Consider the following 134,919-nt stretch of genomic DNA (forward strand, 5'->3'; position numbering starts at 1 on the left):
CCTAATCCAAAGAATGACTTCAATTCTTTCAAGTTTTCAGATGGTTTAATACTTATTTTCGCTCTTAAGTTGGTTTCAGGAGGTTACAGAATGGCTCTTAAGTTGGTTTCAGGAGCATATCGAATACTTTTCTCCAGATGTCCGTTTTCATTGTTACCACTAAATATAATTACATCATCGATATTTATAATTATGAACAAAGGCACTGTACAAAAAAAAAATTAATAATAAAATTGAATAATACAAACGGTTTTCTGTTACTTTTAACTCGATCGACTGATCGCTTTGTTGGTAACAAGTAAACTGAACTTTATTGATTTTACAACAATTTAAAACGTTCTCAAAATTACAAAAATTATACAAAACAAAAATACTTTTCTTAATTTACAACATATTACAAAATTATTGTTAATTTTGCTTATCTTTAAAATAACACTTATAATAATTGTAAAATATTTAAAAATACTTCTCAATATGCAAACCAAATGTTAATAATTAGTCATTATGCATTGCGTCACATTAGGTTTAAACACAATGTAAAAATAATAATAAGAAAAAATTAAATGCAACATAAACGATTTTAAGTTTTTAATTCTGGTAGAACGAAAAATTCGGTGTTTGTACTCTTTTCAATACATTCGAAGAATTTAACTCTAATATTACTGCTTGTTTTGATGTCTCCTCCAGCTTATTTTATTACGAATGCTTTTTAAACAGGAAATGCGTTCGACGTTAGTTCGACTTTGATAAAAATTTTGTTAGCACATTCTATAAGGAATTTGAGTATTTATTTGTCTCTGGTTTTATATTCTACGTATGGTAAGCTGCTATAGAGGTTGCTGTCGTAAAATTTAGTTGTTGTTCTTCGTATTCTTTTCCTTGATCTTTCAGTCCATCGAAGTCTTCGCAATTTTTAATATAGTAAAATAATAAAAAATATTGCGTTGTTACAATGTCCGAGATGTATTATATATCAGACCTCTGTTATGTCTCGCTTAATACAGGTAGAGCGATATGTCTCGCTGAATACAGTGAAGGTTTCGTGGCCATAGTTTTCTATTTTGATTTTGTTAATAATAAGCGACAGGTGATGATTTACTTCGGCATAAAACTTATTGAGGTTCTTGTTTTTACGTTAGATTTTTTGCATTAGATTGGACATTTGATATTCCAAAGCTTTTACGTCACGTTTATGTTCATAATGCAATAACAAAAATTCTTTAATGTTGTCCCAGTTGTGTCAAAGATGTTATGAGAAACGAGCGCTGAATCTGTGGTTCTCCGATTTTCTGTCGAATGTGCTGTAGGATAGCACGGTAAATTGTTTTTGATTGTACTACTTCGTGGTCTCTCAAAATGTTCTCTATATTATGTATGCACGAAACATAATATGTAGGGCTCCCAGCAAATGCTTACAATTCTTTTATAGCGCCGGGAAGTTTACATATGTCTTTCAAATCTTGCTCCGTTTTCGGCACTGTTAGCGATGATATATCTGTCGGTTGTACCATCGGAGTGTTTATGGTTTCCATCTTTTTTTCTTTTTGTGTTATTTTTTGACGCAGTTCATTTATAATAGTTAATTGAGCATTTGTTGCTCCAGTTGGTTGGGTTCTTGCTTCTTTTAGTTGATCAATTTTAAATGATAATTTTATATTTACTTGGTTTTTTTACATTATGTAGAGTGTTTGACTTATACTACTGTCAGCTGCATAAAATTTTCCTATATATGTATATGTACGTCGCTTTTGCACAAAGTATTGACATTCCTCTTATGGTACAATTGGATATTTTCATATTTCTCCTGTTTGGGCACAGGATTTGACAATCGCTAGTGTCCTAGAAGTGGTGCTACTAATATCACAGTTTTTCGGTTGGTTACTTTAGAAGAATTTTTTTGTGTTCCCGTGGTTACAGTTGTATCCTTCGTTGAGCAGTTAACGAATTTACAACAATTCGTTATAAAAAAAATTATTTCTATGAAAGGACTGGAAGTCCGTTTTATTATAATTGATTTAATTACAAAATTAAACTGTGTCTAATCTTAATTCTAACGGTACTTAAAATTGCTGATTAGACTAAAATTCAGAGTGAGAAATTGTAATTAATATTTTAATTAAAAACAAAAGTTGCTAATTAGGCTAAAATTCAGCGTGAGAAATTATAATAATATATATATAAAAACAAAAATTTCGAATTATTTTACATTTTTTAAAAACTAAAAGTTTTAGGATTATGAATTTATGAAATGGAAACAACTGCTGATCTCAGCGTCTAGTTTAATTATTGCACGTTCTGTAGTACCTTAACCTTAATGCTTCATTTCCTATTGTTTTGAATATTAGAATTATTTTGAATATCAGCAAGTTTTAAGAAAGATATATTCAAGAACAATTTATGTACGTATGTACTTAAAGCTACCTTAAATCTACCTTTCTAATTCTTTTTTTTATTCATATTTCGTATATCACTTCGAAAACCATCCTATTTTACATTATATATATATCTACTTTAGAGGTGTCAAAGCCATTAGATAGGGTTTTGCGATTAGGGTCCCAGAAAAAGCGCGAATTTCACCCGTCCTCCACTTCACTCCCTCAAGGTGCTTTGTATTCACCTTTTACAAAATGCTACTACGTCTTATAGGGGTAATTTTATTTACCCATGGTATTGTATATAAATATAGTATAAGTATTCTATACAAATTGTGTTTTGGAAGTGTGAATTATAAAAGGAAGTGAACACTTCCTTAAAAAAATTGTTAAAGTTAATAAAATCTACATTGTTTTATAATAAGTGTAAGCATGCGTACATACATTTACGTATTATTTTCGCGATCTGCTGCAATATGTATTGATAAGCAAAACATAAGTATACATTAATTGTCTTGACAATATACTTAATTAAGACAAAATTTAATAAGAAATTTTTATTTTATTGCATTTAACTTTTTCAACAACTCTATTTTTAAAAAAACATTTAAGGGCGGGAACTCGCTGATATTGATTTGTTAGGGTAAAACTTTTTTAATTTCATTTTAAACAAGAACAACAATAAAAAATAAAAAATAAAATTATCAATAAAAAAGAAGTTCATCTGACAATTCGCATTTTTCATGGTTCGAACCTTAGACCTTATGCATAAAATTTGTATGATCGCCATCACTCTTTATATTATGAGAATTGTCTAATTATACATTCACGCATTTTATTCACATTAATTAATTATTCACATTAATTAAAGAATCCAAATGCATATGTACATGAATTTTAATTAGTAGCTAATACAGTAATTGATCTCTTTAAGTACTTATTGTCATAGGTAACATACGATTTTATGCGACATACCTAAATCAAAGCGAGGTTCTAAAATAAATTACTCAAAAAATATTAAATCTAAAAGGAGCTAGTCATTTGCTTTTTTATGTACTTTTTGTAATTATTTTTTAGGGCTTTTCTTATTTTAAGTTTTATGTTATTATTTATTATAAAAAAATCATATCTATATGTATATTACGGGTATGGCTTTGAAGAAAAAAACTTAAAATATCACACATACAAAATGGAACATAATTTCAAAATTACAAAAAATTACAGAAAACTACTAGTTGTGTATCTATGTACACTGAAAAAATAAAGCTAGTTTAAATCAAACATGTTCCAAAGTAACCTGTAAAATGGAAAAATTGATATCAAAAACGATTGCATCTTTGAATTTAATAATCACACAATATTAATATAAATGTTTGATATTGAACAGCTAAGATTTGATCGTTAAAAACATAGTAACATTCAATATCAAAAATGTTTTTGTAAACGGAATGTTGCACGTACACATTTTAATAGTAAGTTAAAACATTTTGGTTGTTACTTACAAACGAAAATGGTCATTTAAAAACGATAATTGTCCTTGTGGTAGCTGTAAATTTTTTTTTCTTGCAATATATGGCTAATTTAGCTTATCTTTGAATTGTACAAACATTTTGTAAAATAAGAAAATTGTAAACTAACAACAATGATTGTGTTTATGGTAACTGTAAATCTTATTTCTTAAAGTATATACTACATTCGATTTTAAATTCAAACACTTCGTGATTTTTACCAAATACCGAAATAGTTTAAGAAAAACAGAATCATTACACTACACGTTTACTACGTTCACTTTTGATTTCAAAACTAAACGTTGTTGATATCATTTTACAGTTAAAAAATAAGACAATTAATAATGAAAAAAAATTTTGTCATATCAATTGTATTGTCTAACTCGTAAGTTGGTTTAAAATTTACATGCTAAAAGTGAAAGAAAAAAGTGTTTTGTTATAATTTCTATTAAAGTATTAAAAAATTTAAAATGAATAAAAAAAGTTTGAATAATTTTAAAATATTAGAAATTAAATTGAAAAAAAAAAGTTTTAAAAATATAAAAATTGAAAAAATTTAATTAAAAAAAATGTTTGTGAAAAATTTAGTTTATTTCTGTTGTTGAAATTAATTGAACAAAATTAAAAATGAGATACGAACTATTGTTAAATTTTATTTTATTAAAAAATACAATTTAATACATCAAAACTGAACTCAGATTTTTCATTGATTCAGTACATTGCACATTACTTATAAACAAATATATATAAAGGTTATTATGTTTATTTATAAATGACTTAATTTATACTTAATGTATTTTAATCTCAGAGGTTAAGAGTCTACTTCCTTTTTATTGAATTAAAATACACACTACATTAACCCTGAAAGTATGTTAAACGAAAGTCCTGGTGGTAGATTTTACAGCCGATACTACAATAGAAAAAGACGGTTTAAAAAAATCGTTAAAACACAGCAGCTTACAACTTCATCCGAAGATGTGATTGAAGTCTCAAATTTTAATGATATTACTTCTGAAGGTAAATTTTTTTTAAACAGCAATATTACACATATTTAAGTTTCCTGTAATCATAGATCATACGGATGACATAAAGTCGCTTCAATTATATCGTGAACCTTGGCAAGAAATTAAAAAGAAATGGCAAGCTATTTTTCACGATAGAAGAAAGGATATAATAACTATAAACAAATCAACACTTATTGTTAAAAAGTGGCCTTTAGTTAAGCATCCTCTATGTAATCTTATACACTTGGTCTTCGAACAACTTTACTTTTCAAAATAAATTTGACACTTCCAAAATCTGTTTTCTTATTCTCTTAGTTTAAGTTTTTTTATTCTCTTAGTTCAAGTAAAATTGTTGTAATAATTCAGAGAATAAAGTATAATAAATAAATAAAATAAAAAAAAAATAAGTCAAAGTTATATCGAACAGTAAGTTTGTAATAATAAATTATGATTAAATAATATGATCATGTATACCAGTCGATTCCAGAATATTCATATATTAAAGTGAGATTTCTTAGGGTTTGTCTATACTTACCGATACGTTGAGTTTTGAAGAGATGGGTCCCTAACTTCAATAGTTTAACCACTATTTCAACACTTTAAATGGTAACAACTCATTTTTTCAGCACTTTGTATCTCGGCAGATATAAAAAAAATTTGAAAACAGCACATATTTCATAAATATTCCAAGGATTCTCTTTAAGGTATGAAAATTTCAGGTTCAACGGTTCCATAATTAGAAAATAAAGAAATCAATATCTAATATAAAATCTTATACAACCAATTTTAGGTTCAGTAGATCATTTAATTTTAAACCTGTTGCACACTCTATTGCTCTCAACAGTCGCTCTTAATTATGGTTTCCACACCAAACAATATGTATCCAGCAGTTGATGAGCTCTCCGTTAAATTAAGAAAACAGGGGCAACCTCTTCAGCCAGTGCTAATTTTCAATGTAAGGAACAACTCATATTTAGCATATTACGACGACATGAAGTACAAATTTGATCTCTTACTTCACGCACTTAATACTTGCTTTAAGGTTTTTCTCTGAAAAAAGTACTCTGAAATTGCAAAAGCGGTTTGGATTTTTATACAAAAAATTTTTTTTTGAAATTGGTTCTACTGAAAAGCTTTCTCCGGATATTTTGGTTTTAATAAACGTGCTTAATAAGAAATGTTGATTTGATATACATATATGTAAAATACGTAATTTTGGACGATTGGTATTTATTCGATTAATCGGAAAGTTTTTAAAACTTTGTCTTCTATGTAGCCGTAATTAATGTAAAATATTATGTTAATAAATTCAAGAAATTAAGGCGTATTAGATATGAAGACTTTAATATTTAAATATAAAAACTTCATAATTGAAATTTTGTTGGACTATTAGTGATTTTGGGTTTTCACTTGCATAATATACTTATTTTACTTTTGCGTTATTGTCTTAATGAGTTCTCAGAAAGCCAAGTATCCTGGAGTTCCTTATTCTAACACTGTAATTTTACTTACTAAATTAAATTACTTAGTACTTATTAAAATTACTAAAAACACTTCCAAATATGTACAATAGAATGAGATAATAAAATAAAGTTGGGTCAAACCAATGGTTTGTATTTTAGCACTTTTCCTTTCAACAATTCGTGAAAATACTGCTTTTGAACACAGTCTAGTATATATACCACACTATTAAAAATATTATCATTCATTTACGAAACCATTTCTAGGATTGCAAATATTTAAGACGAACGATTTATGCAGTCTTTGGAATAAAGCAAAAATTAATTTAAAGATCAACATAATGCTCGATTTTAAGGGCTAATTGCGTGATTTGAGAAAAATTATTATATTTACCGACCGTATTGTGTAAACAATAGGTAGGTTATGTGATGGCAACAAATTTTGCATATCGAGTTTTCGGTGGAAACGTATTTCTCCATAGTAGGGAAGTGTAAATAAACTATTTTTAGCAACCTGTCGGTCTGTCGGTCTGTCGGTCTGTGTGTGCACGCGTGTATCTCAAGTTCGGCTGAACCGATTTTGATGAAATTTTATATCTAAGTTTATTTCCACCATGGCACGGATTGATCAACTTTTGGTATATATCAGGCCTCGGGAACTGCACTTATTAGCGGGCCTGTTTTACATTTTTGAACATTTTGAAGAAAATATTCAACCGATTTACTTGAAATTTTTTATACAAGCTCAGCTCAACCGTCCGCGATTGCTATGTTTTGGAAGAGATCAGACATCGGCAACTAGACGTTTACTACGGGCCAAATATACATTTTTGTGTATATAGAGAGAAATAATCAACCATGGATAATAATGATAGGACAGAAATTCAAGAACACTTTGATCTTATTGAAGAGAATAACGCTCAAATAATAAATAGTTTAAATGATCAAGTGTCTATAAATAAACAAATTTCAGACCAGGTTAAAAACATACAACTAACCAGGTTAAAAACATAAAACTAACCATGTAAATCTAACCCAAAATCAAATTAAAAATGAAATTGATAGAATTAGAAATAGCGTAAATAAAATTAATGAAGATTTAAAATTGTTTATAATTAAAATAGAAATAAACGAAAATATAAATTTATTAACTAAACAAATATCTGATATTAAAGAAATTATTCTCACAAGCAATTTGGAAATTTTATCAAAAAATATCATAACGCAAGAGGAAATTAAAGATCAAAACATTACAATTGATATGCTACATTTTACTAAAAATGTGTACTTTTTAAAAAAATTATTTTTGTTTTGTCAATACCGTAAATTTTGGTAAACCGTAAAAAAACTTGTTTTAAAACAATTGTTGAAAAAATTGCTAATAAGAATAATTTCTTAGGACTTATTACTAATATAAAAGAAATAATAACATATAAGAAAAGTATTTTTAATAATGTAGAGAAAACAGAGATAATGAAAAAGATTTACTATCATTTCAAGATGAGTGTATTTCAAACTTACTCAATACAAACCAAATGAAATGTCACTATCAGGAAAATATTTCACCGGAAATCAAAATGTTATCAGATACAGTGGTAATTACAAAAAATTTTAATGAAACTTTACTATTTAATAATTGTGGACAAAATCCACAAGAAATTCCTATTAAAGGCAATAATATTATTAGTTTGCAAACTGCACCCTTACCTTACTTGACGCAGTGCATAATGACTAATTATTAACATTTGGTTTGCATATTGAGAAGTATTTTTAAATATTTTACAATTATTATAAGTGTTATTTTAAAGATAAGCAAAATTAACAATAATTTTGTAATATGTTGTAAATTAAGAAAAGTATTTTTGTTTTGTATAATTTTTGTAATTTTGAGAACGTTTTAAATTGTTGTAAAATCAATAAAGTTCAGTTTACTTGTTACCAACAAAGCGATCAGTCGATCGAGTTAAAAGTAACAGAAAACCGTTTGTATTATTCAATTTTATTATTAATTTTTTTTTTGTGCAGTGCCTTTGTTCATAATTATAAATATCGATGATGTAATTATATTTAGTGGTAACAATGAAAACGGACATCTGGAGAAAAGTATTCGATATGCTCCTGAAACCAACTTAAGAGCCATTCTGTAACCTCCTGAAACCAACTTAAGAGCGAAAATAAGTATTAAACCATCTGAAAACTTGAAAGAATTGAAGTCATTCTTTGGATTAGGATCATATTATAGGTGATTTATAAAGGTCTTTGTTCAACTTGCAAAGTCCCTCACAAACCTTACTTACTTGGCCCATTTTTATCTTTACAAAGGTAAAGATAAAAATGGGCCAAGAAGAAATAAAAACGTTCAGTGACCTGAAGGAAGTTCTCTCATCATCCGATCTTTTAATATATCCCGCGTTCGACAAACATTGAACTTGACAGCAGAAGCTTCAAACCAAGCAATAAGAACCGTTTTGTCTCAAGGGGATATAGGAAGACACAAACCCATACACTACGCAAGCAATGAAAGGAGGTACTGGCGATGGTATAGTCACTAGATAAATTACGCAACTATCTTTACGAAGTAAAAAAATTAAGATCCTCACGGACCTTAATTTTTACCAAACTAAAACGTTGCAAGGCCCGTCTCGAAGAAACTTATGAAATAGTTTTTATAGAGTGCACTTTGTATTCCGAATATAACAGACATTACGGCTTCTCGACAATCACCAAACCCAAAATGATTAATTTTTTGCATTGAAGGAAAAGGAATAAAATAGGACATTGAAGGAAAAATGATCACCATTTGTGACCAATGGAATCAAAATTCCAGAGATCTATATACAAATGTTACATAAAGTAAACTGAAATGCTCTCAGCTTACTTACAAAGGATTACTCAAAGAATTGTAGGGGACATTCGCCTAGAAGAAAACAAGCTAAAAATAATCGAAGATTTACATAGTAGAGCCCATCTTAATTGGAAGGAAAACAAGGTATAAATACTAAGGAAGTACTATTTTCCTAGCATAGCAATTGCAGTGAAAAAATACACCGACATGTAAGAAGTCCGCCACACTAACAAATACAATCGACACACGAACAAACCTCAACTCAAAGAGACACCAATTCCAATATACCCAGCCGAAATAGAACACATTGATTTAATACAAATTAAGGAAAAAAAGTTTATCACCTGTATTGACAAATTTTCAAAATTTGTTAAATTTTTCTAAATCAAAGACAGGTCTGCAATACATCTAAGACAAAAACTGACAAAGATCTTCCACTATTTTACAGTACCAAAAATTATAGTTAAGGAAAACTAGACAAATTTCATCATCAAACACTATCTAAGAACCTTGCGAATCGAGATATATCTGACTCCAACTCAAAAAAGTTAAGTAAATGGGACCATAGAAAGAGTACAATCAACCATCGAGGAAATGGCAAGGTTGAAAGAAAGTATAACAACTCAATACATTCTGTCACTATGAAAAAACCGGCGGATATCTTTTTTGGAAGGACACAACGTTTGAACTATCAAAACCTTGACGACTTCCAAAGAAAAGTGCACGAGGATGTTATAGCTAAAGTTGAAACAAATCAAAAAAAGAAAATAGATAGGGAAACTAGCAAAGGACAAACACCCAAAAAATATTATCCTGGAGAAATCATTTAGGTAGCCAATAAACAAATTAAAGATAAAAACAAACCAGTATTTAGAAAAGAGCAAGTTGCAAGAAATAATAGGGTTATCACCAAATTGGGGAGAAGAATTCACAAAACCCACATAAAAAATTCACCCACAACCACCTTACCATTTTTTTTTTCTTTTCAGTTTTTGGTTCTGGTTATGGGCATCAAGAAAAGTCCTACAAATTTATAAACACGAATCACCGATAGCAACCATAAAGGAAGGAAATAAATAAAAATAAAATAAATAAAAATAAACAAAAATGATCAGCACAAATTTACTTAACAAGAAAGAAAATCACCAAATTCTATTGTTGAAAGCGAAAATCTACCTCATCCCAATTTGATAGAAATAGTCAAATATTCAACACCATCAGTAGTAGCAAAAAACTCAACAAGGCTTCATATCGTGTAAATACCACAAACAGGCACTATGGAGTACAACTACACCAAGATAAGAGCACCTATAAAAAATAACAGGCAATTTTCTCTAAGACACTCGGAACTATTAATAAATCACGGTAAAATATTCGGTATAAAAGACCAAATACAAGAACTCCAGGATAATCTCTGCTCACACAACTAATAAAAGGAATAAACAACAATTGTGTATTCTAGTTCAACAATAATGAGGAGGTTGAGCTCATCAATGACGAAACACTCTTCCCAAACAATTTCAGGGGAAGTCTAACATCCAATGAAACAGAAAAACATTTAGCGGGGAATTTTCTAATCCAATTCCATAACGAAACTTTTTAAATAAAAAACTGGACATTCACGAACAAGGAAGTCCAAAGGTCGCAAGTTCTATCAACAGCCATACAATGTAATTCTACTAATGAAACTAAATCTGCAGTATCTACACGAGCTATATTTAAGCAACTAAAAAAAATTATTACAAACAATGTAGTGAATAAAGCCACAGATGTGACATTAATCATGGTAATAATTCGATTACTAGCCATCTTCCTGAAAAGACATAACCACAGAAAACTAATCATAACACTTAATTGATGAAAACCTAGCCAAACCTCAACAAAATCTTTAATAAGTAAATAATTCATAATCATAAAACTTTTATTTTTAAAAAATGTATTCGAAACTTTTGTTTTTAATTTAAAATATTACTTATAATTTCTCACGCTGAATTTTGTAAATAAATCAATAATCATAATAAAGCGGACTTCCAGTTCTCTCATAGAAATAACTTTTTAGCAATTTTCCAAAAGTTTTTTTAAAAAAAGTGCTTATTAGTTTCACTCTGTCCGTCCGTCCGTCCCTCCGTCCATCCGTGGACACTTATTTTGTTTACAAAACTTTTACACCCTTGAAGATAGAAAGCTGAAATTTAATACCTACATATATCTTTACTAGAAACTTATGTTCATAGAACAAAATTTTTACCTATCTCCCCCCCTCAAGAAGTTATACCACCCCAAAAACCTTAAAAATGGCCTTTTTTAACTATTTGTTGTAATGAAACCATAAGCATTTTTGAAATTTTGCAAACGCATAGAGACAACGGCTTGTTTCTTCTATCGCGGCATGCTATACTTGAACTTTAAAAAAACAAAATGGCTGTTAAAATTTAGCGTTACATAAAATCCGTTTTTTTCAAATTTTTAATGTTGCTTTTCTTCTAGACCCCAGGTTGTGGGAGCCTGAAATTTTAGTAGCTTTTAAACACTAACAAATAGTTCATTTCGTTAGAAGAAAATTTTCTTCAATCTCCACCCTCCCTCAAGTTATTGCCTCTTGAAATTTGTAAAATTTGAATTTTTGATACCTTATATTTCCGAAACCGCAAGCTTTTTCAAATTTCTACAAACGCAAGAAGCTAACGGTAAATTCCATGACATTAAAAAATATAATTATTTTTTTTAACTCACACAGTTAAACCTTAAAATCGAACATTATGTTAACCCCACTTTATATTAATTTTTGCTTTATTTGAAATACAGCATAAATCGTTCATCCAAAATATATGCAATCCTAGTAATAGTTTTGTATACGAATGAAAATAATTTTAATAGTGTGATAGGTATACATAGACTGTATTTAAAAGCAAAATTTTCAGTTGTTGAAGGGAAAAGTGCTACAATACAAATCATTGGTTTGACCCAACTTTATTATATATACCTACGCACATCCAATTTAGAAAAAATTGTCGTAACATTTTTGAAAGAAAAATGATCACAAAACAGTTAAAGCATTTGTTTATGCTTTTCTACCAACAATTCAGCTAATAAATTGAATATCAGATATGTTCAATATTGTATTACGATTACTTCATTGTTACTTAATTTTTTAGAAAATTGACGCTTCCATTTACCACATTTGCCAATGACGTCTGAATACAACAATTTTTTCTTTGAGGGTCTTTAATAGGAAAAATGTTTTATAAAAATAACAATAATTTAAGTATGTCAGCATCAAGAATTTGAGAGTTTACGAAAAAGCTGCCAAATTAGAGTTAGCTCGAGATCTACCAGGGTGGCAACCCAGTAAGGAAAAAAAAATTGTATATTATTTCACCTTCGCAATCATAATATGTTTGGGATTTCTTTTATATATTCTGCTTTTTCTTTTTTTTTTCTTCTTCATTTTTAAATTTTGATGTATAACAGAAATTAAAACTTAGTGCAGATTTAAATCGTAAAATCGTAAATCGTAAAAGGAAATCGTAAAATTTTTTCATATCAAAAAATTTTACACTGGATGTCTCTTAAATATATGGGTCTTTGGTTATACGAAATATGAATGAAAAAAAGAATTACAGATGTAAGTTCAAGGTACTGTGCAGCCAAGTGGGTAACGTCTTAGTCTGATAACTGGAAAGTTGCTAGTTCGCCCGAATATTGTCCTTTTTTTTTTTGAATTATTTTTAAACTTTTTTTTGTTTAAATTTTTTTGTTTTATTTTTTGTAATATGATATATGACAATTTTGTAATATATTTTTTTATGATAAATATTGTTATAAAATTTTAAGAAAAATTTCCAAAAGAAGATTGTTATAATAGTTTGCAAAAATTTTAAGTACATAATCTACGTATAAAATAAGGTAGGTTATGTGACGGCAACAAATTTTGCACATCCAGTTTTCGGTGGAAACGCACTTGTGCCCACTCCTCCCTACTATGGGAAGCGCAAATAAACCATTTTTAGCCACCTGGCGGTCTGCCGGTCTGTCTATCTGTGTGTGCACGCTTGTATCTCAAGTTCTCCTCAACCGATTTTCTTATTCCAAAAGTTGACCAATCTTTGGCTATGGCACGGACTGGTTAATTTTGGGTATATGTCAGGGCTTGGGAACTAAACCTTTTTGCGTACCGATTTTACATTTTTGTTTACATAAAGTTTATATTCAAATTCAATATTTAAATTCAGGGTGTCAAAACAATGAACATATTCATTTATTTATTTATTTCAATTAACTCAAAAAGAGCTCAATAGCTCGTACAGAGTTTAATATTCAAAAAATATATGTTTTTTTTTTGTTTTTTTTTTCTACTAGGTGAAAAAATCACGAAAGACGAAGAAGGACGGCGCTATCTGCCTTTTTTCTCCGACAGTGGGGGAGCGTTACTCCTACCCTAAACCATCACCTAAACTCTGAACGAATAAAACTGGTACAACTATTACCTCTGCGCTAACTTGATTTTTCCGTACAAGAATTAAATACCTTCCTTAAGGAAATTGGTATTTCGTGTTAAATCGAAAGGTCTTGTTCGTTTAAGTCGTTCTGTCATAACGTTATTGCCTAGCAGCCGAGCTACTCCCACATTTACATGCTGTTCTAGACGAGCCCTATGCTTTGTAGAACAACTCCTTCATCCACAACCAAAGGAATTCCTAAGTCCCTGTAGATATCACTGTTACGTATATACCATGGCACATTTACCATGCCCCGTAGAACTTTATTCTGGAAGGTTTGAATTTTGTTAATGTGAGTCTTCTTGGCACAACCCTACAGTTGAATGCCATATCGCCATATTGGTTTAATGATTTGGCTATAAATTAATATCTTATTATCAATTGCCAAATTGGACTTACGACCTAGGAGCCAATAATTTTCTCTATATTTATTTTCTAATTCTATGTGTTTCTTCTTTATATGCCCTTTCCACCTTAGCTTGACATCTAAAGTCATTCCTAGGTATTTTGCTGATTTATGGATCGCTACGTTCGTTCCATTTAAGTTCATTTGTGGTGAATTCACTATTTCCCAATTGCTGAAGTTTATGTAAACCGATTTTGCTTCATTAAACTTCATTTCCCAATCCCTAGACTACTGGCTCATTTTGTTACTTGCCTCCTGTAATTTTTTTGTCGAATCGTCAATGTTCGCTCCTACTGCCAATATTGCAGTATTCAGCGTCTTGCCTAATTCTAAATACTCTACCAGCTAAGTAGGATTCCAAAATTACCACAGAAGGCGATGGTAACATTTGTTCTAACTTAAACATAAGGCCCTTTTGCCATACCTTGTCGAATGCCTGTGCTACGTCTAGAAATATAGAAGGGCAGATTTCTTTGTTTTCTATGCCTTTTTCTATAATATTCGTTATTCTAAGGATCTGGTCTATTGTAGAATGGTTTCTTCTAAAACCAAATTGATGTTTCGGTATTAGGGCCCTATTTTCTATTATTGGCTTCAATTGTCTTAATATCAGCTTTTCAAAAAGCTTAAACATAATTGGTAACAGTGACTTTGATACATAATTGAAGACATAATTGGTAAGACTTTGCTTCCCTCAAGGATTTCCCGGGTTCGGGCACCATAATTACCTCCGCGACTTTTCAAGCACAGAGAACATATCCAAAATCCATAGTTACATTCACGATTGCATCGTCTGGTAGGTCTCTCAGTACTTCCGCAGTAATAAGATCAAAACATGGCGATTTTTTCAAATTAAGGGATTTTGTTTCACCCGCAATTTATAATTGAGTAAGTGTAGCTATCTGGATTTCTATTTGGATTTTAGTGGACTCTTAATTCAAACATACCTTTCTGTAGATATTTCGTGGCCCAATCCGCCGGGACTTTTGCTTTATATTATACAAAACAAGATATAGATGTCAAAATAAAACCGCATAACAAAAAAGAGAAGAATAAAAAAAAATAAACGAAATTAAGAACTAAATACTTAAATATAATAATCAAATTAGTGTGACTCACAGCACTTTAAAAAAGTAGTAAAATAAAGAGTAAGAAAAAAAAACGCAAATAGAACAATTAACAAAATTTCCTAAAGTTACATAAGTAGTAAAGGCCATAATTATAATTTTATACAAAAGTTAAGAAAAATTCTCTAATATTGTTTTTAAAGTTGTTGAAGTTCGTTAGATGCTTTACTTTATCTGGTACAGTATTATAAATAGTGAATGCCTTATTGTATATCGCATCCTGTTAATTGAACCTGACTTTAGAAGAGTTTATGTGTATTTTACCTGCATTTCTTGTGTTATATGTATGCACGTCACTATTTAAGCAGAATTTCACATTGGTTTTTATATTGTCTCTATATATAAATGTTTTTGAATGATCAGGGTTCGGAAACTGAACTGGGGGCCGATTTTACTTGTTTTACCATATCTACGCAACGGATTGATGGAAGTTCTTGAAATAAGAATGCGCTTTGTCTATAGGTTTGCCAGATTTTTGCAGCATAATTTTCTCTGCAATTTTCCAAATACATATCATGTACGTAATTAAATCATATACACGCATTTATTAAGCGCGTAAGCATCTTTATACCCCTTTTGGGTAATTTTTTCAAAATATCGATCGTTATAAGGGCAAAGATCGGAGTCTTTTTAGATTTAAAAGTCCTGATTTTCTCTATAACATCTCTTTCTTTGATAATTGGAATAGTCATTCTATCTTCAACAAAAGCAGATTCCTCATTTTCAAACACGCCCTGGCTGTCATGCGGGCAGAATATATCGGCCAAACGATCCGCAAACGCATATGCCTTGTCCTTGTCAGTTTTTGCCCACGTCCCATTAGAGTGAGATGTTTGATAGGTTGTTTCATTTCCTTTATTGCCTTCCACAGTGAGTAATTGGCCTTCTTACGCGCCGTCCGAATCCTCCTTGTATTTTCTAATATAGCATCTTAGTTGCAGCGATTCACGATTATATCTAGTTTTATCAGTAGGATCACAACTCTTTCTCGCCCGCCTGCTTTGTCTTACTTTTGCTAGTATATGTGGGGGCTAGTTAATGACCCCCTCCTAATAAGGTTAATTTTGGAACTACTTCAAGCCGTCTTTTGAATAATTTTAGTAAAATTTTAGGCCTCCTCATCTACGCGTTGTTCAAAAGGCGTTGTCTCATCTATGGGTCGTTCTTATTCTTTTCCTTGGGTCTGTTTGTCGTTCAATCTCTAAACGAAATTTTGACTGTAGTCAAAAATCCAATCTGTAGTTCCATTTAGCTGCATTACAGTATTTTCCTTAAGTTTAAGAATAACCACTAAATGATCGCAGTTAAGATCATAGTTATCATGTACCTCAATGAAATTTTTCGCAATCAGTTTGTTTATAAAGAAATCTATTAAATCTGAACACTTATTAACATCGATTTGCATATACATTGGCTTCGCAGTAGAGTGAAAAAAGCACCCCGTGCCGCCAATTGCTGTCCTAAGTTCTCTTCCTCTAGTTGAAATATGCTTTGAACCCCAATCAGTGTGCTTGGCGTGAAAGTCACCCCTCAATATAAATCTATCGCCTAGGTCGGCCAGAACACTTTGAAAAAATTCTGCTGACATTTGGGGCAGAAATTTAAATTTGGGATGACTATATAATGCAGCTACTCTAAATTTTTGCTTAGTCGAAGTGATCTGAACAGCCGTCATTTGCATTCACTCGGTTTGCATCTGCTGCAGATCACAATGAACTACAATTTCTTTTATTATTATCTTCGTTCCGCCTTTCGTTGGAGTTGTAAATTCTTTAAAGCCTGCTTCTTAAAGTCATATGTGTTTCAGTTACGAGGCACACGTTTATATTCTGTGTGTGTAGAAAAACTTAAACATGTCCTTTTTATTTGCAATGCCATTGCAATTCCATGTTGCTCTTTTAAAATTACCTCGTGCCATCATTTACCAAATCTTTTGGTGTTCGATTTTTTTCCTTCGCTCTCTAAAATGCACAACCTCTGTGAGATTTTATCCATCATATCTTGTATGTTTTGTATCATATTTTATACAAAACATTCACGTCACTAGCCCTTGCTTTATTGCTCATGCTATTTGGTTCTCTCTAGCAAAATTTTTGTGTATTCCCATACCTTTGACACCTTTTACACTGCGGAATGGTCCTCTTCATTTTAGAACGTAAGCATAAACAGCCGTAGAGGCACCATAATGTTTTTCTCATTTTCTTTTGTTTTTTTTAATTTTATTGGTTACATCTAAGATCTTGTAACCCCTAGAGCTTAAGTCTTCTTTTATATCTTCTGGTTTACCACTGAGGTAAAGATTTCTTACCATGACTTTTATTGGTCGAGCCTGCTTATTTTCATAGGTCTGCCATTCTAGTCCAGATCCAGGCCCTGGTAAGATTCCTGTAATCCATTTTGGATTTTACAATGAGCTTAAATTGATTGTTATTCATCATTTTAACCTTATAATTAATGTCCTTATTACCGACCGTATTGTGTAAACAATAGGTAGGTTATGTGATGGCAACAAATTTTGCATATCGAGTTTTTGGTGGGAACGTACTTCTCCTTAGTAGGGAAGTGTAAATAAACTATTTTTAGCAACCTGTCGGTTTGTCGGTCTGTCGGTCTGTCGGTCTGTGTGTGCACGCGTGTATTTCAAGTTCGGCTGAACCGATTTTGATGAAATTTTATATGTAAGTTTGTTTCCACCATGGCACGGATCGATCAACTTTTGGTATATATCAGGCCTCGGGAACTGCACTTTTTAGCGGGCCTGTTTTACATTTTTGAACATTTTGAAGAAAATATTCGACCGATTTACTTGAAATTTTATATATAAGCTCAGCTCGACCGTCCGCAAAAATTCGTATGTTTTGGAAGAAATCAGACATCAGCAACTGGGCGTTTACTACGGGCCAAATATACATTTTTGTGTATATAAAGAGAAATAATCAACCGATTTCATTGAAATTTAATATATGAATTCCCCGTATTAAAACAATGAACATGTAAATTTTTTGGAAAGATCAGGCATCGACAACTAGACGTTTACTACGGGCCAAATATACATTTTTGTGTATATAAAGAGAAATAATCAACCGATTTCATTGAAATTTAATATATGAATTCCCCGTATTAAAACAATGAACATGTAAATTTTTTGGAAAGATCAGGCATCGACAACTAGACGTTTACTACGGGCCAAGCATACACTTTTGTGTATATAAAGAGAAATAATCAACCGATTTCATTGAAATTTAATATATGAATTCCCCGTATTAAAGCATTGAACATATAACTTTTTTGGAAAGATCAGGGCTCGAGAACTGATTTGCGGGCCGATTTTACATTTTTCACCATATCCACAGAACAAATTGATGGAATTTCTTGAAATTTGATATTTGAGTTCTGGTTGTTACCGAAACTAACTGGCGAGCATTTCAGGGAATTCGGGTAGCACAAAGCGAAACTCTACTAAGAGCCAAATTTACATTTTTCTAAGTATGTTAACTATAAGCTTACTAATGTCCTAAAAATTGGAAAGAAGTATTTACAGAGATTTTTATAATATTCTGTAACACTTTCATTTAACTAGACAATACACAATGCGGTCGGTTATGTGCTGACCACATCAGATTTTTTTTTAATGTTAACTCTACTTGATTATAGTCAACCACATTACTTATGACAACTGGAGGGTGCCTAGAATTTTTCGTGACATCGACTCGATTTTTAGAATCAGGAACATCCGCTTTCTCAGCGTTTACTACGGTCCTACGCAAAAATTCCTATGTTTTGGAAGAAATCAGGCATCGGCAACTAGGCGTTTACTACGGGCCAAATATTCATTTTTGTGTATAAAAAGCGAAATAACCGACCGATTTCATTGAAATTTAATATATGAATTCCTCGTATCAAAACAATGAACATATAATTTTTTGGGAAAGATCAGGACTCGAAAACTGATTTGCGGGCCGATTTCACATTTTTACCATTTTGAAGAAAATATTTCACCGATTTACTTAAAATTTCATATATAAGCTTTGCTCGACCGTCCGCAAAAATTCCTAACTTTTGGAAGAAATCAGGCATCAGCAACTGGACGTTTACTACGGCCAAATATACATTTTTGTGTATATACAGAGAAATAATCAACCGATTTCATTGAAATTTAATATTTGAATTACTCGTATTAAAGCAATGAAGATTTAAATTTTTTGGAAAGATCAGGCATTGGCAACTAGACTTTTACTACGGGCCAAATATTCATTTTTGTGTATAAAAAGCGAAATAACCGACCGATTTCATTGAAATTTAATATATGAATTCCTCGTATCAAAACAATGAACATATAATTTTTTGGGAAAGATCAGGACTCGAAAACTGATTTGCGGGCCGATTTCACATTTTTACCATTTTGAAGAAAATATTTCACCGATTTACTTAAAATTTCATATATAAGCTTTGCTCGACCGTCCGCGAAAATTCCTAACTTTTGGAAGAAATCAGGCATCAGCAACTGGACGTTTACTACGGCCAAATATACATTTTTGTGTATATAAAGAGAAATAATCAACCGATTTCATTGAAATTTAATATTTGAATTACTCGTATTAAAGCAATGAACATTTAAATTTTTTGGAAAGATCAGGCATTGGCAACTAGACTTTTACTACGGGCCAAATATACATTTTTGTGAATATAAAGAGAAATAATCAACCGATTTCATTCAAATTTAATATATGAATTCCTCGTATTAAAACAATGAACATATAATTTTTTGGGAAAGATCAGGACTCGAAAACTGATTTGCGGGCCGATTTCACATTTTTACCATTTTGAAGAAAATATTTCACCGATTTACTTAAAATTTCATATATAAGCTTTGCTCGACCGTCCGCGAAAATTCCTAACTTTTGGAAGAAATCAGGCATCAGCAACTGGACGTTTACTACGGCCAAATATACATTTTTGTGTATATAAAGAGAAATAATCAACCGATTTCATTCAAATTTAATATATGAATTCCTCGTATTAAAACAATGAACATATAATTTTTTGGGAAAGATCAGGACTCGAAAACTGATTTGCGGGCCGATTTCACATTTTTACCATTTTGAAGAAAATATTTCACCGATTTACTTAAAATTTCATATATAAGCTTTGCTCGACCGTCCGCGAAAATTCCTAACTTTTGGAAGAAATCAGGCATCAGCAACTGGACGTTTACTACGGCCAAATATACATTTTTGTGTATATAAAGAGAAATAATCAACCGATTTCATTGAAATTTAATATTTGAATTACTCGTATTAAAGCAATGAACATTTAAATTTTTTGGAAAGATCAGGCATTGGCAACTAGACTTTTACTACGGGCCAAATATACATTTTTGTGAATATAAAGAGAAATAATCAACCGATTTCATTCAAATTTAATATATGAATTCCTCGTATTAAAACAATGAACATATAAATTTTTTGGAAAGATCAGGGCTCGAAAACTGATTTGCGGGCCGATTTTACATTTTTCACCATATCTACGGAACGAATTGATGGGATTTCATGAAATTTGATATTTGAGTTCTGGGCATTACCAAAACTAACTGGTTGGCATTTCAGGGAATTCGGATGGCACAAAACGAAACTGTACCAAGAGCCAAATTTACATTTTTCTAGATATGTAAACTATAAGCTTAAAAATGTCATTAAAATTGGAAAGAAGTACTTAACAAACATTTTTTAAATATTCTGTAACACTTTCACTCAACTAGACAATACACAATGCGGTCGGTTATGTGCTGACCACATCAGATTTTTTTGCCCTTCGAGTCCTTGTATGAGGACTTGTGTTTTGACAACTCCAAAATTTGATATTTAACTTCAAGTTCCAGCGAGCTAAATTGTCGATAAGTTTTTATTTTGTTAATTCCTTGTAGGATTGTCTCAAAATCTGTTGTGCTATAATCGCTGCTTCAACTGGACTCGCAATCCCTCCTTGTCATTCATATCCTCTTCATTTTGTTTTTTTGTTTTATTTATATATTATAATTATTTTTAATATATGCAGTTCTAATGTTTGCTTGTTGAATAATAATTAAATTTTCTACTTTCTTCCTCAATTTATAGCTGAAAAAAAATTGATAACATGAACAATTTTTTATTTTTTTTTTAGAAACTAATTCTGAATCTGACCTTTTGTTTTTAGGAAGCAATTACGTCTCATAACATGGTGTTGTGTTATCAATTTTATTATTTATGTCAGTTCTTTTTACATTAAATCATACATATAGTATGATTTAATTGTAGTAATTTAGTTTTTTAATTTATAAATGTGCCAAAAAATATTTAAGTTAATGGACAATGGCCATAATAAATAATGATGATAAGATTCATATTATTGTATTAATTATCTTTTAAAATTCTAAAAAAAGACTAATTCTAAACCTAACCTTTTATTTTCAGGAAGTAAATATATCTCGTAACGTGGTGCTGTGTCATCAATATTAAAAACAAGTAAAAACGTTTCAGTCGGTATGAACCGATTGAATTATACCCTGCACCTTTCATTGTTGTATAGCAATTACTCAAACCTGTGAAACCACTCTATAAAAACTTTACGGATATGTCTGATCTATAACTGAACACAGAACTACCAAGTTTCGTGAATCTGACTTTATTATTTTTCCAAATATTTAAAATTAGCTTTTGGAGTTGTATGGCAGGTACCCGAACATGCTAAGCAATTCCACTAAAACTTCGCAGGTATATCTGATCTATAATTGGACACACAACTGCCAAGTTTCATGAATCTAACTGTATTACTTTTCCAAATATTTAAAATAAGCTTTTGGACTTGTATGGGAGCCACTCGAACCTGTCAAGCAATTCCACCAAAAATTCAGAAATATCTTTGACACACAAAATTCAGAAATATCTTTGACATGATTGGACACACAACTGCCAAGTTTCGTGAATCTGACTTTATTCTGTTTCCAAATATTTAAAATTAGCTTTTGGTGTTGTATGGCAGGTACCCGAACCTGCCAAGCAATTCCACTAAAACTTCGCTAATATATCTGATCTATAATTGGACACACAACTGCCAAGTTTCATGAATCTGACTTTATTATTTTTCCAAATATTTAAAATAAGCTTTTGGACTTGTATGGGAGCCACTCGAACCTGTCAAGCAATTTCACCAAAACTTCAGAAATATCTTTGACCTATAATTGGACACACGACTGCCAAGTTTCATGAGTCTGACTTTATTATTTTGCCGAATTTAAAGAATTTGCTTTTGGAGTTGTATGGCAGCCGTGCAGCTATCTCATTAAAATTTTTAGAGCATATGTAGAATATAATTGGACACATGTAAGTTAAGACATTATGATACACGCGCATAACATCAGACGCTGAGGTCAGCATAATTTTCATGAGAATATTGTTTAGCAATTTACCTGTGAAAACTCTATTTTTATAATTCCCACAATAAATGCCTAATAAGCATTTTTAACTTTATAATTTAGCTTTAACTTTATAAATGTAATATTTTGCTTAATAATCAATTATTTACTATAAATATGTTCAAAATTAGTAATTAAGTTCAGTTAAGTTTTGTCATTATAATCAGACATTAACTCAATAAAACGGACATTAGTCCAAGAAAATATTTTTTTTTTTTTTACAAGAAATTGAACGATAATTTCTTAACTGGTGCCCGAGTAGCAGGGACCTGGAACTACAGAACGTTATCACCGTGGGAACATAACGAGTTAGTTGCAGACCATATAAAAGTGATACCAATCGTACCGCAGTAGGCTTACCGCAATTATCAACGCTCTAAGCTAAAAAGGACCACTACGAAGTATCCAAAGGAACCCAATGCGAAGCATTCTACTCATAACGCGAGTACAACAAAACACAAGAATAAGAATTCTTCATTAAACCTTTACGAGAGACAAACATTTTTTAAGCTAAAAAGTAGCGAAGCATTATTTACAAAAAATAAAATAAATAAAATACAATAATATTAAATATGGAGGAAAAAATCGAAGAAATACAAAATGCAATGAGAGAGATGACTGGGGCTATTAACGCTCAACTCAACATGATCAAAGCATTGCAAATTAAAATAGAATCATTAGAAAATTCAAGAAAACCTACGCAACAACCCTCCTCGTCAGGACCAGTAGGGCCAAAGACAGAGCAGGACCTAAAAGACATTTGTAAATTGCCAGATGCAGTAAAGGAGCTGCAAGTGTTCGATGGAAACCCGACGCAGTACGTATCATGGGTTCATAGCGTCGAGAGCATACTGGCAGATTACCCAATCGTAAAGCACAAACCCATATATAGAGCAATACTACAAAACATTCGCCAGAAGATTCGAGGCAATGCGAATGGTGCTCTAATATCGCACAATATTTTCGACAACAGTTGGGATGAAATAAAGGCATGTTTATCCCTTCATTATGCTGATAAACGAGACGTCAGGACACTGGTACACCAACTGTCCAATCTAACTCAGAAGAACCTCACAATTGACGAATTCTACGCCAACGTCAATCATCAGCTGTCGCTAATAATCAATAAAATTAAAACCGAAAATTATACTATCGACACATTACAAGCACTAAGCGAAACGTATCGGAACACTGCCCTAGATGTGTTCATAAGAGGGCTAAACGGAGATCTATCAAGAATGCTCATCATTCAGCGACCTCAATCCTTACCAGAGGCGTATTCTTCTTGCCTCGAAATCCAGAATGCCAGCGTACGTAGCATACCAATACACAATAAGGGCTCAACCAATAGAGTGGTAGCTCCAATCAATGCTCTTTCAAGGAAAAAACCGTTATTTAACCAACCACAGCCAATAAGCACTTACTACCAGCAGCCATACAACGGTAATAGATACGCATTCAGGGAAACGAACGAAGAGGCACCAGCCAGACCAAGCCAACCGAAACCGCCTGTCCCGATGGAAGTGGATCACTCGGTACAAACCAAACAGGTGGACTATTCAAACCGGCCCAGTCAAAATTTCAAACGACCAAGCGACACAAGCTACATGAATCGTAAGCAGCAGAGATTTTATAACTTGGAAACTTCTGAAGACGCAGCACAATATGAAGAACAATTAAGAGCAAATTACGAGCACGAATCAGAGGGATCGGAATGCGAAGAAGAAGACGAATTAAATTTTATACTCCCAGCCTCTCGAGCATTCCATACATAGTATACAACACAGCCGACAACAAAATGCTCAAGTTTCTAGTAGACACTGGGGCAAACAAAAACTTCATAAAGCCAGAACACGCCAAGAGACCATGGCCGACAGTACGCCCATTTACAATACGATCAGCTGGAGGAGATATTACTATTACACAAAAAGTCAGTGCGAGACTTTTCAAACCGTACGGCAACAACACGAAATTAGACTTCTTCCTACTACCAGGACTAAAGTCATTCGATGGGATCATCGGCGACGATACTTTGAAACAATTGGAGGCAATCATCGATCGCAAAGAAAACACGCTGAAAATATCGCCGAACATCACGATACCGCTAAGAGGGAAGAAATCGATCCAAGTAAACAATATCGAAACAAGGATGGATCATCTAAACCAAGAATCCAGGAACAAGGTTGCCGATGCACTTTCAAGACTAAAACAAGAACTCAACAACACAGAAACTACAGTAACAGTGCACAGCGCAGAAGAGGACAGCAGCGATTTAATACCACATTGCGAAGCTCCGCTTAACGTGTTCAGAAATCAGATCATCGTTTCACAAGGACCAATACCTTCTGCCTACGAAAATCCTCATCCAAATTACCACCGCCATTATATTGGTCTTCAAGATATCAACAATACGAGTCTATTAGAAGCATTAAAGAGAACACTATCACCTTCAATCGTCAATGGCATTAAAATACCTGAAAATCAAATTCAGTTGCTGCAGGACTTATATAAGAACCATCTGCAAGGATACAAAATTCGCATAACACAACGAATCGTGCAGGATATCAACAATGAGGAGAATAAGTACCAAATCATCAGCCATGAACACAAACGAGCACACAGGAACTGGAAGGAAAATAAGGAACAAATAATGGAGAAATACTACTTTCCGCAAATGGCTAGCCTCATTAAGAAATACACATCCGAATGTGAAACATGTAACACCAGTAAATATGACCGCCATCCCAACAATCCATGGCTATCAGAAACACCTGTACCCACCTATCCATCTGAAATCCTTCACATAGATCTGATACAAATAAATAAGGAAAAATTCATCACTTGTATCGATAAATTCAGAAAATTTGCAAAATTCTTCAAAATAAGAAACAGATCAGCCTTGCACTTACGACAAAAATTGGTGAAAATTGTACATTACTACACAGTACCTCGAATGATAGTAATGGATAGAGAACCTAGCTTTTCAAGCCCAGTTATAGTCGATTATTTGAGGACATTGGGAATCGAGGTATACCTCACTCCAACGCAAAGAAGCAAAGCAAATGGTGCTGTAGAGCGAGTCCACTCAACAATAGAGGAAATATCCAGATGCCTACAACAGGAACATCGGAATTTACCATTTAAAGAAATAATTAACATTGCCGTTGATCGCTACAACAACAGCATTCACTCCGTTACTGGAAAGAAACCATCAGACATTTTTTATGGAAGAACGCAACGAATCAATTACCAAAATCTAACCAACTTTCAAGACAAGGTTCATGAAGATCTTGCTGAAAGAATTCGTAAAAGCCAAAAAGACAAAATAAATAGAGAAAAGAATAAAAGAAAACAACCTAAATCATATGAGCCTGGAAAAGCTATCTTCGTTGCCGATAAACAAATAAAGAGCAAGAACAAACCTCTTTATAAAAAGGAAATAATAGCTAGGAATAACAATGTTACAGTCACAACCGAAAGCGGAAGAAGAATTCACAAGGCACACATAAAGAATTCTCCCAACTAACAAAACATTTTTCTCTTTTCAGCCTATTATTTAGGGTTTCAACAGCTTTACAAATATATGAGTTCAAGTCACCTATCATGACTATAAAGGAAGGCGTGGGACGAATAGTAAATGGAAATCTAAAATTAGTTCACAGGATCGACCTCACCAATTACGAGGACGCGCTACAGAGATCAAAAGTAAAAGCAAACCAGTTAAATTCCAGCAAGTTCACCAAAACGCAACTCACCTTCCAAATTCAACAAGCCGAAGATTTGATTAAAGAGCTGACGGAACACTCCGCCATAAGAAAACGATCGATAAATTGGATTGGCAGTGCCTGGAAATTGTTAGCAGGTAACCCTGATGCAACCGATTGGGATGAAATACTTAGAAGCCATAACAATTTGATCCGGAACAATAATGAGCAATATCATATAAATCAAGTTCTAACAAATACAACAAAGCATATTCTGATGCAATATAATAGAATTATTCAAAGGTTCGATGAAAATTCAATAGAAGCTAATTACCAAACGCTTTTCAACCAAATTAATACGATAAAGGAAGAAATAAAAGAAATCGTAAGAGCAGTCCAATTAGCCAAAGGGAAAATAGTGAACACCAACTTATTAAATAAAGAGGAAATCAACCAGTTGATTTCTGAAATGCAAACATTACCGTATTTCAATGTTATTGATGCAATTGAGTACGCTACACCAACAGTAGTAGTCAAAAACATGACTCTACTCTACATATTATCACTACCCAAAACCAGCGGTGTCGAATATAACTATATTAAAATCAGAGCCACCACTAAAAATAATAAGCAGTTGCATCTAACCTACAAAAGTCTACTAACAAACCTCAAACAAATTTTTGGCATTAGCAACGAGTGTAATAAGTATAAAAACACCTTTATCTGCAAAATGGATCAAATAGAAGAATTACATGATGACCACTGCATCACCCAAATTCTGAGAAACAGCAACAATACTTGCGAGTACGAGTTCAACAGAAGGGAATCAGTCGAAGTAATCAATGAAAATACGATATTTCTCAATAATTTCAACGGAGCAGTCAAAGCTAACAACAAAACAAAAAACCTAAACGGTAACTTCGTCATAGAATTTTACAATGAAACAATCCAAATTAAAAACGAGACCTATACCAACAAAGAATTTCAATCGTCTCAAATCATTTTGCCACCTATAATGAGCGACAACCATTCCTCAGGAAAAATGAAACTCAACCTAGATTATCTGCATAATTTGCACTTGGGTAACGTCAAACAACTGAGCGAGCTCACTACAACTTCAGCAGTTAGCATAACATTCAATGCCGCATTCACCTTAATTATCATTGCCATTTTACTAGCAGCAGCTATCTACAAATACCAAAACCGGAAAAAAATTAACATCTCTTTAAAAACGTCAGAACTAGGAGAACTGGAATAAAAACTCCAACCAGTAAAATTGAGCTTCTGATCCACGTGGACGCGGATCTTAAAGGAGGGAAGAGTTAAGACATTATGATACACGCGCATAACATCAGACGCTGAGGTCAGCATAATTTTCATGAGAATATTGTTTAGCAATTTACCTGTGAAAACTCTATTTTTATAATTCCCACAATAAATGCCTAATAAGCATTTTTAACTTTATAATTTAGCTTTAACTTTATAAATGTAATATTTTGCTTAATAATCAATTATTTACTATAAATATGTTCAAAATTAGTAATTAAGTTCAGTTAAGTTTTGTCATTATAATCAGACATTAACTCAATAAAACGGACATTAGTCCAAGAAAATATTTTTTTTTTTTTTACAAGAAATTGAACGATAATTTCTTAACTTGTATACAAAATTTTATATTTGTACCTTTATTAGTTTTTGAAATAATTAAAATAAACTGTTGTATGGCAGCTACCCGAACCCGTTGTCCGAATTGGTCCAAAAACAATAGGGTTCGTCCTTGGCACAAAAGAAGCAACTTTTGAAAGTTTGGTGTCGATTGCATTATTCGTTTTTGAGTTATAGTGCGATCGGACGGACGGACGGACGGACATGTCTAAATCAACGCAGAATTTTACGCTTAGCAAGAATATATATATATGTCCATACCGCAGATGACTCCTTCAAGTAGTTACAAACTCCATACCAAAGTTAATATACCCTTCACGAAGTGCAGGGTATAAAAATAATTCTAAACCTACCGTTCAACCTTTAAGATTTTTTTAATTTTAAAAAACTTACAACATTAATCCAGACAACAACCGCTCTACATACTTTCTTACAATTTAACCTACTTTAACCGAGACAACCATCCCTCTCCAAATATTCCATAGTTCTTTCTAAATACTAAATACTTCAATCAATATTGCATACTTAAGTTTAAATATTAAATACTTCAATCAATATTTAAAATAAAAAAATATTTCTTACTTACAATTTTATCTACTTTTAACCGAGACAACAACTCCTCTACAAATATTCCATACTTCATTTTAAATATTGAAAAACTAATTCACAATTGTAAGGTCGTGGCGCTGTCTTATAAATAAAACTAATTCTACTCGTAACGTGGCGCTGTACTATCAATCATACTTCAAAAAACTTACTTCCATTTTCATAATTGCATACGCTTAGGACCACACTCCCGCTTACTTTTACATGCAACAACATAAAGCTAATTCCACTCGCAACGTGGCGCTTTACTATCAATCATATTTCAAAATCCTTAGTTTCATTTTCATCATCGCATCCTCTTAGCGTCACACTCCCGCTTACTTTTACGTAAAAGAACATTTACGTAAAAGAAAAGCTAGCTCTACTAGCAACGTGGCGCTCTACTATTTTACTTACAATTTTACCCACTTTTAACTAAGACAACAATCATACTTCAAAATCCTTACTTCCATTTTCATCATTGCATACTTTTAGCGTCACACTCCCGCTTACTTTTACATAAAACAACATAAAGCTAATTCTACTCACAACTTGGCGCTCTACTATTTTTCTTACAATTTTACCCACTTTTAACCGAGAACACAACTCCTCTACAATTACTTTAAACCAAGACAACAACTCCTATACAATTATTCCAGTCACATTCCGCTTATTTTCACATAAAACAACAACCACATGTCCCATCCTAAACGTATGCAATAATCCCATATCTAAAACCCCATATAATTTATACCTACAACCCCCACATTCATTATTTGCATACGCTTAGGATTACATTTTACTTACAAATAAACAACAACGACATGTGCCATCTTAAACGAATGCAATAATACAACATTTAGAACCTCATATACTTTATACCTACAAACCTTTAGGATTATACTGCTTTTATGACGTCAATTCCGGTCTAGAACTCCCATATCTTTACCACTCATACAGAAGAGCAAAAAACACCCAGTGATATTTTTCTTTTTGGGCCTTTGTTCTCGAGTAATGGGGCCTCAAAGTTGGAACATGCAAAAACCGTCTTATTTTCACATTTTTATTTATAACTCGGGAAAGTGACAGGTAAAGCAAATCTTGTAGACTCATTTTAAAGCTAATGAAATCCTCATTTTAGCGGTATACCAGCGGTTGCAAATATTTTTACCGACTGTATTGTGTAAACAATAGATGGGTTATGTGATGGCAACAAATTGTGCATATCGAGTTTTCGGTGGGAATGCACTTCTCCATAGTAGGGAAGTGTAAGTAAACTATTTTTAGCAACCTGTCGGTCTGTCGTTCTGTGTGTGCACACGTGTGTCTCAAGTTCTGCTGAACCGATTTTGATGAAATTTTATATGTAAGTTTATTTAGACCATGTCACGGATTGATCAACTTTTGAAAAATATCAGGCCTCGAGAACTGCACTTTTTAGCGGGCCTGTTTTACATTTTTGACCATTTTAAAGAGACTATTAAACCGATTTGCTTGAAATTTCATATATGAGTTTGATTTAATTAAAATAGTATACAAATGAAATATATATATATATATATATATTTTATATATTTTTATATATATATTTATATATGTATCATGTGTATACTATTTTAATTAAATCAATATGCTTCATAATTTAAAAAAATTATTGCATAAGTGTATTCTTTCTATATTAAAAGTCTATATAATTCTTTTTAAGTATGTATGTGATTTTAGTAATATTAGAAAATATTTTCACATTGCTAGTAAGTCTGTATTAGCTAAGCTCCCGCACCAGGAACTTCAAAACTTATACAAATTTCTTTATAATATTTTATTATGTTTGTTTTTATATATCAAATTCAAAGTTAAAATTTGAATTTTTAACATGTTACTAAGAAAACTTAAAATTCAATTAACATTAACATTGTTAGGTTTTAGTCAATTTTTTTGTTGGAAGACTAGAAATAAATAAAGTTGGGTCAAACCAATGGTTTGTATTGTAGCACTTTTTCCTTCAACAATTAGTGAAAATACTGCTTACTTACAATATAGTCTATGTATATCTACCACACTATTAAAAATATTTTCATTCATATATGTACAAAACTATTTCTAGGATAGCATATATTTAAGGATGAACGATTTATGCAGTCTTTGAAATAAAGCAAAAATTAATTTAAAGGGTTGATTAACATAATGCTTAATTTTAAGGGTTAATTGCGTGAGTTATGAAAATGAGGTATATTTTTTAATGTCACGGAATTTTCCGTTAGCTTTATGCGTTTATATAAATTTGAAAAAGCTTGCGGTTTCGGAAATATAACGCTTCAAAAATTCAAATTTTGCAAATTTCAAGAGGCGATAAAAACGACGTCAAAAATTTGGAAAAAACGGACTTTAGATAACGGTAAATTTGAACGGCCATTTTGTTTTTTTTTTAAGTTTAACTATAGTATACTGTGCTAGGGGAAGCAAACCACTGTCTTTCTGCATTTGCAAAATTTGAAAAATGCTTATAGTTCCATTGCTAGAAATAATTAAAAAAGGCCATTTTTAGGGTTTTGGGGGGGTATAACTTTTAGAGGGGGTGAGAAAAATAAAAATTTTGTTCTATGGAAATATGTCTCTAGTAAAGGTCTATGTACATATAAAATTTCAGCTTTCTATCTTCAAGGATGTAGAAGTTTTGTAAACATGGTCACTAACGGGCGGAGAAAATGAAACTAATAAGCACTTTTTTTCAAAAAAATTTTGGAAAAGGGCTAAAAAGGGCAAAAGTGATCATTAAAAAATTAACATTGAAATTACAACAACAACAAATTTTTTAATTTTTAAAAATTTGATGAGAAAAGAAAGTTCAAAAAATTATTTCAAAATGCTGTTCTTATTATGATAAATATTTCCAGAAAATATGATAAAATAATATTGGGACACTTAATGCTTTTAATTTAAAAAAAAATGACAACGCAGAAATGGACGAAGAAATGAACTAGTGATTTCAATAAAAAACAATTCAAAATAACTAAACTATTCTACAATTTTTATAAAAGTTTTTCTTTTAAGTTTTATTTATTTTTAATTAATTTGTCCCCTTATTAATTTTTATCAAAAAGTAAATAATGCTTCCAATTATGTATGTACAAAGACATACACTTCTTTACAAGAATATGTAGATTTCAAACCATAATATGTAGATAATTTTTGTGCACATAAATGTGTAAGTATGTATATAAAAGTAGGTATTAGAAAAAAAATCAAAATCAAAAAATTGATTCATACACGTACAGACTTATTGTAAAAATTATATAAAAAATTTTTTTTTAAGATAAGGACCTTTGATCGAAAAGAAAGATTTTGAATAAGAATGTCCTCTAGAAATAAATTTCAATGTTTTTCCGAAACAATGTTCCTTTTTTTAAAAATTTTTTTACATATTTCTACAAATATGTTTATACAAAAATTTACATGAAAGTATGTGAATTTTGTATAATATATATTTTCATTTTGAATATTATTGTTTCACATGGTTTTTATACATAAAATTTATTTACATACTCTTAGTTTAGAGAAATTAATGTTAATAAGGGAAAATTAGAAAAAGTTTTTGAATATGAATTTTTAAACATTGCAAGTAAATGTACTTTTTGTAAACTTTGAAAAAGTTTTTTTTTGTTGTTTTTTCATAACATTAACGTTTGTTTTTATTATGCAAAATAAAAATATAAAAGATTGAGAAATTAATCTTTGATTCAGAATTTTAAAATGATTATTTAGCACTTTTTTCCACTAATTCTAAAAATTTAGCACTTTCTTGCACTACACCAGGGGGACTTTCGCACTTTCTATGCGAAAAATATTGGCATCGCTGAATAGTACATAAACAAATTTAATGAATAATTACCAAATAAATCGTTATTCAAAACATACACCATTGAAGGCGTTTATAATGGAAAATGGAAAGAATTAAAGTGGAAAGAATTCAGTTTAAATACGAAAGTTTAAGATACGAAAAGTACAGATTGCAAATCTTGTTACATATTCATTAGAAGATTATCAAAGGCAGCCAATTGAAGAATAAACTGACGCCTATTTAGTTAAAAAAGTTCTAAAGTAGAGATAAGAAAATTTTTGCCAAATGGTTAATATTTCCCTCAAGCCTTAACTCATGGTTCTATGCTCATGGATAAATAAAAAAGATTTAATGCAATGAAAAACAATGCAATTTTTTAATTTTCTTTTAATACTTGAGTTAATGGAAATATTTACATTTCATTTATGATATTTTCATATTATAGGTTGGGTTTGCTTTACGTAAATCCAGTATTGTGTCATTTGCAAATTTATATTCAGTATCAAACGCCAAAAACTTCTCTAACTCAACAACACTTGTAACTCGTTTAGCAAATACCAGAAATGTTCCATGCAATTAATTTTTAAAGCTTCTCTCTCGAAATCTGCATCATAAGAACATCGTACTTTAATATCTTTGTCATTTGCAAATGCCAGTTTAAAATGAATATAGATTGTTTTGGAACTTTCAAATATTCCAGCAATTACTATTTTTTTTTATTTAAACCTTGCCTAAAAGCCTTAAAAGCTTGCTCTAATGTTACGGAACTGTGCAACTGAATCAGCTTTATAAACATCATTTTCTACTGTTGATGTCACTGTTTTTGCTGTTGTTCTTTTCGTTGTTGTTGTTAATTCAGACTTTTATGCCGTCGTAATGATAATGATGAAGATGCCAATACATATTTAAGTAATTGTCCCGATAATTTCACCTCAATGGTTTCTGGAAGATGTGTAAAAAAATCAGCGCTACCATAAGATGATTCATCTAATCTTATATTAGAATTAAAAGCGCAAAACAATGAAATTTAAGAAAACAGGCAAAAATAATTTCATATTGATGCTTCATATTAGACTACGTTTTTCAAATTTTATTAATTAATATTTATGATTCGATTTCGTTCTTCAATTACTTTTATATAATGCTCGCTAATTAGTTTCGGTAACAACCAGAACTAAAATATCGAATTTCAAGAAGTTCGATCAATTCGTTTCATATATATGGTGAAAAATGTAAAATCGGCTCGCAGTTCAGTTCTCAAGCACTGATCTTTCCAAAAACTTTACATGTTCATTGTTTTAATACGAGGAATTCAAATATTAAATTTAAATGAAATCGGTTGATTATTTCTCTTTATATACACAAAAATGTATATTTGGCCCGTAATAAACGTCCAGTTGCTGGGGCCTGATTTCTTTCAAAATTTAGGAGGTTTCGCGGTCTGTGTAGTGAAGCTTACATATAAAATTTCAAATAAATTGGTTGAATATTTTCTTCAAAATGCTCAAAAATGTAAAACAGGCCCGCTGAAAAGTGCAGTTCTCGAGGCCTGATATATCCCAAAACTTGATCAATCCGTGCCATGGTGGAAATAAACTTACATATAAAATTTCATCAAAATCGGTTCAGCTGAACTTGAGATACATGTGTGCACACACAGACCGACAGACCGACAGGTTGCTAAAAATAGTTTATTTACACTTCTTTACCAAGATGAAGTGCATTCTCATCGAAAACTCGATATGCAAAATTTGCTGCCATCACATAACCTTATTTTGTACATACAATACGGTCGGTACAAAATATGGAAAGAGAAAAAATTTTTACATTTTTTTTCGTTATTTTATTTTTTTATATTTTTTTTGTTCTTTTACTTATGTTTCTATATAATGGTAATGGAGTTGTAATTTCATTCCCCTTAGGGGTTCTCGAGCAAAGTTTGGGAGTCTGAACACCATTAGAGACTCATGGAGGGATAGGGTTCGGACAGTGGTGACTCGTCACCCTGTGATGTACCGTGTGATGAATCTTATTGGAATGTTTCATGTTCTGTTCACTACAGGGTTGTTCATCTATATTAAACTTTAATTTTTTTCCAATTGCACTGGTTTTTTTTTTGTTAGTTATATTATCGTGTACTTTTGTCATTTTTATTCTGGTTATGATATGTGGCCATATGGACATACACTGTCAGGTCGTCCTTATCATCATCAAGCAAGTAGTTCACGACAGAAAGTGGGGCCAATGTGGGCCGCTGGCAAGTTAGGCTTATAATAACACCGCGCGGACTCAGGGGGCACCCAAATATTATTTTTTGCTGCGATTGCGCATTATTGATTTTTGTTTGCACACCTTGTGTTGTATGTCATTTGAAATTCAGTTCCTTTCGTTCATGTTTTTGTAGCTGGAATTACTGTTGCAGATCTGGCCATATACTGTTCTGGCAGGCCGCGCAAATGGGATGAACAACCTATATGAAAATATTTCTTTGGTTTCTTTTTGTAGAGTCGATTCGGATATTTTGATTTAGATTGTTCGGAATTACTGTTGAAAATTAGTTTTATGCAGATTTTTCAGACCAGGATCGTAGTAGATTTATTTTAGCTAGAAAAGTTTCAAATTTGAAATTGTATTTTGCTACTCGTTCTGCTATTCAGGCAGGTCGCCGGTCGACACGTATTTCTGGTTCGTGTCGCGAATGCAATTTGGTTGTGAACGGCTGTGAACTAAATCTTGTGGAGTATTGTTAATGAGTGTGTGTCTCGGCACTGTCATTCATTGTGCATGTTTCTACGAATTTTTTCTTAAAATCCTTAAAAATTAGGATATCCATATTGGGATAAATTTAATTTTCTTTTTATCTTTTCTTATTTATATTATCTTGGTTTTCTTTTTCTGGAATTATTTTTTTTGTATTGTCTGATTAAATCTTCGTTTATTATCTTGCGCGTGTACACATGTATCCTAATCGATACTTGGTGTTGCCGGATGCAAAATTTTTTTTTGTCAATTATGTTTGGAACTAAATCTCCCGGACGGGATAATGAAAATCACGTCACTCGTGAAACTTCCGTTAGAACCGCCGTTGAACGTGAGCAGATCGTATTTGGTTTAACTCAGAAAATTATATTTAATTTTGGAATGAAAATGAATACAGATTGCTAACAAAAGGATTAAATAAGGCTAGACTGGAGTGGCACACGTGTGAGAATAAACTGACAAGGCCAGTTAAAGTTATGGCTAGAAATCTCCATCCAACGTGTGGATGGTTTTTTTGTCTTGAAGAGGTTTTAAATGTCTAAGTGTTTTAAGTAAAATTGAAAGAAAAAAAGAAAATGAAAAATATATTTTAGTAAAACTGCACTCTTTATGTTATCTTTTGACCATTCGGAAGAGATAACCAAAATCTATTAAAATGAATACTTACAGCACATGAGTGCAAAAATTGAAGCTGTTAGAAGCAGCAAGTCCATTTAACAATGAAAAGGATGCCAGAGATTTGGACACACAAAAAGTTTTGCCCAAGAGAGGCTAAATGTGTAAAATATGCTGGTAATCAATGACAGCAGAGTGCAACAAGAAGGATAAATTTTAGCCCAACTGTGCGAACTGCAATGAGGCACACCCTATTAGCTATCGCGGTTTTTGGTTGCAAAAGAACTGCAAAAAAAGAAGATTAAAAAGAATATATCCAAACAAATTAAACGTAATGAGCAAAGAGCTCCAAAAATAGCCAGAATTACAACACCTAGCAAAGTGCTAAAGGGAGTACCATATTCACATGCGCTTCAAAGACGTTATGCAAATAATAGTATGTTGATTAGAATTGACAAGATCTCTAAGATATTATTAAAAATAGAAAATAGATTCACTTAGGTGTATACGGGGACACCAAAGAAATTTAGAAAAGATGTTCGTAAATGAAATAGTAACTTCGAATGCTAATCGTGTTCTTAATAAGGAACAAGAACTACAAATCTTTCTCAAAACGAGATATTTAGATATTTGTTTGTCGGAAGCTCATTTGACATATAATACCGGCCTTAAAATAAAAGATTATGATTGCCATAAACCGGTACATCCCAGCAATCAGGCGAGAAGAGATAGTGCAATACTAATAAAAGAAAGTATAGAACATAATGAATTCAAGATAGAAATAGCTGAAATTCAGATTATTTCGATGAAAGTGAAATCTACTAAACAGGACTATATATTGTCCACTAAATTTCAGTATTATAAAAATAATTTTAAAGATCACTTGTACAAACATGGAAATATATATCTGATAGGAGGTGGCTATAATGCCAAGCCTACAGATTGAGCTTCTAGAATCACCAGAGGAATAGAGCTAGGAAAGTTATTCAAGAACTAGGTTGTTGCTATCAAACCCCTGGTGCTTCTACTTATTAGCCTACTGACATTAAAAAGATTCTTGATGCTATTGACTTTTTTATAACCACAAAAATATCAGGAAACTTTCTAAGCCTTGAAGATAATTATGATTTTGTCCAGATCACTCTACTGTCATATTAAAACTAAATGACAAAATAGATAGAACATTGTGTAAACCCGCTTTGCCAAATAGCACTACAGATTGGACGAGCTTTAAATATGAAATAATAAAAAATATTGGCGTATATATTAATATACAATTAAGAGAACAATAATTAGATCTTGAGTTAGAAGAATTTATTAAAATCATACAAAAAGCTGCATGAAACAGTACAAAAAGAAAAGTACAAACTGACAGCAAATAGGTATCCTAAAGGAATTACCTAGAACTACCGACCGGTCAAAATGACCGGTTGTATGACTATTTCACAAGATTTTCTCCTTGAATTTCATTTAATATTTTATGAGAATAGTACGACTTTTTCTAAAATTATGTATTTAATAATATATTAAATTATTTTGAATTTCCACTTCCAACTTGTTGATATACGTATGTACTATACCGATATATACCAATCGGGCAAAATTGCCAGTCATTATTTTTAACGTTTTCGATGTGAAAAAATTAGAAAAACTTCAAGGAATTACTGAAAGTAGTATATATTTTATTATAAAAAGGGAATATTTAGAATATTTTTATCCAGTTATAAAACTTTACCCTAAAAATGTCGAGATGTTCGAAAATACCTAGACTCTTAGAGGACATAACCAATATAAGAGAAGACCTTTCGGACACCGAAGATAATTTTTATCCTGCAGATATTTAAGAGGATCAATCAGAAATAAAAGATGTGTGTGTTTCCTCAGACAGCAATAGTGAAGAAGAGAACATGCTAAATGCACGTAGGAGAAGAAGAATTTTGAGATTGTCGTCTTCTTCGGATGAAAGTGACTGTCAACAAACTGAAATTGCAAATGATGGAACTATTTGGACTAAAATAAAAGCTGGATCCAATCCAGGAAAAAGATCAATAAATACTATATTCAGAGGAGTAATTGGACCTACAGCATATGCAAAACGTAACATAGTGAAGTAAGTAGTGCATTTTTATTGAAAATCAATCGCCAAATTATAGATCATATTAGAATACCCACAAAAGTTGAAGCTTATCGAGTTCGTGGTGAAAAATCGGATCTATCTCAAGAAAAGTTTTACGATTTTCTTGCAATTTTATATGCTAAAAATTTAAAATTATCGTACTTGTGGTCTGAAAAATGTTTTAGAAACACAATGAATAGAAGAGAGTTAACAGGTATTTTAAGATTTATCCGATTTGATAAAAAAATGAACGGAGTGTAAGATTACAAACAGATAAATTTGTTTTAATCTCACACGTTTGGAATTCCTTCATTAAAAATAGCCAGAATTGTTATGTACCGGGACCAAACATTACAATCAACGAACAATTATTCCCAACCAAAGCAAGATGCCTATTCACGCAATACATGCCAAATAAACCAAATAAGTTCGGAATAAAATTTTGGTTGGCATCTGATCTCCAAACTAAATATATTATAAATGTATTCCCCTATCTGGGGAAGGACGAAACAAGACAGTCATCAATTCCTTTGAGTGAGTTTGTTGTACTGAAATTAATTGAACAATATGCCGGTGCTGGAAGAAATGTTACCACTGATAATTTTTTTACCAGCAAATCACTGGCACTAAAATTATTGGAAAAACGTACTAAACGTACGGTTGGAACTATTCGTGGTAATAAAAGAGAATTACCGGAACTGGCTAAACAAAAAACGGATAATTTACCTCGATTTTCATCTCAAATTTATAAAACAGATAACTGTACTTTGACAATATATAAAAACAAGGCAACCAAAAAAGTACTTCTTCTAAGTACCAAACATACTTCTGTCTCAATGCCTGAAACTATCGCATTTTATAATAAACAAATTGCGCAGTAAATATGACGGATCAAATGGCCAGAAAGCATAGTGTAAAATCAGGATCTCGAAGATGGCCTCTTCAAGTGTTTTTTAACATTCTCGATTTAGCGGCAATAAATGCATGGGTTTTATACAAGGAGACAACTGGCGAAAATATATCAAGAAAAGATTTTTTGTTTCAATTAGCAGAAGAACTTTCCACAGAGCGTAAAGATCCATCTGAACTGCAAAACTTGAATGACCTCTTGACGATTCCGGAGATCTGTAGTATACGAAAAACTTACTAAATAGGTTTCTGTAATGAAAATAAAACTATTAATACATGTGCTGGTTGTAAAAAACATGTTTGTGGGAAATGCACATTAAAAAACTAATTATATGTAAAAAATGTGGTGATATTAATAATAAATAATATGAAACAAATAATATTACTCATTTTTCTCTAGATAGTAAATATTTTATGAACCTGCAATGTTAGAATGAAATATATTTTATGTTCTTTCAAACTCTTCTTTTAATTTTCATATTACATTAACTAAGTATCAAACCGGTCATTTTGACCGGTTTGGTAGAAATAGGTATATAACAACTGTTGATAGCTCTAGAGTTACTAGGTGAAAATAGAAGGGACAGGCGTAGATGGTAAAATTCGCGTCCCTCAGATGATAAAACCGTTTTAAACAAACTTTCCCAGTTGCTTAAAAGAAAATTCCAAGAATTTAAATCGGCAACATATAAAAATTATATAAATAACTTGTCAGCTACGAAGGACACGAATTATTCCTTATGGAAGGTGGCAAAGCGCAAAAAGAGACCGATTAAGCACGCTCTGTCACTGATAAAAGCAAGTGGTGGTTGGGGAGGAGTAATAGAGAGAGAACCGGATTATTTGTTGATCGCTTAAGAAGCATATTCACACCAAACGGAATAACACCAAATGTGAGTTTAGTAGAATCTATCGTAAATGAAGCATGCAGCATAACTCCACTTACTCAAGTAGAAATTGCGGAAGAAATAAGATCCCTGAAGTTGAAAAAATCGCCAGGTTTTGATCCTATTACTGCGAAAGTACTGGAAAAGCTGCCAGACGAGGCATAGAAACATTTGATGAAAATCATGAATGGAGCTATAGATTTTGAGTATGTTCCTTGTGCTTGGAAAGTCGCAGAAGTAATTATGGTGCCTTAACCCAGGAAATCCTTAAGAGAAACAAAGTCTTACAGGCCCATTTTATATTTAAGTTAAGACAAATAATACTATCATCATTTGTAGTAGTTTTGGAATCTTACTTAGCTGATACATTATTTAGAATTAAACAAGACGCGGAATATTTCACGCTAAGAGAAATAAGAGCAGGTGTGCCTCAAAGCAGTATATTGGGCCCAACGTTTTACTTGCTTTACAGGAGTGATCTATCACAAATAGAAAATGCTACGGCAGCCACTTTCGCAATATTGGAAGTAGGATCGAACATTGACAATTCGACAAAAAAATTACAAGAGGTAAGTTACAAAATAAGCCAGTGGACTAAAGACTAGAAAATGAAGTTGAATGAAGCAAAATCGGTTCACATAAACTTTATCAATCGAAAAATAGTGAATCCATAAGTAAGCCATAATTCAACAAAATACCTAGGAATGACCTTATATGTCAAGCTAAGGTGGAAAAGGCATATAAAAAAGAAACACATAGAATTAAAAAATAAATATAGAGAAAATTATTGGCTCCTAGGTCGTAAGTCCAATTTGGCAACTGATAATAAAGTTTTGATTTGTAGCCAAATCATTAAACCAATTAGGCTATATGGCATTAAACTGTGACGTAGTTTTGCTAAGAAAACTCACATTAACAAAATTCAAACCTTTCAGAATAAAGTTCTCCGGGGCATGATAAATGCGCCATGGTATATACGCAACAGTGGCATCCACAAGGATATATTAAACCTTTTGGTTGTAGATGGGCGGTCTGGGCAAGGATAAACAGGGTAGGCACTGACCGGTCGCTGACCCAGCGCTGCAACTGTTTAATCCCTAGTCAAGTACTTGCGTTACCTCCCCGTGGTGGCCGCTGGAAGGTAAAATAATACCATCAGGTAGTATTTTACACTAAAATCGCAAGTGCTTCGGTCCTCCTAATTGGGGGTTGGCAGTGGTCTAACGAACCCCTTCAGAAAAAACAGCAGTTACGAATTCTTCACAGATGCCTCGGATAAATTACATAAATAATGGAAATAACGGAATAATGACCAGGAATAGTACAAAGGATTATGATTTAAGACTAGCAACTTGGAATATACAAACATTACTACAAGCAGGAAAGATGCAAGAAATTGCTAGAGAAACATTAAAATATGGCATCGATATATTAGCTCTCCAAGAAGTAAGGTGGCAAGGGAATGGAACAATTAAAAAAAGCCAATATACCTTCCACTATAGTGGCCATACAAGAAGAACCGGTTTATACGGCACTGGGTTTATTGTTAACAACAGAATTCAGAAATGCATTCTGGGGTTTACTCCAATCAACGAAAGAATGAGTTGTATAAGAATAAAAGGTAAATTTAACAATATATCAATTATATCAGCCTATGCACCAACTGAAAATGCCGACGAAGAAGAAAAGGAAAACTTTTATGAAAATCTCAGTAATTTATGCGAAACAATGAGTAGTTACGACACACTGATACTCATGGGTGATTTTAACGCTAAGATTGGAAGAGAAGATCATATTCAAAAAATAGCTGGTAGGTTCTCGCTTCATCAATCGTCAAATGATAATGGTATGCGCTTATGCCAGTTCGCCGAAGAGCATCAACTCAGAATAAAAAGTACATCTTTTCAGCGAAAAGATATATATAAAGGTACATGGAGAATACCTGGCACAAACTCTACAAATCAAATTGATCATGTACTCATATCAAGCAGATGGAGCTCTTCTATAATAAATGTCAGAAGCTACCGTGGTGCGAACGCTGACAGCGATCACTATCTCGTTGGCGCAGCTTTACGACAACGAATAGCAAACGTAGCGAAAAAACGAGGTGCAAAAAGAACTAAGTGGGATAGTGATAAACTAAAGGATAACAACATACTACAAGAATACCAAAACACGATATATTTACAACTTCATACGCTCGAGGGACACAATCAAACCATCGACGAGGAGTGGAACGAAATAGAAAATAGTATTATCTCTGCTGCGAGAGAAGTAATCGGTATAAAGGCTAACCAAAGAAACGCAAATTGGTTTGACTCAGAATGTGAAACAGCAATAGAAGAAAAGAACAAAGCCAGAAAAAAAATGATACAAACTAATACGAGAGCTAATAGAAATATATATATCGAAAAAAGAAAAATAGCAACAAAAATATGTAAAAGGAAAAAGAAGACTGCCATAAAAAACAAAATACTGAAAATAGAAGAGGAACAAAGACGCAACAATGCGAGAAACTTTTACGAAAACATAAGAAAAGAAATTCATGGATACCAACCTAGATTAAGTGCATGCAAAGACAAAAATAATAACATAGTAACTGAAGACGAAAGCATAATGAACCGATGGAAAGAATATTATAAAGAAATGTTATACGTACAGAATGAAATAGCAAATGATGAAAACGATCCCCTAATATACACAGTAGAACCAGAAACACCAGCACCATCCATAGACGAGGTGCGAAGTGCTATAAGCAAGCTTAAGAACAACAAGGCACCAGGGGAAGACAAAATTACGGCAGAATTACTGAAAAATGGCGGAGAGTCGCTCTCCCATAAATTATTATACATAATATGTAAAATTTGGAACGACGAAATCATGCCGTATAAGTGGAATGTAGGTTTAATATGTCCCATACATAAAAAAGGAGACAAATTAGAGTGCCAGAACTACAGGGGCATCACACTACTAAACTGTTGTTATAAAATTCTGTCAAACATAATATATGATCGGATAAAACCAAACATAATATATGATCGGATTTTATGAAGAACAGATAGGAGAGTATCAGTGTGGATTCAGGTGTCAAAGATCTACAATTGATCAAATTTTCCTAATGAAACAAATTATGGAAAAAAGCTATGAGTACAATGTAGACCTACACATTATATTTATCGATTTTAAACAAGCTTTTGATAGTATTGACAGAACGAAAATCTCAACGGCCCTGGCATTCCTAGGTGTACCAAAAAAACTGATCAATTTAATAAACATGACAATGAAGTTTTCTACGAGCAAAGTTTTGATACAAGGTGCAATATCGGAATCATTCCAAATAAATAGTGGTGTACGACAAGGGGATGCACTTTCCGCTTTAATCTTTAATATGGTTTTACACTATGCAATTAGAGACATTGACAAAGGAGGCAACATTTTTGTCAGGTCTCATAAAATACTGGCATATGCAGATGATTTAGCAATCATTGGCAAAAATTACAATATAATGGCGCAGGTATTTAAAGAGCTAAAAGCAGAAGTAATAAAAGTTGGTATGCATATAAATGAAACAAAGACGAAATATCTTAAATTGTCAAGAAATGAGCGACGACGGCAACCTGAGAATATAAAAATTGACGAGTTGGAAATTCAGGGAATCGAAAAATTTAAATATCTTGGTGTTCTATTGTGCAATGATAACAGTATGCGAAATTGCATACAAGAAAGGCTTCAGGCGGGTAACAGATGTTACTATGCACACAAAAAACTAATGAAGTCAAATCTGCTATCGAGAAAAACGAAATATAACGTTTACAAAACGCTCATTCGACCAGTAATAACATATGGCTGTGAGACGTGGTCCTTAACATCAAATGACGAAAACTATCTTCTCAGATTTGAAAGAAAAATATTACGACAAATATATGGACCAATTAGACTAAGCAATAATGAGTACAGAAGAAGATTTAACGATGAATTATATGCACTTACACAGAACGAAGACATAGTAAAGTTTATAAAATCCCAACGATTAAGATGGGCCGGACATGTCATAAGAATGCCCGAAAACAGAGATCAAATACAAATACTAAATGCAAGAACACTGCTAACAAGAGCAAGAGGACGACCAAGAAATAGATGGTTAGATGACATAGAATTCGATGCGAGAAAATTAGAAATTATAAACTGGAGGACGACTGCAAGAGATAGACCAAATTGGAGGGAAATAGTGAAGAAGGCTAAAGGTCATCAAGGGCTGTAACGCTATAAGAAGAAGAAGAAGGTTGTAGATGAAATTAGGTGTTGTGACCTTCCGATTTAACACATTTAGCGCACGTTTCCGATTTAGCGCAGAGGTAATAGTTGGTCTGCAGGACCAGTTTTATCCGTTCAGAATTCAGGTGATTTTTAGGGTAGGAGTCACGCTTTTCCACTGTCAAAGGAATAGGGCAAGTAGCGCCGTTCTTCTTCGTCTTTCCAGAGTTTTTCATCTAGCAGAAGAAAAGCATTTAATCATTAAATACTTTATCAGTTATTTTAATGCATGTGTTATGAAAAACTAATTACAAACACCCACACATTGTAAACTTTCGATTTTCCATTTACAGTAGCTGTACATATTCGACATAATGGTGTCGCCATAATTAAGATTTTTTTTTCTTTTTTATTTTGGTGATAAACTTGTATTAATACTAAAATATTTATTTATTTAACAGATACTTTAATATTAACGCAAATAGCTAGTATTTTTCATATTAACACAAATCTCGCAATTTCTTACCAGAACTTCCAGCAACTATGCATAGTTTTCACCAATCCGTTTTTTCAAATTGCAGACAACATCTTCTAGAGGTTATGGAAATTTTGTCTGATGCATTTTTTCTTAACCAATTTAAGTGTATAACTTCTATTGGCAAAGACTATACAAATCTCAAGAAAGCAGTTTATCATCCAACATTATGATATCACAATAAAAATTAAATCAGCGTCTCAGAAGAGATAAATCAATTCAAACCTCTCCCTGTTATCTTCTCCTCTCCCTGTTAGAAGTTATTATTTTTTGAAGTATTAAAAAAACTTCCAAATATGTGAAAAATATATGAAATTATTAGATTAAGATATTAGCATCAATAAATTTTTAAATAATTCTTATTATAATAACTTTTTTAATCATAATTATAACCCTATTTAAAATGTTAAATTTAAATACCAAAGTTATCATAGAAAACAAAAATACTAATCCAAGCCTTTAAGAAAACCCAACGAGGATATTTTTGATGAAACGATGATGTTTAATTTTACGCAAAGCGGAGTTAACGCGATATAAATTATATTTTCATAAATTTTATTCACACAAAGATCCTGATTTAGGAAAATTACTTCTCCACGAATAAAGTTCCATGAAAATATTCACTCAAAATTCATTTAACACACGCCGATAGAATGCTCACACAAAAAAGCAATTTCATGTGGAAGCAAAAGTTTTATGAATTAACTTTTAATGAAAGGTTCAGGCAGACATGCAACTTTTAATTTCGCAATTATACTACTCAACTAGTTTGTAAAAAAATCAGTTCATCTTGGTTATGTTTATTTCAATTGCATTAAATTACAAAACGCCATATAATAGCTCATATAAAATAAAAAGTTGGGTCAAACCAATGGTTTGTATTGCAGCACTTTTCCCTTCAACAAGTGAAAATTCTGATTTTAAAAATAGTCTATGTATATCCACCACACTATTAAAATTATTTCCATTCATATACAAAACTATTTCTAGGATTGCATATATTTAGGATGAACCATTTATGCAGTCTTTGAAATAAAGCAAAAATTAATATAAAGTGTGGTTAACATAATGCTCGATTTTAAGGGTTAATTGTGTGAGTTAAGAAAAATAATTATATTTTTTAATGTCATGGAATTTACCTTTAGCTTCTTGTGTTTATAGAAATTTGAAAATGCTTGCGGTTTCGGAAATATAAGGTGTCAAAAACTCAAATTTTACAAATTTCAAGAGGCCATAACTTGAGAGGGGGTGGAGATGGAAAAAAATTTTATTCTAACAAAATGAACTACTTGTTAATGTCTAAAAGCGCTTAAAATTTCAAGCTTCTACATGCTGGGGTCTAGAAGAAAAGCGACATCAAAAATTTGGAAAAAAAGGACTTTAGATAACGGTAAATTTTAACGGCCATTTTGTTTTTCTAAAATTTAACTATAGTATACCGCGGTAGGGGAAGCAATCCACTGCCTTTCTGCGTTTGAAAAATTTCAAAAATGCTTATGGTTTCATTGCAACAAATAGTTAAAATAAGCCATTTTTAGTGCTTTGGGGGGGTATAACTTCTAGAGGGGGGGAGATAGGTAAAAATTTTGTTGTACGAAAATAAGTTTCTAGTAAAGATCTATGTACATATTAAATTTCAGCTTTCTATCTTTAAGAATGTAGAAGTTTTGTAAACAGACACACGGACAGACGGATGGACGGACGGACGGACGGACAGAGTGAAACTAATAAGCACTTTTTTTCAAAATTTTTTTGGAAAAGTGCTAAAAACATAACTTTTCAAGCATAAAACTAAAATAAAATGTATTTTTGCATTATGTATGTATGTTAGAACAAGTTGTGGCACACTGTTAAAAATTTTTGCTGAATTTCACTATTAAAATAAAAGAAAATCGGCGGACGGAGGGACAAACGGATAAACAATGTTAAATTCACTCAGAATTCAATATTGACTAAAAACATATTCTTAAGTCTATATCTCAAGCCATTATTTTCTAACTTTGCCAACAGTAAGATTAATTTATTACACCCTTCGAACATATCTTCGTACCGGTATAAAAATGTGAATGCTTTACGAAATATATTACCAATATGTGTACATGTACATACATATATTCATAGGAAATATGTGTTTAAAATTTGTAGAGACAAGATTGAAATAAAAAAATTCATAATTTATATTTATTAAATGTATTGAGAATGGTGGTATTCGTTTATTCAGTTCTAGAATAGTTCTAGTTAGTAGCACGTTCGAAAATTCACGCTACATACACTAAAAATATAGATCGTTCGAAAATTACTGGCTGCAATAAAGTGCGTTCGAAAATTCAATCTTTAATAAAGAAATGTCAGAAATGTAGCGCAGACTTCTATTTCAAATTTTGTCACTGCCTCCTGAAACTTTTTTTTTTTTCAAATTTAAAATTCAAAAAAATTTTAAATTTCAAAATGGCAGATATTGAAGGATTATTAAAGTTAGTTTTCTTTAAGTTTCAAATTACCATATTTTGCAGTGAATTGGAGGGTGAAAAGTATTGCGGTACTATTTCATAAACAATGCCATTTCTGTTGTTTCCGAATGACTGATTATTTAGAAGTTTCAGAATTTGTAGACTGCGTAAACTAGAAAAACCAAGTTGAAGTTTTTCCATACTGCTTAACGCTGCGGCTTAGAAATTTTAGTTCCAATGTAGAACTTTTGGCGCAGTGTGCATAAACGAAAACCACCAATTGTTAGCTTCAAATTTAAAATTTTGTTTCAAAATTTTTGTATTTGCATAATTTATTTTAATTTTTTTTTTTAATTATATTATATAAATTATATTACAGAAAGGAATTCGCACCTTCAAAAATGCATTAAAAAAAAATAGGTAGACATATATTGCGTACTCTTTCTCTTTTTCAAAATTTCCTATGTTTATAAAATTGAAAATAAGAAGGTATACTTCTTATGTAACTCTTTTAGCTAAAGAAAATTTTTGTATTAAAATATTAGTGAATGATTGCATTATCGTGGCGTAAAGGCAGAGTTGAATTATTTATAAAATAGATATACTTTGCATGTGCTTATAATCAGGTATTTGGTTATAAGAAAAATCGGATATACGAAACGAAAATTCGTGGAGTGTTCGATGTGCTTATAAACCGAACCGACTGTATGTATGTATGTATTATATGTATATATCCTTACACATCACATATTGTATTATACACACTTTATTTTATTTAAGAAATACCATAATCAGAAATTTTGAAATAAAAAAATTACATTAATGTATTTTCTGAATTAGAATACGACATGACATGCATGTAACACAACAAACATGTTTTGTTTAATAATAAGTTGCAGTAATGTGTTTTTATACCCTGCACTTCGTGAAGGGTATATTAACTTTGGTATGGAGTTTGTAACTACTTGAAGGAGTCATCTGCGGTATGGACATATATATATATTCTTGCTCAGCGTAAAATTCTGCGTCGATTTAGACATGTCCGTCCGTCCGTCCGTCCGATCGCACGATAACTCAAAAACCAATAATGCAATCGACACCAAACTTTCACAAGTTTTTTCTTTTGTGCCAAGGACGAACCCTATTGTTATTGGACTAAGTCGGACAACGGGTTCGGGTAGCTGCCATACAACTCCAAGAGTTTATTTTAAATATTTCAAAAACTAATAAAGCTATAAATATAAAATTTTGTATACATGTGTCCAATTCTACACATGCTCTAAAAATTATAATGGGATAGCTGCACCGGTTCGGGTGGCTGCCATACAACTCCAACAGTAAATTTTTTATATTCGGCAAAATAATAAAGTCGGATTCATGAAACTTGGCAGTCATGTGTCCAATTATAGGTCAAATATATTTCCGAAGTTTTGGAGGAATTGCTTGACAGGTTCTGGTACCTGCCATACAACTCCAGAAGCTAGTTTTAAATATTTGGAAAAATAATAAAGTCAGATTCATGAAACTTGGCAGTTGTGTGTCCGATTATAGATCAGACATATTTCTGAAGTTCTGGTGGAATTGCTTAACAGGTTCGAGTAGCTCCCATACAAGTCCAAAAGCTTACTTTAAATATTTGAAAAAATAAAAAAGTTAGATTTATGAGACTTGGCAGTCGTGTGTCCAATTACGGGTCAGACATATTTCTAAAGTTTTGGTGCGATTGCTTGACAGGTTCGAGTAGCTCCCATACAAGTCTAAAAGCTTATTCTTAATATTTGGAAAAATAATAAAGTCAGATTCATGAAACTTGGCAGTCATGTGTTCAATTATGGATCAGACATATTTCTGAAGTTGTGGTGGAATTGCTTAACAGGTTCGAGTAGATCCCATACAAGTCTAAAAGCTTATTCTTAATATTTGGAAAAATAATAAAGTCAGATTCATGAAACTTGGCAGTTGTGTGTCCGATTATAGATCAGATATATTTGTGAAGTTTTGATGGAATTGCTTGACAGGTTTAGGTACTTACCATACAACTCCAAAAGCTAATTTTAAATATTGTGAAAAATTATAAGGTCAGATTGATGAAACTTGGCAGTCGGATATCCAATTATAGGTCAGACATGTCCGTGAAGTTTCTATAGAATGATCTCATAGGTTCGAGTAATTGCTACACAATAACGAGAGGTGCAGGGTATAATTCAATCGGTTTATACCGACTGAAACGTTTTTACTTGTTTATTCTTAACATAAACACGATAAGCATTTTGTCACAGAATTGTACGTTGTGCAAACCAATTTTGTATTTTGTTTCACTGAACATTATTTATTGAACAAAACGCAAATTTTTTCATTGAGAAAATGTCTCAATGAAATCTTCAAAATTACAACCCTCAGACCAAATTTGATTACGATAAGATTAATCATCCCATGAAATATAAAAACCATTGCGTAGGTCTAAAATGACAAAATTGGCCGGTGGACCATAATTCTTATTTGGGCGATGATATGCATACATACATAATACAAAAATAATGTTATTCCAAAATTGCGTTATATAACCTAAATACTATGTGTACTCGTAGATATAGGAAAAAACAATATGAAAGTACAATATAAAAAAACTAGAAATAGATGTACAAATTGAGTATCATTGGTAATTTTCTTACAATTTGTAGAAGTTATGGCATTTGCTACTTAAAGTTTAACACATTTTTAACAACTGTTTTATTTTTCATGCGTGCATTTTTCGCAAAACTAGTTTTTTTTAAACTATGTTGTAAACTGTTTTCTTTTGATCTAAATTTTGAACTACACACTGCTGTTAAAACCACATGAGAATTACAATTCAAAATTTTGGCAACTATAAAAGAATGATTTCAAAAGAGACTTTCAGAATCCATTAATATTTTTAAGATTTCAATAAATGCTACAATACAGGGAAAGAAATCAAACAAATCTCTTTTGTCAAGTATTTTCTCGATTGCGTTATAATTTTCAAATTTGGAAAAGTGTACATATGATGTATGTAAGAATAGTTTGCTAACAATACAGGGTGTTTCACATAAAATTATTTGCCACCGTATGTGACACACCTTTGGTCGGGTACGTAAGCGGTGAGTGTTTACTTTTCGAGGTACTCCAGTGCCGCAACTGTGACAGCTACCACCAAATGCTCACTAAACTTCCAAGTGGTGACCACCGAACAAATGAGGAGAGTTCAAGCTAATTAGTGAGTGTGATCATGGTCATAGGGTTGACGATCCTATACTGTATTTTTAATTGTCATGGAACCTGAACTTAGGCCGCGGATAAAAGATCGATCAACACGGCAACGACAACAGCGACGAATTAATGATAATAATTTATGTACTGGACCTTGGAATGTAATAACAAAGTAACAACCAGGAAAAATGTTAAATATTGGACAAAATAATTAAATATAGACTAGGAATCGTAGCCCTTTAGGAAATAAGATGCAAAGAGTATGGAGAAGTTAGAAAAAGGCATTACTTCATATATTATAGCGGAAGCGAGAATGCGGGACTATATGGAGCTGGCTCTTATAATCATATCATTATATCATACCGTTATATCATTTCAACCCATTAATAACAGAATCTGCGCACTTAAATTAAAGGGAAAGTTCAAAATATCACCATACTTTCAATGCATACTCCGACTGAAACAAGTACAGATGACGAAAAAGATTTATTCCATGGCAAATTGTCCAGAGTATGTGACAAAGTATCTAGGGGCGATATTTTAGTAGTTATTGGCGACTAAAATGCGAATATCGGCAAAGAGAATTTCATTAAAACAATAGCTGGATCACATTCACTTCATGATAAAGCAAATCAAAATGGAATGCGTCTTGTAAATTTTGCATCAGAAAACAATTTGTGAATAAGCAGATTTTTTCCATATAAAACAATGTGTAAACAAATATAAACAAAATAAAAACAATGCACAATATAAACAACTCTAGAGGTGAAACTTTAACAGAAAGTTTAAAAATGCACGTACTTATATCTATTAATAATACCACGCAAAACGCTGAGGAAACGTGGCAAGAATTTGAAAAGTTATGTTTATCGCGAAAAATTAGACTAGGTGTGGCGAGCGGGTCAATCGATACAAATTAGGATTCCACTTGGTGGAAAGAAGAAGTGAAACCCGCGGTTAAAAAAAAAACGTTTTCAAAATGTGACAGAAAACAAAGCTAGAGTCTGATCATTTAGATTATATAACAGCGAAAGCATTTGCAAAAAGAATTGTTGCAAAAGCTAAATCTGAAACACAAAATAAATTTTATGAAGACATTGAACGCGCCTAAAATAAAAATGATATTTACAAGATAGCGACAAACGCCATAGGGCAACAATAGACATTAAAACCGCAAAATTTATTAAGGATGCGAATGCCCAATTGCTAGCGTATAACAAGGAAATAAGCTTACGTTGGCGAGAATATTATAAAGAACTACTAAATGAAGATCCTCCTAGAGTAGACATAGGGCATCTCAACCCAATACCTGGGCCGATATCTTTTATAGAGCCAGAAGAAGTAAGAGCTGCTTTACTCCGAATGAAGAGTAATAAGGTTGTTGTACCGGATAAAATTTCAGTAGAAGTTTGGAAAAAAATTGGGAGACATAGGTATTAATTGGCTGGCCGAACTATTTAACACAATTATAGCCCCAGGCGTAATTCCAAGTTCTTGGAGAAAGAATTTTCTTATTCCCTGCTATAAAAGCAAAGGCGATGTTGGAGATTGTGGAAATTATCGAGCGATAAAACTTATGTCTCACATATTCAAAATTTGGGAACGAGTGATAATCAAATTGGCGTTTATCAAATATATATCTATCACAGAAAATCAATGTGGATTCGCTGCTGGCAAATCAACAACATACGATATTCAGACCCTGAGAATATTGATGGGAAAATACCGAACTAACAATAAAAATCTTCATCTTGTATTTATTGACCTTGAGAAAACCTTTGATCGCGTGAAGTAATGTGGCACAGAGCTAGAGTACAGGGAGCTCAGGAAGCCTACATTGATACTTTTAAAGATATATATACCAACTTTAGCCCCAGTGCAAAAACTCCAGCAGAATTAAGTGAGAACTTCGAAGTTAAAATGGGCGTACACCAAGGCTCGGCTCTAAGTCCGTTTCTTTTAAACTTAGTTGTGCCATTTGCCCATCAAAGCGAAGGGAAAAATTTCTAAAACAGCTGTCAGGCCTGCAAATGTTATATGGTGCTAAATGTTGGACCAGCAAAAAGTCATATGAGCAGAAACTGAGTACCAATGAAATGAAAATGCTAAGGTGGGCTGCTGGAGTAACTAGACTTGACAAAATTAGGAATCAATATGTCAGGGGCAGTTTTGGCATAGCACCTGTGTCTGAAAAATTGAAGGAGACAAGACTTAGGTGGTGTGGCCATGTTAGGCGGAGACCCGAAAGTTTTGTAGTTAATCAGCTGCTGCATATTCCAACACTCCCAAGGGGACGAGGACGTTCAAAGGCAACGTGGTGATTTAATATTAAAAACGAACTACGTAAAGACCAAATTCCAGAAACGACAACGCAGGACAGATAATCCTTGCGCTCACGTACAAGAAGGACCCACCCCAAGTAATGTTGGTGGGAAAAGGCAAAGAAAAAGAAGGTAAAACAATACATAAACAAACATGGAAAATACCTAGTGAACGAGGAGTAAATCACATAGACCATGTATTAATTGACAGGTGACATAAATCCACATTTATAGATGAAAAATTATACAGAGGAGCGAATTCTGACTCTGACCACTACTTGGTTAAAGTAAAATTTAGGCAAGGAATATCTAAAGTAAATTCAAGCAACTTTTTTAAAAAGGTAAAATGGAATATAGGCAAGTTTATGGACGAAAACATAAAAAATTTATATCAAAATTCGCTCACAAGTAAAATAAAAAACTTACCTCAAATTGAAGGTCCCTGCGAATATTGGAATGATATTAGAGGAGAGATAAAAGATGCTGCATTTGAAGTATTGGGATCTGAACTAAAATCAAAGAGCATAAATTGGTACGACGAGCAGTGCAGAATTCTCACTGAAACTAAACATGCAGCATATTTCTAGGTACGAATACTAGAAGTATCTGCATATCCGTAGAAAGGAAGATCATAAGAAAGACGAAAAGAAATGCATTGAATATTAAAATATCTAAAATAAAAGAAAATGTTAAATACCAAACAAAACAATCTTACAAAAATATTAAGAATAAAACTATGCCATGCATTATCAACCAATATTAAATATCTGTAAAAGTAAAGATGTGAAAATACTACTACAAGAACAGCATATTTTAAATAGATGGAAATAACATTTATGAACTACTAAACAAATCGAATAACAATTTATTCAATTAAAAGTTACTAACCATATATGCAAAAAATATAATTGAAAAACGAAAAGAAAGAAAGTGGACCTTGTCAACTCTGTGATATCCGTACGGATTTGTTATCCTATGTTCGAATAAATATGCCATAACTAAATATGGGACAGACTATGACTTTAAGTTGCCGTATTACCATATTAATTTATGCAAAATTCCAAAACTATGTGTTTTTCAAAATACTGCGTGTCCCAAACTACTATTGAAATTGTTTGGCAGCTACCAGAAAGAGCCAAGAAATTTTAACGAATTTTATCAAGCACATCGTTCCTACTTATATATTTACTTGTGTGCTTTTATAATTTCTGAGATATAGCCAAATAAATTTTGAAGTTGTACGACAACTACCAGAAGGAGCCAAGCTATTTCAATGACTTTTATCTAACACATTGGCCCTACTTCTGTATATTCGTTTGTGTGAAATTTCAATACAACAGCTTTTATAGTTTTTGAGATATAGCCAAATAAATTTTGAAGTTGTATGGCAGCTTCCCGAACCGGTACTCCGATCATGTCCAATTTAAACAGGGTTCTGGCACTAACTATAGTAAATCATTTGTGCAAATTTGGTGAACTTAGCTTAATTAGTTTTTGAGTTATCGTTGGGACGGACGGACAGACAAAACTAAATCAACTCAGAATTTGACGCTGATCAAAAACATATACTTGAGTCTATATCTAAGACCGTTATTTCTTAGCGTTACAAACGGTAAGGCAAATTTAGTATACCCTTCGAACATACGTTCGTACTGGTATAATTAATGTTCTATAAAGACTGAGAATCCTGCAAGTTAATAAAATTTGTGTGTATTACACTGTAAGACACCTACACAAGATAAAAGTTGTAATCCAGGGAAAATTAACTGGGTCGTTTAGCGTAGAATCAGGTGTTAAGTAAGATGTACTCTCATCCCTGATATTTTACTTAATGCTCCACTATGTACTGTACGAAGTTAATCCAGGAGGAACAATTTTTAATAGATTTGGCCAAATTTGTGCCTTTGCGAACGATATTGCTATATTGGTGAAAAATGTCCGAGATCTAAAAGAGATCTCTATAAAATTGAACGAAAATATAGGTGTTTCTGTAAATAAGCAAAAGATAAAGTATTTTGTGAAGATGAGAGCTTCAGGAATCATATAAAATTTCGAAGTTGGAAATTGCAAATTTGAAAAAGTTACACATTTTAAATATTTTCCAATACGAATGACTGCTCAGTAGCCCCTAAAAATCGCACAAGTTCTACTAATAGATGCTATTTTGTGCACTAGAAGTTATTGAAATCGAAGATACTAAAAAAGGCAAGCAAACTGAAAATATATAAAAACTAATGTATAAATATATTAACACTGTCCTGGAAAATGCTGAACTCTACGAGTATCAAACTGTAAGTCACTATCAATTTTTGAACAAAGAATACTAAAAAAAATTTATGGGCCGTTAATACATACAGGATTAACTACAATCATCAGCTTGATGACCTTATAAGACGAGAAACAGTCACGCTGTTTATCAGAGTTTTTTAAAAGTCAATAAAAGTGCGGAAAATGATTTGAATATGGACAACAATTTGGTATCATAGCGAGACGAAATCTAAAGCAAGATGGTTTAATTAAAACATATAATGCTAGAAAAGAACAGAAAAAGATGTTACACACCCTGAATATGATATATACTTCCAATTATATGCATAGGTAGCTATGCAAAGTGTCTAATATCTAATTTCTCATAAAATTTAACATTTAATCTTTGTATAACTTCAACTTAAAATCTAATAAAATATTAATTTAAATTTTTTTTATGTCGCGGCTGCTAAATTCATAAATATAGCATCAAGTTTTTTAAGTTAGTGTATCAGCTTATACACCGTCGTGAGGGGATATTAACTTTGGTATAGGTTTGTAACTACTTGAAGGAGTCGTCTCCGATGTGGACATGTATATATATTCTAGTTCTGCATAAAATTCTGCGTTAATTTAGATATTTCCGTCTGTCCGTCCGTTAGTTCGCACGATAACTCAAGCTATTATTTTTGTGCCAATACTGCTGCTACTGTAGTTGTATCGGCTTGTATTGTCTCAGGTAACTGAGGTACAACTTAAAGACATATGTCCAATTACATTTTAAATATATTTTGAAATTTTGACAGAATGACTGCACTGGTTCGGGTAGCTAGCATACAACTAAAAATGCTAGTTCCATAAATTCGGAAAAATAATAAAAGTAGATTTATGAACATGGTAATCATATGCCAACTGTAGTTCAAACATATGCTGAAGTTTCACTGAAATGACTTGGTAGAGTCGAATAGATGCCATATAACTCCAAAACGAAATTTTAAATATTCGGAAAAATAATAAGCTTGATTCTTAAAACTTGGCGATCTTACGTCCAATTACAAGTCCGATAAATCCCCGAAGTTTTGATGGAGTGGTTTGACGAGTTCGAATATCTGCTACGCAACTCTAAAAGCAAATTTAAAATTATAGAAAAACGAGAAAAAAAATAGAGTTGACCTTGTCAACTCTGTGATACCCGTACGAATTTGTTATCCTATGTGCGAATAATTAATGTGCCATAACTAACTAAGGGGCAGACTATGACTTTAAGTTGCCGTATTACCATATTAATTTATGCAAAATTTCAGTACTATGTGTTTTTCAAAATACTGTGTGTGCCAAACTACTATTGAAGTTGTATGGCAGCTACCAGAAAGAGCCAAGAAATTTTAGCGAATTTTATCAAGCACATCGGCCCTACTAATATATTCACTTGTGTGAAATCTCAATATCACAGCTTTTATAGTTTCTGAGATATAGTCAAATAACTTTTGAAGTAGTATGGCAGGTACCAGAAGGAGCCAAGTAATTTCAACGACTTTTATGAGATACATTGGCCCTACTAATATATTCGTTTGTGTAAAATTTCAATACTATAGCTTTAATAGTTTCTGAAATATAGTCAAATAACTTTTGAAGTTGTATGGCAGGTACCAGAAGGAGCCAAGTAATTTAAACGACTTTTATTAGACACATTGGCCCTACTAATATATTTGTTTGTGTGAAATTTCAATACCATAACTTTTGTAGTTTCTGAGATATAGCCAAATGAATTTTGAAGTTGTATGGCAGCTACCCGAACCGGTACCCCGATCATGTCCAATTTAAATAGGGTTCTGGCACTTACTACAATAAATCATTTGTGAAAATTTTGTGAACTTAGCTCAATTAGGTTTTGAGTTATCGTTCGGACGGACGGACGGACGGACAGACAAAGCTAAATCAACTCAGAATTTGACGCTGATCAAAACCATACACTTGAGTCTATATCTAACAACGTTATCTCTTAGCGTTACAAACGGTAAGGCAAATTTAGTATACCCTTCGAACATACGTTCGTACGGGTATAAAAACTAATAAAGTCAGATTCAGTGAAATAAATAAAGAAGCAGAACAAAAAAAATACACATTTTTATAGAAATTTCGAGATTCAAAAAATTAGCTTAAATGTTTAAAAAAAATAAAATAGAAATACATACCTATTATACATGCATACCTTATATAAAAAGATAACGAAAACATTGTAGTAGAAAAGCGTTTCAACTTGCGTATGAAAAGCCAAAATATCTAACACTTTTCTAAGGAATCTCCTTCCTCAAAAATAACATTTAAAGTCACAAACTATTACCGCATTTATTTTACATTTTTTATAATCAGAGCCGATCACAGTGGATAGAGGTCTAAACAAAAATGACTTAATTTTTTGTTAATGTAGATATACTTATATCCATAATATGTAAGTAATAAATTAAATATGGCAGCAAGCGTATTTATTAAAGTTTTACATTATTTAGATTTATTACACATAATATGTTATATTAATTGGTTTCATTAATTCCTAAAGCTTCTGCATGAATTTTTGCTTTCAGGCGTAAGTCAGCAATACTGGAATTCTTTTTATGAACAGCAGCAAGGGCAGCCAAATTTATAGGATATTGAAATAGTGAACTCCTATTAGTTAGATCAGACGTGTACTATAAAAACCAAATTTTTTTAGAACCAGTTTATAATTTTAATTAAATTTTTAACTACCTGTTGTGCTACTGAAAGAATATTTACATCAAAAGCAGAATTATTTGTAGTTAAACTATTAGGTTCCATTATTTGGGATCGGTTAACATCTCTTGGTGAAAATGCAAGCTTTCTTGTTGGCATGTATGTATAAGGCGTTATGCGGCAAGTTTCCAGTTGGGTTGATGTTGGTCGGCTTTGCTTAGTTAACAACACTCCTGTGAATTACGTAATATATTTTTGTTAAAAAAGGATTGATTATATTTTTTACATATTAATTCATATTATTTTCTCTTTCAGGTACACTGTCATTTCGTCTAATATCTAATTTTTATTTACTTGTGCATCATTGATTTAGTTTTATTAAATTTTGTGATGAGTTAAAAATCTTATAAAAATAAAATTCTCATACGGTCTTAAAGGCAAAAATGTTGTATTTATTTCAAAGATAAGTTGATAAACGCTGCTGAAATTAGTCTTCGTATAAACATAAACAAAACAAAAATTCTAGGAATTTATGCAAGAACAACAATCCCTCTACAAGTAAATAATAAGAACATAGAAGATGTCTCCGAGTTCTCTTACCTGGGTAGTACAGTAACTTCAGATGGGGGTGCTGAAAGAGACATATAAAGCAGACTTAGGCTTGCTAGAATGCCAGCGAAATGTGGCTAATAAAGAAAAGCTACAAGAATAAGGTGGAGACCTAAATTTATCAACTTTTGTGGCCCTCCCATTTTCAAAAATTCAACATAAGTACAATGGTTAAGTATTTCTATGAACGAACTAAAATATCCACTTGTTGAATTTACTGGCATAAATTCCCAAACATCCCTGACAACTAAATGTTTTTCTATGTCAATGAGATGTTTTTCTGGTCTTTCTGATTGCTTTTGGAAACTCTTCTCTGTCATTTTTTCTTTTAAACATTAGCTTGCATTTCTCCTCATCAAAATTTCTATCCCCTAAACGTTGATGTCATTCATGAACATACAATTTTGATGATGCTTGATGATGATGATGAGGCTTTATTATTTTTGCATGTAGATTTGAAAAATTATAATGAATTTGATGTCGTTTTTCTTCTAGACCCCAGCCGGTAGAAGCTTGAAATAAGAGACTTTTAGACATTAACAAATAGTTCATTTCGTTAGAAGAAAATTTTTTTCCATCTCCACCCCCTCTCAAGTTATCGCCCCTTGAAATTTGTAAAATTTGAATTTTTGACACCTTATATTTCCGAAACCGCAAGCTTTTTCAAATTTCTATAAACGCAAAAAATTAACGATAAATTCCATGATATTTAAAAATATAATTATTTTTGTTAACTCACACAATTAAACCTTAAAATCAAGCATTATCTTAACCCCTCTTTATATTAATTTTGGCTTTATTTCAAAGACTGCATGTATGCATCATCCTAAATATATGCAATCCTAGAAATAGTTTTGTATATGAATGGAAATAAATATACATAGACTGTATAGATATACATAGAAAATATGAAAAATAGATATACATTATACATAGACTGTATTTAAAAGCAGAATTTTCACTTGTTGAAGGGAAAAGTGCTACAATACAAACCATTGGTTTGACCCAACTTTATTTTTTATTGAACTCAACAGTTTATATGATATTTCGTTGACTTTTTAAAACAAAAGTTCAACAAATTGAACATCTTCATTTATATATTAAAGTTTAAACATTTTAAAGTTTGTAAGCAACTTTATATTATTGCAACTGTTGGCTGTGCAACCGCTGTCAGTATTCCATTCAAAACGAGGTTGACAATTTATTATGTTGTTTTGTAGCGATAGCAGATTGCTGATTTTTTCATTTATTTGTCCGCTTTTCATAATGCTTATTTCATATTCTTAAGAGAGTCGGGAGCGAACATCTTCGAGTTTACGGTCATCTTCGTTTCGCACTTCTAAAGCCGCAATCAAATCATTACTATACAAAATTTCTATTCAAGTTTCCGTCAAAAGCTACTAATTTAATCATTCATTTATTAAATCAATTGTGTCATATGTAATTCCATATTACTTATGTATTTACGCCTTGAAAAGTATTTAATTTGGCTGTCAGTCCCGCCTAGGCAAACCTGGGGAGAGGAAGGCAACACGTGGCGTGGATTCCTTTCTTTCTGCACTGATAGATCCAAGCTGGATGAGAGATTTGTAATAGGCACAACACCCAATTTATTATTAATGTATTAAATTTATCTATTAATTATAAAACTACACGTTGTATTATCAGTTCAGTAATGTTATTAGCATAACAGGCACATGTCTACTAATATGTTCTTGTGGTTGTGTGTTCGTTCGGCAATTCGTTGGTAATTTCTTCATGCCTTTGTAGTTCAGTTAGTAGAGGGTCCGCCTAGAAAGCGGTAGGTCACAGGTGCGGGTACAGTTCGAGGAGAAAATTTTTTTAATTTTTCTGCCTTTAACTCGTTTCTTTGATTACGTCATCCAGCTCTTCTGCAGTTATATGAAGAAGCTTCCATTGAATTAAGAAAGGTTTGTTCAAGTTTTTGTTCTCGATGCGATACTTCTGCTTCTGCAGCTATACTACAAATAAGTTTCATGACATGTGTGTCGTTTTGCGGTTAATGTTTGCTGCTAAAATCATTCCGTTTTTGTCCGTAGAATTGCAAAAGATATTCTATCAAATCGAAAGCATAAAATGCTTTTCAGCGTTTATAACCTCAATTAGTGGAGAACTCAGTTTGTAAGAACGTAAATTAAACTTGTTGATACCAGAGTTTTTGTTGGTAGTGCTGTTTTACTCGTAGTTTTATTACAATGCAATTTTAATTGATAAGATCTCTCGCAGTCAGAGTTGTAAACGTGAATTCATCCAAATAATGCATAGGATTTGTTACGCATATTGTGTATGTTTCTTTTTTTTCGAATAGTATCTCTTGAGAAAGATTCTGCAACATTTTTTTGGTTTTTTAAGTACTTAAGTTCATGAACAAAATCAACAATAAAAACAAATAAAACAAAAAAAAAATCATTTCATCGTTGAGCATAGCTTTATTTCAAATTCGTTATGAATTATGATTTATTCACGAATTATATTTCTTTGCTGATTTCGTAAGAATATTTCAAATCAGGCCTAGTAGCAAGCTTATTTATGTGAGCAAAACTTATATACACCTCCTGGATTCCCAAATTTGTGGTATTATGTTCGTTCTTAGACCTCGGAGGGTTTCGCCAACATTTCTTATAAACCGATTGCGGGAGTCCGGGAGAATGGGGGCGTAAATTATACAACGTCTCTTTGGATGTCCAACATGTTAGCTACGAGAATGGTAGAGGCTGCTGTGGCGCGGGACACCCTGAAGATATGCAAGGCAAGGGAAAAAAACTCCGTATGATGGATTTGAATTTTACGTTATGCTGTTTACATCATTATCATCGCTAGGGGAATTTTCGGGAAATAGTCTAGACAGACCAGACAAACAGTTCGGCTCTGCGGATCTTGGACCTAACTCTAGTAAGGCGACCCTGGTTCCGTTCATCAGAAGAAAGAGGCTGGAGTACCTCCTTCTGTTGGATAAAAAATCTGAGGCTGGAAAGATATTCGATCTTGGAATAGCTAGAAAGAACCTGGATCGATTGCAGAAGATGCAGAAGATGGATAGATGCTCGCATACATCTGCATCACGGGGGCTACGAGAACGCACCCAACGGGGACTTTGCAGGTTTTTGTCGAAATGGGAGCAAAGGCTGTAATTCTGAGATTGGGACGAAATTGAGTTAAAATGATGAGGAAAGCGATTGAGATTGTCTTCTCGAGGGGATTCCTCTCCTGGCGCTACCTAGGTATGACATGATAAGAAAGTGCAGCTTCAAAAACAGCTTTACATCGTTCCTAGGCAATAGAAGGAACGAGGTAAAGACAAATTTTTAGGCCATCTGGTAGAATCTTACACCATCAGGTGGTACGGGAATGTTAGGGACAAGAACCAAAATTTTCGATCCTGTGGGAACATTTCCGAGCGTGTTTCAGGCTGAGGTAGCACGCCATTGAATTGTGTAAAAAGGTGGCATCTTTGACACGAATAATTGATTATATTGGAAACGCGGGCTTCCATCGAGGCGCTGAGTTCATTTTCAGTATCCTCCGCTGCAGTATGAGACTGTCTCGAGAACTTCTATGAACTGAGTAGGCGCATTAAGGTCTCTTTGTGCTAGGTGCAGTGCTTGTGGGCGTGGAAAGAAATAAGGCAACTGATGCGTCGGTAAGGCAGCGGCAAACACATCTTTTTTTGCACTAAAAACCTTCTGCGGAATCGGACTATATACTATGTGTTGAGGGCTAAGAAAAGAATCAGAGAGGACGCGATCTTAGCGCTGGGGAAGGGTATTGAGGCTGCGGCAGGCTAAGAAGTTTTTGGAAAATTATAACTAGAAGAGATTCAAGAAGATTATAGGGAATCAGGTGAAAATTCTCACTGGGATCTTGTCGGGTCATTGCAGACATAGAATGTACCTCAGTAGGCTGGGCCTGGGAAGTGTAGACCCTTGTGGAGGATGAGGTGACTTACCACACCTTCGGTAGTACTATACTCTAGCCCATTGAGGAATACGAATACTAAGGGCCTTTTCTCTGCTGAGTTACAGTTTTCCGGTAGTTGATTGAGTTCACCAGTATAGTGGGCCTCGACCATGAATTGTAGGACATGCCTCGTGCTCCGTGGTAGGGAGTGGGTGTTAGAGGAGCACAATAGATCCTTATGTGTGATCTTACGAATACGAACATATTTTTTCGAACAAATACGAATAAATTTTTTTTCTTTTTTTACCATGATTTTTCTTTTCGTTTTCTCTTTTTATGTACCTTATTTCTTTTTATCGCAAATCTGGCTACAATTCATGTATTATATAAGTTGGCATTAAAATACCAATTCTAAAAGTATTATAATAATAAAAACTAAATAATATCAAATACAATCATTAGTTTTGAGATTCACAAGCCTTTCCCTTTCATTCCAAGTTTCCATTCATATATTTAATACAATAGAAACATGATATTGATTATTAAATGAGTAAAACAAGAACTAAAACAAAAAATGATATTATTTTTTGCTTTTTTTTTAATATTATTGCAATGTTATTAATAAGGTTAACCTCTTATTAGTTCTAAAAAGAGATAGATACGTGTTATGATTGTGAAGTTTGAAATTTTGCAGTAGTAAAAAATTTTGCTTTATTTTGTATTGAATAATTTTGAATGTAATGATATAAAGCTATCTGCTATAAATGTTGAATAAAGAACAGAGTAATAATAAATTACCTTTATTGCTTTTTTTAACAAAAACGTCAACATTTTTGAGATAGATTTGTGAAGCTTTACTCCAAATAGGATTTAGGTAACATTTGAGAAGATGTGAATTCCATGATAGCCATTCGCTTATAAAGATCTGATCACCTAAAATAGCCTTTATAAAGATAGTCTCAGAAAAATAGCCTTTCTCTGGTTGTTTCCATATGAAAAAACAAATTAATGTTTTCCATCATACGTATGTGAATATTATTTATTTTAATAATTAGAAGAAATATTTGTTCAGCAGTGTTAAGTTTAATTCATAATTCGTAAATTTATTAACTTAATTTTGGAAAGAAAACATTTATGTTTGTTTTGTTCTAAACTAAATTTACTTCGGGTGACATATTTACACCAGGAGCGGCTTTTTTTCAAGCAAAATTAGTTTGTCTTCAATAAAATGTACCATACACCCAATATTTAAAATGGACTTTTTTAATATTAAATTTTTCCTAGAAATGATAAAAAGTAAGTGGACTTTAATAATTAATGAAGAAGTTTTCATTCCAAATATTTTACCAAATAGTACTAAAATGTTCATAACATTTTGATTCAAAATATAAAAAGAAAATGTATAGTAAATTTTTTTTAACGCCAGATGCTTTACATAATTTGTATGGAATTAATTTTTTTTTTTAAGTGTGGATGTTGATGAAGTTGTTGATTTTACCCTAAATAGAATGAAAATTTAATCGTAAAAAAAAATATGAAGTTGCCTTTGAATGCAGTAAATAAAATATTAGTATAAATCATTTATCAAATGTATTGTTTTAGATTGAATTAGTATGTGAAACTCAAGAAATTAATATGGAAGAATAAGTCAACATATCATCTACTTCAGTGAATAATAACCATCATATTGATAAAATTTTTTAAAAATAATACTGTTTTAGAGTGATTAAAGCACATATAATATGTATATACGAGTATGTATGTATATTTTTATTAGTTATTCTATTATTTAGAGTTTTTCATTGAAAATGTGAAATAAGGTTTATAATGAGTATTAGAAATTTTTTAAAAAAATTTCTAATACTCATTATAAACCTTATATGTTCGTTTTCAAGAATACTGTGAATAATAATAGTATAATAATAGAATTCAAGAGTACTGTGAATTAAAATACATACAGACAATTTATAAAATAAATTTATTCGAAGAAAAAAAAATTTGATGTATTTTGGTTAAATTTGATTTTTTTTTAAAATATTACAAATAAATAAATATTAAAACTACAAATAAGAAACTCCTGTTACGAATTTGACAATGCCTGAAAGAGAAGAATTTGACTTAATTGTTTTTCCAAGATGCTCCTTCCTTTAATATTTATAATTCGTTAGTATATAACATGCGATTATTTTAGAAACAATCTTAGCTGACAGCCTTTGAAAATAACATCGAAAATAAATGTATTAAAATTTCTGTTACTATTTTAGTTCACTTAAAATTTTTAAAACATATTCATAAGATACCACAAAATGGATAAAAGAATTGTAAAATGGCTAGCCATATTTTGTAGAAATACAATAATATGTACGTACGAAAAATTGTCCTTGTCATTAAATTTTGGAAGTGGTTATATATAAGTATGCATTCATACTTTAATATTATGTAACTGTACCTTTGTGAAGTTGGTTTTCATGCTTTCTGCATTTAGCTCTTCTGTTTTGAAACCAAACCTGCGAAGAGAAAATATTTACAAAACGTTACTTTAGCATAATTTAAAAATTTTATAAAGTTAATTTTGTATAAAACATTTTAAGAGTACAAGTGATAAAACAAAATTTAACTCATAATGAAATTGACACTTGAAGAGGAGCGATTAATTTACGACAATGTTCTATAATTTATTTATTTTAAATTAGCAGACACTTGCATATTATTAATAGATTGCGTATATTTAAATTGATTAGAACTCCTGTGAGAAACAGTACAAAAACATAATTAACACCCTTTTTTAACCCCAATCGAAATGCAGAGAAAAAAAGTCATGATAAATAATAAAGTTTGGTCAAACCAATGGTTTGTATTGTAGCACTTTCCCTTCAACAAGTGAAAATTCTGCTTTTAAATACAGTCTATGTATGCCTATTACACTATTAAAGTAAAGTTGGGTCAAACCAATGGTTTTTATTGTAGCACTTTTCCCTTCAACAAGTGAAAATACTGCTTTTAAAATGCAGTCTATATATACCTAACCTATCAAACTATTAAAATTATTTTCATTCATATACGATACTATTTCTAGGATTGCATATTTTCGGATGAATGATTTATGCAGTCTTTGAAATAAAGCAAAAATTAATAAAAAGTGGGTTTAACATAATGCTCGATTTTAAGGGTTAATTCTGTGAATTAAGAAAAATAATTATGTTTTTTACTGTCATGGAATTTACCGTCAGCTTTTTGCGTTTATAGAAATTTGAAAAAGCTACAAATTTCAAGAGGCGATAACTTGAGAGGGGTGGAAAAATTTTTTTTTCTAACGAAATGAAACATTTGTTAGTGTCTGAAAGCCCTTAAAATTTCAGGCTTTTAGAGGCTGGGGTCTAGAAAATAAACGACATCAAAAATTTGGAAAAATCGGACTTTAGATAACGGTAAATTTGAACGACTATTTTGTTTTTTTAAATTTAAACTATAGTATACCGCGCTAGGAGAAAAAGTGAAACTAATAAGCACTTTTTTTCAAAAAAGTTTTGGACAAGTGCTAAAAAGTAATAAGCAGCACAAGAAATAATAAGACGTATCTCACATCTAAATCGTTTATTGATAGTGAAAAAATTTTTTTTTCAGATCCAAGAACTGAGAACTTTATTTTTAAGAAAATACTATTTTATTTATACGAAAATTATTTCTTGAAAAAAAAAGAAAAAAATGAAACTTTTAATAATTTAAATAATAATTTTAAATATGACAAAACTTAGAAATTAAAACAGGCAAAAATCACAGTTATGGACTAAGTAACAATTGCTAAGAACATCTACCTGCTATCTATCAGAACTTAACAACTATGTACATTTTTGACAAAAAAAGTTGTGAATTTAGATTTACTTAAAACTTTATGCGTTTTCTGATCCAAGAAAAGCATCTGATCCAAGATATCTTGCATTGAATTGGAGGGCGAAAAGTATTGCGGTACTATTTCATAAACAATGTTATTTTCGAACGGCTGATTATTTAGAGGTTTTAGAATTTGTAGACTGCGCAAACTAAAAAAACCTAGCTGAAGTTTTTGCATACTGTTTAACCCTGCAGCCTAGAAATTTTAGTCCTAATGTAAATATTTCAGCGCAGCGTGCATAAACGAAAACCCCGGGGTTCGGTTTTGTATTTGTTACTTTATATATTTCATATTCAATTTTTTATTTCATATTGGCTATATTCTTATAAGTGAAACTAATGCCATATATATTTATTAGGCCACCAAGCTGAAAACATTTTTCGATATTATGCAATCGGAAAAAATTACAAAAGCCATTCTTAAAGTTTTATGTTTTCGAAGTATTCCGATTGATATATTTTTAATTTTTTTTGTGAAAATTTAGAGTATTCTTTCTGACTCTTACTTTATTTCGTATGGTTTTGAAAATGATTTAGAATGTGTTGTTGTTTGTTTTGCTTTTTTTTTTAATTTCTTTTTAAATTTTACTCTATAATTCAGTGCCCTTCCATTTGGAAGACAAGAATTGTTGGCTGTGTTAAAATTGAAATTTTTGTTTTTAATACATTTTTTAGATGAATTGTACCAACCGATTTTTTTGAAATTCAAATTTTAATTTAAAAAAAAATGTAAAATCAGTAGAGCTAAAAATATTAAACAATTTCCTTCAAACAAATAATTTCCGACAACTCTTCCTTTTAAATTCCATATTCTGAAATTTATTACTAAACAAGGTAAATCAGGAACAAGTTAAAAGCGATATATCATATAGTAGATTGTCGAAAATGTTTAAAATTTTTATTCCGAACATAGTGTTAAATCGGAACCATTTCAAAGTTACAGGGATTTTAAGATTTTTGATAATTTGGAGAAATTTTTTTGCTTAGTAAAAAATTTTTTTGCTTTTGACCTCCGTTCCAAAAAAGAGTTTTAAATCTTTAAACAAGTTTTACTATATATTTCCTGTACCGTTAAAAATCTGTTATAGTACAGGGTTTACTATATTTCCTGGATGTAGAAACAACATTTTAATGACTTTAATTAACTTAAAAATTATCACTAATTTTGACTTTTGTTAATTTTAAGCAATGTAAATCTATACTCTTATTAATTTTGGATAAAAAAAATCATTCATACAAAACAGTCGACATTTTTAAAAACCATTATTTCGAGAAAAATATTTAATTTTAAGATTTTTATTAAAATATGTGTATAAGTTTTGGAGGAAAACCCCTGTTTGGATTTTGCAAATTATATTCCTTCGCATGTATGTATTTGAATCTAAAATAAAAAATTTTAAAAACAGCAAAGCAACATTATCTTTTATAGTATATTAAAATACTCATTTGAAAGATGCAACATTCAATAAATTCCCGACCATGGTTGATGATGCGAGTTATCAACAACATCCACCTAAAGCAAAATTACTTAATAATTACAAAATTATATTTTACATTCTTTAAACTTAAACATAAAAGCTAATCTTTTTAACAAAATAGATATTAAATTTAACACATTAACATACATATTATGTATGTTTATACTAACTTCGAGTTCTGGCATCATCAAGTTTATCCGCACAATTTTCCAACATCCAATCTGCAAAGTTTTCGGTAGCTCAATCCCGGTACCGAAATCCTCCGTGAAATTCATTGCTTTTAATTTACTTATGTATTACTATTTCAAATTTATTGTTTTTTTTTCAAATTTATTTTAAATAGAAATTTTTATTAAGTTTCTTCTTCCACACTTTGTTTACTTTTTTTGAATTGTCTGTCACATCACAATATCATTTCTACTTGATTGACAGTTTTCATATGCATATTTAGCTTTAATTTATAGAAATTATTGGAATTGAAATATATTTTAAAGTCATAAATTATTGCAACAATTATTGCAAATTATTTCATTCGTAAAAGTGTCGTACAATAGTAAAGTAGTTCACGGTATTAAATAATTTTGAATTAAATTAATTCAAATTATATTTAAGTATTACGTAATTAGATTATTACTTACTTTTAATAAATTTATTTTCGACGAAATTTTGCAAAATCAGCATTTTTATTTTACTATAAATTAAAAATAAATTTTACTTTGGGTCTAAAGTAATATTCATTTTGCTACGTTTGCGAAATAAAATTTTATAAAAAAAATTTTTTATTCAAAATTTTTATATTATCGAAAAAAAATTAAAGTATTCTTGGTAAAAAACTTTAACTAAGAGTGAGTTGACAAAAAAGAGTTTCAAATGACTCAAAAAGTCACATGTAGGGCTTTTTGCAAGCGTCAAATACACCAATCTCTTAAAAGATGGTTCATTTGCGACGATTGCCAGGATACCCATTCTACGCTTCGATCAACCCTAGACAATGTGTCATCGCAAATAAAATATCTGGATGATGAAAAAAAGGGAATAATCGCAAGCAACTCGTCTAGTTTTGAAGATATGGCTAAGTCCTCTGACCGAACAAATATTTCCGTAAATGATTTGGTCGAACTTCAAAACGCGAAAATCCAATAACTTAGGGCAGATTTCCAAAAAGCCCAAGCAAGCCAGAATTTCCAACTCAAGGACACTCTTAAAGAAATTATGAACCACTACGTTAGACAGTTGTCATCGACATCTAAGGAAATACAAGCTACTGGCGAATGTATTTGTTCGGATCAAAACTCACTGTTAGTAAAGGTCGATGCGCTATACCAAAATATAAGTGAATCTGTAAACAACTTGTTATCTGAAACTTCAAAAACTTCAAAAACTTTAACAATAAGTCTTCCATGAGTTCATCAAGACTGTGCAACATATATGACGAGATTCTGGAATCTGAACAAATATATCATCGTGTTGACGAAAATTCAGTTAATCGTTACGGAATACAATGGTCTCGTCAAGAATGGGAGTTTCGTCCGGCTCCGATTAAGGCTTCTAATGAAGAGCATAAGGAGTCAAGTAGTCCAAAACGCATTCATAAAAGATTTACACGACGTCACAAGTGGGGCCGGAGACATCACGGTAGATCCTAAATTGAAACAGTTCAGCCGGCTAAAGCTAGCCAAGGTACTTATAGTAATAATTCTAATTTACAAAACAACAATTCCAATCCTTAGATAAGAAATAGGTCTGATATTAACTAAAAATAATATTACTATAAATACTAAAAACAATATTACTATAAAAAGAAAGAATATAAAAATTAGTAAGAATGATAGTAATAAAAATAACAATAACAATATTAATAATAATGCCAAACAAAAAACACGTACTAAAATTAATAAAAACAATAATAATAATAATAATAATAATAATAATAATAATAATAATAATAATAATAATAATAATAATAATAATAATCATAATAATAATAATAATAATAATAATAATGATAACAATAATAATATCAATAATAATAATAATAATAATGATAATATTAATAATAATAATAATAATAATAATAATAATAATAATAATAATAATAATAATAATAATAACAAAAACAACAGTAATAGTACTCATAACAGGAAAAATAGCCCTTATAATGGTAGTAATGATAATAACCACAATAATAATAATTGTAATAACAACAATAATAATAGAAATATTAATTATAATAATAAAAGTAAAAATAATAATAATCCAGGAGAAAAAATTTTTTAATTAATTTTTCTGCCTTTAACTCGTTCCTTTAATTACAACATCCATCTGTTCTGCAATTGCATGAAGAAATTTCCATTAAGTTACATTATTAATGTAATAAGCACATTACTTATTAATTTCACAGCTATGATATTGTATAACCAAAATTCATAATACAACAATGTTAGTTATAATAATCATAATAACAATAACAATAGTAATAATAATAATAATAATAATAATAATAATAATAATAATAATAACAATAATAATAATAATAAAAACAACAGTAATAGAACTCATAACAGGAAAAATAACCCTAATAATGGTAGTAATGATAATAACCACAATATTAATAAGTATGATAATAATAATAATGATAACAATAATAATATCAATAATAATAATAATAATAATGATAATATTAATAATAATAATAATAATAATAATAATAATAATAATAATAATAACAAAAACAACAGTAATAGTACTCATAACAGGAAAAATAACCCTTATAATGGTAGTAATGATAATAACCACAATAATAATAATTGTAATAACAACAATAATAATAGAAATATTAATTATAATAATAAAAGTAAAAATAATAATAATCCAGGAGAAAAAATTTTTTAATTAATTTTTCTGCCTTTAACTCGTTCCTTTAATTACAACATCCATCTGTTCTGCAATTGCATGAAGAAATTTCCATTAAGTTACATTATTAATGTAATAAGCACATTACTTATTAATTTCACAGCTATGATATTGTATAACCAAAATTCATAATATAACAATGTTAGTTATAATAATCATAATAACAATAACAATAGTAATAATAATAATAATAATAATAATAATAATAATAATAATAACAATAATAATAATAATAAAAACAACAGTAATAGAACTCATAACAGGAAAAATAACCCTAATAATGGTAGTAATGATAATAACCACAATAATAATAAGTGTAATAACAACAATAATAATAGAAATATTAATTATAATGATGATAGTAAAAATAATTACAATGTTAGTTATAATAATCATAATAATAATAACAATAGTAATAATAATAATGATAGTAAAAATAATAACAATGATAGTTACAATAATCATAATAACAATAACAATAGTAATAATAATAATAATCATAATAACAATAACAATAGTAATAATAATAATAATAATAATAATAATAATAATAATAATAATAATAATATTAATAATCATAATAACAATAATAATAACACTACTGGTAACAGTATTAGTAATACGGGTAGTATTTCCGTAGCTCGTACTGATAAAGGTCCGAGTACATTGTGTCCTAATTTTATTAAAGGAGAAACTCTCAGACCTATTTCGGAATCGTTCAAATCGGTTTCAAGTTCAGCTTCACCAGTATAGTCTAACTCAAACCCGCCTAGTTTTGTCAATCCTCTAGTCCTACCTATAGTTAGACTAACAGAAAAAGCTGTTGAAGAAGGCGACGGCAAATATCTGTTATCTCGTTTGAGGGATCACAGAATTTATGAAAACGTTAGGTCAAACCACAGAACTACCTATCTTATTTACACGACCAGGAAGATCATGTTTGTGTTGATCGGAAAACGAGAACAAATATTAAGGTTTTGATACCTCAAGAGGAACTGCCATATGATCTTCAGAGTTTAAAAAATATATATATCAAATTTCACGAAGAGATAGGTATGACCCCAAAAGACGTTGAAGCTGATTTGAAAACTTACCGTGGTCATGTCGCTAATCGAAAATTAAATCACCTGCAACTAAGCCGAGAAAACCATAGCAAATATTTTCGATCCTAGCGATACTGTTAATGTAAATTGTGCTTCTAGTAACTGTACGAACTTGAATTTCCGACCTAACTCCGTTTCAATTTATTATCAAAATGTTAGAGGTCTGCGTTCAAAAATCTATAAATTCTTTGCAAATTCAGCTATCCTTGATTGTGATATCTTTATTTTGACGGAAACTTCGCTCTGTCATACAATTAACTCTCTTGAATTGTTTGGGATACGATTCACCAAATGATCCAGCAAATGGAGCAGTGATCGCGAAAGGTGGTGGAGTTCTTGTGGAGTTCTCAGTCAAAAATAAGCTTAATGTCGATCAAGTTAACCTAGATCAATTTTCAATTTTGGAAATTGTTACTGTAAAAATTACTAAACTTACAAAAATATTTTAATAATAAATTGCTACATCCCTCCAAATTCTGCTTTTAATGTCTATGAGAATCTATGCCCAGCTATTGATTATATTATTGCTCTCATGAATTCAGCTGATGAAGTATTATTATTTGGAGATTTTAATCTTCCAAATATTTTCTGGATCCGATGAAGAATGTTACTTAATTCATATTCAAACAGTAAATGATTCCGAAGTAGTTCCAATTGACAGCTGTAACGCTAACGCCCTTCAACAAATTTCTAATATACTAAATTATCAGAATAAGCAATTGGATTTGGTTTTTACTTCTGACTGGTGTAATCTAATATCTGATGATTTTAGTTTACCTTTAGTAAAAAATTGATAACTGTAACCCACCAATTTGTTGTTCTTACTTTTATGAAAATAAAACTGAAATTTTGTTGGAAGCAAATTACAAATTTAACTTTTCTAAAACTAACTTTATGGCTTCAAATAATTATCTCCGTTCAATCGACTTCAACTCACTTTTTTCAAACTTAGATCTTGAGCAAATGGTTAGTATTTTTTATCAAACTCTTAATCACGCTTTTAATGAATTTACGCCCACTATACGTGATCGGTGTTTAAATTCTTCCCCACTGTGGTTTGACAAAGATTTGAAAAAATTGAGGAATAAAAAAAATAGAGCATGGAATTTGTATTTAAAATATAAAAATGGATACAATTATAATAAATTTGCTTAATTCTTTAATATTTACAAGGTAAATCTTCAGTCAAAATATGACAATTACCTTACTAATATTGGATATCAAATCAAAAATAATCCGAAATCTTTTTGGAATTTCGTTAATTCAAAAAGAAAATGCGATCAATATCCATCTTTTATGAATTATAAGGGCGTCTAGTCTAACTTCTTTCGTGAATTTTTTTCTAGCTCTTATGGTAGCAATATTTTTGAAGTTGACTGCAATAATTTTAGTCGTTTACAGAACTTTCCAATATTGCCGATTTCATCACTAGATTTTTCAATTTCTCGAGTAAAAATATATTTGGAAATGCTTGTTCTCCTGGGCCTGATAATGTGCCTAAAGTGATACTTAAAAATTGTTCTCTCTATTTAGCAGGTCCACTGTCTATTTTATTTACTCATTCACTTTCTCGTGGTCATTTCCCCCAGTTTTGGAAGGAGTCCTTTATTAGACCTGTCCATAAAAAAGGACTTAAAAATTATGTGACCAATTATCGGCCACTTGCCAAGTTAATGTTCTTTGATTTCATTTATGACCAATGTTCATGTCGATTAATGCCAAATCAGCACGGTTTCGTTAAGAAGCGGTCTACTACATGTAATTTAGTGCATGCGACCTCCTTTTATTTAAATGCCATGGAATCTGGTTTCCAAACAGATATCATCTACACAGATTTGTCAAAAGCATTTGACCTATTACCACATAGTGTGATTTTATATGAATTGAGCAAATTTGGTTTCCCTTCAAATTTGTTGGATTGGATTAAATCCTTTTTATTGGATCGCAAGTACTATGTTTCATTCAGATCCTGCACCTCAAATCCGTTTGTTTCTAATTCTTAAGGTAGTCATTTAGGTCCTTTATTATTTAATATAGCGATAAACTATGTTATTTCTATCATTAATCATAGTGAAATTATGATTTACGCTGATGATATGAAAACTTCAAAATCATTTACTGCCCTGAGGATTCCGTCAAACTGCAAGATGACATCTCCTCTTTTTCGACTTGGTGCAGCCACAATAACCTTCTCCTTAATGTTAGTAAATGTGCGATAAGTGAAAAGTCAAAGAACAGAGTCAATTCTTTTCGGGAATTGGGTGTTATCTTCGATGACAAATTGACTTTTAGGCCTCATTATAATACAATAATTAACAAGCCAATTCAATGCTTGCTTTTGTAAAGAGATGAGGTAAAGAATTCAATGATCCATACATATTAAAATCTTTGTATATGTCATTGGTTCGCTCCAATCTTGAATATGCATGTCAAGTTTGGTCACCCCACTACCTATTACATATAAAAAGAATTGAAGCGGTCCAGAAAAAATTCATCAGATTTGCTTTACGCGGTTTAAACTGGCAAGATCTCTTAAATTTACCACCTTGCAATAATAAGCTTAAACTTTTTAACTTGAATTCTTTGAAATCTAGAAGAATTGTTGCGGACATTCATTCTTCAAATCAAGAACGGCCAAATTGATTCTCCAAGAATTAAATCTATCATAGATTCTAGTTTAAATACCAGTACCCGTTTTAGGTCAGAAAATGTATTTAACACGGCCTTTCATCGGACGAATTATGGGAAATAAAAACTAATAAATAGGAGGTTCATTTATATTAATGAATATAAAAAAATTATTGATTTGTCTATAAGTAAGCAACAACTAAAAAAGGTTTAGTTTTCTAACTTGCCATAATTTTCGCTTAATTATAAATTTCTGGTAGTCTAGTTTTTAAAAATTAAGTATTATTATATTATTGTATTTTAAATATGTAATATTAAATTATGTAATAATTAAACTGCTTTTCAATTATAATTATTTTTATGTATACATGTATATGTTCTTATATATAAGTTTTAGTTTTAAGCTATTTTATATTATGTTTGAGTTAAACATTAAATAAATAAATAAATAAATCAACAATGTGTACATTCTTATATACATAATTTGTAAGAAAAGAAAAGCTCTTAAATTCGAATTTTAGGTAACTAAACCCATACATGAATTAGGGGGTTTTCGTTTATGCACGCTGCACTGAGAGTTCTACTTTGGAACTAAAATTTCTAAATTGCATCGTTAAACAGTGCGCAAAAACTTTAGCAAAGTTTTTTTTTGTTTACGCAGTCTACAAATCCTGAAACTTCTAAATCAGTTGTTCGAAAATAACAGAAATGATATTGTTTATGAAATTCTATATCAATACCTTTCGCCTTCCAATTCATTGCAAAATAAGGAAATTTTAACAAGATTTGAAGACTTAAAAAAAACTTGCTTTAATAACCCTTCGATATCTGAATTTGCCATTTTCAAATTGAATTTTTTTTTTTGATTTTTAAATTACAAAAAAAAATTTAATGAGGCAGAGACAAAATTTATATTAAAGATATGCGCTACATTTCTATTGCAACATTTCTTTGTTGCAGATTGAATTTCCGAACGCACTTTATTGCAGCCAGTAATTTCCGAACGATCTGTATTTTCAGTATGTGTACTACAAGCTAGAACTATTCTAGCACTGAATAAACGAAAACCCCCTTACATTAAATTAAATTGAAAAAATGTAATACAGTACATGATGGGCGTATTGAATCAAATCTAACCGTATGTAAAAAATTATTATATTTGAATATAGTCAATTAATGCAGTTTAGAACTATATTATATTTTATATTTTTTCCAAAAATTTGTTCATTACCGCAGTAGTTTTCACTCGATTCGCTCATATAATTATATAATTTTGAAATTGCTAACTTAGCCTTAAAATGGCTAAAATTTAAAATAAGTTAAATAGTTACGTATATTTTAAGAAAAATTAAAATTATAAAAAATTTTTTGAAAGTGAAAAAATTGAGTTTTTTATTTGAAATTAACAAGAAAAGTAGTGTTTAAATTGTGATGAAATTAATTAGACATACAGGAAAAAACATGGTCCTTCGAACCGGATCGAATGTTATGCGGTTTTCAAAAGTCTATATAGCAAATATTTGCAAATTTTATAAAGACATTATTTAAAATTAAATTATTTGATATAAATCATTTGAGCTATAAACTACTAGTAGTGAAAATAAAAAATTATAAACTATTATTAAAAGGAAAAAAAGTTCAATTTTTACTTGTGTATTATAAACTAGATCATAACTTATTATATAAACTATCATGAACCAACAAAAAAAAAGAACAATATAGTGGTGCTTTATGTATATATGAATATATTCGCGTAGTTGAATAACGCGTCGGCACCGGTCCGGTGAAGCTGAGCTATCAAAGTAAGTTGTATTTAATTGATTTGCTAGATTAAATTAAAACGGGACTTAAACTTAACTATTATTTAATTATTTTACGCCTTTTAAAACTAAAATGAAATTATTTATCATAGTTACTATTGAAACTATAACTACCATATTGAAATCTACTACTGTTAATATTAAAAATTGAGTAAATTCTGCACAATTGCTATTTCCTCTGCAAATTTCTGTTTCCTCCATTAAATTGAAATATAAAATACTGTTTCGGTTACAGACATCTTTATTCTCAAGACTCCGTAGTACACAATTTACTAATACATACATACGGTGTATTTAAAGTTGATCAGCATACTTTCGGTTAAGAATTGTTCTTATATTAGGTATTTTCAAATAAATTATAAATGTTCATGGTGATTTCGGATGTTTGGAAAATAAAAAACGATTAAATAATATAATAAAAAATATATTATACAGAAATTATTCTATTTCGTTTAAAATTTGAATATTAACAAAATTAAATCTTTTTTTACAAACTAGTTACTAATTACAAGTACCAAATTACATTATAATAAGTTACAGGTAACAAAATATTTTTGAGGTAAAACTGAAATAGTAAATACATAAAAAAATTATTTTAAAAAAAACTACATAACATATTGACATAAAAGAATAAAATTTTTAATCAATTCTTCTTAAAACTAGTAATATGTTATAAGAAAACCAACAAATTTCGTTTTAGACTATTGCTTCTGCATGCTTCGTCGCAACACCCTCGGAGCATTTACATGACGGTATTTATATGAACGTAATGAAATATATTATTATTTATTAAATTTTATTTAAATATGAATACAATAGAAACTTTAACAAGTAAAAACGTTTCAGTCGGTATGAACCGATTAAATTATACCCTGCACCTTTCATTGTTGTATAGCAATTACTCAAACCTGTGAAACCATTCTATAGAAAGTTCACGGATATATCTGATCTATAATTGGACACACATTTGCCAAGTTTCATGAGTTTGACTTTATTATTTTTCCAAATATTTAAAATTAGCTTTTGAAGTTGTATGGCAGGTACCCGAACCTGTCAAGCAATTCCACTAAAACTTCGCAGGTATATCTGATCTATAATTGGACACACAACTGCCAAGTTTCATGAATCTAACTTTTTTATTTTTTCAAATATTTAAAGTAAGCTTTTGAACTTGTATGGAAGCTACTCGAACCTGTCAAGCAATTCTACCAAAACTTCAGAAATATCTTCGACCTATAATTGGACACACAACTGCCAAGTTTCATGAATCTGACTTTATTATTTTTCCAAATATTTAAAATAAGCTTTTGGACTTGTATGGGAGCCACTCGAACCTGTCAAGCAATTCCACCAAAACTTCAGAAATATCTTTGACCTATAATTGGACACACAACTGCTAAGTTTCATGAATCTGTCTTTATTATTTTACCAAATATTTAAAATTAGCTTTTGGAGTTGTATGGCAGGTACCCGAACCTGCCAAGCAATTCCACTAGAACTTCGCAAATATATCTGATCTATAATTGGACACACAACTGCCAAATTTCATGAATTTGACTTTATTATTTTTCCAAATATTTAAAATTAGCTTTTGAAGTTGTATGGCAGGTACCCGAACCTGTCAAGCAATTCCACTAAAACTTCGCAGGTATATCTGATCTATAATTGGACACACAACTGCCAAGTTTCATGAATCTAACTTTTTTATTTTTTCAAATATTTAAAGTAAGCTTTTGAACTTGTATGGAAGCTACTCGAACCTGTCAAGCAATTCTACCAAAACTTCAGAAATATCTTCGACCTATAATTGGACACACAACTGCCAAGTTTCATGAATCTGACTTTATTATTTTTCCAAATATTTAAAATAAGCTTTTGGACTTGTATGGGAGCCACTCGAACCTGTCAAGCAATTCCACTAAAACTTCAGAAATATCTTTGACCTATAATCGGACACACGACTGCCAAGTTTCATGAATCTGACTTTATTATTTTACCGAATATAAAAAATTTGCTTTTGGAGTTGTATGGCAGCCACCCGAACCGGTGCAGCTATCTCATTAAAATTTTTAGAGCATATGTAGAATATAATTGGACACATGTATACAAAATTTTATATTTGTACCTTTATTAGTTTTTGAAATAATTAAAATAAACTCTTTGAGTTGTATGGCAGCTACCCGAACCCGTTGTCCGAATTGGTCCAATAACAATAGGGTTCGTCCTTGGCACAAAAGAAGCAACTTGTGAAAGTTTGGTGTCGATTGCATTATTTGTTTTTGAGTTATCGTGCGATCGGACGGACGGACGGACGGACGGACTGACGGACGGACGGACGGACGGACGGACATGTCTAAATCAACGCAGAATCTTACGCTGAGCAAGAATATATATATATGTCCATACCGCAGATGACTCCTTCAAGTAGTTACAAACTCCATACCAAAGTTAATATACCCTTCACGAAGTGCAGGGTATAAAAAGTACACCGAATCTTACTAATTATTAAAACATAACTATTAAGTAATATTTTGTTTTTAAATAAATGTTAGTACTATTTTTTAGCACTTTTCAAAAATTTTTTTGAAAAAAGTGCTTATTAGTTTCACTCTGTCCATCCGTCCGTCCGTCCGCGTGTCTGTTTACAAAACTTTTAAACTTTTGAAGAGAGAAACCTGAAATTTTATATGCAAACTAATTTCCGTAAAATATAATTTTTACCTATCTCTCCATCTTCAAAAGTTATATCCCACAAAAACCCTTAAAATGCCATTTTTCAAATGTAGTAGAACCATATACATTTTTCAAATTTTGCGAACGCAGAAAAGTAGTGGGTAGCTTCTTCTATCACGTCATACTGTACTTAAACTTTCAAAAAACAATAAAAATATATAAAATCCTTTTTTCCAAATTTTTGATGTCGTTTAAAAGTCTGAAATTTTAACAACTTTCAGACATTAATAAATAGTTCATTCCACCTCCTCAACTTATTGCCTCACGAAATTTATAAAATTTGAATCTTTGGCACCTTTTATTAGCAAAACCGGAAGATTTGGGAAATTTATATAATTTATATTAATTTGTTGAAGGGAAAAGTACTACAATACAAACCATTGGTTTGACCCAACTTTATTCAAATTCACCTTTGTTTTATATTAAATATTATGGACAAAAGACAAAATTTAATTAATATAAGTAATAAATCTTCATTTTATTTTATAACACAAAAAATTAATATACGTAATTATTCACTAAATTTAAATTAAAATTAAATTTTAAATAGCAAACAAAAGTATTTTGTCGTTCAGCGAGGTAGCCTTCCTGTACGAAATTTATATGAAAAGCCTTTTTTCTGAACAAAAAACTTACATTTGGTACATTATATGAGTTTATGGCTTCGTCACTTAACTATTGCTAATGAGTCTTTGTATAAAATAGAAAATAGTGAAATGATATACCAGAAAATAAAAGAAAAAAATTTAGAGTAATGAAAAATTTTTTCACTTAATATACATATAAAAACTTAAGATAACTTAGATATAAAGTAGTAATTCAGAAAAATTGTAATTTGTAAAAGATTGAACTATATATTCTTTATAAATCTCAAGTGCCAAATAATAATTTAAAGAAAAAGGTAGCGCTTGTGGTTTCTTCTATATTATAATTTTTAGTATTTATAATTTGATATCGAATTTCAAAAGCGTGGTAAAAAAATATGTACATGTTACAATTGAATGTGAAAATAAATTTATATGGATAAGTGTATGTAAATCCATTGACAAAGCCGGTGTTAAATGTTTTAATAAAAAAATTTAAAATTTGCATCAAGCAACCAACAGATAGAAAATATAATATGATTAAGTATATGTAAGTGAATGCAAAAATAAACATGAATATAATAAAATGCCAACGTAATAATAATCTAATGTCTAAGCAATATTTTTTAAAAAAAAGTATACTAGTACAGAACATTTTAAAATGTTTTTGCATTTTTATTACGCAAATGAACATTTTTAAAATAAATATTTTATAAATAATGTTACAAGTGTTAGTAAATTTTATTCGAAAATTTAATTTCAATTATGCTTTGTAAATTTCGAAAAATTTTGTTTTAATGATTTTAGAATTAAATTTTTAATGCAGTTTATAACGCTTTCACATTATGTTGAAAAAGTTTTTAATTTGAGCTGTTTTCGCGTAAGAAAATTTTATTTTGGTTAAACCACAAGTATTGCATTTTCTTTTGAAATTTGATGGTTTTCGCCTGAAAGTTTGCTTTGGAGTGGTATAAAATGATGACGAAAAAAATAATTGTTTTTACAATCAGTCGACAAATTCAATTCAACAGTAAACAGTGCCCATAATTTTTTTTTTGACATATTTTTTTTTTGACATTATTTTTTTTTTTGTTTTGTCCTAATCAAGCTTTAATAAATGGAGCCCTTTCTTTTACTAAAAGCTACGAAAAAATCCCATCCTTTTAATCCTTTTTTAAAAAATTTTTTTTTTTTTTGCCAAATTAAGTAATCAAAAAATAAGACAAAAATTACTTCTCTGAAGACAAAGATAAAACACACGTCTACTCGTTTCAATGTTTGAAAGCCATTCAAACTTTACTCGCTCAACGGTTGAAAGCTACTCAACATTATCTTAAAGCTAATGTTCAAAGTGAGAGTGAGCTCTTATTTAGTTAGTTAACTATTACTGAAGCGAATTTTATATCTGCCTGGGAACTTTAGCAGAACCAGTACGATAATAAACGTATACTAATAAAAAACCAGTTAAAAATTTTGTTTTCGCAACCATTTGTAGCAAATAATATACGAAAATTAATCAACACCACCAACGAATTCATACAGGTCCTTGAAAATCTTCAAATCGAAACTACAAAATGGATTATTATATTTGTCTACATTATTAGTGAAATGCTGCCAACCGATACCAAAAAACTTTACGAACAAGATATTGGGACTGACAAAACGTTTCCAAAATAAGAAATATTAAGTTTATTTTTAGAAGGCAGATTTCGGGCCTTAGAGACGTTAAACAATAAAAATTGTGAAGCATCTATAATCAAAAAGACCCTCATGTCCAACCGAACTTATAGTTGCGTTCTTTGTTCAACCTCACATTTAATTCAATAATGTCTACAATTTTTGAAACTCAATCATCAGGACAAAAGCAATATACTCATTTAAAACAAATTTTTTTTTTTTTTTTTTTTTCTTTATTTATTAGTTAATATTTTCAATATAATATAAATTCATTAACTTATAACTAACATTATATATACATACGGATCTTAGCCTGAGCTGTATGATCCCATATTAATTTTAATCTTAAATAAAATCGAGAAAATTTTGTTTTTATTTTAAATATACTTAACAAAAAAAAAAAAAAAGCTATCTGCTGTTTTAAATAATCATAGTTATATATCAGTTTGATTACTTCAATAATAATTTCATTCATTATATAAATAAAAGCTGTATGATAAAATATGATAATCATGTTCTACCATTAAACTTTTCAATTAAAGAAAAAAAAATTTCAATTAGGTATTGTTACAAATTTTTTCTAATATATCTGTAGGTATTTTTTAACATCTCACATTTAACTCTTCAAAACTACTCAGTTTCTGTTAATAATAAATTTTTTTATTTCATTCTTAAAAATTCCTATTGAATCGATTTGTTTCAGTTTAGCAGGAAGTTCATTAAACAATTTCAAACACCTGTATAAACAATTGTTCTTCTGTTGATTAGTTCTAAATAACGAGAGGTAAAAATTTGATTTATTACGCGTATTGTGTGTATGTATATCAATCATTCTATTCAAAATAAAGCTGTGCTTAATGAGATTATTGATAATTTTGAAAGCCGTAATGTATAATTCACGCTTACAAATATTATCGAAACTTAAATACCGTCCGGTATATAATAGGTTTGTGGGATGCATAGCCCGATAAAAATGGATTATCTTAATGGATTTCCTATGCAAGATATCCAGCCGATTCAATGCCTGTTGGCTAGCACCACTCCATATTGGATTTAGATACACCATATGTGACATTATAAACGAAGAATATATTTTATAAAGTGCATCAGCGGAAATATAAGTTCGCAATCTGCGTAGGAGAAATTCGTTCGAAATTTTGTTCGAATTACTAAACTTCGGGACACGGATTTAGAAGATTTCCGAGCCGATCTTCCAGTTTCAAATGCAACAGAAGACACCACATTCTGCTTCACGATGATTCTTTAATAAATAAAATCTACTGAAAATCGGCAAAATAATAATCGTTTCAATCTACATTTTCTAATACAATAAATTCGACCACTTTAAACTCAAATAATATGCCGGCTCCATCTTCCAATATATTATCTACTCCGGTATACCCTACAAACACTGTTGCAACATGCAGTGAAATTCTTTTGGCAACGGCCATAGTAAAAGTTCTTCAGGAAGCTGGTTAAGAAGAATTTGCAAGGACGCTTATAGATCAAGGATCGGTATCTAATTTTGTTTTAGAATCCATGGTTGAGCGCTTTGTTTGGAAACCATATCTAGTAATAGTACAATTTTTGGTTTGAGAAATGTCAGATTAGTGTAATTTTAAAATCAATTTATGAAGATACCGAACCCGAAATCGAGGCATTGGTTTTAAAAAAATTTACTGGCATTCTATCAATAAATAAGGTAATATTTGAAAAATCCTGGAAACACTTGCAAGGTAGACAATTAACTGTTTCTAGGTTTTTCGAACCATCAAAGATCGATATAGTATTGGGGGCAGATGTTTATGCAACGTCTTAAATAAGATGTTTAGGCAACGATTCAATGGCGCAGAAAACCATATTTGGCTGGGTAGTATATGGCCTAGTAAACCATTCAGTGTTCATCAACTCAAAATTTTATCATAAGATCTTTGTGTCATGTGGCCCTGTCTGATCAACTTTGAATATTCTGGAGGATTGAGGAATTTAACAATCAGTCTTATTTAAAAGAAGATGAAAAAAAGCGAGAAATTTTATTCTGATACCACTAAAAAGAAATGATCAATACATAGTTCGTCCGCCTTTTAAGGAATTGAAATTTTTCCCTGAACTTGGCAGGTCTAGTCTTACAGCTTTAACAAGATTCAAAGCTTCAGAATATCAATTCGAAAAATCTAGTGAATTACACAATATATATTTAAAAGGTATAAAGGAGTATGTCCATTAGAAGCATGCTACAAAAGTTCAAACAAGTAAAATTGAAAATATTTCGAACAATGAAAGTGGTCACGTTTTAGCAAAACTACTAAGCTTCGCGTCGTTTACGATCCTTCGTGCAAAAGAAAAGGTGAGCCTTCTCTATTAATTTCGGGTCCAAAGATTGAGGAGAACTGTTTGTGGCTGATTTTAAGATGGCAAAAATCTCAATATGTGTTTACGGCGGACATCAAAATAATGTATCTCCAACATTGGATAGATGAAAACGATTCCGAGTATTAAAGAATATTATGGCGAAACTGACCAAATAATTTAGCCATTCGAACTATTCGTGAATTATTATCTGAAGACGAAAGAACACGATTTCCCTCACTGCTAAAATTATACAATCCTATTTTTATGTCGATGATTTGCTTACGGGATTGAACATGGCTTACAATGTCAAAACGAATTGATACAATTACTAAAATCAGCTGGTCTTAATTAAGAAAGCGAGCTGCAAATCAACCTTTCAATGGAAACCCCAGAAAACAAATAGAGAAATAGGCAATATAAAAAACTTCATCAAACTGGATTCATTTAAATATAAAATTTCGAAAAAATTTGAAAATCTTCAAGCAATGACAAAAGGAAAATTTTTTAAGTAACATATCTACAATATTCGATTTTCTGAACCTTTTGAGTGGATTGTATGCTACTATAAAAAGTGTTATGAAAAAAAAATAATGCTAAATTTTTCGCCTGCACTGATTCTACAATTGTTATATCATGGTTACGTGATCACCTAGGGGATTTTAAAACTTTTGTCGCTAACCAAAATTTAGAACATATGTAATCCTGTGGTGTTGAATCATGTTTCTACGGAATCTAATCCAGCAGATGGAGCATCTCACGGTATTAATCCCATTGGATTAATCAACAAAACCATGCGGTGGAACGGTAATGTAATATTTCAGTCATATCAAATTTATTTGAAAAATACTCTGCCCTTATAAGTTGATTCGTATAATCGCTTATTGTGTTGGATTCCTAAATAACGCATCATAAAAATTCATGTAACTCTTTTCTGACGCGCGTGGAAAATGATAATGCATTTCTCATTTGCATAAAATATATACAAGACATTGAATTCAAAAAGGAAATAAATAATCTAACTAACCCCAAAGATAAATTGAAAAATTTGGCACACCTTTCTGATAAAAATGAAATTTTGAGAGTTGGTGGTAGAATGCAGAACGCTAACATGGAAGAAAAACACTCAGCTATTTTGCTTAATAAAACTATACTAACCACTTGTTATTAACAGAAATATGTAACTTAATTCCTTTCTTAAAGTATTGCATTTTCTTTTGAAATTTGATGGTTTTCGCCTGAAAGTTTGCTTTGGGGTGGTATAAAATGATGACGAAAAAAATCATTGTTTTTACAATCAGTCGACAAATTCAATTCAACAGTAAACAGTGCCCATAATTTTTTTTTTGACATATTTTTTTTTTGACATTATTTTTTTTTTGTTTTGTCCTAATCAAGCTTTAATAAATGGAGCCCTTTCTTTTACTAAAAGCTACGAAAAAATCCCATCCTTTTAATCCTTTTTTAAAAAAATTTTTTTTTTTTGCCAAATTAAGTAATCAAAAAATAAGACAAAAATTACTTCTCTGAAGACAAAGATAAAACACACGTCTACTCGTTTCAATGTTTGAAAGCCATTCAAACTTTACTCGCTCAACGGTTGAAAGCTACTCAACATTATCTTAAAGCTAATGTTCAAAGTGAGAGTGAGCTCTTATTTCGTTAGTTAACTATTACTGAAGCGAATTTTATATCTGCCTGGGAACTTTAGCAGAACCAGTACGATAATAAACGTATACTAATAAAAAACCAGTTAAAAATTTTGTTTTCGCAACCATTTGTAGCAAATAATATACGAAAATTAATCAACACCACCAACGAATTCATACAGGTCCTTGAAAATCTTCAAATCGAAACTACAAAATGGATTATTATATTTGTCTACATTATTAGTGAAATGCTGCCAACCGATACCAAAAAACTTTACGAACAAGATATTGGGACTGACAAAACGTTTCCAAAATAAGAAATATTAAGTTTATTTTTAGAAGGCAGATTTCGGGCCTTAGAGACGATAAACAATAAAAATTGTGAAGCATCTATAATCAAAAAGACCCTCATATCCAACCGAACTTATAGTTGCGTTCTTTGTTCAACCTCACATTTAATTCAATAATGTCTACAATTTTTGAAACTCAATCATCAGGACAAAAGCAATATACTCATTTAAAACAAATTGTGTTCGAATTACTAAACTTCGGGACACGGATTTAGAAGATTTCCGAGCCGATCTTCCAGTTTCAAATGCAACAGAAGACACCACATTCTGCTTCACGATGATTCGCAATCTACTGAATCTACTGAAAATCGGCAAAATAATAATCGTTTCAATCTACATTTTCTAATACAACAAATTCGACCACTTTAAACTCAAATAATATGCCGGCTCCATCTTCCAATATATTATCTACTCCGGCATACCCTACAAGCACTGTTGCAACATGCAGTGAAATTCTTTTGGCAACGGCCATAGTAAAAGTTCTTCAGGAAGCTGGTTAAGAAGAATTTGCAAGGACGCTTATAGATCAAGGATCGGTATCTAATTTTGTTTTAGAATCCATGGTTGAGCGCTTTGTTTGGAAACCATATCTAGTAATAGTACAATTTTTGGTTTGAGAAATGTCAGATTAGTGTAATTTTAAAATCAATTTATGAAGATACCGAACCCGAAATCGAGGCATTGGTTTTAAAAAAATTTACTGGCATTCTATCAATAAATAAGGTAATATTTGAAAAATCCTGGAAACACTTGCAAGGTAGACAATTAACTGTTTCTAGGTTTTTCGAACCATCAAAGATCGATATAGTATTGGGGGCAGATGTTTATGCAACGTCTTAAATAAGATGTTTAGGCAACGATTCAATGGCGCAGAAAACCATATTTGGCTGGGTAGTATATGGCCTAGTAAACCATTCAGTGTTCATCAACTCAAAATTTTATCATAAGATCTTTGTGTCATGTGGCCCTGTCTGATCAACTTTGAATATTCTGGAGGATTGAGGAATTTAACAATCAGTCTTATTTAAAAGAAGATGAAAAAAAAGCGAGAAATTTTATTCTGATACCACTAAAAAGAAATGATCAATACATAGTTCGTCCGCCTTTTAAGGAATTGAAATTTTTCCCTGAACTTGGCAGGTCTAGGCTTACAGCTTTAACAAGATTCAAAGCTTCAGAATATCAATTCGAAAAATCTAGTGAATTACACAATAAATATTTAAAAGGTATAAAGGAGTATGTCCATTAGAAGCATGCTACAAAAGTTCAAACAAGTGAAATTGAAAATATTTCGAACAATGAAATTGGTCACGTTTTAGCAAAACTACTAAGCTTCGCGTCGTTTACGATCCTTCGTGCAAAAGAAAAGGTGAGCCTTCTCTATTAATTTCGGGTCCAAAGATTGAGGAGAACTGTTTGTGGCTGATTTTAAGATGGCAAAAATCTCAATATGTGTTTACGGCGGACATCAAAATAATGTATCTCCAACATTGGATAGATGAAAACGATTCCGAGTATTAAAGAATATTATGGCGAAACTGACCAAATAATTTAGCCGTTCGAACTATTCGTGAATTATTATCTGAAGACGAAAGAACACGATTTCCCTCACTGCTAAAATTATACAATCCTATTTTTATGTCGATGATTTGCTTACGGGATTGAACATGGCTTACAATGTCAAAACGAATTGATACAATTACTAAAATCAGCTGGTCTTAATTAAGAAAGCGAGCTGCAAATCAACCTTTCAATGGAAACCTCAGAAAACAAATAGAGAAATAGGCAATATAAAAAACTTCATCAAACTGGATTCTGAACCTTTTGAGTGGATTGTATGCTACTATAAAAAGTGTTATGAAAAAAAAATAATGCTAAATTTTTCGCCTGCACTGATTCTACAATTGTTATATCATGGTTACGTGATCACCTAGGGGATTTTAAAACTTTTGTCGCTAACCAAAATTTAGAACATATGTAATCCTGTGGTGTTGAATCATGTTTCTACGGAATCTAATCCAGCAGATGGAGCATCTCACGGTATTAATCCCATTGGATTAATCAACAAAACCATGCGGTGGAACGGTAATGTAATATTTCAGTCATATCAAATTTATTTGAAAAATACTGTGCCCTTATAAGTTGATTCGTATAATCGCTTATTGTGTTGGATTCCTAAATAACGCATCATAAAAATTCATGTAACTCTTTTCTGACGCGCGTGGAAAATGATAATGCATTTCTCATTTGCATAAAATATATACAAGACATTGAATTCAAAAAGGAAATAAATAATCTAACTAACCCCAACGATAAATTGAAAAATTTGGCACATCTTTCTGATAAAAATGAAATTTTGAGAGTTGGTGGTAGAATGCAGAACGCTAACATGGAAGAAAAACACTCAGCTATTTTGCTTAATAAAACTATACTAACCACTTGTTATTAACAGAAATATGTAACTTAATTCCTTGCTTAAATTGCCAGAAAAAATAACATAAATTGGCATTTTAATGCAGTGGTATTATCGCATTTTGTTAGCCTTTGGAAGCCTGGGGTTAAATCAACCAAGTATCACTTGAAAAGAATTATCGCAAATTGAAACATACATTCGAAGAGTTAATAACTAGAATTATACAAATCGAAACATGTTTAAATTCTAGACCAATATATCAAATATCTGAAAATCCAGATGATACACCAGTTTTAACACCAGGACATTTGCCAGAACCTACATATTGAAACCAGAACGTGCATTGTTTGAAGAGATTGCAATATATGAAACGCTTGATAGAAGATTTCTGGAAAAAATGGCATGCAAATTATCTTCAAACATTACAACAACGTCCAAAATGGTTAATACTTAGCAAAAATATTGAAATTAGCAATTTAATTCTAAGAGGGCCTACCTCCGTGCCAGTGGAGCTTAGCTAAAGTTATAGAAATTCACCCCGACACTGATAATTAAGTTTGTGTACTTAAGATAACTATCACAACGAAAATTAGATAAATAGCCAATTTAAGTAAAACTTACAGAACATAAACAATCAATAAATAATATTTTATTCAAATAGTAAGTAAAATAATATACTATCGTTTCCAAATCTAACTACTACTTGAAAATAAATTCACTATTTAACAGTCAAAACTACCTAAACAAATGTAATAGCTTAAAATAACATAACTTAATAACTACACTTATCATTCCGATACCAAAATTGCTTCATATACCTAAATTCCTGATAGTGAGTCGGAGTACTATAACCCCATTTAACCTCGTTTCTCGTTGCAAGAGTTTTGGTTCATTCATTTTAATGGATTCATCGAACTTGAATAGTTTTAGCATGTAACCTAAAATCATAAAAACAGCATTAGAATTTGTATCATCATAAGCCTATGCATTTGTGTTTATAAAATAAGGTTTTATAAATAATAAAGTTGGAACAAACCAATAGTTTGGATTGTAGCACTTTTCCCTTCAACAAGTGAAAATGTTGCTTTGGAAAACAATATATACAATAACCACACTGAAAATAATTTTTCATGCATATACAAAACTATTTTTAAGATTACATATATTTAGGATGAACAGTTTATGCAATTTTTGAAATAAAGCAAAAATTTATTTTAAGAGGGGTTAACATAATACTCGATTTGAAGGGTTAATTGTGTTAAATAAGAAAAATAATTATACTTTTTAATAGAATAGAATTTACCTTTCTGCATTCACAGAAATTTCAAAAATCTTGCGGTTTTGCTAATATGAGGCGGCAAATATTCAAATTTTACAAATTTCGTGTGGCGATACCTTGAGAGGGGGAGGGGTGGTCAAAAAATTTTCTTCTAACGAAATGAACTATTCACTAATTTCTAAAAGCTGTTAATGTCTGAAATTTCAGACTTTTACAACCTGGGGTTTATGAGAAGAACGATATCAAAAATTTTGAAAAAACGGATTTTCTGTAACGGAAAATGTTACCGTTAATTTGGTTTTTTAAAGTTCAGGTATAGTATGCCGTGATAGACGAAGCAACCCACTACTTTTCTGCGTTCGGAAAATTTGAAAAATGCATATGGTTCTACTAAAATAAATAGTTATAAATAGTTGAAAATGGTATTTTAAGGGTTTTTGTGAGGTATCACTTTTGGAGAGGGCAGATAGGTAAAAATTATGTTCTGCGAAAATTAGTTTACATATAAAACCTGTGCACATATAAAATTTCAGGTTTCTATCTTCAAGGGTTTAGAAGTTTTGTAAACAGACACACGGACGGACGGACGGACAGAATGAAACTAATAAGCACTTTTTTTTTTAATTTTTTTTGAAAAGTGTTAAAAAGACAGTAGGATTTCTTTAATCCACATATAAGTGTCGAACGGGAAGGCTATTATTTTGCGCTTAGCGGTAAAATAATTTATTTGTTGTTTAAAATTTCACTTTTAATTTAAATTTAGTGGATAATTAATTTAATTATTTGTGTTATTAAATAAAATAAAGATTTATAATTTATATTAATTCAATTTTTCCTTTTATCGTAATATTTAATATCTCGAAAGAATAATACTAAAGTTTATATAAAAAAAAGAACCTAGTAAATTAGAAAAATTAAGTATACTTTAAGGTATTTATTTTAATCATATTTAAATGAAATATAATAATGTATGTATTTGATTACTTTCATATAAATAGAAATGTGTCGAAAGTGTTGAGTCGAAGCATGCAGAAGTTATAGTCTACAAGAAAAAGAGAACGTTAATATACCTACATTTATTTTACCAAGGAACAAGGTCATCTGGGATAAATGGATACAAGCATTAGGAAAAAGGAATATTTTTAAATAATAAGAACAATAAATTTTATTGTGTACTATGGCAAATATAATTTAATGAATTACCTATTGATTTTAAGATTTTAACTGTTTGAAAAGTTATTTTAACAGTTTAAATAATTTGAATAATTTATTTCTTTGTAAAACAGTTTTAATAATTTGTTTCCAATTTTTAGGACATTAGTAAGCTTATAGTTAACATACCTAGAAAAATGTTAATTTGGCTCTTACTATAGTTTCGCTTTGTGCTACCCGAATTCCCTGAAATGCTAGCCAATTAGTTTCGGTAACAACCAGAACTCAAATATCAAACTTCAAGAAATTGCATCAGATTTTCCCAATGGTCAGGAAACCTCCGGATGAATTCGGGCCAATATCGCCAACAACAGAATTATCCGAAGCAGGGATCGGTTGAGCCAATAATAATATAGATTTTTTTATCAACTAGCCTCGGATGATTTGGCAATGATTAGGGTGACAATTGATAAAATTAAATATTTAGCTTTGATTGACACTGGATCGTCATTCAGTATAGTTAACAATAAAATTAAAAATTTTAAAAAGGTAGAAATTCCGCCAATTAATTTTTGAACAGTTAGTGGTAAGGACTCTATATATAGTGAATTACATACACCAGTTTTTGAAGAATTAGAAGCCCATAAAAATGCATTGATTAGATGGAAAATAAAAAATTTGAGGAGGGTAATATAAGTTTAAATAACAAATATCTACCATTTATTAACAGACCATTTAGTTTTGGCCAAATTTGTGTATTAGAACCCACATATTCGAATATTAATGCTTTAAACCTTGACCACCTAAATAAAGAAGAATATAGGGAATTAGTAAAGTTATTGAAAAAATTTAAAGGTGTTTTCTTTCAAGAGGGACATTTATCCAGTACTCCCGAAATTGAGCACGAAATTGTTACTACGACTGACTAGGCCATTAACTCTAAATTATATAGATTTCCACCTCAACATGAGGAGGAAGTAAGAAAGCAGATTAAAGAAATGGAGGAGCAAGCAATTATTAGGAAAAGTAATTCCAGATATTCAAGTCCTCTCATAGTTATTCCTAAAAAAATAGACAATTTTGGTAAGAAAAAATACAGAATTGTTATAGATTATAGAAAACTGAATGAAGTGACATTGGAAGATAAGTTTCCTTTACCCAATATTGACTCAATATTAGACAAGTTGGGTAAAGCTCAATACTTCACCACATTAGACTTGGCGAAGGGATATCATCAAATTTTAAATAAACAAAATGATAGAAAAAAATTGCTTTCGTCACTCCTCACGGTTTATATGAGTTCAACAGGATGCCATTCGGTTTGAAGAATGCTCCTGCTACTTTTCAGAGACTCATGAATGAAATTTTAAGGTACCACATAAATAAAACTTGTGTAGTTTATCTCGATGATATTCTAATATTTAGCACCTCGTTGACAGAACATATAAAGGCAATAACGGATATTTTTAAAATATTAGAAGAACCCAATCCTTAAAATTATTAGAAGCCTTAAACCCAATTCGAATAAAATAAAAGTAATAGAAGACTTAAATTTACCTAGAACTCAAAAGCAAATTAAAAGTTTCCTCGGGCTAGCGGGATTTTACAGAAAATTTGTCAGGGATTATGCTAAAATTGCACAGCCCATTACGAAGTACTTAAAGAAAAATATGAGAATTAATATTAATGACCCTAATTACATCGATGCATTTGAAAAACTCAAAACTTTAATTATAACTCATCCTGTCTTAAGATTTCCAAATTTTGAAAAACCGTTTTGTTTAACTACTGATGCTTCAAATTATGCAATTGGTGCTGTACTATCACAGGAGGGACACGCAATTTGCTTTGCATCGAGAACGCTTAATAATCATGAACAAAATTATTCAGCGACTGATAAGGAATTTTTGGCCATAATGTGGGCCGTTAATTATTTTAGGCCCTATTTGTACGGAAAAACATTTAAGATTCTTACGGATCATCAGCCGATTAAGTATGTGCATGCCAAATATCGTGGTAAGGACTAGTCACCAAGGCATCAAAGGTGGCTACTCAAGTTGGATGAATATCAATTTGAAATTGATTATTTAAAAGGTAAGGAAAATCGTGTCGCTGATTTTCTGAGTAGAATAGAAAACGATAATACGATAAATAGTAAGGTAATTGAAGAGCAACAAAAAGTAGTACAAAAGTTAGAGCATAAAACTGAAGATGGCTTTGACCGTGGCATTTTTAATAATGAAAGCGCTGAAACGATAGACATGGTAGACGACGGGAACTGTACTGTAACGATGGCTACTGTACACTCTGCAACTGAAGAATTGCTACATCATATTCCTATAAAGGAGGAAAAAGTTAATAAATATAAAAGTCAAATAATAATAACGAACAATAAAAGTGTAGAACAGGAAAATATATTAGGTCGACGGATTCTCTATATTGCTGAATATGATTTTGACAACTTAGATGAAATTCTAAAGGGATTTGTGAAAAAATGTAAGACAGGAATTTTCTCGGAACTTTCTGATATTCGTTATAACGTAGTACAAGAGAAACTTATTGAGTTATTTTCTAATGAAAACAGTATAAAGTTTGTTAGATGTTCTTTTAGAGTACAGGAATTTAATATAGAAGTGGAATTAGTAAAACAAATATCTCTTTACCATGTGGGGGAGAGCTTACACTCTGGAATTCAAGAAGCTTATAACAATATAAAATATAAGGTGTATTACTCAAATTTATTAGAGTTACTTCAAATGGTAATAAATCAATGTAATTTGTGCCAGGAAGTCAAATATGACAGAAGACCTATAAAAAAAGGTTTAGGCTGACAGAAACTGTTAAAGATATTAACGATATAATACATATTGACACTTAAACATGATTTTTTGACTATTATTGACAAGTTTTCCAAATTCGGTGCCGCCTATCACTTACCAAATAAAAATTAGTTAACATTAATTGACAAATTAGAAAGTCATTTTAGAAAATTTGGAAAGCCAAATAAAATAGTTGCCGACAATGAATTCAAGGCAATTCCCATACAAGAATTTTTACAAAATGAGGGAATCAGCTTCCATCTGATTAAACCTAATAATCACTCTGGTAATAGTGATGTGGAGCGATTCCACAGTTCAATAGCCGAGAAATTTAGAATTTTAAAATTATCTACAAAAATTAAGTCAGTACAGAGATTGCTGCAGCAATCCATTCGCAGCTATAACTCTAGCTTTCATTCGACAATAAAAATATTCTTAGTGATATTCAAAATCGGACTGTTAATTTTGACAGTGTAAGGGATAATTTAGCAAAACTAAAACTGAAAACTACACAGAAATTTAATAAAGATAGGGAAATCTATCGAGAAACCAGGTCAATCGGATTTATTAAAAACTATAAAGCCGTCAGACATAAGGAACAACCCAAATTTAAAAACCATAAGTTGCAAAATATACACGTTTCAAATATTAAAAGACCTTTAAAATTTTCAGGTATGGAAGACAATACTGATGATGTTACTATTGATACCGCTTAGTCGGAGGTTACTTGAAGTAAATCAAATTTAGGAAGAAACGAGAAAAAAAATAGAGTTGACCTTGTCAACTCTGTGATACCCGTACGAATTTGTTATCCTATGTACGAATAACTAATGTGCCATAACTAACTATGGGGCAGACTATGACTTTAAGTTGCCGTATTATCATATTAATTTATGCAAAATTTCAGTACTATGTGTTTTTCAAAATACTGGTTGTGCCAAACTACTATTGAAGTTGTATGGCAGCTACCAGCAAGAGCCAAGAAATTTTAGCGAATTCTGTCAAGCACATCGGCCCTACTAATATATTCACTTGTGTGAAATCTCAATATCACAGCTTTTATAGTTTCTGAGATATAGCCAAATAACTTTTGAAGTTGTATGGCAGGTACCAGAAGGAGCCAAGTAATTTCAACGACTTTTATGAGACACATTGGCCCTACTAATATATTCGTTTGTGTGAAATTTCAATACCACAACTTTTATAGTTTTTGAGATATAGCCAAATAAATTTTGAAGTTGTATGGCAGCTACCCGAACCGGTACCCCGATCACGTCCAATTTAAATAGAGTTCTGGCACTTACTATAAATAAATCATTTGTGAAAATTTGGTGAACTTAGCTCAATTAGTTTTTGAGTTATCGTTGGGACGGACGGACGGACGGACGGACAGACAAAGCTAAATCAACTCAGAATTTGACGCTGATCAAAAACATACACTTGAGTCTATATCTAACACCGTTATTTCTTAACGTTACAAACGGTAAGGCAAATTTAGTATACCCTTCGAACATACGTTCGTACGGGTATAAAAATGGGTACGCTGAAATACATTTAGGTAAAACAGAAATAGTTGTTAAAAGTGATATAATTATTTACATAATAAAACCATACGGAATTTTAAATATTTTGTACAACATTTCACATGCTCTTGACGAAATTGATTTAAAACAGAAACAGATTTTACAAGTAGAAATTTTACATTTGACAAAAAAGGTGAAAACTATTTTCCCACAAAAACGACGTGAAAAACGAAGACTGGTTAAAGCTATTGGAACAGTGGCTAAGTGGCTGTTCGGAAGTATGGACGAAGAGAATAGACAAGACATAGAAAACCATTTTAAAACTTTAGACGAAAATACTCACAAAACAATTTCTACAGTGAATAATCAAATCAAAATTAATAACCAATTCGAAAAAGATTTCGAAATAATAAAGGATTCTATTGAAAATGACAGAATTTTGTTTACAAATAGATTAAATTCCTTTAAGGAACCTCTTATTCACCAAAATTTATATTTTGACTTGCTACTTAAAATTCAATTTCTCAAAGATAAAATCGGGCATATTCAGGACAATACAGCTTCGGCTAGACATGGAATTTTACATCCTAATATACTTACTGACGAAGAAATAGAAGAATATGAGATACATTTTTACAAATTACAGCACATTAGATTAGGTGTTACAAAATTTCAAAATAATGCCCTCTTCAATTAAAAACTATTATACCGATGCCAAATAAAAATTTCAAAGAAATAGACTATCCTACTGAAAATATATTTGTATTTGAAAATATAATTTATGAATATCAAAAATTTAAAACTCTAAATGAATTGAGTGCTAGTAAGCACTGTGTATTTAATAATAATTGTAAATTAATAACAAATCATAATAATGAAATTTTCGAAATAGATGAAGAAACTATTATTGCAAAAAAATGCTAATAAAATAAAACTTATTCAAACTTGTGATAACAGAAATATTATTTTCACCAGAAATATTTTAGTTCACTTTATTAACTGTTCTTTAAAAATGTTGGATCATAATTTTACTAATAATAAACAAATATTTGAAGAAAGATTTTATTATCCTAATGAAGAAAACTTTAAAAAGTTTGAAGAAAAAATCAGTTTTAATGAATTATTTTTAGAAAATATAAAAAATATTGAAAACATTGAAGAATTAAAATATCACAAGAATTTTTCTTATGGTCTTAATATAAGTATAATTGTAGTAATTATTATATTACTCTTAATTGTATTTGTTGTTATTAACCAATTAGAAATTAAAGTATTTAAAAGAATTCAGGATAATTCTTCTCCGAAGGAGGGAGAATTTATATATACTCCTCATCCAAATTTAAGTGTCACAAATTCTATAGAAAGTCTTTCAAAAAAAATCGTTTCCCACGAATTTTTAAATGAAAGAAACTCAATCGCCACTATAAGTGGTCAACAACAACAAACAGTATGAATAAGGATAAAAAATGAAACAGTATCAACAGTATCATGTAAGAACAGTAAGAATCAACAGTAAAATGAATAAGGATAAAAATTAGAATTGACTTAAAAACACTTTACTTAAATTTCATAATTTAAACCTTTTTTTTCTTGTTTTTACTTTTTATATGAATTTACTTAAAATCTCAAAATATACTGAAAAAATTAATATCGTTTTATTGACAAAAAATTTTCGTCCATGTTTGATGGAAAAAATTTTCAATTTAAAGATTTTTTTTTGTCAAATAGAATTAAAACGAGACAAAAAATAGAGTTGACCTTGTCAACTCTGTGATACCCGTACGAATTTGTTATCCTATGTGCGAATAACTAATGTGCCATAACTAACTATGGGGCAGACTATGACTTTAAGTTGCCGTATTACCATATTAATTTATGCAAAATTTCAGTACTATGTGTTTTTCAAAATACTGGTTGTGCCAAACTACTATTGAAGTTGTATGGCAGCTACCAGAAAGAGCCAAGGAATTTTAGCGAATTTTATCAAGCACATCGGCCCTACTAATATATTCACTTGAGTGAAATCTTAATATCACAGCTTTTATAGTTTCTGAGATATAGCCAAATAAATTTTGAAGTTGTATGGCAGCTACCCGAACCGGTACCCCGATCAAATAGGGTTCTGGCACTTACTACAATAAATTTTTTGTGAAAATTTTGTGAACTTAGCTCAATTAGTTTCTGAGTTATCTTTGGAACGGACGGACAGACAAAGCTAAATCAACTCAGAATTTGACGCTGATCAAAAACATACACTTGAGTCTATATCTAACGCCGTTATTTCTTAACGTTACAAACGGTAAGGCAAATTTAGTATACCCTTCGAACATACGTTCGTACGGGTATAAAAAATCATTAGGAATAAAGTTTTGTCAAAGTGATTATAATATAAATGTAAAAGACAAAAACCTTTGCAATGAAGTTCAGTTATTCATATTTACAGAACAAAAAAATTTTTTTTTCAATTATGACAAAACAAATAGTTAATATGACGATAATTATGTTAAAATGTCGAATATTTTCATAAAAATGTGTTTAAACTGTAAATTAAAATTTGAATAAAATTTTGTTCTATTGAAGAATATTTTTTCTTCATAATGAAAAAGTGTGCTTCATTATACCGGCTTGCACTATCATATTGACGAAATCTTATTAGCAAAATTCAAATTGATTAAGTTTTCGTCTATGTGAAGAATTTGAACAAAGTAAACAAAAGAGGGTGTCGGATTGAAAAAAAATTCGTCAAAAAGAAAAAAAGAAAAAACACACATGCTCTTACATGCACGAAATTTTGAAAGCAGCGTCATTAAGTTAAAGTTTTCAAGTGGTGAAGACGTTGTTTTGTACTTGCTGAAAAGTGAATTTCGGAAATAATTGTTTAAAAAAATATATCAAATAAAAAGTTAAGAATATTTAAATAAAATTAAGATTAATAAAATCAAATATGTAAAATAAAGGTGATAAAAGAAGTTAAAACAAAGTAGTTAACAAAAATTAAAGTTACGCTAGCTTTTTCCTTTTTCTTTGAATTTTTATTCTTGTTTGTAACATTTTATTTAGTCTTTCATTGTTTCCTATATTTTTTTATTTAAAAAATTCTTTTAAAAGATTTTTTTTTATTTAAAAAATCTTTACTTGAATTATCTTTACCTGCATATAGTTTGCAGGTTAAGCATTGGAAAAATATTTGCTAATTTTTAGATTTGTTTCCAAGAATGGCAAGGTGTTATATATGCAAAAAAAAGTGATTTTACGTACACATCACTGAAACTACATTTGAAATATGTTCATAGTATTTTGAACGGATTCGAAATTAAATGCTGGGAAAAGGATTGCTTCCAGTTATTCAGCAGTTCCAAAAGCTATTATAAAATAATAATTTAATAAATTTCTGACGCAGATGAATCTGGAAATTACAATATTGATGAAAATGTGAGCAATCATTTAGATGCGATGTTATCAAACAACTGTACTTGAGCCGAAATAGAGTTCCACTGGAATGAAACCAAAGAATATAGAATTAAAGAAATGGCGAAGTCTACTTCAACAGAAGAAATCTTAAATAAGTGGAAGCAATATAGAAATCCTTTGGGATATAAACTAGTAAGTTCTACAAAACAAAAAATATGTAAATAATTTTAGTAACGCATAATACATGCAAGCTGGTTCACGAGACGTTTTAAGACGATATGATTAAAATTATTTGATAAATTACCGTTATATTGAAAACACAAACAATTATATTATTCTACGGGAACATTTTTTTGTTGTCTAAGCATTTTTTAAATTTTTTTCTCTCAAGCGTAGAACAATTTTTAACATCGTTCCTAGTAAAATTTTAACATTTTTATATTAATTCATGAAATATTTATGTATTCACATTTAGATTGACATGGATTTTAAAACCTTGCATCCACAAGCTCTTGATATTTTTACATTCAACCTGGAAGATTTCCACTGAAAATTAATAAATATATCTAAAGATAAATTGAAAGATGTTGCAAGCTTAAACATCGTTAAAGAAATAAACGAAGCTCAGAACTTAAGCGAAAGTAAAATTTATATTAAATAAAAACAGAACCTTTGAACATTACTTACTATTTTGTTTTTCAGATGGGCGTTGGTCTGGACTTTTTTGCGCTTTGCATGGAATTTTAGTACCAACAACTAAAGTAAAAACACAAAATTCCAGTAAAGGCTTTATAAGGTACAATATTAAGGACTCACAAAACAGCTTCATATCGTATGTGTCAACACCTGAGGAAATGGAAGAAGAACTTTCGAATAAAAAGGCAAAAAAACTTCCTATCCAGCCCTGCATTTTTGTTGTGGGGAAAATATTACGACCAGTTAACATATTCGTCTACTTTGATGACATTAAATTTAAAATGATATCTGTAATAAGCGCTATAGCAATATGCTTTAAGATTTTTCATTTGTTCAATTTAAAATACCCAACTGAATGTAATTTAGTTTGGCATTTCATTCAAAAATACTTTTTTAGTGTAAAAACAGACTATGACATAAAAAATATCAATATTATTTGTCTTATAAATGACTTGCAATAATTCAAGAAATTTGTTAAAAATAGTAGTTTTTATAAAATAAAAGTATCATAAATGTTAATAGTAACAATTTGTAATTCTTTTATTAGAATTTAATTTTTTTTTTTAAAAATGTAGGCTTAAAAAAAGGACACTTATTTTGTTTCTTCAAATTGCATATTGTATCGCTTTTTGTAATATCCTTGATTCAAAGTGTGATTAAAAATTCGTAATTTTAATGTTGCTTAAATGATGTATCAAACTCTATTTAAATTACATTGAAACTAACTCTACTGCTACCTTTAGTTCATAAAGTGCAGTTGAATTAGTTTTGATCCTTTTAAAATACAGTTTGATATATTATTTAAAAAACTTTAGAATTAAAAATTTTTCATCAGATTTTTAGCATCAAGGATAATACAAAAAACGAAGCAGTATGCAATTGTGCCAAAAAAAGTCGTTAATATGACGAAGCTAATAATCAATATGAAAATGTTATTTTGACACAACATTTTGTTATTATGAAAAATATTAGTCAAGTTGACAAAAGGATAGTTTACTACATCTCTATCAAAAGGATAATTTTTTTATTCAAATTGATTAAAACTCAGACGATGATGATATTTGTCAACCTGAAAAAAAAATTCTTCTGGGAGTCAATGTGATAACGACGACGTTTTCGCCAGAGCAATATACCTACGTTTTTATCAAATAAACGAAAAAAATTTTTCAGTGCCAACGAGGTTCCCACATAATTTCCTGATACAGTTATTTTTAGAACAACTATGTAAATGTGAGAAATCTGTTGAACAATAATAATAACAACAACAACAAATGCAATAGTAAAATAGTTTTTTTTATCATAAATCATATAAAAGTTACTTATGGAAATCTTTTTATTATAAGAAATAGGATCTTTTCCATAAGAGAAAAGATGAGAATAATTAAATAGCACATTTTTTGGTCTTAGTTTGATAGTGAAAGGGTTGACATAAAAATCCAGTTTTAAAATATTATTATAAGATTTTAGTTTTAAATAAGTTAGTAAAATAAAAGTTTTTTGTTTGACGTTTTATAAAATTTATGTTGTGTTTTATTTAAAAAGGAATATACATATATTTGATAAACCGCTAAAATCAAATATATAAGTTGCGTGCACCCACAGACCGACCGACCGGTAGACCTACAGACCGACAGACCGACAGGTTGCCAAAAATAGTTTATTTACACTTCCCTACCATGGAGAAGCGCATTCCCACCGAAAACCTGATATGCAAAATTTGTTGCCATCACATGACCTACCTATTGTATACACAATACGGTCGGTAAAAAACATCTGATGTGATCAAGGCATAATCGACCGCAAGATATTGTCCAGTTTAGCGAAAATGTTGCATAAAACTATGAATATGCCTTTTAAATATTTCTCACAAATTTCAAGGAGGCTAGTACGCTTTTAGTTATCTTACCTAGTAAAATGTAAAGACCTTAAAGGTCGTCAGTTAGTTTTGGTAGCAAACAGACCGCAAATTTTCAATTTCAAGAAATTCCATCAATTAGATCTGTAACTATCATATATCTACCAGTTCTGATAGATATATGTTATCATGTATGATAACAAATCATAATTCGGCCCTTTAATATGTTTTCCGAACTTTTGCAAAAATTTATAATTTCATAATACTAATAATGATATAAATTTATAATTTAAACTTGTCCCGTATTTTTTGTTTTACTTTATATTTACATTATGTCAGATGTTTCGATCACCTCGGCTGTAAACGAATTGAACTTAAATTATTATATGTATTTGTACTTATTTACATGTACCTAGTACATATATATTATTTTTTGTATTATAACATAATATAGATGCATGTACCTAATTAACACAAAATTATGGCTACTTAAGTTTATGAGTAAAACCAAAGATAAAAAAAAATCTTTTTTGAGTATTACTTCATTTCATATGCATTATTATAATTCATGCACGTAAATGTATAGGAAAAGAATAATATTAAGAATAAATCATTAAGAAAACGTATGTTATCGCCTCTGCGCTGAACAGCGTAACAGGCTGATTATACTTATGAGAAAATAAACATACCACAAAAATTAAAAAGTTCTGCATCAAATCTGTATACGATTTATCATATTATAATATACATACATACCTAAAATATGGGAAGAATTAAGAATAATTTCTTTTTTCGTTTTCTTTTTCTATGCTATTCTTCTTAAGATGAAGAAAATAAGGCATCGAATTTGGCTTGTATAATATAATATAGATATTTCACAAGCTTCAAACTTAAACATAATAAAGTTGGGTCAAACCAATAGTTTGTATTGTAGCACTTTTCCCTTAAACAAGTGAAAATACTGCTTTTAAATGAAGTACATGTGTACCTACCACACTATTAAAATTATTTTCATTCATATACTATTTCATTCCTATACTATTTCATTCATATACTACTTTTAGGATTGCATATATTTAGGATGACCGATTTATTCAGTCTTTGAAATAAAGCAAAAATTAATATAAGGAGGGGTTAACATAAGGATCGATTTTAAGGGTTAATTGCGTGAGTTAAGAAAAATAATTTTATTTTATTAATGTCATGGAATTTGAAATAGAAATTTTAAAAATCTTGCGGTTTCGGAAATATAAGGGGTAAAAAATTTAGATTTTACAAATTTCAAGAGGCGATAACTTGTGACGGGGTGGAGATGGAAAAAATTTTTTTCTAATAAAAAAAAGTATTTATTAGTGTCTAAAAGCTGCTAAAATTTCAGGCTCCTACAATCTGGGGTCTAGAAGAAAAACGACATCAAAAATTAAAAAAAAAGGATTTTAGATAACGGTAAATTTAAACGGCCATTTTATTTTTTAAAGTTTGACTATAGTATGCCGCGATAGAAAAAAAAGCCACTGCCTTCCTGCGTTTGTAAAAGTTGAAAAATGCGTATGGTTGCACTGCAATAAATATTTAAAAAATGGCATTTTTAGGGCTTTGGAGGGTATAACTTCTAGAGGGGGGAGATACGTAAAAATTTTCTTCTACAGAAATAAGTTTGTAGTAAATATCTATGTACGTATAAAATTTCAGCTTTTTATCTTCAAGAGTGTAGAGGTTCTGTAAACAGACACACGGACAGACAGACGTACGGACGGGCGGACAGATTGAAACTAGTAAGCACTTTTTTCAAAAATTTTTTTTTGGAAAGGGGCTAAAATCTAATATTTTTAACAAAATTGAAATTTAATTTAACATATTAACATACACAATATGTATATACTTACTTGGAGTTCTGGCGTCATCAAGTTCATAGGCACAATGGTCCAGCATCCATTCAATAAGGCACCTTAATCATCGATGAAATTCATTGTTTTTAATATAATATATATTAACATTTTAAATTTATTGCTTTTTAAAAAATTTATGTTAACTTCCTTACACACTTTGTTTACTTTTTTTGAATTGACTGTCACATCACAATGCAAATTCTACTTGATTGACAATTTTCATACGCATATTCAGTTTATCACAGTGAAATTATTGGAATTGATTTTTTGTTATGTAATTCGAAATATTTTAAGTTCAAGGTTAATACGTCATAAATCATTGCAATAATATGTACATTTCTACACACATAATTTGTGAGAAAACAAAATATGTTAAATTCGAATTTTAAGACCCTGAACTTATACATGAATTACATTAGGTTAAATTGAAGAAATGTAATACTATACATTATGGGCGTATTGAATCAAATTTAACCGTATGTAAAAAATTATTATATTTGAATATAATAAATTAATACAGTTTAGAACTAAATTATACTTTACATTTTTTCCAAATATTTGTTCATTACCGTAGTAGCTTTCATTCGATTCGCTCATATAATTAATTAACAATTTTAAATATATGTATATTAAAATAAAAATAATTTTGAAATTGTTAGTTTAGTCGTAAAATTGCAAAAGTTTAAATTTAGTAAAATAATTACATACATATGTGTATTTTAAGAAAAATAAAAATTATGAAAAATTTTTTGAAAATGAAAAAATTGAGTTTTCAATTTGAAAGTAACATGAAAAGTGGTGTTTAAACTTTGCTAGAATTAATTAGACGTACAGGAAAAAATCATTCCTAATGATTTTATTTTTTTCCAACTTTTTGCTACCAATTCTTGAATCCATTCAAGAATTCCCGCAGCGAAATAAGCTGGACGAAATTGAGTATTATCTTTGGTGGCCAAGAAACTAGCCCCCAGGAATGAAGAGTGAAATGACAACAGTTGGTCCTTTCAGTTGTATGGCCATTTTGTCTGTGAATTATATCGGATTTCAATAAAATTTTTTAAAATAATTTTTTTAGCTAAATAACAGTTCTTAAAAATGTCAACTGATATCTAGAATGTCATTGATTAAGGTTTTATTAAAGTCTTTAACATCTTGAAATTAATATTGCTTTTTTGCTTATCTCCTGTACAGTAAAAAATTTTTTAAAGTTTAATGACTTAAATTAAAGTTTAAGCAGCTGGGCAAAATCCTGTAAGGTGTCTTTTGGATGTTTCAAAAAATTTCCGGACAAAAATTTTACTCATTTTCGACTGCTTACCCGATATGTGTCGCCTACACTGAGTCTACTCATGTAAAATGTACAATTTCCATTGGAAAAAGACCCCTCAGCGAGGCTTGCCGTCTTGCGATCTCACAAAATGGCTGATTTTTGAGATCGAATGAATGAGCTTTTGTGACTAAAAGAGATGCTGGGTTTCTAATACGATGAAACGCTTTCTATGCTTATTAATATTTTGAGCTTTGTTATGCTTAATTAGGTGCGGAATTTTCTTGTAGTTTAACATTGAATTTGAAACTTCATACATCGGCTAAAAGACACACAACGTATTTGACCTCTGGTGGTCGTTAAGATATTATGAATGTATTCCCTCCTAAATGTATGAATAAGGATGTAAAGATGCGGAAATTTTCAGTTGAAGTTTCTTTCAAAGTACGTATTCTGCTGCAACCCAATGATCAGGTAGTAAAACGTGTTTCTATGAATTAAAATTTCGCACATTGGAAAGAATGACGACACGACTAAAAACATAACTTCGACTTCCGGAATTTAAAGTTTTTATAGTCGAGGCTAAATCGAAGGCTAAAAAATGTTGGTATAAACCTATTGTACAGGTAATGAACAAACTTTTTATATTTTATTTGGTTACAAAATATAATATATTACATATATTAAAGTATAATAGTAGTAAAAGAAAGTTTGCAACTCTGCTTATGTCTGACTTATGTCAGTGTTCTTGCAAGCTTGCGATTTTTGGTTTTTACTAATTTGCCAGTCTGTAACAAATTACAGGAAAATTGACACACAAGAGAAAAGTTTGATTTTTGACAAGTTCTAAATAAGTTTTTGTATATGGTTGAATATTTTCATGTGGCTGTATCATACAAACATGTGAAATTACGATATAGAAAAAGACAAACGCTTTCCTGTTCAATTTTCTGTGACATTTTACTGAATTTTAATTTACTGTACTACAAAATTTTTACTTTACATATTAAAGAAAATAATAATTTTTCTATACTAAATCATATTCAAAAACAAAATACGTACTACAAAGCAAAGAAAATTCACGTAAGATATATGAATTAACATTTGCTTTCGTGTAAACAATTATTAACGGAGACATAAGCTCCGCTCCGCTCGTAGCTCTAACGACATCCCTGGTCATCAATATGACTTTTTCAAACAAGACCGTTATTTCTACAATTACTTTTTCTTACTGCACAATTCTTTAAAGACCAGCGCTGCCAAAAGTGAAGATTTATCTTCAAAATTGAAATTTTTTGGACACATTTTCTACGCCAAACTTGAAAATAGGCTTTATGAAATTTTTAAATTTGTCATAAAAAAGTATTTTAAAATTTAAGGTTTTTAAATGCTACTGAAGTTTTTCAAAATTGGAATTTTTTGCACTTTTTTCCATATTTTGCAAAGTTCCGATAAAAAATTGACCAAAAAGTTAATTGAATAGACAACGCATTTTAACGCTTTTTCCATGACAGAAAATTTTTGATACTCTCCGCTTCATTTAATTCTATATTAATCGACTTGTCGCAATAAACAATGCGTCTCATTGTGCATATCACAAATTTTTCGTTTTATGTCTGATTTGGTTCGAACTGAGAACATGATATTTTGGCTACCTACTTTTTTCAATTTAACTTCAATTGTAGATCTCGAAGGACTCGTGAAAATTTTTTTTATCAAATCTTGAAAGTAAAGATTTTATTTTAAAAAATTGAAGATATTTGGGCTACTCTATTTGGCAGCGTTTTGAATTCTGCGATTCTAGCGTTGTACTTATTAAATTGTTTGCGTAATTGGAAAAAGAGAAAAAATAAAATAAGAAAACATAAATTTTGGGTGCATTCATTTTTGCAGAAACGAGAACAGCATGATCTGGAAGCTCATCTTTTGAAAGAAGTATTTTTAGGAAAATTTCTGCAGAATATAAAATTTTTTGTCGACAATTCATGGTTTTGAAGACTTGCTTTGATAAAATTAAAATCTATGTATTAAAATATTTTTTAAGTATTAGGTTTAGCCAACAATAAAGAAATAAAACACGTTAATAGCAAAACCATTAGAAAATTTTTACTTTTAGTACTGAACTCGATAAATGTATGTATGTATAAAGTTTTTCAACCCAGTTATTTAAAGTTTTTAACCCAGTTAATTTTTTAAACCCAGTTATTAAATATTAAATATACACACCTATTTTTTCGATATTTTCAATAAGAGTTTTTCTTGATTTTAGAGAATTAGAACAAATTTGGGACTTTCCCCACACGTTGGGACCATCGAGGGAAACCATATTAGAATTAAGGCGCCATCGCACTACTGTAGATAATGTGTATAGCAAATTTACAAAGTTATTGGGAAAAACGGTCGGGCATCAAACAGTATAGTCTATAAATAAAGTTGTTTGTATACAGCAATCAAATCAAGTTCCTTCATTATACCGCCAAGAGCAAATGGACAAGAGCAAAAGCCTTTTTTGGTGGTGATATTTTCGGACTGGATGCGATTATGATGAAAATATATAATGAATATGATGTAAATATGAATTTTCATGGCAATATGAAAATATGGCAACGGAACAACAAATTTTCAATTATAGAATAAATCGAACTCGTTTAATTGTGGAAATGGCTTTTGGCAGGCTAGCTTTGCGATTTAGGATTTTCCATTGGCAAAATAGAAGTATCCGTAAACACTTGCGACGAAATTGTAAAGACCTATTGTGTTCTGCATAATTATTTAACTGAAAATATTTTGTCCTCAAATCTAGGCGAGGAACATCAGTAACACTTACCCGAATACATTACATCCAAGAATGAGCAAGAGACAAATATTAATAAGTATTTTTGTGGAATTAGAGATAATTTATGTAGACATTGCATAACTAGTGGAAATGTTACCTGCAAGTAGAATGAATGTCAATAAAAAAAACTCGTTATATTTTTTGTTAATTTGTCTTTTTGAGAAACTTCAGAAAAGTTTATTTTTATAATTTGCATCATTCCATATTTTACATATTTCATATCGTATTCGTATCTGGCATATTATTTTCTGCATTGAAAAATTATTTTTCCAAACATGTGTGACATCATATATGTATATTATTTCGAATTGATGAAAACTACTTGAAGAAGATCCTGTAGAAGCTGGTTTGGGAATTAATTTCATTGTTCTGGGTTTGCTATTTTGTTTTCCAATCTCCCGTTTTTTAATGACGTTTAAGGTATGCCTGGATAATATCTATTTATTGTTAGTAATAATAAAGTACTGATATACAAATAAATAAATTAGTACTTGTTGCATTTTAGCCATTGCTGTAGCTGGAAAGTTTTCTAATTCTGTCGATACTTTTCCCAAAGAAAACACCAGAATCACTTTCTTCACTTGAACTAATTTGATGAGCGAAATTCACTATGGCTTTTACAGCACTATCAAATTAGGATGCAGTAGAATAGTAGTCTTTGAACAAGCTTTCTTTTGCATTTAGACAAAAATTTTCAGAAAATCCAGTTGCTTACACGACAGGTTCCATATATATAGAAATGGAAACTAAATGCTATGATTTGAAGTGTTTGTGCATAAAATAAAATACATCTCTAAAGTTACCATTTATTTTTCTCAAAATAATGGCTTTATCTAAGAAGCTAAATTCATCGAAGTAAAATAGAGTTGATTCACACTTACCTGCATCAGTGTCTTATTTGTTTGATTGATTACGTTTCTTCTCAACTAAATATCTTCGACGCGAAGATTTGATTTTTTTTCTTTCTTCTAATAGAAAATTGAAATAAGCTACTATTTTCTTCCAAGTAATCTTTTTCTTATCTGAGCATTTGTAAAGAGAACTTTGGTACTTCTAGAGGCACTCACGATTCTTATATTTCCCTCATTTTTTGTTAAATTTGTTTGTCATACTGATTAAATATTCAAATTTAAAACGTCAAATGAAGGTCAAATTTCTTCCCTAATAAAACTATGGTGCCGGAAAATCAAACTTTTCTGTGTTGACTGGAAAAAGGTCTTGACATACGGCGTCTCCTCTAGACTTAATTTATTTTTTACATGAAAGGTCACATTTTTCTATCTAATGGAGACCATAGGTAATAGACACCTTGCAAGTCTAACGGCCTCTTAGAAACGTTAAGTTATTAACATATAAAAAATAAAACAACACACATACCCTTTAATAAAGTTGGGCCAAACCAATGGTTTGTAATGTAAGAGTAGCACTTTTCAACAACGAACTCACTTTTAAAAACGATCTGGTGTTGTACTGCACTGTTAAAAATACTTTCAAATATACATATTTCAAAAACTGCATACCTTTAGGATGGTTAGTGTACCCAATTTTTGAATTTTTTTTTTCTACTAGGTGAAAAAAACCCGCAAGACGAAGAAGGACGGCGCTACCTGCCTTTTTGCTCTCACAGTGCGGGAGCGTGACACCACCCCTAAAAAATTACCTAACCCCTGAAAGGATAAAACTTATCCTACAGAACTATTTATTTCTGGTTTTTACCTGCAGCAATTAAATACCTTCCATAAGGAAATTGATATTTTGTGGTTAATCGACAGGTCTTGTTCGTTTAAGTCTTTCTGTCTTAACGCCATTGTCTAGCAGCCGAGCTGCTTCTCTGTATACATGCTGTTCTAGACGAGCCTTATGCTTTGCAGCACAACTCCTAATTTCATCTACAACCAAAGGAACTTCTAAGTCCCTGTGGATGTCATTCTCACGTATATATCACGACTCATTTACCATGCCCCGTAGAACTTTATTCTGGAAGATTTGAATTTTGTCAATGTGAGCCTTCTTGACACAATTCTACAGTTGAATGCCATTTAGCCATATTGGTTTAGTGATTTGGTTATAAATCAATATCTTATTATCAAATGCCAAATTGGACTTACGACCTAGGAACCAATAATATTCTCTATATTTATTTTCGAATTCTATGTGTTTCTTCTCTATATGCCCTTTCCACCTTAGCTTTGCATCTAGGTATTTTGCTAAGTTATGGATTGCGACGTTCGTTACATTGCTAAGTTAAATTCTAAATAATCTATCAGCTAAGTAAGATTCCGAAATTTCTACAAATGATGATAGTATTATTTGTCTCAACTTAAATATAAAGCCTTTGTGCCATACCTCGTCAAATACCTGTGCTACGTCTAGAAATATAGAAGAGCAGATTTCTTTATGTTTAAAGCCTTTTTCTATAGCATCCGTCATTCTATGGACCTGGTATATTGTAGAATGGTTTCTTCTTAATCCAAACTGATGGTTTGCTATGAGGCACCTATTTTTATTATTAGCCTCAATCTCCTTAATAGCAGTTTTTCAAAAGGCTTAGACATTATTGGTAACAGTGAAATGGACCTGTAGGATTTTGTTTCCCCCAAGAATTTCCCGGGTTTGAGCACCATAATTACTTCTGCCGCTTTTCAAGCACAAGGTATATATTCAAAATTCATGATTTTCATCAAAAGTTTCAAAGCTTTGTCTGGCAGTACTTTCGTAGTAATAAGATCAAAAGCTAGCGATTTTTTCAACTTCAGGGATCTTATTTCTTCTTTAGTGAGTGGAGCTATGCTGCTTGCTTTATTTGAGATAGATTTTACTAAACTCATATTTGATGCTATTCTGTTTGGTGTGAATATGCTTTTTAAGTGATAAACAAATAATTCGGCATTCTCTATTTTGCTCCTCGCCCAACTTGCATTTGCTCTTAGCTTCTTTCAATTCATTTCCTTCGTAGCTGACAAGTTCTTTATATAATTTTCATATGTTTCCGATTTAAATTCTTCAATTTATTTTTTAAGCACCTGGGTCATCAGGGTGACGCGAACGTCTACGTCTGGCCCTTTTCTTTTCAACTATTAAATCCATTATTTCTTTAGAATGTCTATTTACTGATGGTTTGTACTTTGACATTTTCGTATTGTTCCATGCAGCTTTTTGCATGATTTTAATAAATTCTTCTAATTCAAGAGCTAATTGGTCTCTTGATTGTATATTAATATTTACGTCAATATTGTTTATTATTTCGTATTTAAACCTCGCCCAATCTGTAGTGCTATTTGTCAAAGTGGCAAGAACCTACTTCTTGAATAGCTTTTCTTGGCTCTCTTCCTCTAGTTGAGGTGATCTCAAAACCCCAATCTGTATGTTTCGTTCCAAGTTACTATATGTTTTTTATTTACGTACATATTTTCTTAATTACTTTGGTGTCCCCGTATACATTATGTATCTATTTTCAATTTTTAATAATTTTTTAGAGATCTTGTCAATTCTAATCAACATAATATGCATCATTTGCATAATGTCTGCATCTGTTCTTTTTATTTGTGGGGCTTTGTTCTCTTATTATCTCTTACTATTATTCTTGTATCCGATTTTGCTTTGAAGCGCCTGTGAATATGATACTCCCTTTAACATTTTGCTAGGTGTTGCTATTTTGGCTATTTTTCGAGCTATTTGCTTGTTAAATTTAAGCTGATTTTGTTTGGATTTATTATTTTTTAATCTTCCTTTTTGCAATTCTTTTGCAACCAACAAACCTCAATAGCCAGCAGAATGTGCCTCATTGCAGTTCCCGCATTTGGGCTGAAAATTATCATTCTTGTTGCACCCTTTTGTCATATGATTACCAGCACACATTTAGCAAAAAATCTCTTTGGCAAAACTTTTGTGTGTGTCCAAATCTCTAGGATATTTTGCATTGCGGAATGGACTTGCCGCTTCTTTTTTTACTCACAGATTAATTAAAGAGCTTCAGTTTTTACTCTCATATGCTGTAAGTATTCTATTTTATAGATTTTGGTTATCTCTTTCTAATGGTCAGAAGATAATAGAGCGGAAGTTTAACTGCAATGTATTTTCCATTTTCCTTTTCCCTTTTGTTGTTATAAAACGTCTAGACATTTAAAGCCTTTGCTAATGATCTCATTTTTTATATCCTCGGGCTTACACGATGGATGGAGAATTCTTGCCATAACTTTAACTGGCCTTGACATTTATTCTCATACGTGTACCATTCGAGTATAGCCTTGCTTATAGCTTTTATTAACAATCTGTATTCATTTTCATCCTCTACATTTATTTTTAATTGGTCATTATTGATCATGTTGTTCAACGTTTATTTTTTCTTCTTTTAATCTCTTACCTAAGTGGGAGTAGTTTTTGATGTTGCTCAATATAACCGGAGGGGGCTTGTGCTTCTTTGGATTTTCAGCCTCCATTTCAGGGCTGGTTTCATTATTACCGCATAGCGTTTACAATAGGTAGGTTAGGTCATGGAAACTCTCCATAGTAGGGAAGTGTAAATAAACTATTTTTAGCAACCTGCCGGTCTATCGGTCCGTCGGTCTGTGTGTGAACGCGTGTATTTTGCAAGTTCGGCTGAACCGATTTTGATGCAATTTTCTGTGTAAGTTTATTTCGACAGTGGCACGGATTGATCAACTTTTGGGATATATTAGACCTCGGGAACTGCATTTTTTAGCGGGCCTGTTTTACATTTTTGACCATTTTGAAGAAAATATTCAATCGATTTACTTGAAATTTCACACATAAGCTTCGTTCGACCGTCCGCGAAACCTCCCAACTTTTGGAAGAAATCAAGTGTCAGCAATTGGGTGTTTAATACGGGCCAAATATACATTTTTGCTTATATAAAGAGAAATAATCAACCGATTTCATTTAAATTTAATATTTAAATTTTCCATATTAAAACAATGAACATATACATTTTTTGAAAAGATCAGGAAACGAAACTGATCTGCGGTCCGATTTTATATTTTTAACATAACTACGGAATGGTTTGATGGAATTGCTTGAAATTTGATATTTTAGTTTTAGTTGTTACAAAAAACTAACTGGCGAGCATTTCAAGAAATTCGATTACAGGGAATCTGGGAACTTATGTTAACTATAAGCTTACTAATGACCTAAAATTGGAAAGAATTATTTAACTGTCATTTTTATAATATTCCGTAACACTTTCACTTAACTAGACAATACACATTGCGGTCGGTTATGTGCTGGACACATCAGATTTTTTTTAACTGTCTTCTATGAATTTATTTCAGGAGATTTTTCCATTTTTTGCTTCAATACATTATTCTGTTTTATGATCTAGTCACTTTCTCTAGCCATATCTTCCTCGTCGGTTTCATATACAACAACTTCCGCATCTTTGTTCTTCTTTTCTGTTGATGCAGATTTTATTTGAATTTTTAAATTTACATTCTCTGATTGTAATTTGCAGATCTCGTTTTGTAGCACCTTACAAAGACTCTCTAACTCGGTTGTTCTCGAGGGCTGAGTATCTAATTTACTCTCCTGTATAAGATACGTTCTCATATTACCCTCTTGGAATTTCATTTTTTGTCTTCTGCAGACTTATTGGACTTTTTCTCAGAGTTATCACCCTTAACTCTGTCATTTTCGTCGGCAATCACCAATGGGGGTGATCGCATGACCCCCGATCCCCTTCTAAATGGGTCTATTAACGCCGATATACTGTGAAATAAGTGATCTATATCAAAATTCATGAGACCAACCTCCGAAGAGTGTGAATTTTCCAGCATTACTGGATTACCACCTGCAGTATACAATCCTTGTGTTTTGTTTTATTTCGGAGTTTTCTTCTCCTAGCCTTTGAAAATATTTTGCTCGTGCAAAGCAGCACATATAATTTCTGCCGTCCCTCTGGTCAGTCGCAGACCAGAAAGCCGCTCATCGTGAGTCCGCCGCGTTGGGATTTCATTTGGATCTTATTTGTCTCTTACCACAAGCATACCTTACTGTGGATATTTCGTGGCCCGATCCGCCGGGAAATTATCTTTGAAATAAAGCAAAAAAAATTTAAATTGGAGTTAACATAATGCTCGATTTTAATGATTAATTTCGAGAGTTAAAAAAATAATTACATTTTTTAATGGCATGGAAGTTACTGTTAGTTTTTTGCGTTTCTAAAAATTTGAAAAATCTTGCAGTTTCGAAAATATAAGGCGCCAAAAATTCAAATTTTACAAATTTCAAGAGGCGATAACTTGAAAAGAAGTGGAGATAGAAAAAAAATTTCTTCTAACGCAATGAACCATTTTTTAGTGTCTAAAAGCTGTTAAAATATCAAGCCTTTACAACCTGAGGTCAAGAAGAAAACTGTAATCAAAAATTTCGAAAAATGGTTTTTAGATAACGATAAATTGTAACGGCCACTCTGTTTTTTCTAAAGTTCGAGTATGGTGTACCGCGGTAGAAGAAGCAACCCACTGATTTTCTGTAGCTGCAAAATTTGAAAAATGCTTATTGTTTTCATTGCAATAAATAGTTAAAAAATGAAATTCTTAGGGTTTTGCGGGAATATTGCTTCTAGAGGAACAGAAGTAAAAAATTTCTTCGACAGAAGTAAGTTTCTAGTAAAGATCTATATACATATAAAATTTCAGCTTTCTATCTTCAAGGATGTAGAAGTTTTGTTTGTAAACAGGCACGCGGACTAACGGACGGACGGACTATTAAAAAGTTGAACCTTTCCATGTTGCCCTTCGATTGTAGCGAAAACATAAATAAAATATATAAAATAAAATACGAGGCTAACGAATAAAAAAAAACATAGAATGAAAATAAATCTAGCCTCCCTGAGAGATTCCAAAAAAATTTCAGTAAATAAAATACGAATTGGTATATGCAACGCTAATGGTGTTCTAAGTAGAAAATATGAAATGGAGATTTTTGTACTGGAATGGAGAGTTTTCTTCTGGATGACTTCAATTAGAGGCAGAAAATTAAGGAAAGCTATTCTGCAGATGAGATATTCCTATCATTTTACTGGCAATCCGATTTATTGGCCTACTGATACCAGTAATGTCCCGAATTTTATTGAATTTTTTATATCTAAAAGGATTTTGGGAAGCTTTTGAATTTGGAAATCGATTTTAATTTGAATTTCGATCACTCTGCTTTTTTATTAATCCTTAGTGTGAAAATAGCTAACAAACGGAGCGGACCCTCTTTACTCAATAGAATCGCATATTTCATAGACTGTAAACATGATTTTATGAGAAATATAAATTATAATGCTGAGTTGCAGATTGAACATCAACTACATTCTGAAGTTGTTTTATTTAGTTGGCACAGAAAGCCGCCTGTAAGAATACAAGATTCTAAGAATTCAAACCCGCATCAATTATCGTAGGACTATATTTGTCTTAATAGTACAAAAGAGAAGGATTAGACTTAAATGGAAAGAGAACCATCAAACAGACGATTAAAAGATTGTGAATAGATTTTCTCAAACACTCAAAAGAAAAATAGAAAATTTTTAATCAGTATCATACGAGAATTATATAAGGGGTTTATCGGCAACTAAAGACTATCTTTTGTTGCTTTTCACAACATAATTCGTCTCCCCTTTGAGAAAAGCAACAAAAATAATAAGGAACCGATAAAACGAATCTCCAACTGAAAAAATAGATGGATCCTGGACAAAATACAATAGGGATAAAACTGAACTATTTGCTGACGAGATGGGAGGAATTCGTTAACCAAATTAACTGAATTCTAATGTTTGTTAGTATTTGATTCCAACCCATCAGCTTGGTTTCAAAACAAAGCATGCAACAATTTACCAAGTATACAGAATAACAAATATTGTGGAAAAGGCGCTTGAAGAAACGCGAATATATTCAAAAATATTTCTGGAGGTTTGGCACGACGGTTTATTATTTAAACTTAAGAAATAGATAAGTTTGTAATTCGTGAAGTTACAAAATCATATTTATCTGACAGGCTTTTTCGAATTAAATAGGGCGAGAAATACTCCAAACCCTAGGTTTAAAATTAAGACTGGTGTGGCTTAAGGCAGTATTCTGGGTCCTGTATTTTTTGGTATATTTTCCGATGATACAGCAATATTGGCAGTGGTATCTAATGTTGAAGAATCGACATAAAAATTACAGGAAGCAAGTACGAAAAAATTATAACACTCTGTACGAGCTTTTGCTCACTTGAGATTTTAAAAATAAATAATAATAATAATAAGTAACAATGTAAGTAAATTGACAAACACATGAAAAATAAAGCTAAATGAAACTAAATCTGTACATTAAAATTTAACAAACAAAAATTTAGTAAACCAATCACAACTGAATTTGGATGGTGTTATTGTATTAATCTAAAACACAGCAAAATACCTAAGTATGACTTTGCATATCAACCTCAGACGGAAGGAGCAGGTAAAAACTGTTGAAGCAACAAGCACACTATTGCCTCCTAGGTCGTAGGTCTAGATCAGCAATATACTAAATGACAGAGACTACATGGAGATTGGGTCGCACCAAGCAAACACATATCAAACAAATACAAACTTTGCAGAAAAAGGTCCCCCGTGCTCCCTTGGTGTGTGCGTATAGTGATATTGTTAGGAATCTGGGTGTCCGCCAAGTAAGTGAGATAATAAGAAACTGTGCAGTGAAATATAGGATGCGTTTGGAACAACATGTAAATGTCGCGATCTCTTGAATTAAAGGGAAGACAGCTTTGACAAAAAACTGAAGCGACCATTCGATTTGACCCAAAATGCTGTGACAGGCCTTCCTTCACGGAGTTCAGTTTGACTAGTTTTGGGAGCTTATGACCATCCAGGTGCGTTTGGTTATAGTTCAACACTATAGATGAGTTTTAACAGGTGTATTAAGAGAAAATTGTAGGTAGTTTTTATGTACCTTTTTGGGTTTAAAAAATAATCTGTACGAACTATGACAGGAGAATAACACATGTTCAATAAAAATATTCGAATTTCTGAAATAAAGGACATAAATTATGTAAATTCTTATAAAAAACAGGAAAAATTTTAGTTATAAAAATTTAATACCTTAACTTAAAAGCTTGAAGTAGGTAGACAGATTGGTAATCTTGATTTTGTATTGTTTTTGTTGAATTTATTATAGGTATAGGACTTGGTAAATAAAAATTCAATACATATTTACCATACTTACTAACCATACCTATTGCCAGTAATTTATAGTTACCGTGGTAACAAAACCCCATCCATTTTGATTCCATATAAATCTGAATGTACTTTTGAGTTTCTCTCTCAGCTCAAGTTTCTCTCTGAGCTTAGTGGCCTGATAGATATATATGGCATTAATATTACTTTACATTGCTCGGACGTTTAATCTTTATCATATGTACATATGTTATTCTTTTCTCTTCTTCTTTCTTATATTTTATAATGAAAATTTAGTTTTTTTATTTCATTTTCTGATTAAATAACAAGACAGGGGAAAAAATAAGAGAAATCGGGAAAATTAGAAAAAGAGAATATTAAGGACTTATTTTTTAATATGAGTCATGAGTGTTGCTGAAGTGTTTGTATGTTAATGGTCCTTCAAAAAGGTTATTAGTATTGAAAAGATTGCATTAGTGCTTTTCCGACTAAGTGTAAGCGACTTGCAATTGGTACATGCTGAAAACTTTTATGATACAACATTTTCAATTTCTTTTTAAGGTTCATTTACTATTATAACAAAAAATGTGAACAGGACACCAGTCTTATAAGATGTCTAAGTCAATAAAAATACAAAATTATTGCTTCAATATAAAAGCCATAAATATTTGAAGTTATAAAGTTTGTTTTGATCTGTTCTTCTTTTATTTAATAACATTTATATCGATGAACTATAATATCATAATATTTGTATATAATAATGTGCAAAATATATTGCTTAGTTTTTGTTTTAACAAAATGTCTTCTTCTGATTCTAAAGTTTTTTTTATGTATCATTATACATATCAATTTTAAATTTTCACAAAAACTTATTTTAGTTGGGGAATCAAATAATCAAAATTAATTTACATCCCTTTTGATTTTATTTATAGAACAACAAACTTTGCGAACTTTTTGTTTAGACACTCAAAATATGTGTAGCAAATTTTAATTTTCTTTTTAGTTTGAAATAAAAAGGGTGATAAAAATATAAATGAATCTTTTTGTTTTAAAAAATATGCTAAGCATAGCGTACACAATGAAAATGTATACAGAGGCGAATAAAGATATTGCACAGGTCCGCTGGCCCTTACCAAATATTTGAAAGTCATAGCGTAACAGGTGAACGAATTTTCTTAGACCAGTGACACTAATGTAAAATTGTTTCTTTGATATCAAACAAAAATGGTGAACAATTTCATAAAGGAGGTTTGGAATTTAAAATACATACTCGATTTTTATACATCATATATTTCCTTTGAATAACCACCAGGCGTAAATTTTTCTAAAATGTCAATGTAGTTTATTTAGGAAAGTGAAGAGCCAAACGATTTTAAAACGTTCCTTTTAGCTGTATTTAAAAAAAAAATTACGAAAGACTAATTTCAAAAAAATTTCAGTTCCTATTATGCACTTCCATTAAATAAGTTCATACAAAATAAGAAAATTTCTTTTACATTCTTACTCAATGGCTGCCTTGCGTACATTAAGATATTGTGGTAGCATCAAATACCAAAATTTACATGTTAATTTTTAACGGAAATTAATTTATATAGAAAAACCTAATAAACGATATAAGCGAGACTTCACTACGTAATGCGACCGAAATGTTTTTCTCCTTTATGTTCCTATATATAATTTGATCCACATCTGTATTTTCATTTGCGCATGAATTGCACGAGAAGTTTTATTGTTTTATTAAATCAGGAAGAAAATTTTTTTTGCTATGTGAACAATGAACGATGTTGAAGGTGGTTCAAAATCCAATAAAAAAACTTTGTGTACTTACAACCACTTTATTTTATACATATATGTATATTCATAATGTACATAAGTATAAACCATTGCTAAAACTCCAACGCATTTATACATATTATATACTTTTTGGGCTTTATATAAATAAAGATGGGTCAAACCAATGGCTTGCATTGTAGCACTTTTCCCTTCAACAAGTGAAAATTCTGCTTACCCTCCTTTATACCTTGTGTAGAAACCTATACAAAAAGTTTTTTATTTATGAATTTTGCGGCAACTATTGTCACCAAAATCAAGAAACTTCATGACTTTGTTAGTTTCTCTATTTAACACCAGAGACACATAATTTGAAAGACTTTAAGGTAGATATCACTGCTTAATTTAAAAATATCTCTTTTTGTCCCATGTGTGTAGATTTCTACACATATGAGATTTTTGGTTATTTGATGTCATATTGTTTGTATTTATAAACATAACGGGATTCAATGTCATTTTCTAAACCTATAGAAGCTCACTCAATAGTATTATTTCAGTATATTATTATTTCAGTAATAGTTTTTGTGAATTTTTCATTCTTTTCAATTAAATCTAAGTTTTGTAACTTATTTTCCAAAAAATGTCGAGTTTGAGGTTTCTTTGTGACGAAGAAATAGAAGATGTTTTTGGAGAAAGCAGCGGTGATAACGATAGCAATTTTGGTTATGATAGTACTGAATTAGTTTTAAATAAAGACGATGATTTAAACTACTTATTATCAGATGATACTGATAGATCTGACAGCGATGAAAACCAAGTCAGAATGAAGAATATGAAGAAAATAATAACGAAATCGCTGATCCATTATTCATTTCAAAAGATGGTCGAATATGGAATTCTGAACCTACTTCAAATCAGTCTGGGCGAGTAGGATCTGAAAATATTATTACTCTTCCACCAGGTGTTACCAGATATGCTAAATCTCGAATAGATACGCCAAAAGATGCGTTTTTGCTTTACTTTCCTTAACAAATTGAAAAAATTATAATTGAAAATTCAAATGCATTTGGTCAAGCAAAATATGGACTTCAACATATAGAAATTGACTCAAATTTGCTTTACGCATATATTGGAATTTTAATTTTAGCTGGCGTATATCGATCAAATAATGAAACAACCGATGAATTATTTGATGAAGATGGTCGACCAATATTCAGGGCTATAATGCCACAAAAAACATTTCGTTATTTGAATAGCATCATTCGTTTTGACAACACAATGAACCAATTCGAGATTTGTTTGAAAAATGGAACAACTTGTTGCCAAATTTTTACAATCCATATGAGTCTGTTACTGTAGATGAACAATTATTAGGATTTAGAGGAAAATTTCCATTCCGTCAATATATGCCATCTAAACCAGCAAAATATGGTCTAAAATTTTGGATGTTAGTGTGCTCTAAAACGTACTACGTATGGAGAATTCAACCTTACCTTGGAAAACCGATTGGTGCTCTTACATCTGAGCAAAATCAAGGGCAGCGTGTAGTATTAGATTTAGTTGATGGCTTGAAAGGACATAACGTTACAATCGATAATTTTTTTTCGTCACATGAACTTGGCCAAATACTTTTTGCGAAAGGGCTAACAATGGTTGGCACAATGAGAAAAAATAAAAGAAGTATCCCTCCAAAACTTTTGGAGTGTCGAAAACTACCGTTATATACATCAACATTTGTATTCACAGAAAATACGGTTTTGGTTTCCTACGTTGGAAGAAAAAGTAAATGTACAATTTTACAAAGTAATATTACTCTAATGATGTTGGATGTGGACCTAAAAAATTGCCTGCTATTATTGATTATTATAACAAAACCAAGGAGGTGTAGATATAGTAGACAAAATGGTTTCATGTTACAGTTGTAAACGTCAAACAAGAAGATGGCTTATGGTAGTTTTTTCAAATATAATAGACATATCAGCACTAAATGCATATATAGTTTACAACGAAATCAATCCAAATTGGCAACAAGCACAAAAAAACACAAAAAGAAGAAATTTCCTTCGTGAGTTGGAGATTTCACTTGCAACACCATATATGTCAAATAGAACTGGAAACCCTAAATCGCAATCGTCATTATCACTGCTTCAAAATATAGCAGAACAGGATTCTGATTTTGAAAACGAAGCCCCAGCTTCAAAACGCCTAATAACCATTCCAGAACAGCTCAAAGGAAGAGGTAGATGCCACATTTGCTACGAAGAAGATTCAAAGAAAAAAAATAACGTACATGAGACAATATGCTGTTGTTGCAAAAAACCATGTTGTAAAGCGGAGCACAATAGATATGTTTGCACAAAATGTTTTTCAAATAAATTAATTTAATATATTTTCACCTTTTTCTACATTTTGATTTAAATAAAGTATAAAAAAATAATAGATATTTCATATGTGTAGAAATCTACACTTGAAGTATAAAAACGTAGTTTTTTTTTAAGAACAAAGGAGGAATACAGTCTATGTATACCTATCACACTATTAAAATTATTTTCATTCATATACAAGACTATTACTAGAATTGTATATATTTAGAATGAACGATTTATGCAGTATCTCAAATAAAGCAAAAATTAATATAAAGTGTGGTTAACATAATGCTCGATTTTAAGGTTTAATTGTGTGAGGTAAGAAAAATAATTATATTTTTTAATGTCATGGAATTTGCCGTTAACTTTTTGCGTTTATAGAAATTTGAAAAAGCTTGCGGTTTCGGAAATATAAGGTGTCAAAAATTCAAATTTTACAAATTTGAAGGGGCGATAACTTGAGATGGGATGGAGATGGAAAATAATTTTCTCCTAACAAGATAAAGTATTTATTAGTGTCTAAAAGCTGCTGGAATTTCAGGGTCCTACAGGCTGGGGTCTAAAAGAAACACGATATCAAAAATTTGGATAAAACAGATTTTAGATAACGGTAAATTTGAACGGCCATTTTGTTTTTCTAAAGTTTAACTACAGTATACCGCGCTAGGGAAAGCAAGCCGCTGCCTTTCTGCGTTTGCAAAATTTCAAAAATCATTATGGTTTCATTGCAGTAAATAGTTAAAAAAGGCCATTTTTAGGGTTTGGGAGGGGTATAACTTCTAGAGGGGGGGAGATAAGTAAAAATTTTTTTTCTACAGAAATAAGTTTCTAGTAAAGATCTATATACATATAAGATTTCTTTCTATCTTCAAGGGTGTAGAAGTTTGTAAACAAAAAAAGTGTCCACGGACGGAGGGACGGACGGACAGAGTGAAACTAATAAGCACTTTTTTCAAAAAAATTTTGGAAAAGTGCTAATAAGCACTTTTTTTCAAAAAATTTTTGGAAAAGTGCTAAAAATATGTAAACTTATATATACGCACACACATATATGTATATCTGGGGTTTACTATCAGAAAATGATATCTATATTTTTGCTATTTCGAGTTAAACGGGACGCATTTTTTGTGTTATTTTTTTTTTATTTAAACATTAATTAGTACAAATTTACTAAAGATGGTGTAAAAACTTAACATTTTAAAATTTAGTAATATTTAGTAGTAAAATTTTAACACATTTTTCTATAAAAAGTAAAATATACAGATCTTCCAATTAAAATTAGTACCAAAACCAAATAAATTCTTTTATCTAGATTTGAACGATTTAAAACGTTCGTTTCACTTGTATGAGCATAATCAATATGAACAATTGAATTTGAAGTGTAGAGATGAATATGTGCAGATATTTTATTTTCAATTTACCGTTTCAAACGAAAATTTTAAAAAATTAAATACATTTTCATTTCAAAAGTGATATGACATATCCATGTATATTTCAATACCTCCTCAGAAAATTCTGTGATATGGCGAAGTGAATAATTCTTGATATCTGGTTAGTTATAATGTTTTTATAGTTTTTTTTCAAACTACTGATAAAATAAATTTTTTTTTGTATCACAAAACGGTTAAAATATTAGGTAATACTAGTAATATTTTTGATAAAAATACGGTTATTATGTTCCTATATAAAACCCTAGATGTCGATATATAGATAATAAAATTCTAAAACCAAAGAATATAATTCAAATTAATGCGTTTTTTAAATTATACTCGAAGCACTTTTACTTCTTGCTAAAGAGATATGATTCAATTTATCTTATTAAGGAAACATTTTTATTTTATCATAATTGAACTTTTACTTTAACCATAAAATTTAATTTAAAAGTTTTTAATATTGTTGCTTAAATTAAATAATTATAACACATATTACCTGAACTCTAGCCTCACTTAAATTCAGTCTTTGACTAAGTTCCTCTCTCATGAATGCATCGGGATAATGTGTTTCTGTAATTAAAATTAATTAAGAAAGCTTATTAAAATTAATTAATTAATAAAATTGCAGTTCAACTAAAGCTCTAATTTGAATTAGAAATTTACAGCATAATATAGATTCGGACGATCAAAAGATTAATAAAAACAAAAATATTTCTTTTTAAAATAACTTTGTTTGTTTTCGTAATATATTCTTAATACATTCTTAATTTCTTAATTCGTATCTTTTTTAATATTATCAATAATGATAAAACTTCAGTTAAATAAAGTTGGGCGAAACCAATGGCTTGTAATGTAGCATATTTCCCTTTAAGAGCCGATAATAAAGCTTTTAAAAACAAGCAAGCTATGTATTTAAATTATTACAGTTACTTTCATTTGCATGCGAAACAATGTCAAGATTGCATTCGTTTAGGATGAGCTCGAATTCAGGGCTAATTGCGTGAGTTACGAATCAAAGCTAAGGCTCGAATTCAAGGTTAATTGTGCGAGTTAAGAAAAATAATTACATATTTTTAAAGGCATGGTGTTTATTGTTAGCTTTCTGGATTTAGTAGAAATTTGAAAAATCTTGCAGTTTTGTAAATATAAGGTGCCAAAAATTCAAATTTTACAGATAATTCAAGACGGGTTAGAGGTGAAAAAATCTTTTCTTCTAACGAAATTAACTATCTAATTAGTATATGAAAGCTGCTGAAATTTTAGACCCCTATATCCAGCAGTCTACAAAAGTTTTAAAAAATTTGGAAAAAACGGATTTAGGATAACGGTAAGTTTTAACGGTTATTTTGTTTTTTTTAGAGTTGTATGGTATGCTGCGGTAGAAGAAGCTAACCACTACTTTTCTGAGTTTGCACATTATCAAAAATATTTGTTGTTTCGTTACAAAATAGTTGAAAAATGGCATTTTTAGAACTTTAACGAGTTTAAACCCTTTTAGAAGGGGGAGGTAGGTAAAAATTTTCTTCTACGAAAATAAGTTTTTAGGAATGACCGATTTATATTATAAAATTTAAACTTAAATGGAATGGAAGTTTTGTAAACATGTCCACGGACGGACAGGGTGAGACCTTCTTCAAAAGTTTTTTGGAAAACTGTTTAAAATATTTAAAATAGCTTTTAGGGAAGTAAATTAGAAACTCAATACATAAACGTTATGTTATTTTCTAAGAACTGCATCTCGTTCAATTAAATTTGTATTTTTTTTTCATGATCATGATTGGTTATGAGGTAGAATTCGTACATTATTAAAATAATCTTCTTTTCCCTTATGTTATTAAAACAGCATTTTTTTAGTCATTATCTGATTTTGTCCATAATTTTGGTGACTTTCTTAACAAATATTTCAATAATTTTAAATTACTTTCAATTAATAGCAATAAATAATGATGAGCAATACCGAGGTTGCCGCTAATTTTGTTAAAAATTTTAGAATCGATTTTGGTAAATTTAACTCATTTAAACTTATTTTCTAATACAATCCAGTTTTTTTTGCATCAACATAATTTCATGACGTTCATAAACAAAGAAATGTAAAAAAACTTAATTTATAATTGTGAAATTTACTGAAATATATCCGGCACCTATTCGTTCCTTATTCATTGAAAGTATTTTTAACCTCAAGTCCCCAAATTGTATTTTTTAATTTGTTTTATTTATTAGTTCTATTAAAAATACGAGTAATAATTTATTCGAAATAAAATTGAAGATTTTATTTCGAATAAATACATGGTATTATAACCATGTACATTCATTTAATGTACATGGTTATAATACCAACTCTCTCATGCAAATTTTTCACATTTAATTGTGAAAAATCCAAATATGTATCTTTGAACTCTGTATAAGTTAACAATGTGTGACATTACAGTGTTAAAAAATGGTTATAATTGGGTATTTTATTATTCGGTTACGGTGTTGTAAAAAAATATTCGTCGGTACTGGGCGAGCAGAAAAAAGACAAAACAGACTGTAATTTTATTAGTTAAAATTATTTTTTATATAATAAAACTTACAACGACTTAATAACTACTCTAAAATCTAAATAACTAACCTAAACATCGTAATTGATATTAATGTTTTTATTTAAATTGAGCTTATTTTAAGTGTAGAATAAGACTTTTTCAGAAGATATGTAATTCCATTTCCAAAAGCAAGTTCTTTTTTTTTTAATTTTATTTTTATTATGGATGAACATTGGTCGAATTGAAAACTATTTGTATCATCGACCACCATACTATTCAAATCTAAGGGGATTTTTTTTATATAAGGCATTAGTTTTATAGTGATCATTATCCAAAATATTAAAAGCGATACGATTTGAGAAATTGAATGTATTATGAAACTACTGATAGAATTAGCATTTTGTTGGATTTTTCGATATAATTATATTTACCTAAGAAAACAAAAGCTTCTGGTGGTATAAACCCGAAAGTAAGGTACTTTTAATGTAAAATTTATTTTCAAACAACGGGTAACCATATCGTTGAGTTTTCATACATTTCGTTACTTTTTTGGATGTGAGTTCTTATTAAGTTAATTATAAAAATGTCTACCAAATCATTATAAATTGATTAGTTCATACGCAAGTTTGTACATATTCTAATACCATATGTTTCAAAAAGCCTAAGTTTTTTCATCCTTGACGCAGTAATATAGGTCATCCGTATGTCATTATCGATCTAATAGGGTTTCACATTAGTCATTATTTGTTTTTTAGCACTTTTCCGAAAAAATTTTTGAAAAGAGTGCTTATTAGTTTCACGCTAATGTTCCATCCTTGTTCCTGATAGACGCCGAGTGTTCTATTGGTCTTTTCAATTTACTTGTTGCTTTCCACGGCGAGTATTTTGTGTCTTTCGAAGAAGTTAAACTTTACAAATATTTCTGGATAGACTCTTCTTTCATATCTTTGATCAATCTTCTTAAGTTTTGTGAACTATTATTTAATATATTCTTCAATATATTCTGGCTTTACGTTTTTGGCTTATCATATCCATTATGTGCCTGGGATAATTGTAACCAGATTTTCGTTCTATGATGGAATTTGGGCTTTCTCATGCTGCATTTTGTATGTCTTTCGTAAATTTTTCTACGGCTGCTTCCAAATCGTCTTCTGCATCCACTACTGCATTTGGATCTATTCTTGCTTAAGAAGAAGAATAGATCCAAATAGAATAGAATGCTTGCACTACTGCTATTCTTGCTATATTTATTTCTTGCTTCTAAGCGCAGCCCGTAGAGAGAAAAGGTTTCTTTTTTTTTTCAACACCTTCTCACCTTTCAGATTACAGCACAATGACCGGATTCAAAATTATAGCTGTCCTCGGCAGAGGCGAAATTTTCTGCAACTCTTCTTGTTGTAAAGAAATCCAAAAGATCAGGTGTTTTGTTAAGATCTGTGGGCCAGTAGGTCGACTTACCTGTGGATTGAAATACAAATTCAGTTTCTCTTATGGTTTGTCTTATCAATGTGATCCTGGAATACTAGTGGCTGTGCTTTGCATTGAAATCGCACCAAAGAATAAATCTGTACCCTAACAGTTGAATTAGTTCCTTCTAAATTGGTTTCTTTATGGAATATTTAAGTGTGCAATACATTTCTTCTACCTGAAGCACTTGCTTTGTCGCTATTACCGTAATTACACCCCGTCTCTTCCAAATTCCACCTTCGCGCGGTGAGACGGCAAAAGTACGACCAATGAACTTGAGCACTGCAACTACGGTGTCTGGCAGAACCAACCATCCCGAAGAGGTCTAGAGGAACCCAGAAACTAAGAAAATACCGGCAGACTTGCAGTAACGAGTAAAACCTATATTCAGTTAACCCAGCCCAATTCAGTGGTGTTATACGACCCGTGCTCAGTGGATTAGTTGGTAGCAGAGGGGTATACTGGCTGCCGCGAACGGAGTCTCTCTGATACCAGGTCACCTCAGAAAGTATTTCTGACCTTACTACGTCATGCGGGCCTCCGGCATAGAGGACTATCTTTTCCCTAGCTATTCGGAGGAAGAAAACATGGAGAAAGAACAACAACCAAAACGAAAACAAAGACAACAACAAAAACAAGGCGTACGGGAAAAAGCCGATCCGAAACAACGAGAAAGTAGCAGCACGGCGAGGCAAAGCGGCATCCTTCTGAACAATATGGAGACCAACCTACATGCCGCTCACAAGGACGTCGACCCAGCAACCGGAGATTGAATCCGAAGAGGAAAAATGCCCCCGTAAAGACAAGAAGAGGAGAGGTAGGAAGCAACCCTGCCTACCGCCGTTGGGAAAACCAGGAGGTCTGGATGACCGGAAGAGGGGTGGGCTCAGTGGTGCCGGCGTAAGGTGGTGCTTACGTTTCCAGGAACAGCACAAAGCTCCCGAAGAGGCCAGGAAATTGGCAGAAGGAAGAAGGAGATCCGTGGGAGAACAAGCCCAGGTTGCTCATGGAAGGAAAGCAGGATGATAAAATAATAAATAAAAAATAATAAATAATAAAAAATCAAATAATAAATGATAAATAATAAAAAACAAAAAATAAATAATAATTAATGAACAATAAATAATAAATTATAATAATAAATAATATATAACAAATAAAAAATAATAAATAATAAATAATAAATAATAAATAATAAATAATAAATAATAAACAATAAATAATAAATAATAAATAATAAATAATAAATAATAAATAATAAATAATAAATAATAAATAATAAATAATAAATAATAAATAATAAATAATAAATAATAAATAATAAATAATAAAAAATAAATAATAAATTATAAATAATAAATAATAAATAATAAATAATAAATAATAAATAATAAATAATAAATAATAAATAATAAATAATAAATAATAAATAATAAATAATAAATAATAAATAACAAATAATAAATAATAAATAATAAATAATAAATAATGAATAATAAATAATAAATAATAAATAATAAATAATAAATAATAAATAATAAATAATAAATAATAAATAATAAATAATAAATAATAAATTATAAATAATAAATAATAAATAATAAATAATAAATAATAAATAATAAATAATAAATAATAAATAATAAATAATAAATAATAAATAATAAATAATAAATAATAAATAATAAATAATAAATAACAAATAATAAATAATAAATAATAAATAATAAATAATGAATAATAAATAATAAATAATAAATAATAAATAATAAATAATAAATAATAAATAATAAATAATAAATAATAAATAAAAAATAATAAATAATAAATAATAATTAATAAATAATTAATAATAAATAATAAATAATAAAAAACAAATAATAAATAATAAATAATAAATAATAAATAAAAAATAATAAATAATATATAATAAATAATAAATAATAAATAAAAAATAATTAATAATAAATAATAAATAATAAATAATTTTAGTAAATAAAAAATAATAAATAATAAATAATAACTAATAAATAATAAATAATAAATAATAAATAATAAATAATAAATAATAAATAATAAATAATAAATAATAAATAATAAATAATAAATAATAAATAATAAATAATAAATAATAAATAATAAATAATAAATAATAAATAATAAATAATAAATAATAAATAATAAATAATAAATAATAAATAATAAATAATAAATAATAAATAATAAATAATAAATAATAAATAATAAATAATAAATAATAAATAACAAATAATAAATAATAAATAATAAAAAACAAATAATAAATAAGAAATAATAAATAATAAATAATAAGTAATAAGTAATAAATAATAAATAATAAATAATAAATAAAAAATAATAAATAATAAATAATAAATTATAAATAATAAATAAAAAATAATAAGTAATAAATAATAAATAATAAAAAATAATTAATAATTCATAAATAATAAATAATAAATAATAAATAATAAATAATAAATAATAAATAATAAATAAAAAATAATAAATAATAAATAATTAATAATAAATAATAAATAATAAATAATAAATTATAATTAATAAATAATAAATAATAAATAATAGATTATTTATAATAAAAAATAAAAAACAAATAATAAATAATAAATAATAAATAAAAAATAATAAATAATAAATAATAAATAATAAATAATAAATAATAAATAATAAATAATAAATAATAAATAATAAATAATAAATAATAAATAATAAATAATAAATAATAAATAATAAATAATAAATAATAAATAATAAATAATAAATAATAAATAATAAATAATAAATAATAAATAATAAATAATAAATAATAAATAATAAATAATAAATAATAAATAATAAATAATAAATAATAAATAATAAATAATAAATAATAAATAATAAATAATAAATAATAAATACTAAATAATAAATAGTAAGTAATAAATAATAAATAATAAATAATAAATAATAAATAATAAATAACAAATAACAAATAATAAATAATAAATAATAAATAATTAATAATAAATAATAAATAATAAATAATAAATAATAAATAATAAATAGTAAATAATAAATAATAAATAATAAATAATAAATAATAAATAATAAATAATAAATAATAAATAATAAATAATAAATAATAAATAATAAATAATAAATAATAAATAATAAATAATAAATAATAAATAATACATAATACATAATAAATAATAAATAATAAATAACAAATAATAAATAATAAATAATAAATAATAAATAATAAATAATAAATAACAAATAATAAATAATAAATAGTAAATAATAAATAATGAATAATAAATAATAAATAATAAACAATTAATAATAAATAATAAATAACAAATAATAAATAATAAATAATAAATAATAAATAATAAATAATAAATAATAAATAATTAATAATAAATAATAAACAATAAATAATAAATAATAAATAATAAGTAATAAATAATAAATAATAAATAATAAATAATAAATAATAAATAATAAATAATAAATAATAAATAAAAAATAATAAATAATAAATGATAAATTATAAATAATAAATAAAAAATAATAAATAATAAATTATAAATAATAAATAAAAAATAATAAATAATAAATAATAAAAAATAAATAATAAATAATAAATAATAAATAATAAATAATAAATAATAAATAATAAATAATAAATAATAAATAATAAATAATAAATAATAAATAATAAATAATAAATAATAAATAATAAATAATAAATAATAAATAATAAATAATAAATAATAAATAATAAATAATAATTAATAAATAATAAATAATAAATAATAAATAACAAATAATAAATAATAAATAGTAAATAATAAATAATAAATAATAAATAATAAACAATTAATAATAAATAATAAATAACAATTAATAAGTAATAAATAATAAATAATAAATAATAAATAATAAATAATAAATAATAAATAATAAATAATAAATAATAAATAATAAATAATAAATAATAAATAATAAATAATAAATAATAAATAATAAATAATAAATAATAAATAATAAATAATAAATAATAAATAATAAATAATAAATAATAAATAATAAATAATAAATAATAAATAATAAATAATAAATAATAAATAATAAATAATAAATAATAAATAATAAATAATAAATAATAAATAATAAATAATAAATAATAAATAATAAATAATAAATAACAAATAATAAATAATAAATAATAAATAATAAATAATGAATAATAAATAATAAATAATAAATAATAAATAATAAATAATAAATAATAAATAATAAATAATAAATAATAAATAATAAATAAAAAATAATAAATAATAAATAATAATTAATAAATAATTAATAATAAATAATAAATAATAAAAAACAAATAATAAATAATAAATAATAAATAATAAATAAAAAATAATAAATAATATATAATAAATAATAAATAATAAATAAAAAATAATTAATAATAAATAATAAATAATAAATAATTTTAGTAAATAAAAAATAATAAATAATAAATAATAACTAATAAATAATAAATAATAAATAATAAATAATAAATAATAAATAATAAATAATAAATAATAAATAATAAATAATAAATAATAAATAATAAATAATAAATAATAAATAATAAATAATAAATAATAAATAATAAATAATAAATAATAAATAATAAATAATAAATAATAAATAATAAATAATAAATAACAAATAATAAATAATAAATAATAAAAAACAAATAATAAATAAGAAATAATAAATAATAAATAATAAGTAATAAGTAATAAATAATAAATAATAAATAATAAATAAAAAATAATAAATAATAAATAATAAATTATAAATAATAAATAAAAAATAATAAGTAATAAATAATAAATAATAAAAAATAATTAATAATTCATAAATAATAAATAATAAATAATAAATAATAAATAATAAATAAAAAATAATAAATAATAAATAATTAATAATAAATAATAAATAATAAATAATAAATTATAATTAATAAATAATAAATAATAAATAATAGATTATTTATAATAAAAAATAAAAAACAAATAATAAATAATAAATAATAAATAAAAAATAATAAATAATAAATAATAAATAATAAATAATAAATAATAAATAATAAATAATAAATAATAAATAATAAATAATAAATAATAAATAATAAATAATAAATAATAAATAATAAATAATAAATAATAAATAATAAATAATAAATAATAAATAATAAATAATAAATAATAAATAATAAATAATAAATAATAAATAATAAATAATAAATAATAAATAATAAATAATAAATAATAAATAATAAATAATAAATAGTAAATAATAAATAATAAATAATAAATAATAAATAATAAATAATAAATACTAAATAATAAATAGTAAGTAATAAATAATAAATAATAAATAATAAATAATAAATAATAAATAACAAATAACAAATAATAAATAATAAATAATAAATAATTAATAATAAATAATAAATAATAAATAATAAATAATAAATAGTAAATAATAAATAATAAATAATAAATAATAAATAATAAATAATAAATAATAAATAATAAATAATAAATAATAAATAATAAATAATAAATAATAAATAATAAATAATAAATAATAAATAATAAATAATAAATAATAAATAATAAATAATAAATAATACATAATACATAATAAATAATAAATAATAAATAACAAATAATAAATAATAAATAATAAATAATAAATAATAAATAATAAATAATAAATAACAAATAATAAATAATAAATAGTAAATAATAAATAATGAATAATAAATAATAAATAATAAACAATTAATAATAAATAATAAATAACAAATAATAAATAATAAATAATAAATAATAAATAATAAATAATAAATAATTAATAATAAATAATAAACAATAAATAATAAATAATAAATAATAAGTAATAAATAATAAATAATAAATAATAAATAATAAATAATAAATAATAAATAATAAATAATAAATAAAAAATAATAAATAATAAATGATAAATTATAAATAATAAATAAAAAATAATAAATAATAAATTATAAATAATAAATAAAAAATAATAAATAATAAATAATAAAAAATAAATAATAAATAATAAATAATAAATAATAAATAATAAATAATAAATAATAAATAATAAATAATAAATAATAAATAATAAATAATAAATAATAAATAATAAATAATAAATAATAAATAATAAATAATAAATAATAAATAATAAATAATAAATAATAAATAATAAATAATAAATAATAATTAATAAATAATAAATAATAAATAATAAATAACAAATAATAAATAATAAATAGTAAATAATAAATAATAAATAATAAATAATAAACAATTAATAATAAATAATAAATAACAATTAATAAGTAATAAATAATAAATAATAAATAATAAATAATAAATAATAAATAATAAATAATAAATAATAAATAATAAATAATAAATAATAAATAATAAATAATAAATAATAAATAATAAATAATAAATAATAAATAATAAATAATAAATAATAAATAATAAATAATAAATAATAAATAATAAATAATAAATAATAAATAATAAATAATAAATAATAAATAATAAATAATAAATAATAAATAATAAATAATAAATAATAAATAATAAATAATAAATAATAAATAATAAATCATAAATAATAAATAATAAATAATAAATAATAAATAATAAATAATAAATAATAAATAATAAATAATAAATAAAAAATAATAAATAATAAATGATAAATTATAAATAATAAATAAAAAATAATAAATAATAAATTATAAATAATAAATAAAAAATAATAAATAATAAAAAATAAAAAATAATATATAATAAATAATAAATATTAAATAATAAAAAATAAATAATAAATAATAAATAATAAATAATAAATAATAAATAATAAATAATAAATAATAAATAATAAATAATAAATAATAAATAATAAATAATAAATAATAAATAATAAATAATAAATAATAAATAATAAATAGTAAATAATAAATAATAAATCATAAATAATAAATAATAAATAATAAATAATATATAACAAATAATAAATAATAAATAATAAATAATAAATAATTAATAATAAATAATAAATAACAAAAAAAAACAATTAATAATATATAATAAATAATAAATAATAAATAATAAATAACAAATAATTAATAATAAATAATAAATAATAAATAACAATTAATAAATAACAAGTAATAAATAACAAATAATAAATAATAAATAATAAATAATAAACAATAAATAATAAATAATAAATAATAAATAATAAATAATAAATAATAAATAATAAATAATAAATAATAAATAATAAATAATAAATAATAAATAATAAATAATAAATAATAAATAATAAATAATAAATAATAAATAATAAATAATAAATAATAGATAATAAATAATAAATAATAAATAATAAATAATAAATAATAAATAATAAATAACAAATAATAAATAATTAATAACAAATAATAAATAATATATAATAAATAATAAATAGTAAATAATAAATAATAAATAATAAATAATAAATAATAAATAATAAATAATAAATAATTAATAATAAATAATAAATAACAAATAATAAATCATAAATAAAGAATAATAAATAATTAAAAATAAATAATAAATAATAAAAAACAAATAATAAATAATTAATAATAAATAATAAATAATAAATAATAAATAATAAATAATAAATAATAAATAATAAATAATAAATAATAAATAATAAATAATAAATAATAATAAATAATAAATAATAAATAATAAATAATAAATAATAAATAATTAATAATAAATAATAAATAATAAATAATAAATAATAAATAATAAATAATAAATAATAAATAATAAATAATAAATAATAAGTAATAAATAATAAATAATAAATAATAAATAATAAATAATAAATAATAAATAATAAATAATAAATAATAAATAATAAATAATAAATAATAAATAATAAATAATAAATAATAAATAATAAATAATAAATAATATATAATAAATAATAAATAATAAATAATAAGTAATAAATAATAAATAATAAATAATAAATAATAAATAATAAATAATAAATAATAAATAATAAATAATAAATAATAAATAATAAATAATAAATAATAAATAATAAATAATAAATAATAAATAATAAATAATAAATAATAAATAATAAATAATAAATAATAAATAATAAATAATAAATAATAAATAATAAATAATTAATAATAAATAATAAATAATAAATAATAAATAATAAATAATAAATAATAAATAATAAATAATAACTAATAAATAATAAATAATAAATAATAAATAATAAATAATAAATAATAAATAATAAATAATAAATAATAAATAATAAATAATAAATAATAAACAATAAATAATTAATAATAAATATTAAATAATAAATAATAAAAAATAAATAATAAATAATAAATATTAAATAATAAATAATAAATAATAAATAATAAATAATAAATAATAAATAATAAATAATAAATAACAAATACTAAATAATAAATAATAAATAATAAATCATAAATAATAAATAATAAATAATAAATAATAACTAATAAATAATAAATAATAAATAATAAATAATAAAAAATTAATAATAAATAATAAATAATAAATAATAAATAATTAATAATAAATAATAAATAATAAATAATAAATAATAAAAAATAAATAATAATTAATAAATAATAAATAATAAATAATAAATAATAAATAATAAATAATAAATAATAAATAATAAATAATAAATAATAAATTATAAATAATAAATAATAAATAATAAATAGTAAATAATAAATAATAAATAATAAATAATTAATAATAAATAATAAATAATAAATAATAAAAAATAAATAATAAATAATAAATATTAAATAATAAATAATAAATAATAAATAATAAATAATAAATAATAAATAATAAATAATAAATAATAAATAATAAATAATAAATAACAAATACTAAATAATAAATAATAAATAATAAATCATAAATAATAAATAATAAATAATAAATAATAACTAATAAATAATAAATAATAAATAATAAATAATAAAAAATAAATAATAAAAAATAATAATAAATAATAAATAATAAATAATAAATAATAAATAATAAATAATAATAAATAATAAATAATAAATAATAAATAATTAATAATAAATAATAAATAACAAAAAAAAACAATTAATAATATATAATAAATAATAAATAATAAATAATAAATAATAAATAATAAATAATAAATAATAAATAATAAATAATAAATAATAAATAATAAATAATAAATAATAAATAATAAATAATAAATAATAAATAATAAATAATAATAATAAATAATAAATAATAAATAATAAATAATAAATAATAAATAATAAATAATATAATAATAAATAATAAATAATAAATAATAAATAATAAATAATAAATAATAAATAATAAATAATAAATAATAAATAATAAATAATAAATAATAAATAACAAATAATTAATAATAAATAATAAATAATAAATAACAAATAATAAATAACAAGTAATAAATAACAAATAATAAATAATAAATAATAAACAATAAATAATAAATAATAAATAATAAATAATAAATAATAAATAACAAATAATAAATAATAAATAACAAATAATAAATAATAAATAATAAATAATAAACAATAAATAATAAATAATGAATAATAAATAATAAATAACAAATAATAAATAATAAATAACAA

At 28.9% G+C, this 134,919-nt stretch overlaps 3 protein-coding genes across 3 annotated transcripts; 2 read left to right on the forward strand and 1 right to left on the reverse strand.

Annotated features, from left to right (window-relative positions):
• Window positions 1-41,058: 41,058 nt before the first annotated feature.
• Window positions 41,059-44,493, forward strand: LOC129614453 (uncharacterized). Its single transcript, XM_055529040.1, has 4 exons — window positions 41,059-42,031; window positions 42,236-42,648; window positions 42,809-44,007; window positions 44,466-44,493. Exons 1-4 carry the CDS (start codon window positions 41,059-41,061, stop codon window positions 44,491-44,493), a joined length of 2,613 nt encoding a protein of 870 aa, XP_055385015.1.
• A 6,464-nt stretch (window positions 44,494-50,957) lies between these two features.
• On the forward strand, window positions 50,958-52,227 carry LOC129614454 (uncharacterized). The gene is made up of 4 exons (XM_055529041.1): window positions 50,958-51,105; window positions 51,350-51,650; window positions 51,748-52,008; window positions 52,089-52,227. Exons 1-4 carry the CDS (start codon window positions 50,958-50,960, stop codon window positions 52,225-52,227), a joined length of 849 nt encoding a protein of 282 aa, XP_055385016.1.
• A 5,038-nt stretch (window positions 52,228-57,265) lies between these two features.
• On the reverse strand, window positions 57,266-121,636 carry LOC129614449 (short stature homeobox protein). The gene is made up of 4 exons (XM_055529036.1): window positions 121,559-121,636; window positions 64,474-64,531; window positions 57,534-57,730; window positions 57,266-57,475 (listed from the first exon to the last, which is right to left on the reverse strand). Exons 1-4 carry the CDS (start codon window positions 121,607-121,609, stop codon window positions 57,320-57,322), a joined length of 462 nt encoding a protein of 153 aa, XP_055385011.1. The 5' UTR covers window positions 121,610-121,636; the 3' UTR covers window positions 57,266-57,319.
• Window positions 121,637-134,919: the final 13,283 nt, after the last annotated feature.

This window comes from Condylostylus longicornis, unplaced genomic scaffold (assembly GCF_029603195.1).
Source record: "Condylostylus longicornis isolate FDR11 unplaced genomic scaffold, ASM2960319v2 ptg000109l, whole genome shotgun sequence".
Taxonomy (NCBI): domain Eukaryota; kingdom Metazoa; phylum Arthropoda; class Insecta; order Diptera; family Dolichopodidae; genus Condylostylus; species Condylostylus longicornis.

Coding starts and splice junctions, on each gene's coding strand:
- LOC129614453 (XM_055529040.1), top strand. CDS start 41,059: ATGACCAGGAATAGTACAAAGGATTATGATTTAAGACTAGCAACTTGG. Junction 42,649..42,808: donor TCATGCCGTATAAGTGGAAT/GTAGGTTTAATA, acceptor TATGAAGAACAG/ATAGGAGAGTATCAGTGTGG. Junction 44,008..44,465: donor GCTAAAGGTCATCAAGGGCT/GTAACGCTATAA, acceptor TTTATTTAACAG/ATACTTTAATATTAACGCAA.
- LOC129614454 (XM_055529041.1), top strand. CDS start 50,958: ATGCACAATATAAACAACTCTAGAGGTGAAACTTTAACAGAAAGTTTA. Junction 51,106..51,349: donor ATCGCGAAAAATTAGACTAG/GTGTGGCGAGCG, acceptor GATATTTACAAG/ATAGCGACAAACGCCATAGG. Junction 51,651..51,747: donor AAAAAAATTGGGAGACATAG/GTATTAATTGGC, acceptor CTGCTATAAAAG/CAAAGGCGATGTTGGAGATT.
- LOC129614449 (XM_055529036.1), bottom strand. CDS start 121,609: ATGAGAGAGGAACTTAGTCAAAGACTGAATTTAAGTGAGGCTAGAGTT. Junction 57,731..64,473: donor TGAAAACCAACTTCACAAAG/GTACAGTTACAT, acceptor CGTAATTCACAG/GAGTGTTGTTAACTAAGCAA. Junction 57,476..57,533: donor TTCTTTCAGTAGCACAACAG/GTAGTTAAAAAT, acceptor TGGTTTTTATAG/TACACGTCTGATCTAACTAA.